This window comes from Euleptes europaea, chromosome 20 (assembly GCF_029931775.1).
Source record: "Euleptes europaea isolate rEulEur1 chromosome 20, rEulEur1.hap1, whole genome shotgun sequence".
In the NCBI taxonomy this organism is placed as follows: domain Eukaryota; kingdom Metazoa; phylum Chordata; class Lepidosauria; order Squamata; family Sphaerodactylidae; genus Euleptes; species Euleptes europaea.
This window is the reverse complement of record NC_079331.1, coordinates 3621206-3762266: the sequence shown is the minus strand read 5'-3', so window position 1 is coordinate 3762266 and position 141061 is coordinate 3621206. Positions and strand designations below refer to the sequence as shown.

At 50.4% G+C, this 141061-nt stretch overlaps 4 protein-coding genes across 4 annotated transcripts in view; 3 read left to right on the top strand and 1 right to left on the bottom strand.

Moving 5' to 3' along the window:
* The window catches only part of CSPG4 (chondroitin sulfate proteoglycan 4), a 51196-nt gene extending 6667 nt beyond the window's left edge, over positions 1-44529 (top strand). Inside the window, exons 2-10 of the mRNA XM_056866036.1 lie at positions 24864-25027; positions 26322-29897; positions 30532-31011; positions 32111-32287; positions 39969-40167; positions 41164-41298; positions 41397-41563; positions 41895-42078; positions 42575-44529. Of these exons, the coding sequence (XP_056722014.1) occupies positions 24864-25027; positions 26322-29897; positions 30532-31011; positions 32111-32287; positions 39969-40167; positions 41164-41298; positions 41397-41563; positions 41895-42078; positions 42575-44517 (7025 nt within the window). The 3' untranslated portion in view covers positions 44518-44529. The remainder of the gene's footprint in view (positions 1-24863; positions 25028-26321; positions 29898-30531; positions 31012-32110; positions 32288-39968; positions 40168-41163; positions 41299-41396; positions 41564-41894; positions 42079-42574) is intronic.
* A 21851-nt stretch (positions 44530-66380) lies between these two features.
* On the bottom strand, positions 66381-81493 carry SNX33 (sorting nexin 33). Its single transcript, XM_056865652.1, has 2 exons — positions 80036-81493; positions 66381-66636 (listed from the first exon to the last, which is right to left on the bottom strand). Exons 1-2 carry the CDS (start codon positions 81474-81476, stop codon positions 66383-66385), a joined length of 1695 nt encoding a protein of 564 aa, XP_056721630.1. The 5' UTR covers positions 81477-81493; the 3' UTR covers positions 66381-66382.
* A 6283-nt stretch (positions 81494-87776) lies between these two features.
* On the top strand, positions 87777-102469 carry SNUPN (snurportin 1). Its single transcript, XM_056865910.1, has 8 exons — positions 87777-87934; positions 89954-90104; positions 90205-90309; positions 91254-91350; positions 92460-92557; positions 93467-93544; positions 95188-95268; positions 102139-102469. Exons 1-8 carry the CDS (start codon positions 87777-87779, stop codon positions 102466-102468), a joined length of 1098 nt encoding a protein of 365 aa, XP_056721888.1. The 3' UTR covers position 102469.
* Positions 102470-108585: 6116 nt separating this feature from the next.
* PTPN9 (protein tyrosine phosphatase non-receptor type 9) lies at positions 108586-136833 on the top strand. The gene is made up of 13 exons (XM_056865802.1): positions 108586-108621; positions 121281-121424; positions 122488-122577; positions 123430-123554; positions 125479-125584; positions 128635-128745; positions 130727-131055; positions 131497-131590; positions 132525-132594; positions 133443-133521; positions 134516-134666; positions 135130-135337; positions 136619-136833. Exons 1-13 carry the CDS (start codon positions 108589-108591, stop codon positions 136831-136833), a joined length of 1755 nt encoding a protein of 584 aa, XP_056721780.1. The 5' UTR covers positions 108586-108588.
* Positions 136834-141061: the final 4228 nt, after the last annotated feature.

Below are 141061 nucleotides of genomic sequence, written 5' to 3'. Positions count from 1 at the left end.
GCCCCCCCCAAAAGGAAGAGGCAATGCGTGGGCCCTCACAGGAGTGGGATTTCCCCTTCCCCACAATGCTCATTTGGTTCTTTTACTTGGGCTGTTATTTTTATAAACATTAATTTCTAAAAATTGATATTTTACCTTATGTTTTATTGATGATTCATTATGCTGTAAATGAATACACCAGACCCCCTCAAAATCTAATTTTGGGCCTGAGAAACAGGATATAAATCATTTAAATGAAATCGATAATCACTCAAAAATTCATTAAGCGCAGTATTATTCATTTGAGAGGGGTAATAGGGCCAGCTTTTGCTTCTCTCTGTTGCCAGTGTCACCGGACTAGGTCTGCCATTTTTTGGCTTATTGTTTCCCTTAAAATCTTTGTGTCTCACCTCCTTTCCCCCCAGGCAGCTGTTGCTGAGTATTCATTTATGCAATTTATGTGCAATTAATGCACAAAGGACATGGGGGGGGTTGCATTTTTATTGGGGGGGATTGGCTGGACAAAACACAAAATACAGTGGAAATCAAGACTCGTGGGCTCTTCTCGCACAAGGGACTTCGAAATCAGAATATTTGCGCCGAATCAGCAAGCCTCTGAAATTTGTTCTCATCTCTTATTATTCAGATGCCTGAAATTTGGAGAAACAGGCTAATACTTAAACCTGTCAGAAGGTTGCCCGTCCCTCCTTGGCATTAAGGGGCTTGGCAGTATCCAACCAAGGAACAAATTTTGTCATGGAGAAACAGACTTTGGCAGTATCCATCACCTGACTTGGACAGCTGCTGGTGTTGCCGGAGGGACTTGGCTCCGACTGCAGCATCTCACGTGCATTGAACAGTATGTGCCTGCGCCACAAACTCCATCACAATATGGCGGCGAGTTGACAACAAAGCGAAAATCGACTCTGCCTCTTGTATCGGGGGGCCGGATCCCGCCCCCTTCCCAAATCATGTTGTGGGTTTTTCTGTTAATACCATTGGTGAAAGGGAAATAGACACGGTAACCCCAACAATTCCTCAACAAGAATGACAGTGCTCTTAAAGAGGAATGCTGGGGGAGAGGCCACTGTTGATTCGCATCCGTGAATCCCCAGATTTCAGATATCATAAAGCCTTTCAACATACACATCCCCAACTTTTTCGGGCGCAAGAATGACAAATCACTGAGGTGGAGTGGTAAGCATGTTTGAATAGTAGAATCATAGAGTTGGAACAACTACTTCCCCCCCCCCTACACCCCCAGTGACTCCTACTCCATGCCCAGAAGATGGCCAAGATGCCCTCCCTCTCGTGATCTGCTTAAGGTCATAGAATCAGCATTGCTGACAGATGGCCACCTAGCCTCTGCTTAAAAACCTCCAGGGAAGGAGAGCTCCCCACCTCCCGAGGAAGCCTGTTCCACTGAGGAACCCCTCTAACTGTTAGGAAATTCCCCCTCATGTCTAGATGGAAACCCTTTTGCTTTAATTTCAACCCGTTGGTTCTGGTCCGACCTTCTGGGGCAACAGAAAACAACTCGGCACCCTCCTCTATTTGCTGGGAGTCCTGAATTCAAATCCCCATTCTGCCAAGAAACCCGTCGGGTGATCCAGTCTTCCTCAACCTAACTTACATTGTAGGGCTATTGAGATGACAAAATGGAAGAAAGGAGAACCATATAGGCCGCAATGAGCTCCTTTGGGAACAGAGCGTGATTACAAATGAGAGACATCTAGGTAGGATCCTGGAGCTCCTGCTGTCTCGAAACGGACGGCACTGGGTTGCCTGTCTCCATGGCTGGTGGTTTGCCACCCACAAGGCCCCTCTGATCCAGGCGTACAACGCAGGAGGCTTTGCTCTCTGATCTGCCTGGCAGGAGCTCTGAACGAACGCTTGACTGGAGAAACCAAACGACTGAGCGAGGCCTTTCATGTTAACTCGCAGGAGGGAGCTAAGGGTGAGGTCCCTCCTCTGGCCTCCTAGGATCCAGCCGATCCAGGCAGAAAAGCAGCATTCAGAGACACAGAGAGACTCTTAATTGGATGTCAGCCGTTTCATTTACGGGGCCAGGAGGAGGAAATCAGCATCTCCCGAAGCCGGCTAAGCAAAACACCAGCTTGCGGTTTGGCCGGGGGGCCTTCCTGCCATTAGAGAGGGCGTGTGCGCACCCCCGTTCTGTGCACAAAAACAAATTTGGGGGGCGGGAGGGCTTCAGTTGCGAGGGGAGCCCAGCCGGCTTCAAAGGGCTCTTTTGAGAAGGGAGCTGACACGGATAACAGCATTTTGGCAGCTAGCGCCGGGGCCCCCGTTGGTTTCCTTTGGGGGCCGCCACATGCACACCCTTCTCCTGCACACTCCTGTGTGCCTCGCCCTGCTGCTCAATGCACGCTTTATGCCCTAGCTGGACGACTGCGGAGGTATGAAACCCCACCCAGCCCAGCAGTCCACAGCTGTGAAAGAATGGCCCAAACAGGCTAGGGAAGCACTCCCAGGCCTTCTCTGTGGATGAGAACTAGAGGTATCGGGAACCACCTTAACTGGAAGTTAACACCCTTACTTGGAAGTTAGATTCAAGTCCAATAGCAACTTAGAGAACAATGAGATTTTCGGGGCAGAAACATTCGAGAATCGAAGTTCCCTTCCTCAGATACCGTTCGAGAGCTTTGACTCCCGAAAGCTCCTACCTTGAAAATCTTCCTGGTCTCTTAAGGTTCTGCTGGACTCGAATCTAGATGTCCTACTGCAGACCAACGCGGCTATCATCTGAAACTATTGCACATACCCGTTTTTTTGGTAATAACATCCCAGGGAGAATAACCGTGGGGCCATAAGCACATAAGGAGAGACCTGCTATGTCAGACCAGTGGTCCATCTAGTCCACTGGTTCCCAACCGGGGGTCCGCGAGAACTAAATTAAGCTCCGTGAAACAAAGTTATAAACCCATAATAAATTAATATTTTCAATTAAAAGTTCTCTATTATAAAAATATATATTCAAATATTATTCTAAGTTTAATGTTTAACAGTTATGATTAAAGTTTATTTTCAGATTCTCTGAATTTTTATTTTGAACCTTGGGGTCCCTGCACCGAACAAAAAAGTCCTAGTGGCCCCTGGTCAAAAAAAGGTTGAGAACCACTGATTTAGTCTAACATCCTGGAGGTCTAACAACCTGGGTATAGAGGCCGAGTAGAGTTGCCAGGTCCCTCTTCGCCAAAGGTGGGAGGTTTCTGGGGCGGAGCCTGAGAAGAGATGGTTTTGGGGAGGGGAGGGACTTCAATTCCATAGAGTCTAATTGCCAAAGTGGCCATTTTCTCCAGGTGAACTGATTTCTATCAGATCAATTGTAATAGTAGGAGATCTCCAGCTAGTGCCTGGAGGTTGAAATTGAATCTTCTGGGCATGGAGTAGGGGGGGAGGTAGTTGTGAATTCCCTGCATTGTGCAGGGGAGTTGGACTAGATGACCCTGGTGGTCCCTTCCAACTCTATGATTCTATGAAGGCCAAGGCTTTCTCCTGATAGTGCCTCCTAGCACAGGGATTCACACTTTTGCTGCGTCTGTATACGGAGACACCCTTCAGCCACCACGGTAGTAGCCATTGATGGACCTGTCCTTCACGAACCCCTTTTAAAGCCGTCTATGCACGTGACCGTCACCACCTCCACCGGCAGCCAATTCCACAGCCCAATTATTCGTCGAGTAAAGAAATATCTCCTTGGGTCTGCGTATCCGCAAAACGTCACACGGATCAGCAGATCAATAGTCCCTCTCTAACATTTGCCTTTCAGTTGGCTCCTGATCTAAAGTAATGATAAGCTATACGGCTGGCGGGTTTGCCGCTCAAGTTTGGAAATCGAACGCCTGGGATATTATTGAGCTGCTTTTTCAGTCATTGCCTTCTGGGAGCAGTTTGTAGCAGTTTGCAACAGTGAGCCTTAGCGTTGCCCTGCTGGGGCCCGGGGATATCCCAAAATCACAACTGGTCTACAGACAACAGAGCCCTGTTCCCCTGGAGAAAATGGCTGCTTTGGAGGGAGGCGTCCATGGCATTATACCCAAACCTTGCCCTTCCCACACTCCGCCTCTCGCTGGTGGAACATGGAGACGTTGGATGGAATCTAGGAGAATGTGGACTCTTCTGAGTTTACAGATCTAAGCACTTGTTACGTCATAGAACCACAGAGTTGGAAAGGACCACCAGGGTCGTCTAGTCCAACCCCCTGCACAAGGCAGGGAATTCACAACCACCTCCTCCACATCCCCAGTGACCCCTACTCCATGCCCAGAAGATGGCCAAGATGGCCCTCCCTCTCATCATCTGTCTAAGGTCATAGAATCAGCATGGCTGACAGATGGCCATCTAGCCTCTGGTTCAAAACCTCCAGGGAAGGAGAGCTCACCACCTCCCGAGGAAGCCTGTTCCACTGAGGAACCGCTCTGTTAGAAAATTCTTCCTAATGTCTAGACGGAAACTCTTTTGATTTAATTTCAACCCGTTGGTTCTGGTCCGACCTTCTGGGGCAACAGAAAACAACTCGGCGCCATCCTCTATATGACGGCCCTTCAAGTACTTGAAGATGGTTCACATATCCCCTCTCAGTCTTCTCCTCTGCAGGCTAAACATACCCGGCTCCTTCAACCTTTCCTCAGAAGCAACCTTTCCTCATAGGTTTGGAGGCAACTTGTCCATCACTCAGTGAGGAGCAGCATGTACTCTGCATGTGCTCAGAGGCAAGACTTCAATGAAGCCCTCACCCTGGCTCTCTTTCTGAAACCCATCTCATTAGGCCTAGAGTTTCTTGCGTGTTTTTTTGTCAAATACAGCAACCAAAAAATGGTTTGAAAGCCAAGATTAAATCAGATTGACGTTTTTGTTTCCTTCTCCCGCTCAATCCCTTATTTTAGCATCTCCTCTTCCCAAGGAGAGGGTTTAGCCGGCTGGGATCGCTACATTCCAGAGTGACACGACAATTGCCCTCTCTGGGGTTTGCACGTGGCAGGCGGTCTCCGCAGACTGCTTCTTGGCCTCTCCCTTCTCCCCCACACGTTGCCTTCACCCTGCCGGTTGAGTTACCAGAACCTCGGCTCATTAAAAGCTGGATTCTGCTTATCAAGGGTCACCAGTTCTCATGATCACATGGGCCCTAGTTGCTCAAGGCAGGAAGAGAGGGCTATCCATGGCTATTAATAAAGGTGGATACTAGTCATGATGCACACCTATTCTCTCCAGGATCAAAGGAGGATGCTGAATATAATAGGTGCTGTAGAGCACAGATAGGATAATGCTGCTTCAGTCTCCTTGCTTGTGGGCTTCCTGGAGGCCCCTGGTTGTCCACTGTGTGATCACACTGCTGGACTTGATGGGCCTGGGTCTGATCCAGCATGTCCTTTCTTTTCTTTTTTTAAATATTTTTTATTTTCCAAAACAAAAAAGAAAAATACATACACTTATATTCACACAGGTTTTACTCCTTCGGGAAGTTAATTTCACTTTACATCATATACATCTTATAGGTTGCTTAACTTGTTCATATACTATAACAGTTTTGAACTATTCTACCTTACATCTTGTGCATCTTATAATTTGCTTAGCATGTTCATATACTGTAACAGTTTTTATCTATTCACTATATATGTTATCTATATATGTTGTCTATATATGTTAACTATGCTTATAAAATATTGTTATCTAGCCTTTCCATTTAACATAATCAATCCTCTTTTCTTTCATTATGCTGGTCAGTCGGGCCATCACCACAAATTCATCCATATACTATAACAGCTTTTATCTATTCACTATATATGTTATCTATATGCGTTGTCTATATCTGTTAACTATGCTTATAAATATTGTTATCTAGCCTTTCCATTTAACATAATCAAAGTAACATTCCCATTTCTTCCGTGATTCTTCAATCCTCTTTTCTTTCATTATGCTGGTCAGTCTGGCCATCACCGCAAATTCATCCATTTCCTATTGCCACTTTTCTAAATCTGGGATGATCTCTACTTTCCAAGATGCTGCCAGTACTAATCTGGCCGTGGTTGTCACGTAGCCAAATAGTTCTCTGTGGTTGTTTTCCAGGTTTTCTGGCTCAATCCAAGCATGTCCTTTCTTATGTTCTTATGAGCATGCCAAATATATTAGGTGCTGTGGATCACAGGCAGGATAATGCTGCTGCAGTCGTCTTGTTGGTGGGCTTCCCAGAGGCCCCTGGTTGGCCACTGCGTGAACAGACTGCTGGACTTGATGGGCCTGGGTCGGATCCAGCAGGGCTTATGTTCTTACGTTCTGAGTCAGAGAGACATTTATTTATTTATTATGATTATTATTTCCCTCTCTCCCCGGCAAAGCTGAGATCGATTTGAGGTTTTCATAGATTGAACTGGTGGCTTCCATTTTGCCTTCTTCTCCAAAGCTGAAGGTGTGACTTGATACCGGGTCCGTCCAGTCTGTACAAGCTTTCCCACCACCCCCAGGAGAATGGCAACCCTAAGGTCAAAATTCCCAAGGAAACGCCTCTCTTTCGGCCTCGCTTTCTCCTTTCCACTCTTCAGGCCAAGGGTACACGTTCTCCAACATTAGTACAGGAATATCAGTTCACTCTCTTTATGTCACACAAAGAAGGGGGTTCATAGTTTAGCAATTCAAGAGTCAAACGAGCCGACTGCTTCCATGGGGATTTCAAAATATACACTCCGACCATGCCAAAGAAAAATGTTTTCACGACGAGATTCATGCATGCGCCTATTTTTTTAAAATTCTTTTGTGACATCTCGCTCATAAAACGCTGGCGAGGAACTCAGTACATGCTACTAAAGCTGGGCTATCCAGATGACTTTCCAGGTCAAGCAATTAGGGTTGCCAGCTCTGGGTTGGGAAATAGGAGATTTTGGGGGCAGAGCCTGAGGAGGGTAGGGTTTGGGGAGGGGAAGGGAAGGGACTTCCATGCCATAGATCCCAATGGCCAAAGCGGCCATTTTCTCCGGGGGGAACTGATCTCTCGCGGCTGGAGGTCAGTTGTGAAAGCAGGAGATCTCCAGCTAGTACCTGGAGGTTGGCAACCCTAGTTGCAACTGATCTCCAGGCTGAAAAGATCAGTGTTCCTGGAGAAAATGGCTGCTTTTGATGGCTGAGGTCCTGTCCAGGCTCAGCAGGCTGGATTTCTTTAAGAAGATCCAGGATATTGGAGATGAGAGGAAACAGTTGCATGAGGAAGTCCATCTGGCCTGAGAAAGCCATTCATTTTTGCAAGGGAGAAGGAGGAGGAGGACGAGGAGGAAGATTTATTGTCGAAGACTCCAAAAGAGCAGTTGGGCAGGGTAGACTCCAAGATTGCAGGCTTTCGATTTCCAAGGGGAGAATGAATGAGTGGGGTTGCCTCTGAGCCAGCTAGGGCTGCCTTTCCCGCCCAGCCCTTTCGGCAGGGACCCCTCGATTTATGTCCCGCTTCCCGGCCAGGGAACTGCTCTCCGGGACCTCTCGGCTTGCGAATGACTTTATAAGGCAGTGAAGTCTCCCCTGTGCTCCGAGCCAGCCCTGCCCCTGGCCAAGTCCTTCTGTTTGTGATTTCTCTGCAAAGGACATGGGGCCCCACCCAGGCGGGATGGCAGAGCGAGGGAAAGGGGCCTGGTCCTTCCCTGGTGCTCAAGGGGTGCTAGAGAACTCACCAACCGGAGAAGCGATTGTCAGAGGGGCCGGGTGTTGTTTAAGCCAAGCCTGGCTTCAGAGCACCACCTTCTTCCCATGCCAGGATTTGGCACTGCCCTGGCATTCCTTCAGCCCAGGGCATAAATGGAGCCGCTACGAAAACATTGATATACATTCCCCATTTATTCAAACAGCAGGAAATGGCACAGGGCAATGTTCTCTGGGATGGCACCCTTTGGACCTAGGCTGGCCGGAGAGTCTTCAGTGCCCGAGACCTGCCACTAGCTAGCTGCTAAAGCTGCCAACTCTGGGTTGGGAAATTTGGAGATGGGGCCCTGGGGAGAGGAAGGCGGTAGGGTATAATTCCCCCAGTCCCGCTTCCAAAGCAGCCATTTCCCCCAGGGAAACGGATCTCTGTTATCGGGAGATCAGTTGGCATTTTGGGAGATCTCCAAACCCCACCTGGAGGCTGGCAACCCTACTGGGTGGGTCCCCACTAGCTGGGCACCCGCCTCACCATGGCCTGGGTACCCGTGGAACGGCCATGTGCAGCACCAAGCCTCCGTATCCTGAGCCACCATGCTGCGAGCCTAGTGGGCAAGGAGCAGGGTTGCCAGCTCTGGGCCGGGAAATACCGTGAGGTTTTGGGGATGGAGCCTGTGGAGGGCAGGCTTTGGGGAGGGGCAGGACCGGAGTGTGGTATAATGCCATACAGCCCGCCCTCCAAAGGCAACATGGATTCCCTGAGGGTTGACAACCTCCAGGTACTAGCTGGAGACCTCCTGCAACACTAGTTGCAATTCCAGGAGCTCCCCAGGCCCCACCTGGAGGCTGGCAATGTGAGAAACCGCCCCAAATGCACACATGCTCATACTGCCTAGAAACTGAAATTTTCTCCAGAACAGACAGATATTCTGGTTAGGGTTGCCAACTTCCAGGTACTAGCTGGAGAAAGGGTTGCCAGGTCCCTGGGTTGGCAGGTTTTTGGGGCGGAGCCAGAGGAGGGAGGGTTTAGGGAGGTAAAAGACGTCAATGCCATAAAGTCCAATTGCCAAAGTGGCCATTTTCTCCAGGTGAACTGATCTCCATCGGCAGGAGATCAGCTGTAATAGCAGGAGATCTCCAGCTACTACCTGGCAGTTGGCAACCCTAGCTGGAGATCGCCTGCTATTACAGCTGATCTTCTGCCGATGGAGATCTGTTCCCTTGGGGGGGAGGAATGGCCGCTTTGGCCATTGGACTCTATGGCATTGAAGTCCCTCCCTTCCCCAAACCCCACCTTCCTCAGGCTTAGGCTCGCCAGGTCCCTCTTTGCCACCGGCGGGAGGTTTTGGGGGCGAAGCCTGAGGAGGGTGGGGTTTGGGGAGGGGAGGGACTTCAATGCCATAGAGTCCAATTGCCAAAGTGGCCATTTCCTCCAGGGGAACTGATCTCTATCAGCTGGAGATCAGTTGTAATAGCAGGAGATCTCCAGCTAGTACCTGGAGGTTGGCAACCCTACTCAGGCTCCACCCCAAAAACCTCCCGCCGATAGCAAAGAGGGACCTGGCAACCCTAATTCTGGAACACGGGGTAGCAGAGCACTAATAGTTCTCTCTTCGCCACGTGGTTGCAGCTGCCATATCGAGTGCTGGTTTTTGGTTTTTCGTTGCTTGTGCGGATTAGATGTTCCTGACCGCGTTTCAAGGGCCCTTAGGGCTTTCAGGGCATACATTTCCAGAAAATAAACAAAAGCAGTTACCAGCCCACAAGTGGAAACCACCGTAAAAGACAAATCTCCAGCTGGTGGGAAAAACAACATCCTCGGGATTTGTGGGTTTTTTTGGGATAAGCGAGAACACTCTCCGGAGAAGACCTCCCCTTGAGACCCTGGAGAGCCGCTGCCTGTCTGAGTAGACAATACTGACTTTGACGGACCCAGGGTCTCATTCAGTAGAAGGCAGCTTTGTGTGTTCGTGTGTTCATAAAAGAATCCGCAGTCAGCATCTCCGAGAGATGAATGAGCAGGAAGGGAGAGAGAAAAGAGTGGGAAGAGACGGCTAGAAACCTCAAGAGACTCGGGCACCAAAATAGACTGGAAAACTTAAGAGCTGCCTTATTTTGAGGGATGGTGACGGAGCTGAGAAGGGGGTCATTTTGGGCTCTGGAGTCCGGCAGATGGAGCGTCTGGAATGCCCCTAAGTGCTTTCTAATGATAGAAGTGCAATGAAGGAATCTGCACTGTATTCATAAAAATAGCCACCAGAGCGGCGCTACATGCAGTTCACCTATGGACCTTTGCCCCTCATGATACATTGAACATATGAACACATGAAGCTGCCTTCTACTGAATCAGACCCTGGGTCCATCAAAGTCAGTATTGTCTACTCAGACCGGCAGCGGCTCTCCAGGGTCTCAGGCGGAGGTCTTTCACATCACCTTCCTGCCCAGTCCCTTGAACTGGAGATGCCGGGGATTGAACCTGGGACCGTCTGCATGCCAAGCAGATGCTCTACCACTGAGCCATGGCCCCTCAAACGGCTCTTAGAGCAGGGGTCCCCAATGTGGGGCCAGTGGGTGTAGGGTTGCCAGGTCCCTCTTTGCCACCGGTGGGAGGTTTTTAGGGCGGAGCCTGAGGAGGGCGGGGTTTGGGGAGGGGAGGGACTTCAATGCCGTAGAGTCCAATTGGCAAAGCAACCATTTTCTCCAGGGGAACCGATCTCTATCGGCTGGAGATCAGTTGTAATAGTATGAGAACCTTAGCTAGTACCTGGAGGTTGGCAAGCCTAGGTGGGCGCCATGTAGGGTTGGCAACCTCCAGGTACTAGCTGGAGATCTCCTTCTATTACAACTGATCTCCAGCCAATAGAGATCAGTTCACCTGGAGAAAATGGCTCCTTTGCCAATTGGACTCTATGGCATTGAAGTCCCTCCCCTCCCCAAACCCCACCCTCTTCAGGCTCTGCCCCAAAAATTTCCACCCGGTGGTCAAGAGGGACCTGGCAACCCTAGCGCCATGGCACCCGCCAATACCTTTCCTGGTGCCCGCCAGGTGTTTTTTAGAAAGTGGGTGCCGCCAGGTGGAGCTTTTGCCCAGCAAGGTTTCCAATTGGCCTTTGGACATCTCTGGTTCCAGCCCCTTCTGCAGCACAAACTCACCCAGCAGCCTAAAAGCAAGCGAACGTTTTCTCAAATTCCCATCTGCCGAACGGGGGTTATGCATAAGCCTGGCCTACCTCAAAGGGCATGAAACGTGGCACGCAAACACTAAAACAGTTTCTCTCCCAGAGGAGAGAATCGGGGCTAGTCGTGTGAATTCTCCTGGGTTCGGCACGCAGAACCACTTCCTAACCTACGCCGCATTTGCCGACCACCCTTCCCGCCCTGAAGGAACCCTGGGAAACGTAATTTCGTTCAGGTTCTGTGCATTCTTTCTGGCCTCTGCCTGCTGTTCCCAGGAATCCTTGGGGGGGTCAAGCCATGTTCAATTCAATCTGCGTTGCAGCGATGACGTTGCAAGGAATGTCCTCGGAGGTACAAGTTTCCGTTGTTAGTTTGCAAATCTCTCCTTCGTCTGTTTTGTGTTAGGACGTTTTGTATCCTACCTTTCTTCTGTCGGGGGATGCAAACCAGCAATTCTTTATTTTCAGTTTCCCTGCAGGGATGCCCCCGCCCCCAAAAGGGGGTCGCACAGTGGTGCAGGGCTGCAGTGTGGAGCCAGATTGCACGGCCTCTCGAAGTATGTTTGTATCTGCCGATGCACCTCCGAAGTAACAAACACCTTCTTGGCATTTAAAAGTGTGATGTCAGAATAAATGAATACAGGAAAGTCGAGACGTATCTTCTGTAATGAGTAAAGGAGGCGGTTTGGGGCTCCAGCAGTAGGGTTCCCACTCCAGGTTGGGAAATACCTGGAGATTTGGGGGGGTGGAGCATGAGGAGGGTGGGATTTGGGGAGGGGAGGGACTTCAGCGTGGTATAATGCCATAGATTCCACCCTCAGAGGTTACCATTTTCTCCAGTGGAACTGATCTCTGGCACCTGGAGATCGGTTGTAATCCCAGAAGATCTCCAGCTGCCACCTGGAGGTTGGCAACCCTATCCAGCGGTGAAGCGTGGGATGAAAACAGAGGGGTTACAAACACCTTCTTTTTCCTCTCCAAGATGGTGAGAGATACCCTGCTTGGTGGACGGACGTACTTTGCAAATGGCTTATCAATAGGGTTGCCAGGTCCCTCTTCGCCACCGGTGGGAGTTTTTTGGGGCGCAGCCTAAGGAGAGCAGGGTTTGGGGAAGGACTTCACTGCCCTAGAGTCCAATTGCCAAAGTGGCCATTTCCTCCAGGGGAACTGATCTCTATCGGCTGGAGATCAGTTGTCGTAGCAGGAGATCTCCAGCTTGTACCTGGAGGTTGGCAACCCTACTTATCGACTAAGTGCAGAAGGACCCGACGGGAAACCTTCGCTTCAGCAAATCCCGCAGGGCTCGCCCACACAAAGCAAAGTTATTCTATGCGGGCAACGCGCCCAGATGAACGCGCATTGGCCCTCGAGGTGCGTTGCGCAAAGGGGCGGCCTGAGCCGGACGCCCCACCCTGCAGGCGAGCCACACTGGTCGAAGACAGGCCTCCCTTGTCTCCGGCCCGGGGTCGCCGCCTTCTTCCCTTTGAAAGGAGCCTTCAATTGCCCATTTCGCCTCCGGAAATAGCGAGGCAACTGCGCTCCCACCCATGTTCCGCAAACACCAGCGACGGACAAGCGCACGGTTGTTCGGCGCGAGGAGAAGGCCCAACTCCTGGCCTGTTTTTCCACCTTAAGAAAACTGTGCAGCTGATGGCAGGAAATGACTGGGAACATATGGGTCCTTTCAGGGCGCGCACGTGTGTGTGTGTGTGTGTGTGTGTGTGTGTGTGTGTGTGTGTGTGCTGTTTACTTGGAACGCACTCCGTAGGCCGTTCAAAAATGCTTTTTTTAATGACTCCCCTTTCGCTCCCTGCACACTGGCTTCTCTTTCAGTGGCCCACCTGCCTCCCTGTCCCTTGCGCACAAAAACATGCGCACTCCGTTGCGCTCCTAACAGTTTTACTGCCTGGGCGGCACCGTGGGCTAAACATGGGACTGAGGCTATGGTTGCCAGCTCTGGGTTGGGAGATGCCTGGAGATTTGGGATGAAGCGTGGGAAGGGTGGGGTTTGGGGAGGGGAAGTCCTGCAGTGGGGTATAATTAGGGTTGCCAACCTCCAGGTTCTAGCTGGAGATCTCCCGCTATTACAACTGATCTCCAGCTGATAGAGATCAGTCCCCCTGGAGGAAATGGCCACTTTGGCCATTGGACTCTATGGCACTGAAGTCCCTTCCCTCCCCAGACCCCGCCCTCCTTGGGCTCTGCCCCAAAAACCTCCCGCCAGTGGCAAAGAGGGACCTGGCAATCCTAGGTATAATGCCATACCGTCCACTCTCCAATGTAACCATTTTCTCCAGGGAAACTGATCCTTGTGGTTGGGAGATCAGTGGCATTCCGGGAGATCTCCAGGCCACATCTGGAGGTTGGCAACCCTAACAGAGACCCGAGTTCAGCTTTCCCAGTCAACCCCAAAGCTCCCAATGAGTCAGCAAATTCTATTTCAGCCTAACCTAACTCATTCATTTCATACTAGGGTTGCCAGGTCCCTCTTCGCAGGGTTTGGGGAGGGGAGGGGAGGGACTTCAGTGCCATAGAGTCTAATTGCCAAAGTGGCCATTTTCTCTAGGTGAGCTGGTTTCTATCAGATCAGTTATAATAGTACCTGGAGGTTGAAATTAAATCAAAGGAGTTTCCGTCTAGACATTAGGAAGACTTTTCTAACAGTTAGAGCGGTTCCTCAGTGGGACAGGCTTCCTCGGGAGGTGGTGAGCTCTCCTTCCCTGGAGGCTTTTAAGCAGAGGCTAGATGGCCATCTGTCAGCAATGCTGATTCTGTGACCTTAGGCGGTTCATGAGAAGGTGGAGTCTGAGGGTGGAGTCTGAGGAGGGTGGAGCTTGGAGAGGGGAGGGACTTCAATGCCATAGAGTCCAATTGCCAAAGCGGCCATTTTCTCCAGGTGAACTGATCTCTATCGGCTGGAGATTAGCTGTAATAGAGAGGCTGGCAACCCAATTTCATACACTTTGTCCCCCACCGTTTGCCCACGGAGTTCAAGGCACCCTCCCCTCCTCTACTTAATTAATTAACTGATTGATTGATTAATTAGCATTCCACTTTCCTCCCCAAAGGGGACCCAACTTACCCCCTTCTCTCTCTTCCATTTTATTCTTGTGACAGCCCTGATCTCCTTATAACTGATCTCCAGACGATAGCGGCCAGTTCCCCTGGAGAAAACGGCCGTCGTGAACACATCAAGCTGCCTGCCTTATACTGAATCAGACCCTTGGTCCATCAAAGTCAGTATGCTCTACCTAGACCGGCAGCGGCTCTCCAGGGTCTCAGGCGGGGGTCTTTCCCATCACCTACTTGCCTGGTCCCTTTAACTAGAATTGCCGGGGACTGAACCTGGGACCTTCTGCATGCCAAGCAGATGCTCTACCACTGAGCCACGGCTGGATGGAATCTATGGCATTATACCCAGCTCAGGTCCACGCGGCTGAGTCCGTAAATCTCCCTTACCGGATCAGGGCCTGTGATTCGAACATGCCTTTCGAAGGCGGGAGGGCTGCTTTTCATCCGGATCTGTGCTTTAGAGCACCATGGAGGGAAGAAAAATGCCCAGCCGGGTCATAAACGCCCATGAATGTATCTTTCATTAAACTTTCCAGTGCCTTCTCTTCCGCCCAAAATCACCGTAAAACTCGGCCGCCAAGTAATTTCCCCACCCACTCCTTCCCTTTTCTCTCACCCGAGAGAGACACCAAAGGTGTATTGTTTGTTCTGATGGTACAATTCGGTTATTGTTAATCCAGACGCCATTTTTACGACCCCCCCCCTTCAGCAACACAGATATTGTGAAACAATCAAAAAGCTTTTTTTGAGTTATCATGGAGAGGAGCAGCGGGTAAAGAGATCGAGCATGGTATAGGGGTTGGGGTGTCGTACTAGGGTCTGGTAGACCCGGGTTCAAATCCCTGCTCTGCCATGGAAACTTGCTAGGTAATCTTGGGTCAGTCACTCTCTCTCTCTCTCTCAGCCTAAGCTACCTCACAGGGTTGTTGTGAAGATAGTATGGAGGAGGGGTGTTGCCCTGAGCTCCGACTGGGGAGAAAACCAGGGTAGAAATATCCAATGAAATAAATAGAGTTTTAGAGTAGGGATGCCAACCTCCAGGTACTCAGCTCACACAAATTATGCAAAAGTGTGATATTATTATATACAAGTGCAAGAAGCCAACAAATAAGGATACATACAACGGAATATATACAAGGATAAAGTGTACACTTTATCCTTGTATATATTCCGTTGAATGTATCCTTATCATTGTTGGCTTCTTGCACTCGTATATAATAATATCGCACTTTTGCATAATTTGTGTGAGCTGAGTACTATTTTTTCATACAGCTTGTCTATTTAGTATTTGGTGCTTCTTTTTGCTAAACCTCCAGGTACCAGCTGGAGAACTCCTGCTATTACAACTTATCCCCAGCCGAGAGATCGGTTCCCCAGGAGAAAAAGGCTGCTTTGGCCATTGGACTCTATGGCATTGAAGTCCCTCCTCTCCCCCAAACCCCGCCCTCCACAGGCTCCACCCAAAAATCCCCCGCCGGTGGCAAAGAGGAACCTGGCAACCCTATATGAAAATGACTCCCCCCACCCCAACCCTCCTGCTGTAACTTCGGCTTCCCTGACCGCAGCTTTATCACAGTTGTGAAGTGGGTACAAAAATGTGTTTTTAATCATTAAATCAGTTTCTGAAGGACACATGAACGTATGAAGCTGCCTTCTCCTGAATCAGACCCTTGGTCAAAGTCAGTATTGTCTACTCAGACCGGCAGCGGCTCTCCAGGGTCTCAGGCAGGGGCCTTTCACATCATCTACTTGCCTAGTCCCTTTAACAGGAGATGCCGGGAATTGAACCTGGGACCTTCTGCATGCCAAGCAGAGGCTCTACTACTGAGCCACAGCCCCTCTCCCTGGTTCTCCAGGATCTCAGGCGGAGGTCTTTCACATCACCTACTTGCCTCGTCCCTTTAACTGGAGATGCCGGGGATTGAACTGGGGACCTTGTGCATGCCAAGCAGAGGCTCTATCGCTGAGCCACGGGCCCTCCCCCTGAAGGGGTGTTGGGGTAGAAGGAGTGCCATAAAATGAGGCCGCAGCAAACTGGGAGGAAATGGAAGAGAGGGGTGTGTGAGAAGGAACTAGCAAGGGCTCCAGAAATGAAAGGCCCGGAAAAGGGGATCGAGACGAGGGAACCGGAGAGATTAGACGTTTGGGGTTTCCCTTGGCCGGCGGCTCAGAAGCCATCTGTAAGCAATTGTGCTTTTCCTGATGTCTTCAGCTGACCTTCCAACTCTGGCTGCGTCTGAGCCTTGGCAGATCCATTCGATCCGGCTCCGTCCTTGCCACCATTCCCCAGGCGGCGAGCACGAGAGAAAGCTGCCTATTCCCAGCCTGGCCATCCTGGAAAAATCCTACCGCATGAATGCTGGGTGCCAGCTCTGGGCTGGGAAATTCCTGGAGATTTGGGGAGGGCAGGCTCAGTGGGCTACAGTGCCAGATAGATCTCTGTACACTGGAGACCAGTTGTAATTCTGGGAGTTCACCAGCTAGGGTTGCCAGGTCCCTCTTCGCCACTGGTGGAAGGTTTTCGGGGCAGAGTATAAAGCAGTATAAATTATCAAAGATCAATGCGAGATAGATGGTTTTAATTATAATATTTATTGTAAAATTTAGGGAAAGCACTGTATTGAAGCTATTGGCTGAAGAAGCTGCCCCTATGGCAGCGAAAGCGTGATATTCATCCGGAAGACACTTCCAACTCCGACTTTGCCAGCCTGCATCTGCGCTTCAGTCTTGCCATTTTTCTGGAAGAAAAAAACAGAAAAGTCATTGAATTAACCTAAAAGGACTTTTCAGGTTGAAATTGACCATCTGTATCAGTAGCCAGCTAGCTACATTGTATTCTTGTATATACTTCATTGTTGGCTTCTTGCACTTGTAAATAATATCGCACTTTTGCATCAACAGAGAGAGTTTGGATACTATTTTTCATACAACTTCCAGGTACTAGCTGAAGATCTCCTGCTGTTACAACTGATCTCCAGCCGATAGAGACCAGTTCACCTGGAGAAAACGGCCACTTTGGCCATTGGACTCTGTGGCATTGAAGTCCCTCCCCTCCCCAAACCCCGCCCTCCTCAGGCTCCACCCCAAAAACCTCCCGCCGGTTGTGAAGAGGGACCTGGCAACCCCAGAGGGGAGGGACTTCAATGCCATAGGGTCCAATTGCCAAAGCGGCCATTTTCTCCAGGTTAACTGATCTCTATCGGCTGGAGACCGGTTGTAACAGCAGGAGATCTCCCGCTAGTACCTGGAGGTTGGCAACCCCATCTCCAGCCCCCACCTGGAGATTGGCAGTCCCAGCTCAGGACGGCGGTTTGGGGCAGGGCTCGTCCCACTTAAACGTCCAACTGTATCTGCTCCCGAACACGAGGGGAGCGACCAGCTAACACACACTAGGAGCTCAGAAACATTTTCTCCTCGCAAGAATGTGGCTTTCCCTTGCCAGGAATCTCTTACTTAAGGAGTTACTTAAGGAGTGACTTGACTTGCAAGCGAAAGGGGCAGAGAACAAAGTTACAGCCTGCTGCTTTCTCACCCAGTCGTCATACAAATAGTTGTGTGGATGCTTATGCATGCACATAAAAGGCCTTGTCTGGGAGGAATCCCTTTGCACAAATATTGCCGCGCTTCCCAGGAGAGCTCGGGGGCCGTGGCTTTGAAGGAAGGGAAACCAGACAGGAATTGAACTCCAGGATATCCACGTCTATCTAGCTGGGGGACAAGTAGGATCGCCAACTCTGGGTTGGGAAATTTGGTGGCTGACAGAGGTATGGGTGACTTTGGGCTAGTCACAGCTCTCTCAGCCCCACCTGCTTCCCAGGGTGTCTGTTGTGGGGAGGGGAGGGGAAGGCGATTGCACGCCGGTTTGATCCTTCCTTAAGTGGTAGAGAGAACCGGCATATAAAAAGCCAACCCTTCTTCTTCTCGGAGACAAAAATGGCGTAGGTTGCGTTGGGGTGTGTGCAAAAAAACACATAGGAGCCCTTTGCCATCTCAAGGAAAAAGAGAGCCCTGGGGGGAAGGGGGGAGAGAAGAACAGCATCCAGTTGAGAAGCTGGTTTAAAAAAGAAATCCTTAACCGTCTGTAATGTTCTCGGCACTGGCTCTGAGTTTGGAAAGTGTGACGCCGGCGGGGGGGGGGACTTGCAGTGCGCTGCGAGCGCCAGTCTCATGCTCTGATGAAGCAGAGGGAAGCGTAATTCATAAGGGGCATTTGGAACAGGGAACGGCAAATATTTTTAGCTGCGGGACAGGAACGGCGAGGACGCAGGCCCCACCCTGGGGAGGACAATGGATCTCTCCGTGTTTTAAACCCAGAACTCTGTTATGGGCTCCCGGCAATTGGCATCGAGGACAGTTAATCTCCTCTCTGATGGCTGGAAGAGATGCGACGTGGGGGATCCGTCGCTGGCTCTCCCCAGCTTTTTTTATGTCAAAACACAAATGGGGAGCTCCTAGGGTTGCCAAGTCTGGTTTGGGGAATTCCTGGAGGGCAGGGTTTTCAGAAAGGAGGGCCTCTGCAGGGTAGAATGCCCTAGAGTCCACCCTCCAAAGCTGCCATTTCATAGAATCATAGAGTTGGAAGGGACCACCAGGGTCATCTAGTCCAACCCCCTGCACAATGCAGGAAATTCACAACTACCTCCCCCCCACACACACACACACCCAGTGACCCCTACTCCATGCCCAGAAGATGGCCAAGGCGCCCTCCCTCTCATCATCTGCCTAAGTTCATAGAATCAGCATTGCTGACAGATGGCCATCTAGCCTCTGCTTAAAAACCTCCAGGGAAGGAGAGCTCACCACCTCCCGAGGAAGCCTGTTCCACTGAGGAACCGCTCTAACTGTTAGAAAATTCTTCCTAATGTATAGACGGAAACTCGTCTGATTTAATTTCAACCCGTTGGTTCTGGTCCGACCTTCTGGGGCAATAGAAAACAACTCGGCACCATCCTCTATTTGACAGCCCTTCAAGTACTTGATTTCCTCCTTTCCTTTCCTTTCTCCCTTAGAAGCTCCTTGATCCGTTGCTCTTGAGCAGCGTAAATCTAATGTTTGAGGGATATAAGGACTGAGATAAATGTTGCCACTGACAATGTAGACTTGGGATCCCTGTCACTTAATAAAAAAGGCGCTATGTCAGACGCAGAGGCATTAGATTTATATGTTAAAAGGGGAGAGATGTAACGTGATTGGAGTTCCTCGTAAAAGTGGCATCCCAAAAGCTAATGGATCGATAGAGCCACCTCTGGAAAGCAAGAGCCAGTCTGGCTCCAGGAGAGAGGGACGTTTCCAGACGTGCCCGTTCTGCTGCAGCTGCCTGTGCCCGAGGGGGACAGGCCGGCAGCTGCCCTTTACCGCCCTGGGCAGATAAAACCGGCGGGCACTCGAGACTAATCTCCCAGGCACAGAAAGAGCCGGAGCGGGCTTCCATACCGCATGCCAAGCTCGCTCGGCTGTCACTCGCCGGGAAAGAAGCCGTGTCTCCAACCTGTCATGAGACAAGAGGGCTTGACAGCATGCAGAGAAGAAGCCGGGCTGTGGCTCCATTTTGCAATCCCTTAAGGGAGTAGAGCACCACCTTCGGATCCACGCAGGTCTGTGCTTACAGTATTCCTCTGAAGAATTTGTCACTCTTCAGGATGCCACAGGATTCTTGGTTAGCAGATGCTCAAACGACAAGCTACCATTTCGTCCGTGGTTATTTTAAATGGGTTTTTGTCCCTTCTGCAAATTTAGCTGCTGAGGTCATTGTAGCAAGGAGAAGAATGAGATGGGGAGGAGGGGAAGAAAGGGGAAGCAGTAACCCTTCCTTTGCTTGGCATTGTTTCGCTGGAAAAAGCCACCATACTAACCAAACAGGAGCAAAGGTTAATGAAAGCTATTTGAAACAAACAAGAAAGAAGTCTTGCGTGGTGAAAAAAGAGCCAGCGTGGTGTAGTGGTTAAGAGCGGTGGTTTGGAGCAGCTCTAATCTAGTGAGCCGGGTGGGGGGGTTTCCCCACTCCTCCACATGAAGCCAGCTGGGTGACCTTGGGCTAGTCACAGCTCTCTTAGAGCTCTCTCAGCCCCACCTACCTCACAAGGTGTCTGTTGTGGGGAGGGGGAGGGAAGGCAATTGTAACCCGGTTTGATTCTCCCTTAAATGGTTGGGAAAGTCGGCATATAAAAACCAGCTCTTCTTCTTCACCTGGCATTGAAAACAGCCAGAGAAGAAGCGAAGGCAAAGGTGATCGTGTTCCAATGCTCTGGAGCAAGCACTGAAAAGGCTGTGTTCCTCATGCCTACCCACCTTACTTGCAAAGGGGGGAAGCGCACAAAAGGGCCTTTTGTAGCTGAACGCAGCCCCCGGGCAGGCTGGGGATGCTTAGCCTGGAGAGGAGAAGACTGAGAGGGGACATAACCATCTTCAAGTACTTGAAGGGCTGTCACATAGAGGAGGGTGCCGAGTTGTTTTCTGTTGCCCCAGAAGGTCGGACCAGAACCAACGGGTTGAAATTAAATCCAAAGAGTTTCCATCTAGACATTAGGAAGAATTTTCTAACAGTTAGCGGTTCCTCAGTGGAACAGGCTTCCTCGGGAGGAGGTGAGCCCTCCTTCCCTGGAGGTTTTTAAGCAGAGGCTAGATGGCCATCTGTCAGCAATGCTGGTACTATGACCATAGGTGGATCATGAGAGGGAGGGCACCTTGGCCTTCTTCTGGGCATGGAGTAGGGGGTCACTGGGGGTGTGTGGGGGAGGTAGTTGTGAATTTCCTGCATTGTGCAAGGGGTTGGACTAGATGACCCTGATGGTCCCTCCCAACTCTATGATTCTATGAGTACATTGGCGTTCAACACAGCTAGAGCACAAACAGCCTTTTGGATCCACAAGGACATGTGGAAAGTCAAAGCGGAAAACGTCTGCACTGCCTCCCCAGGCTGGGCGAGTCAAGAGCGTCATCGCTGACCTTTCCCACCCCAAAAAAAGATTTGTTTCGAAGATGTAATATTTACAGGGGCTCTCTCGGCAGACAGCTCGTCCTCTCGTTTGTTCTTGGCGTGCTTGGAAGCGCGCCGTTCGAGACAGATTTCGTTTTAATGCGTGCTGCCAGTATCTGATGTGTTGATTTCATCAGGGTCTGCCTTCGATCTCGGAAGCCGGCCTGGAATGTTAATAGAGACGGACAAACATGGCATGGAAAGAGCTGGCGGCTGAATCCCAAGGGGTGCTGTAGACTGATGGGGAAAGCCAATGGGAAGCATCCAGTTCAGAATGAACTGCCCTCTTCCCTAAACTCAGTAGGTGGCCAAGTTAGAAGAGTTTATTCTAAGCATTTCCCCCCGCCCTAGTTCACAAGCAACCAGTACAAATGGCAGGATCTTTTTTTAGAAGGAAGGAAGGAAGGAAGGAAGGAAGGAAGGAAGGAAGGAAGGAAGGAAGGAAGGAAGGAAGGAAGGAAGGAAGGAAGGAAGGAAGGAAGGAAGGAAGGAAGGAAGGAAGGAAGACATGAAGCTGCCTTATACTGAATCAGACCCTTGGTCCATTAAAGTCAGTATTGTCTACTCAGACTGGCAGCAGCTCTCCAGGGTCTCAGGTAGAGGTCTTTCACATCACCTACTTGCCCAGTCCCATTAACTGGAGATGCCAGGGATTGAACCTGGGACCTTCTGCATGCCAAGCAGAGGCTCTACCACTGAGCCACGGAAGGGAGGGAGGGAGGGACAGTGGTCAAACAGGCAGGAAGAAGACATGACTAATAGGAATAGGGTGGCCAGCTCCAAGTTAGGAAATACCTGGAGATTTTGGGGGTGGATTCTAGGGAAGGCAGAGTTTGGGGAGGGACTTAAATGGGGTATAATGACACAGAGTCCAACTTTCCAAAGCGACCATTTTCTCCAGGCGAACCGATGTCTGTCACCTGGAGATCAGTTGTAATAGCGGGAGATCTCCAGCCACCACCTGGAGGGTGGCAACCCTAAACAGGAAAGAGGACGGAAGGAAAGCGGGGGTGATGGAGAGAAAGTGGGGATAACGGGGTGGGTGGGCATATAGGACAGGAGATGCCTCCCCACATCCAACATCCAACATTACAGAGGTGGCCTCGAATACTGTCCAGGGAGGAACGGCGGTTTGCACCTGTCGAAATCTCCAGGCATGCTCTAGATTCGGTTCCTTCTGTGTGGGGTCGGCCCGGACAGGAGAGAGAGCCTTCCTGGGTGGCAGGATGGATAGGTTTCTTCCAGCGGGCCGTTTGCGTTCCCTCCCTCCCCGTGGAAGCCATCCAGGAGGGCCGACGGTGTTTATGTTCCAGCACACGCAGACGGATCGCTCTCCCGGCTCTGTTTCCCTCCCCGTTATGACCCAGTTCCTTTATGCCGCTCGATGTGTCATAAAGAGATGGAGAGACGGGCTCCAAGCGTCCTTCCCTGCAACGATTGCCACTGAGAGGCAGGAGAGAGCCGCAGCAGGGCCAAGATTAGAAACGGAACAGGGACTGCAAACTCCCGATTTGTTGTTCTTAGCTTGGATGGCTTTTTAGAAAGACGAAACGGAGTGGGGTAAGAGAGGGCTAGCCGCGGCGGTGAGCAGGGGATAGTCCAGGTTTTCCCCTCCGTGGTGCAAGCTGCCGGCGTAGGGTTGCCAACGTTCTGGTGGCACCTGATGAGCTCCAGGAATTACACAATGGAGATCAGTTCCCCTGGAGAAAACAGCTGCTTTGGAAGGGGGAATCTATGGCATACCTTGGTGGGGACTCGCCCTTCTCCAGACCCCACCCTCGCCAACAACCAGAGTTTGGACTGCCAAAAATGAGTAGATCATTTATTAAGAACATAAGAAAAGCCACGCTGGATCAGACCCAGGCCCATCAAGTCCAGCAGTCTGTTCACGCAGTGGCCAACCAGGGGCCTCTAGGAAGCCCACAAGCAAGACGACAGCAGCAGCACCATCCTGCCTGTGTTCCACACCACCTAATATATTTGGCATGCTCCTCTGATCCTGGAGAGAATAAGTATGCATCATGACTAGTAGCCATTCTGACTAGTAGCCGTGAATACCCCTCTCCTCCATGAACATGTCCACTCCCCGCTTAAAGCCTTCCCAGCTGGCAGCCATCACCACATCCTGAGGCAGGGAGTTCCACAATTTAACTATGTGTGTCAGTGATGGGTTACGTTAAGTAGTATCCTTTTGCTTCTGTTGAAGGGAGCTTTGACTCTCGAAAGCTTATGCCCCGGAAATTTAGTTGGTCTTTAAAAGGGCTACTGGACTCGAATCGGTGTATAGTTTCAGTTACGCACGAGGGTTTTCTTCTGCTGGTTCTTTGTCGATCTCTTGCCCTGGATTTGGACGCAGCTCGGCCCTTGCGTTGCAAACGGCTGTAGACCCCTGCCGTGTGAAAAAGAGGGCAAGGAAACGGTCCGGGGCGAGCCAGATATCTGGGGCAGAGGTGGGGAGGAGTGAGCCCTGGAGACCCGGCGAGCCGCTGGTATTTCGCCTTCCGCCTTACGCTTTGGACGCGGAAGGCCTCACCCCAGATCTCCCTGGTCCGACTCCAGCGCTCTGACCGCAACAAGATGTTGGCTTGGCACCAGCGAGCTGACTCAGCGTCAGACATCTCCATGTGCCCAATCTGTAGATCAATCGATTCGTCAGCTGATCTTTCTGGCTAAGCTGTGCATTGAGAATGAACTGAGGAGTGTGTGTTTTAAAAAGAGGTGTTTCCATATGGTTCTGTAGACAGTTAGCGGCCCCCTCTTGTGCCTATGACTGTTATTGCAAGGTTTGGGATTATCTTGAATTTTGTTTTAATTTGTTTATTTAAAACATTTATTAGCCCCTTGTCTTCCTTATGGAGCCCAGGGCAGCTTTCGGTATTAAATGAAATACATAAAATAGAGGGCATAAAAATACGTAAAACCAGAATCACAATCTAGGACTACTTTAATCAAGCGCAGTCCTAAATAAAACTGTCCTCAGAGAGAGCCGGCGTGGTGTCGCGGTTAAGAGCGGTGGTTTGGAGCGGCGGACTCTAATCCGGAGAACCGGGTTTGATTCCCCACTCCTCCTCCACATGAGCGGCAGAGGATAATCTGGTGGACCAGATTTGTTTCCCCACTCCGACACAGCTGGGTGACCTTGGGCTAGTCACGGCTCTCTTAGAGCTCTCTCAGCCCCACCTACCTCACAGGGTGTCTGCTGTGGGGAGGGGGAGGGAAGGTGACTGTAAGCCAGTTTTATTCTCCCTTAAGTAGTAGAGAAAGTCGGCATATATAAACCAACTCTTCTTCCATAATCAAGGGGCTACCACCAAAAAGGCCCTCTCTCATGTACGCACCAAATGAGCTTCTTTGACTGATGGGACAGACAGGAGGGCCCTCTCCCTTTGATCTTAATTCATAATTCTGCATTTTTTTCCCCCTACATCCACAAAGGGTGCGAGATCTCAACATACCTAAACTTGCTAACAAATCTGCAGTTCACGCTAGGATCGGTTTCATAGAATCAGCATATCCGGCCCTTGTAACAATTGAGTTCGACACCCCTAACTTAAAAGATTTCCTAGAGTATATCACCCACCTAAATTTGCCGAGGAGAATTTGAGGGAGCTGGTGGGGCAATATTGAGCCTGTCATAGAATCATAGAATCATAGAGTTGGAAGGGACCACCAGGGTCATCTAGTCCAACCCCCTGCACAATGCAGGAAACCAACAACCACCTCCCCCCTACACCCCCAGTGACCCCTACTCCATGCCCAGAAGATGGCCAAGGTGCCCTCCCTCTCATCATCTGCCTAAGTTCATAGAATCAGCATTGCTGACAGATGGCCATCTAGCCTCTGCTTAAAAACCTCCAGGAAGGAGAGCTCACCACCTCCCGAGGAAGCCTGTTCCACTGAGGAACTGCTCTAATGGTTAGAAAATTCTTCCCCGGCCAATCAGTTGGAGAGGCTACGAAAGGAATGATTTGCTTCCTATCAGAAGTTGGACGGTCCTCTGAACATCTCCTCTTCTCTTTCAGCATCGTTCTTTGGAGACGGCTTCGTGGAGATGCCCTTGGTGAAAGCCTACACAACCGTCCAGCTTCATGTGCAGTTTTACACCAGCCAGCGAAGTGGACTCCTCTTCTTAGCTGCTGGGCAGGCGGACTATCTCCTGCTGGAACTCCGTGCGGGCATCCTACAGGTCAGCAGGATGTTTTCCCGAAGCTTTTCGAGAGCCAGCGTGGTGTCGTGGTTAAGAGCGGTGGTTTGGAGCGGTGGAGTCTGATCTGGAGAACCGGGTTTGATTTCCCCACTCCTCCACATGAGCGGCGGAGGCTAATCTGGTGAACTGGATTCGTTTCCCCACTCCTACACACGAAGCCAGCGGGGTGACCTTGGGCTAGTCACAGCTCTCTTAGAGCTCTCTCAGCCCCACCAACCTCACAGGGTGTCTGTTTTGGGGAGGGGAAGGGAAGGGGATTGTAAACTGGTTTGAGTCTCCCTTAAATGGTAGAGAAAGTCGGTATATAAAAACCAACTTCTTCTTCTCCTCCTCCTCCTCCATGTGGTCTTTTATATTGCATAATAGCCAAGCCTGGTTCAGGGTATTCTGTTGCGCATCTCTTCCTCAGGCATATTCTTAGCACAGTTAATGCTATGGAATGCTATGCTCCCACACAACACATGCACACACATCAAATGCACCCACTGCAGTGGGTGCAGTATATGCTATGATCCTACAAGGATATTGGCTAGTACCCGTGACACCAGTAACAATCAGCAGCACTTGCACACTCCTCCACCTTATGTATTTATTTACATAAAATGTTTTTATGCCGCCTTCTTACCAAATGAGGGCCCACAATTGCTTCCCCCTTCCTTCCCTGTCTCTGTACAACAACCCTGTGAGGTAGGTTACACTGAGAATCGGGGACCGGTCTTCATGGGAGAGTAGGTGTTTTGGAACCGGGCCTCCCCCAGTCCTGGTCCAACACTCCAACCATTGCACCCCACTGCCCCTCTTCAGCGATCTCCAGGAAGGTAAATTAAAACAAGACAAGTGACTTGGGGTTCTGGTGGAACACGGCCCCTGACTATGTCTGTCTAAGGTTGTAGAGACCAAAGTTCAGATCTCTACTCGTTCCACACACACAAAAATGTATTGGGTTAGCTTGAGCCAATCTTTCTCTGTCTCTCTATCTCTTTCTCACAGTCTAACCAACCTTACAGGGCTGTTGTGAGTAGTTGTGAATTTCCTGCATTGTGCAGGGGGTGGGACTAGATGACCCTGGTGGTCCCTTCCCAACTCCATGATTCTATGATTCTAAAACGGAGGAGGGGAGAATCACATATGCAGTCCTGAGCACCTTTGTAGGAAGGGCAGGGGGAAAAATATGATAGATAATGGAAAGAAAGAGTATAACATTTCAGAATCAACGAAACATATTGCTGTTTTGTTATCACTCTCCCTTTCATTTCTCTCTTCTTTTTCACAGGCAAGGGTGGACCTGGGTTCAGAGGAACTGACCCTCAAGTCCCCAGCGGAGCCGCAACTCAACAACCTGGTGATCCACGATGCTGATCTCCTGGTGGCAAACGGGCAGATGTCCTTGACTGTGGACGGCCTCTTCAATGCCTCCGTGGCACTCCCAGCCCCTCCGCGTCAACTGGAGATCGATTACGGCCTCTACGTGGGAGGGACGGGGAGCCTGGAACTGCCATACCTCACCGGAGCAAGCTTGCCCTTCAGGGGCTGCCTCCACGCCGTGACGTTCAACGACCACGATGTCCTCTCCGCCCTGGCGTCCAACTCCGGCGCCAAGAGAGTCAACGGCATCCGAGAGGGGTGCAGCGAGGAATTCTCTGCTGGGCCTGATGATCCCTTGGGCTTTTTGGGACCAAATTCTTATATCGCATTCCCTGGTTGGAGCGCGAGAGCAGAAGGGACCGTTGAGTTCGTGATCACCACCAGCGTGAAGCAGGCGCCCCTGATTTACCAGTCAGGACTGCAGAACGACTTCTTCTTTCTGGAAATCTTTGACGGGCGCCTGAGAGGGGTGGTGGAGAAAGGGAACGGGCCCGTCGTGCTCCACAACAACGTCTATCTCAGCGACGAGCAGGAACACTACGTCAAGGTCCACGTGGACGTCCGTCGGTTCGAAATCCTCGTGGACTACTACGCCTCTCAGACCTCCAACAAGGGTATCCATAACTACCTCGATCTCCAAGGGCCGCTCTTTGTGGGTGGCCTGAACGAGAAGGCCGCCAACCGGTTGAGGGAGCGCCGGCTGCCTTTCAACTCAGGGAACGGCTTCTCCAGCAGCTCCTTTGTGGGATGCATGGAGGACCTGAGGATAAACCTGGAGAAGAGAAGCCTGCGCGATGCCCTCGTCACCCGGGACATGACAGCAGGCTGCGGGGCACTGGAACAATTTGTGGACTACGATGATGCATACGAGCAGGACGAAGCTCCCACGAGCCCTCCTCCAGATTATTGGCAGGGCCCAGTTATGGAACCCTGCCGCCCGGACCCCAGCCTCCCCCCGGTCTTTGCCAACTTCACCAAACTGTTGCATGTCAGCCCTTTGGTGGTTGCCGAAGGAGGCACCGCTTTCCTGGAGTGGCGGCACACCCAGCCAACCATCGACCTCAACAGCGCTAATATCAGGCAGTCTCAGGTCCTCTTCAAAGTCACCTCAGACCCACGGCATGGCCAACTGGAGCTAGACCTCTTCAGCGTCAGGAGCAGAAGGAAGTTTACCCTGTTGGATGTCATGAATCGGAAAGTCAAGTACGTCCACGATGGCTCGGAAGGGCCTATGGACCAGGTGTTGCTGGAGGTAACCGTCACTTCCAGGAGAGGGATTCCAGAATGCTTATGGCAAGGTCAGATATATTTGCTGCCCATAAAGATCAACCCGGTCAACGATGCCCCCGAAGTCGTATTCCCACACGGAGACCTCATGGTCATTCTGGAGCACACCCGCAAGGTCCTGAACTCCGAGATCATCCAAGCCCTCGATGACGACACCCCTTGTGATAGCTTGCGGTTCCAGCTGCTTGGCGGGAAAAGAATGGAAGAAGGTTACGTAGAGCACTACTTAAATCCTGGCGTCCCGATCGAGGAGTTCTCCTGCAGAGATTTGGAAGCAGGCCATGTGGTGTACGTCCACCAAAGGGGGCCTTCATCACCGCTCATATTCCAAGTGAACGACGGCGTGGTCATGAGTCCAGTCGCTACCTTGAGGGTGGTCGCCATGGAGCCGGACATCCAAGTGCGGAACAACACGGGCCTCTTTGTCCCACAAGGAGGTGTCGTCCCAATCACGACAGCCAACCTCTCCGTGGAAACCAATGCAGTCCAGCAAAAGGTTCCCATCCTGTATCGGTTGACGGCGCCCTTCCAGTATGGTGAGATCCAAAAGCAAGCAGCCCTGGGTGGGGAATGGAAGACAGTCGAGTCGTTTCACCAGCAAGATGTTGAGCAAGGGCGCATCCGGTATTTCAGCACAGACGTGGAGCACCTTGTAGAAGATGTGACCGAGAAGGTGCAGTTTGTGGTCCAGGTGGGTCAGAAGACCCTGAGAAACAACACATTCCTCATCAAAATCAAGAGGGCCACCATCATGATGAAGACAATGGTCTCGCTCCAGATGAAGAATGAGAGACAGAGAAATATCACTGCTGCTGAGCTGGAGGCGGTTTTAGAGGAGTCGGGTTCTGACCCAGTATTTTTCCACTATCTGGTAATTCAGCCACCCAAAAAGGGAAACCTTGAACTCCATGGCAGTAGGCTGACCGATGGCTTTGGTTTTACCCAAGAGGATTTGCAAAACCATCACCTGAGCTACACTGCAACCATCCGAGACTCAAAGGAAAGTGAAGACTTCTTCCAGTTCCGGGTCATGGCAGAGGAACACTACTCCCCCGTGTACACTTACAGAATACATATTGGGGGAGATCCAGACGCTCCTACACTGACCAATGTCCTTTTGTCGGTCTTAGAGGGAGGGCAGGCTGTAATTTCCAGGGACCATTTGTTTGTCAAGACCGTGAACAGTATGGATTATATGTACGAGGTGATCGATGGCCCAACACACGGGAAGCTGATCTGGAGAACCTCCGGGAACTGGCCGTCCAGCGAGGAGTCTGTAGCAAAGTTCACCAACGAAGACATTCTCCAGGGCCATCTTGTGTACCAACATGATGATTCCGAGACCCTGGAGGATGACATTCCCTTTGTGGCCCTCAGGCAAGGTGAGGGGAGCTTAGACCCGGATGCAGAGGAAGTGAGGGGTGTCTTCCGAGTCTCCATTCAGCCCGTGAATGACCACACGCCCGTCCAGGTGGTGAACAAGGTCTTTCACGTGGTGCGTCATGGACAGCGCCTGTTGACCACCGACGACATTGCCTTCATTGACGAGGACTCGGGTTTCTCGGACACGCAGCTGGTGTTGGTGAGGAAGGACATTCTCTTTGGCAGCATAATCGCCCCGGACAACAGGAGCCTCCAGGTGTACCGTTTCACTCAGGACGACCTGAGGAAGAAGAAGATTCTCTTTGTCCATTCGGGGGCCGACCGAGGCTGGATCCAGTTCCAGGTCTCCGATGGCCTCCACCAGATCGCGACGCTTCTGGAAGTGCAGGCCTCTGACCCTTACCTCACCATCAAGAACCACACTGGCTTAGTCGTCCACCAGGGTGGCCGAAGGGCCATCGACTCCTCCGTCCTCAGCTTGGAAACCAACATGGATATCCGGAACGACGAGGACGTCCTCTTCCGGATTATAGCCCCGCCCCAAGGAGGAGTGGTTCTTCGTGGGGATCAGGAGGTGTCCTCCTTCACTCAGAAGGACCTGCTGTCCGGAGAAGTGGTTTACCAGCACAACGGGACCAAAAACTCCCAGGATAGGATCCATTTCTCTGCCGAAGTGAATCAGGTGGTCATGGAAGGTACACTGGCGGTCACGGTGTCTCTAGATTCCCACCCTAGCCCACTCAACTTTGTTCATCACGAAAGGATCCACATTCTCCAAGGCGAAGCAGTGGAGATCAAGAACGACTATTTGCTGGTAAGCGACATTCCCCTAAAACTGTTTTTGCTTGCTGCTGATCCCTCTGGCTGAAAATCCACTCCAGATTCAACAGTCTGTAAATAGTCACAGCTAATAACGTGTAGAGTATGATCCAGCCCACTTTTGAAGACTTATTCATTTCAGTGACAGAGCGTATTTGTTTATAATTTTCTTTGATTTAGGGGAGGGGCTGTGGCTCAGTGGTAGAGCCTCTGCTTGGCATGCAGAAGGTCCCAGGTTCAATCCCTGGCATCTCCAGTTAAAGGGACCAGGCAGGTAGGTGATGTGAAAGACCTCTGCCTGAGACCCTGGAGAGCCGCTGCCAGTCTGAGTAGACAATACTGACTTTGATGGACCGAGGGTCTGATTCAGTAGAAGACAGCTTCATGTGGGGAGGGGCTGTGGCTCAGTTGTAGATCATCTGCTTGGCACGCAGAAGGTCCCAGGTTAAATCCCTGGTATCTCCAGTTAAAGGGACCAGGCAGATAGGTGATGTGAAAGACCTCCGCCTGAGACCCTGGAGAGCTGCTGCCAGTCTGAATAGACAATACCGACTTTGATGGACCAAGGGCCTGATTCAGTAGAAGGTGGCTTCATGTGTTCTTGTGTTCATGTGATTCCCATCCTGTAGGTTCAACATGAAGACGTCCCTCCCCAGGATATAGTCTACACGGTCACCATCCCTCCTCTCTCGGGGTTCCTGGTGGCCTTGTCTCAGGGCCCCACCTCAGAAGAACCTCCAAACTTGGACCCCATCCAGTCCTTTACCCAAGAAGACATCAATGAAGGCAAAGTACTATACCTCCACTCCAACCCAGAGATACAGAGTGACCAGTTCACGGTAGACATCACAGCCAATGGGGTGGATACCCTAGAGGGAGTCGTGGTGTCCCTGGAGATCCTCCCAATTTCAATACCTCTGGAAGTTCACAACATCACCGTCTTAGAAGGGAGCACGAGGGCCGTCTCCATGGACGTCCTCAATATTCCCAGCACGTACTTCTCAGCTCTCAATGTAGAGTTCATCGTACTGAAAGGTCCAGAGCATGGAATTCTCCAGAACACAGAGAGACCCGAAGAGGGCAACCTGCTTGCCTTCTCCTGGTTTGAGGTAGGTAGGCAGTTGCTTAAAAATGGACATATGTGGGGGGAAAGCAGGAAATAAATAAATAAATAAATAAATAAATAAGCCCACTCTCCTCCAAGGAGTTCAGGAGAACATCCGTGGTTCTTTCCCTCCAGCACAACAACCCTGCAAGATAGGCTAGGCCGAGAGGTAGTGACTTTTCCCCTGCTTTCCCTTTTTTTGCCACGTGAGCGGTGGTGACGGACCTGTCAAATGCAGCTGATTACAGATCTCATTTTGATCGCCACACTGGTTTTCTTCCCACCATTCCCTGAGCAGTTTCGACCCATGACCCTGGTTGCTGCCCTTGCTAAGAATGCTGATTGGCTCAAGTTTCCTAAATCTTCCTGTCTCCATAGCAGTCAGGACTAATATTTTTCCCCATATAGAGTCTTTCTCTTGACTCTTACCTGATATGCATTGGTCTTTTTGTGATGGACCGCTCTTATGCCACTGTTCCTAGCCAGTAAATGGAACCTTGAGTAAATGGAACCTCCATCTGCAGCAGCAGTATACCTTTGAATACCTAGTTTCATGAGGTTCCCAGAAAAAAAATGTTGGCGAACACCATGAGAAACAGGATGTTGGACTTGGTGGTCGGTGGTGGTTTCCGTCTTGAGTGAGGCTTTAATGCAAAGGTGGGGTAGGAATTCCTCAAAAAGAAATGAACTGTCCTACAACTCCATTGATGGAGAAGGAGTGGAGGGGCTGTGGCTCAGTGGTAGAGCATCTGCTTGGCACGCAGAAGGTCCCATGCTCAATCCCTGGCATCTCCATTAAAGGGACTAGGTAAGTAGGTGAAGTAGACCTCAGCCTGAGACCTCGGAGAGTCATGGAGTGGGGCTGTGGCTCAGTGGTAGAGCATCTGCTTGGCATGTTCAATCCCTGGCATCTCCAGTTAAAGGGACCAGGCAAGTAGGTGATGTGAAAGACCTCAGCCTGAGACCCTGGAGAGCCGCTACCAGTCTGAGTAGACAATACTGACTTTGATGGACCAAGGGTCTGATTCAGTATAAGGCAGCTTCATGTGTTCCTGAGAGAAGGATATCTAAGGCCCTTCCGACAATGCCCTCTTTGCCCCCAGGTAGAACAACAGCTGATTCATTACGTGCACGACGGCAGCGAATCCTTTGCGGATGGATTCACGGTGGTGGCCAATGTCTCTGAGGTCAACCAGCAGAGTCAACCCAGGACGGTCTCCATCGAGGTCATTCCAAGCAACGACGAGGCGCCGGTAGTGTTGGTCAACAGAGAACTCCAGGTATCTCTTTTGGGCGTGGGGCGGAGGGTGTTCTGAGCATGTTGAGCCACGGGAGGGTCTGAACACCGACCTCAGCCAGGTGGGAGCTCTTGACTGGGGAAGGTGCAGGAACTTGGACGTGGGTAAGTCCCACAGAAGTATAGTGTCCAGATCACGCAAAGTGATGGTTTCGCTCTACTCTGCTCTGGTTAGACCTCACCTAGAGTACTGTGTTCAGTTTTGGGCACCGCAATTTAAGAAGGATGTAGACAAGCTGGAACGTGTCCAGAGGAGGGCAGCAAAGATGGTGAGGGGTCTGGAGACCAGGTCCTATGAGGAAAGGTTGAAGGAGCTGGGTATGTTTAGCCTGAAGAGGAGAAGACTGAGAGGGGATAACATCTTCAAGTACTTGAAGGGTGCCGAGTTGTTTTCTGTTGCCCCAGAAGGCCAGACCAGAAACAACGGATCGAAATTAAATCAAAAGAGTCTCCATCTAGACATTAGGAAGAATTTTCTAACAGTCAGAGCGGTTCCTCAGTGGAACAGGCTTCCTCGGAGGTGGTAAGTGCTCCTTCCCTGGAGGTTTTTAAGCAGAGGCTAGATGGCCATCTGTCAGCAATGCTGATTCTGTGACCGTACGCAGATGATGAGAGGGAGGGCACCTTGGCCATCTTCTGGGCATGGAGTAGGGGTCAGGGGGGGTGGGGTGGGAGGTAGTTGTGAATTTCTTGCATTGTGCACGGGGTTGGACTAGATGACCCTAGTGGTCCCTTCCAACTCTATGATTCTATGACGTGATATCCAAACATCTTTAGCAACCAAGTAGATCAGGACTGCTAAAGTTCACCAAACTGCAGCTAATTCAGGCTCAAAACAGATATCTCTAGACCTGGGCTCCCCAAAACGTTTTGAGCCTGTGGGCATCTTTGGAATACTGGCATAGCATGGGACGGAGGGAACAGGGTTCAGGGGGCCAGAAGGGGCAGAGCACAGCTGACACCCCTCCTTGATTTCCATAGAGCAATGCAGACTCTGATGCAAGCAAAATGCAAGCGGCAGCTCAGCAGGTGTTAGAAAGTTACACTCCCCTCCCAATCCCCCCCTTCCGCTCAAAAGGCAAAGAAATCAGCTGGTAGAACCAGCCCAACACCATGCTAGGATACGTTGAGGGCAGCAGGAAAAAGAGGAAGACCCAACAAGAGATGGATTGACTCAATAAAGGGAGCCACAGCCCTCAGTTTGCAAGACCTGAGCAAGGCTGTCAAAGATGGGACGTTTTGGAGGACATTGATTCATAGGGTCGCCATGAGTCGCAAGCGACTTCACGTCACTTAACACACACACACGCACACATAAAAATGCAACCAAGATTTTCAGGCTTCCCAAGTATGCATCACGGTTCCAAGTAACAGCTGTGGGTATTTTAGGGGCGCCCAAGATTAAAATGTTTCCCCCCCCTCCATCTTTTGCCCTGCGTGCTGCACTTTGGCCACAGGGCGGCAGCATCGCCCCACTCCACAGCCTCAAGGCTAGAAGAAGAGGCAAATTTGCTTTCCAAGCTTCTTTATGTAATGGCTGAGAAACGTCTTCACAACGGGGCAGAGGCGGTTTGTGGACTTCTGTGTCCCCAGAGCCGCCTCTCCCTCCAGCCCTGTCACTGATTCTTGAAGCCTATTCACCAGGCCTAGGGTTGCCAGCTTCAAGGTTAGGGTAGCCAACCTCCAAGAAGAAGAAGAAGAAGAAGAAGAAGAAGAAGAAGAAGAAGAAGAAGAAGAAGAAGAAGAAGAAGAAGAAGAAGAAGAAGAAGAAGAAGAAGAAGGAGAAGAAGAAGGAGGAGGAGGAGGAGGAGGAGGAGGAGGAGGAGGAGGAGTTGGTTTTTCTATGCTGACTTTCTCTACCACTTCCAGAAGAATCAAACCAGCTTACAATCGCCTTCCCTTCCCCTCCCCACAACAGACACCCTGTGAGGTAGGTGGGGCTGAGAGAACTGTGACTAGCCCAAGGTCACCCAGCTGGCTTCGTGCGTAGGAGCAGGGAAACAAATCCTTCTTACCAGATTAGCGTCTGCCGCTCTTGTGGAGGAGCGGGGAATCAAACCCCGTTCTCCAGATCAGAGTCTCACCGCTCCCAACCACCGCTCTTAACCACTGCACCACGCTGAGTTTTCAACTAGATGGAATGGTTTGCTCAGAGGAGCGTTCGGCCACATGTGTCCCCCCCCCCCGAGGGCTGGGATCAAGAGTGAGGCGATTGGGACGCTGTTCGGGAAGAGAAAGAGGCCTTTGGTAGCCTGAGGGAAGAGCCGAGGAAGACAACTGTCCCCCGGCATGCTCCTTATCAACTCGGGGAACATGCGCCTCGGTGGCAACCTGAGCAAAGGACCAAGGCCTGCAAGGCAGAGCTGGAGACGCATTGTAGTCTATCCCACCTGAGAGTATCGCATCATGGCCTTACCATGCAAGCTCCCTCTTGGGGGTGCAAGGCTGGAAGTGGATTCTGAAAATATAATGAATTCCAGCAGGAGGGACAGTCGCCCCACCACCCTTGGCGTGCGCATGATGCTCAAGCGCGCTTTCCCCTAAATGCTCCTGGATGCAGAGGCCACCAGCGGCGGGGCCGAGCTGATGAGGAGGGTTCAGGGGAAAGGAGGGACGGTTGTTTCGGAGGTTCAAGGCCGAAAGCCCTGCGGTCTGTTGCTTTGGGAGCTGCAGAGAACCCCCAAAAAATGTTTAAAAACAAGACCTAGGGAAGGAAGATCTCCAAAGTGACTAACAAGGCAGATGTTCTCATAACACATGAGCTCATTGTTTAGCAAATGCTCGGACGGGATCACGGTCAGGTCAAGGTTCTGGTTTCGAGGTCTCGTGACAACCAACACGAGTCCTTCCACGGCCAGGAGGTTTTCTTTTGTTTTGCAGCGTCAGAGAAAACAGATCCCTTTTGGGTAGGGTTGCCAGCTCCAGGTTGAGAAACTCCTGGAGATTTGGGGGTGCAGCCTGAGGAGGAGAAGGGAGGGACCCTCAGACGGGTTTAGACGGGTGCCGTAGAGTCCACCTTCCGATCGGCCATTTCCTCCAGGGGAACCGATCTCTGTCGTCTGCAGATCAGTTGTAATACCCGGAGGTTGGCAACCCTGTTTGGGGGGAGAGAATCCATGTGGGGATATAGATGTAGATGCCCAAACTCTGTGGGGAAAGGTGATGCAAAGAGAAGCAGCATGGTGGGGGTGTTGACCCAGCTTCACATTCCCATGAAACTCACAGAGTGGTATTGGACCAGTCGATCTCTTTCTCTCTCTCTGCCTGGCCTCCCTCCCAGGGTTGTCGTGAGGACAAAACAGGGCGGGACTGTGTACATAGCCCTCATTTCCTTGCAGAAAGGGAAGGCTTAAAATGCTTAAGTCTGGTTGGAGAACCTGATAAGCCACACATTCGAATGCAAGCTTTGAAAAGGGCCGTAGCTCATTGGCAGAGCCTCTGCTTGGCATGCAGAAGGTCCCAGGTTCAATCCCCGGCATCTCCAGTTAAAGGGACCAGGCAAGTAGGTGATGGGAAAGACCTCTGCTTGAGACCCTGGAGAGCCGCTGCCGGTCAGAGTAGACAAAGCTGACTTTGATGGACCAAAGGGTCTGATTCAGTATAAGGCAGCTTCATGTGTGTTCACGCAAGAAAGAAATGTGCTCACAGAGATGCCCTGGGGAGGACCTGACCATCCTTTCCAACTGGTAATGAAACACCAGAGCATCCCTGAACCGCACGAGATATTTCCACGTGACTCCCAGCTCTCTTAGGAGCTGTGGCCTGCGGGCGAAAAGAGGAAGGCAGATCAGAAACCGAGAGCACAGAGCTTCAATAATTCAGCGCAGACGTGAGCTGCGGTGGAACTCTTCAGCCGATCCCTGGGAGGGAAAGCGCACGAGAGTCCCGTTACCTCGACAGGCTGTTTGCCGTCTCCTCGTGGCTGTAATTCCCCCGAGTCTGCAAGTGGCAAAAGAATAGGGAGGAGCCGAGCTGCTCTGGATCGGACATGTCATTTGCTCGCCCTTGAAATAAGAAGAAGAAGAAGAAGAAGAAGAAGAAGAAGAAGAAGAAGAAGAAGAAGAAGAAGAAGAAGAAGAAGAAGAAGAAGAAGAAGAAGAAGAAGAGTTGGTTTTTCTGTGCCGACTTTCTCTACCACTTAAGGGAGACTCAAACTGGCTTTCAATCACCTTCCCTTCCCCTCCCCACAACAGTCACCCTGTGAGGTAGGTGGGGCCGAGAGAGCTCTAACAGAGCTGTGACTAGCCCAAGGTCACCCGGCTGGCTTAATGTGGAGGAGTGGGGAAACAAATCCAGTTCACCAGATGAGCCTCCGTCGCTCATGGGGAGGAGTGGGGAATCAAACCCGGTTCTCCAGAACAGAGTCCACCGCTCCAAACCACCACTCTTAACCACTACACCACACTGGCTCTCTGCAAGTGAAATACAGCGTTTTCTCTCTGTGTCCCTTCCTGGCCTTGTTTTTCTAGACTAAAATCCCCCCTCCCCAGTCTTCCCAGCTTCTCCATCTTCCTCACCCATCCACCCAGCTCACCTCCTCTCTATCTCTCTTGGGCTCCGACAGGTTTTTTTCTGCCCCTCAAGCAGAGTCTTCTTCCCCCCCACCCAACATGGATGCTGTGTCCTTTTAAAAAAAAATTTTTTTTAATTATTTTCTTCATTTAATATATCAACACTGAAACAGCATCCAATACTAAATAGTAATAATAAAAATAAAAAAAACAAACAATATCACTAATTTAACAGTAAAATGACTTCCCCCTCTCCCTCTTCCATCTAGAAATAAATTATATAAACTTTTGCTAACGGAGCTAATCCCGATATTGTTTTTAACCTGTTCTTATCCTATCCAACATTATTAAATCAATACCTAATATAAAATTAATACAAAGTACAGATAAGGGATTCGATCAAAGAACATCCTTTAAACGATCCCATTGAAAATTGATTTTCACAGTAAGTTCTCCAAGCCTCCCATTCCCCCCCCCCAAATTGTACATTATCATTCTGGTTTATCAAAGCTGTAAGCTTCGCCATCTCAGTGGACGGATGCTGTGTTCTTGGCCCGCATTGTGTTGCCGGCCCCAGCCGCTCCCCTTGAGCAGTTAGGATGTTTGTGAACATTCCATGCAAAACCCACAAACCCGCATGCATTATGCAAGTCCACACCACTGCATTTCATTCGGGAGCAACGGGGGGGGGGGGACAGGGGGGCGACTTGGGAGTAGGCAGAAAACGTTTCCAAACTGCAGTTCAAGTTGAGCCTTTAAAAAACAAAAAACACTACTTTGCCTTCTTTCGGGATCTTCAGCAGGAGAATATAAACTGCGTTTCTGCCCTAGAACCACGGAAGGAGAAACTGGCAAAAATCCCTCTTCCTGGTGCCAAAGGTTCTTCAAAGTTTCCTCTTTTAGATTCTTCCATGGAAAAGAAAAGTCTTCACGATGCATGCAAGACACAGAGCAGAAATTCACCAAAAGGGAATCTTTTTTTAAACTTTTTTTAAACTTTTTCTTTAAGGAGAATGCCAACCACCGGAGACCCAGAATGTCAGCCAATGGAGACCGTTTTCATATTCTTTGACCATCCCTGTTTCTTCTTCTCTGTGCCTACTAAATCGCAGATCTCCGTCTGAGCCGGCTTCATTCTTTTGTGGCAGTTCGGTTAACAATAGTTAGAGGAGACGCATTTGTCACGGATGTGGCCGGGAATGTAGAAGAGCATCGACCAGAAAGGATGCTTCTGCGGGCCTGAGCTGGGGCTGCCCTGGTCGCTCCGCTGAACATGCTTAAATAGTAGGGTTGCCAACCTCCAGGTAGTCGCTGGAGATCTCCTGCTGTTACCAACTGATCTCCAGCCGATAGAGATCAGTCCCCCTGGAGGAAATGGCCGCTTTGGCCATTGGACTCTATGGCATTGAAGTCCCTCCCCTCTCCAAACCCCGCCCTCCTCAGGCTCTGCCCCAAAAACCTCCTACTGGTGGCAAAGAGAGACCTGGCAACCCTATTAAACAGAGAGTCCAGAGACACAGCATAGAACAGCCTTGGAGGGGGGTACGAAACATGAACTTTTTGTAGATTAGAAACTGGCTAGCCCATATCTTGGAAGTCTGAGGACAGGAATATGATAACACAAAAATACTGGCCTTCTAATGCTGATCGGGGTTTTATTTAGATTACCATCGCAAACGATGGATGTCCAATGTGAATTAGATGCTTTGAGGAGGCGATTGGTGAATCCTGACATAGAATCATAGAGTTGGAAGGGACCACCAGGGTCATCTAGTCCAGCCCCCTGCACAATGCAGGAATTTCACAACTACCTCCCACACACACCCAGTGGCCCCTACCCCATGCCCAGAAGATGGCCAAGGTGCCCTCCCTCTCATCATCTGCCTAAAGTCATAGGATCAGCATTGCTGACAAATAGCCATCTAGCCTCTTCTTAAAAACCTCCAGGGAAGGAGAGCTCACCACCTCCCGAGGAAGCCTGTTCCACTGAGGAACCTCTCTAACTGTTAGAAAATTCTTCCTAATGTCTAGACGGAGACTCTTCTGATTTAATTTCAACCCGTTGGTTCTGGTTCCGACCTTCTGGGGCAACAGAAAACAACTCGGCACCCTCCTCTATATGGCAGCCCTTCAAGTACTTGAAGATGGTTATCATATCCCCTCTCAGTCTTCTCCTCTTCAGGCTAAACACACCTAGACATATTTATTGTGACTGATCAGAAGTATTTATACAAAAAGGTTTTACTTGTCTTGTTCTTTTTATTTTATATTTATTGAGCGCAGAATGGATATCCTGCCTTTGCGGCTTACAATAATAGCCGTGGTTTGTTTGTGGCAATATTTGCCTCTTTTATATATATATATATATATATATACACACTACTGAGAAAAGCCGATGGCCGAAACACGCTTGGTTCTTTCATTGTCAGAATCCCAAAGGTGCCCACAAGTTCAAGAAGGTCAGGGAGGCCCCTGTGATACAGGAATAGTAGTTAGATGCTCCAGGCTTCTTAAACGCACCCCTACCTCTCAGAGTCCCCAAATGCAAGCACATGATCACCAATGTTTGCTGCAAGCAAAGTTTGCAGCTTCGGGCCGGGCGTGGGGCTGTGTGACCCGGGCGTGCCGTGTTTGAAAACAAACACGGCATCTCCGCCCCGACCCATGAACAGCGGCTCCAGAGCTCAGCTTGCCTCCTGTTAATTTCTTTATTTTATTGGATTTTTTTATCCCGCCCTCCCCCACCAAGGCAGGGCTCAGGGCGGCTTGCAATACATAGAATCATAGAGTTGGAAGGGGCTGTAGAGGCTATCTAGTCCAACCCCCTGCTCAATGTAAAATCAGCCTGGAGCACCCCTGGAAAGCAACACGCCTCTCGGGCCGTGGGGGTCAGGCCCGGGCACATGACAGTCCATACCCCTCAGTAGGGTTAAGTAGGGTTACCAACCTCCAGGTGGGGCCTGGAGATCTCCTGGAATCACAACTGATCTCCAGACGACAGAGATCAGTTCCCCTGGAGAAAATGGCTGCATTATATCCCACTGAGGTCTCTCCCCTAACCCGACCCTCCTGAGGCTATAACTTGTGTCTGTGTTTTCCAATAACTGATCGATTAATTCCTCCCCCCTTCCATTTCTCTGCCCTTCCTGCCAGATGCCCGAAGGTGGCACAGCCGAAATTACTCCCGAGCTCCTCAGAAGCGAAGACGAAGATACCCCTCCGGAGGAAGTGGTCTATTCCATCAGGATCCCCGTCAACGGGAAAGTCACGCTGAAGTCCGCACCCCAAAACAGGGCCCTGCGGTTCTCCCAGGCTCAGATAAACAGCCGGCTTGTTCAGTTCATCCACGAAGGTGTGTGCCAGGAGGAGGGAAACCCCGGGTTGAAGGGACGGATCCTGGAGCCTCCCTTTAGGATGCTCTTTAGACAGTACAATCCCAGAGAAGGGGACGATGCGTTTCGTAACTGCAGGACAGGAAGGAAGAAGAATAATTCTCCTACACAGCTAGTCCATTTGTACCCTGCCCATTCTCTAAAGCACTGGTTCCCAACCAGGGGTCCATGGACCCCCAGGGGTCCGAGAGAACTAAATTAAGGTCCGCAAAACAAAGTTCTAAACCCATAATAAATTAATATTTTCAATTAAAAGTTCTCTATTATAAAAATATATATTCAAATATTATTCTAAGTTTAATGTTTAACTAACAGTTATGATTAAAGTTTATTTTCAAATTCTCAGAATTTTTATTTTGAACCTTGGGGTCCCTGCACCGAACAAAAAAGTCCTAGTGGTCCCTGGTCAAAATGGGAACCACTGCTCTAAAGAGAACAAGGTGGCATACATAGTTCCCGCCTCCATTTTATGCACACAACAGCCCTGCGAGGTAGGTAGTTTGGGAAAGAGTGGCCGCCCCAAGGCCGTCTCTTTCTTTTTTTCTTTATTTACTTCATCTCTACCCTGCCTTTCTCCCTTTTGGTGATCCCCAGAGGCTTACACCTTTCTCCTCTCCTACATTCCATCCCCACAACACCCCTGTGAGGTAGGCTGAGAGTGTGCCACTGGCCCAAGGTCAGCTAGCAAGCTTCCATGGCACAGCGGGGATTCGAGCCCAGATCCTAGACTGAGACTCTTACTGCTACACCACACCTAGTGAGATTTCTGTGGCGGAGTCAGGATTTGAACCCAGGTATCCCCGATTGTAGACTAACCCTCTATCCGCTACACCATGAAGGCTCAAAAATGTCACCGCCTCCAATTGTAAGAGAAAAGACAGAAAGAAAAAGGGGGGTTTGTACAGAATTGCCCCCCACTTGCTAGATCTCATCTCCTGCTGTTCTTCTTTCCGCAGGAGCCCTGGAAGGAGGTTTTTCTTTCGATGTATCTGATGGAGAGAACATGTCCCCCGGGCATTTTTTTGCTGTGGTCGCCCATAAGAAGCCAACCATCACTCTGGAAAACAAGCAAGACTTAACCGTTTGTCCAGGTAAGACAAGAGTCCAGTTTTTTCCCCCACGACGTACGCTGCAAGCAAAACTTTCGCCGTCTCCTACTTATTGGTCCCTCCTAACCGTTTCTTTCCAGGTTCTTCCCAGCCGATCACCACGCAGAACTTGAAAGCGGCAGCCAATGATGAGGCAGAGACTCAGTCCATAGTCTATATCATCGAACAGCCCCCAAAGTTTGGCCGGTTGGTCAACGGCCCGAAGGGCGGCGCAGGAGGGGACCTGAAGAACTTCACCCAGGCGGAGGTAAGTATGTTGATTTAAAATACTGACATATTGATACTGAAATCCTGACTATTCCGCCTCCCCGAATCCCAATGAACCACGCTTAAATCCTAATGATTTCTCCCCCTAGAATTCGCCCCATGGAAATATAGGTACATTTGAGGGACAGTTTTATTAGACCATCACGAGGTTCTGTCGGTCTCTTGCCCCACAAAAGCACTATATGATGGCACGCCTGTTACCTCTTAAGTGGAAAGCCGATACAAAGCCCGGAGGAGCGAATGAAGAGGAACTGAAGCCAGTTTCGCCTTCTGTTGATTCAGTTTGTTCTTCTGTGTGCTGTGCGATCCAGGTGGATAACGGGGAGATCTTCTATCGGCACGAAATGCCGGACCAACCTTTCTGGCTTCTCCAGGATGCCTTGCACTTCCGGATTTCCTCTCCATCCACAACCACAGACCCGTACATCCTCGGACTGTCGGTCTCGTTCGAAATCAGCTGTCCCCAGCATACCACTCGCCTGTGGAGAAACAAAGGTAAAGGAAAGCTCAAGTTCACACATCACGCATGTGGGATAATGCTCTGTTTGTTCCTGGGGAGAAAGTGGATAAGCTGTGCTGAAATACGAAGAATGGTTGTTTTCCTCTTACCGCAGCTTTGACGCTCAAAAGCTCGTACCCCCAAAATCTTGTTGGTCTCAAAGATGCTGCTGGACTTGAATTTAGTTGTTTTTTTTCTAGTTGATTCTCTAATTCTTCCTCCTTTGTGCTTTCCCTCCTTCTCTTCCACTTTAGTTGTGTTTTTCATAGCCTGTGTAGATGCACAGTCCTACAATTCTGCCTTATTCAGAGTCAGGCGAATGATCCCCCTTGCTTAGTATTTTCTACTCCGGCAGAATCTCTCTAGGATTTCAGGTCTCCCCTGTCTCTCGAGACCCAACTGAACTGGACACCTTCTGTGTGTTCTTTGACTCCGCTGAGCCATGGCCTTTTTGCAAAGACAACCTCACAAGGGCATTTCTTTCTCTTTCAGGTCTCGTAGTTCCAGAAGCCCAAAGCGCCGCGATAGGCACCTCCTTGCTGGATGCTTCTAACCTCCTTGCCAAAGAACCAGAGTCCAAGAGAGCGGCGTACGATGTGATCTTTCTGGTTACGGAGCTACCCCGCCACGGGAGTCTGTCCCTCCCTGACGGGCCCGTCAATCGAAAGCATCCCTATTTCCTGCAATCCAACCTGAAGGAAGGGGGTTTGGAGTATGCTCACCATGGGTCTAGTATTCTCGACGACGGTTTCAAATTTAGCGCTTGGCTCCGGGGCATTGCTGAGGAATCCCTTCAGCCCCCACGGAAAGGACTCGTCATTTCCGGGACATTCAACATAACAGTGAGCGACAGCAACGAGATGCCACCACAGCTGATCAGCCAAGGAGCAGTTCTACAGGTTCTCCACAACTCTCCTTTGAAGCTCTCTCAAGAGCTCTTGAACGTCATGGATCCTGACAGCTCCCCGGATGAAATCAAGTACAAGGTCCTTTCTGGGTCTTCCGGTGGCTTTGTGGCAAACGTACGCAATAAACAAGTACCTATAACCCAGTTTACCCAGGCGGATATCAATGCCGGGCACTTAATGTTCGTTGCCAACGGGACTAACTCTCCCGGGACTTTAGACCTTTCCATCTCTGATGGACACAACCCCTCCATCTCCACTTCTCTGGAAGTCATGGTTCTTCCAGCGACCACATGGGCAACCGACCAGACACCCTTGGAAATTGCCCAGGAGGTGAACATGGCTTCATTGTCCCAAGAACACCTTCTGGGGCCTTCAGGCCAAGGAGAGCCAAACACTGTCTACAGACTTATCCGGGACCCCCAGTTTGGCCAAGTCCGAGTGAATCAAAAGCCAGCTAGAGACTTTTTGCAGAAGCAGGTGGACAACAGGGAAGTGACTTTTACCTTCACAGATTTCACCTCCCCCAAAGACGAGTTCCAGTTCATCGCAACATCAGGAGGGGTCAATATATCGGGCACAGTGAATGTAACGGTCAGGGCCTTGGTCAAAACTCAGGAGGATCTCCTCTGGCCAAGGGGCACCACCATCGTACTCAACACCGACATCCTTGACGCAAGTGAGTTGGGCAACAGGACAAAGAGCGTCCCAGTTTTCAAGATCCTCCGAGAACCCCGAGGGAGCCATTTCGTGAAAGTCTTCCGAGACAAGGGGGACCACCCCATCTCCATCGACGCCTTCGACCAGCGCGACCTTGAGAGAGGGACGGTGGCGTTAGAAATCTGGGACGCGGAAGACTCGGGGCCGGGTCTCCAGTGGGACAGCTTCCAGTTCGAGTTGGTGGCCGAGGGGGTCCCCCCTGCTTTGGAGTCCATGACGTACAGCACGGAAGCCTTCAACTCCTCGTCGACGTATGGCGCGACACTGCTGCATGTGCCCGATCTCCAAGACAACAACCATGCCCCCACAACCCAAAGCACCACCCCTTCTTCCAAGACACTTTTGAGCTGGCCCCGAGGGTCAGAGACCCCCGGCCGTAGCTCCAGCAAGCCACCCGCACTTCTCACCGCGTGGGCGGGCCATGGCATGACCACCGGCGCTTCTCCGACGGAAAGGGGCACCCTCCTCAGCTTCATCGAAGCCAACATGTTCAGCATCATCCTGCCCATCTGCCTCATTCTCCTGCTGCTGGCCCTGATCCTGCCCCTGCTATTCTACCTCCACAAGCGTAACAAGACCGGCAAGCACGATGTCCAGGGGACGCCCCCCAAATACAAGAACGGGACCGTGGGGGACCAGGAGACCTTCCGGAAGACAGACCCCAACCAAGCCATTCCTCTGATGACCATCAACACGCTAGAGGCCAAAGGGCCCGCCTCGAAAGGGCCCGGAGGGCAGCAGGATCCAGAGCTGCTCCAATACTGTAGGACATCCAACCCGGCCTTAAAAAACAGCCAGTACTGGGTGTGAGCACTGGGGCTGGGGACTAACTGAGAACGACTGTCTCCAGGTGGAGAACCGTAGCCCTACTGACGTTTGAAGGGTCTTCTTACCCCTTTCTTCCTTCTCCTCGCCCTCCTCTTTGCCGAAATATATGAGACAGTCCCTGGGATATGAGCAGGTGCCTGCAAGGGCATCATTCTTTCTGGGTTATCTTGTCTCGGCTTCCTCAAAGACTCGGGTTATCTTGTTTCCGTTTCCTCAAAGACTCGGGCCCATCAGCAGGGAGATCTTCTGTAACGAAGCAAGCAAGATCCGGACGGGGCGGTGTGATTCCGAGGGAGTTGCAGAATGTAGTGTGGGGATCTGCCTCCTCCGAATCTCAACTTTCCTTTCTTTTTCTTTGTTTAAAAAAGAGAGAGCAAGCTTCTAGTCCTTCCGACTGCAGAGAAACGCCAGAAAGTAGGCGAGCGATCTCACAACCTAGAAAGGGACTAAATTAAGATTCCCAGCGGTCGGGGCAAAGAGGGGGGGAAACCTCGATGGCTTGGAAAGCTCCCCCCTATAGCTAGCAAAACCAGAATACCTGTTGCAAAGATATCTAAGACTGCAAAATAAAATAGGTTGATGTAAGAGAAAGCAGACACATTTGCATAAGGTACGCAGGTTACAGAATTCTGCTATTCCAAGACCAGGATTTTCTGTAGTGCGGCACCGAAGCCGTCCTTGGTCTTCAGCCATAGCAAATGCGGGTGTGTCCTGAAGATGAGTAAAGCGTGCAGTTTATGGGGCAAAATCAAGAAGCCGGGAGGGATGGTTTCGTTCTTTCTCCAAGCAAATATTTGGATATCTAAGCAATTGAATGTCAGGTGACACGGGGGCGGGGGCACAGTTGTTACAACAAGCGAAGCCGTCGATAGAAGATGTCGGCTGGCTCTGAGTCATCGGTTCCAGTCCGCAGGAGGAGTTCCCCGCGTGTCAAGATTTCCACGGACCTTTCCCAAAATCTGGGGGATTAAAAATTGCTTGCACGGACTAACTGGTTTCCCAGAAGCGAGTCAGCGCTTGACTGGTCTGTGAGATTGGAAACATTCCTGCCCAGGGAGCCGTTCTCCCTGAATTGCTAATTTTCTGGTTGCGGGGAGTTATCTGACACAGGGGAGCCATTAAAAGGTGAACGGGGCACCTGAAATCTGAAACGGGGCTGTCCGTTCTGCCACCACATTTTAGGGTCGCCAACTTTTTAAAGTTTCCCTCTGGTTGTCCCTTTCATATCAGCTTTATCTGCAGCCGTTATTAGATGATGGTATTTAACTCCATGCCGTGAAAATCTTCAGCTGCAGATTTCCACATATTTGACTTCTATTAAAGGGACAGCTTGTGTTTGTTTGGCTTTTTCCTGGCCAGTTGGCACCTTTACCCCCTGTGCCCGCTTGTTCTGCAGAACATCTTAATGAGGCTACGCCAGTTTCATAAGACAGGCCGATGATCCGTCAGCTTAATTGCTTTGTGCACTAGATACAGTGAATCGAACAGACCACAAAACTGGGGCATTGGTAGGGTTGAACACACATGAACACATGAAGCTGCCTTATACTGAATCAGACCCTCGGTCGATCATAGTCAGTATTGTCTACTCAGACCGGCAGAGGCTCTCCAGGGTCTCAGGTGGATGTCTTTCACATCACCGACTTGCCTAGTCCCTTTAACTGGAGATGCTGGGGGGGTTGAACCTGGGACCTTCTGCAGGCCAAGCAGAGGCTCTGCCACTGAGCCACTGCCCCTCCCCAGATCTCCTGCTATTGCGACTGATATCCAGCCAACAGGGATCAGTTCACCTGGAGAAAATAGCAGCTTTGGCAATTGGACTCTGTGGCATTGAAGCCCCTCCCCGAACCCCGCCCTCTTCAGGCTCTGCCCCAAAAATCTCCAGGTATTTCCCACCCCGGAGCTGGCCACCCTAGATGCATCCACAGTTAGGGATGCTACTAGGGTTGCCAGGTCCCTCTTTGCCATTGGCGGGAGGTTTTTGGGGTGGAGCCTGAGGAAGGTGGGGTTTGGGGAGGGACTTCAATGCCATAGAGTCTAATTGCCAAAGCGGCCATTTCTCCAGGGGAACTGATCTCTAGTGGCTGGAGATCAGTGGTAATAGCAGAAGATCTCCATCTATCACTTGGAGGTTGGCAACCCTAGATGCTACCTACATTCGTTTAAAAGGCCTCCTCTAGAGTTCCTAAGGAAAGGCCTGCTCGGGAGCAAGGACTTACTCGTGAGCAAGGTAAGGGAGCCATGAAAGGGGCGCGGCTGGCAGGATTAAGATAAAAAGCAGTGTGGGGGATTTCATTCTTCTGGCTCAGGGCCTGTCCTTTTCTCCTCCTTCGTAGTGGTCCCCTGTGCAATTCTCTCTCCGAGGCAGGACTTCTTTGCCCTCCTTCTTCCATCTGCAAGCCGCCCGCAATTAGGTCTCAAATCACGCAATCTGCTCTCAGGAAAATCCTCCAAACCGCGCTTCGTCCTTCTGCTTTCTCACTAAGTGTGCAAAGGGAGAGGGTGCACCAGTTACACTGAATTAAGTAGGGTTGCCAACCTCCAGGCGGGGCCTGGGGGTCCCCTGGAATTGCAGCTCTTCTCCAGACTACGGAGATCAGTTCCCTGGGACAAAGGGGCTGCTTTGGAGGGTGGACTCGATGGCATTACGCCCAGATGGGGTCCCTCTCCTCTCTAAACTCTGCCTCCTCCAGGCTCCCCCCCCCCAAATCTTCAGGAATTTCCCGATCCAGAGTGGGCAGCCCTATGGATTAGACTAGCCTCAGCGCTCAATAGGCCATAGGTCTTTGGAGAGAGTGTGGGAGGACGGAAGCCAGGGAGTGGGGGGAAAGGGCTCGTTCAAATAACCATTGCAATGTTTAAAGTTACGATTCGGGTTGTTATTATTATTATTATTTTAAAAAAAATGTCTATCCTACGTTGCTTCACACTGCTTGGGTAATTTATAGCAAGGCGGCCAAGTTTGTCAAAGAGTGTCGAAATAAAAAAACAGGCTATTTTTAAAGTTTCGTGTGGACGTTTCCTGGCCGGGGTGGGACAGGCGGGGTTTACGATAATGGTGCAAAATGGGACGGATTTGGGCATGGGGGGGGGGTCTTAGCTTTGCAGTCCTTCTTCCAGCATGGCCCTTGCTTAGATGCAGAGAGGAAGCAATATGAGATAATGAAGAATGCCTCTGAGTGCGTACAGAGGGCCTTTCCCTCGTTGCTGTCCAATTGCTGTCTGCGCTTACGTATTTAGGATTAAGGAGCGGATCCCTTTTCCAATAACACTTATTCTCAGTATTTGTATCTGAAGGGGGCTGACCATATTTTGCCAAGTTCTAGCTTAAAAGGAGATATATTTATGCAACATCTGCTAATTGTTCTAACCTTTACAGCAGCCCTTTCAGGTAGGCCAAGGTGATTGTTAAGCTATGCCAGTGTTCTTATCCCTGCAGTACAGTGAAAGGGACTTTAACAAGAGAGGCCTTGCCTCTCTACTGTGCGGAAGATGTTTCTTTTTTGCTTCACATGTTCCAAGGCATAGCTAAATTGTGGAACTCCCTGCCCCAGGATGTGGTGACGGCTGCCAACTTGGAAGGCTTTAAGAGGGGAGTGGACATCTTCATGGAGGAGAGGGCTAGCCATGGCTACTAGTCAAAATGCATACTAGTCATGATGCATACCTGCTCTCTCCAGGATCAGAGGAGCATGCCGAATATATTAGGTACTGGGGAACGCAGGCAGGACAATACTGCTGCAGTCGTCTTATTTGTGGGCTTCCTGGAGGCCCCTGGTCGGCCAGACTGCTGGACTCGATGGGCCTGGGTCTGATCCAGCAGGGCTTTTCTTATGTTCTTATGTTCCCTTTGTATTCATATGTCAGAGAAGGGGCATTATGTCTTCTTTCAGAGCCTATTGATAAAAGGAGGAGGCATGTGGGGTGGGATGGAGCAGGAGGAGGGAATTTTGGGAATCGAGGTCCCGCAGGTCGGCTGTGTGATCAATAGGCTGTTTGTTTCCAGGGGCCGGCGTGCCCTGTCAGTCAGAGGCACGACAGCCGCTTGGGAGCGCAGAGGTCTCGTGGGGGCCTCCCGTTGCCTTCTCTTCCTCTGCCAAGAGGTCAGCGGCTAACTCAGAACCGAGACAGGCCGCCATTTGACGGGAGAGAACGCCGCCCGTCACGTTGAAAAGAGAATTCTCGGGCTCCTCCGGGTGAATTGGTGGCCATCCTTCTGACTTGGGGGGTCCACTTAGCACAGGGGACCCCCCCAACATGGTCAACATAAGAAAGGCCCTGCTGGATCCGACCCAGGCCCATCAAGTCCAGCAGTCTGTCCACACAGTGGCCAACCAGGGGCCTCTAGGAAGCCCACAAACAAGACTTTGACTGCAGCAGCACCGTCCTGCCTGTGTTCCCCAGCACCTAATACGCTAGGCATCCTCCTCTGATCCTGGAGAGAATAGGTATGCACCATGACTAGTATCCATTTTGACTAGTAGCCATGGATAGCCCTCTCCTCCATGAACATGCCCACTCCCTTCTTTAAGCCTTCTGATTTGGCAGCCATCATCACACCCTGGGGCAGGGAGTTTCACCATTTAACTATGCGCTCTGTGAAGAAATACTTCCTTTTATCTGTTTTGAATCTCTCCCCCTCCAGCTTCAGCAGATGACCTCGCGTTCTAGTATTACGGGACTTTTAGAAAGTGGGCAGGGCAGGGTTGCCAGCCTCCAGGTACTAGCTGGAGATCTGCTATCACACAACTCATCTCCAGCCGATTCACCCGGCTACATTCTGATGTAATGGAGCCACATCCTGCCCAAATTGCTGATGCATAGAAATCGCGCGTGTCAAGCAGAGATCTAGGCTCCCTGACGCGCTCGTTTTCTAAGCGCAATGATTTTGGTGGGGAGGGGAGGGGGGAGGAACAGCTTTCAGTCACGTCAGCCGTCTACGTGCTACGACTCAGACCCGGGTTGAGCGCCTCGGGGAGAAACTAGGTCTGAGTTCCACCCGTCTGAGGCTGTTCTTCTGGCAGCTTGGGGGCAGGACCAGAATTGAGTCATGCGAGCGGTTCGGGGCTGGAGATCAGAGGCGGGCCGCTGTGATTCAGCTCTGCAAACACCCTTTCCTCGGGGGACAAAGGGCATTCGGGCTTCCTGCTCTGGCGGTTTGGAGGTCTTTAGCTGTTTACTGCTCCAGTGACATCTCGTGAGCGAGAGCTGCCCAGGTGTTGAACTCTGGCCTGGGTTCGGATTCCCACCTTGGCCTGGAATGCAATGGGCAGGGCCCTCGAATGAGCCACCGGACTGCATTTCCCTTTCTGTGAAAAGGGAATAGCAGTAGTCTAAGGGGAATGAGAGACGGAAGCTCGGAGCAGGGAGTTTTGGAGACTTTGCCTGGACAAGAGGGTGGAAGTGTTTGTCCATACTGATACCAGAATGTAGTCAGCTCTGCCTGGTTATGCGTTACCTCAGTGTCGTCCCATTTGCTACGTGATCCCCAGCAGGCTGGGATCACTCATGAGAATATGTGATCACCATTTGGCTAGGCTCATTCATGAGAATATGTTATCCCTGCTTGGCTAGGATCACTTGTGAGAATATATACTGTACTCCCTGACTTGCTGGGATCACTCGTGAGGATATGTGATCACCATTTGACTAGGCTCATTCATGAGAATATGTTATCCCTGTTTGGCTGGGATCACTCGTGAGAATATATGTTCCTTCATTTGCTGGGATCACTTGTGAGAATATGTGATCACCATTTGGCTAGGCTCGCTCATGAGAACATGTTATCCCTTTTTGGCTACGATCACTTGTGAAAATATATGGTCCCTGATTTGCTGGGATCACTTGTGAGGATATGTGATCACCATTTGGCTAGGCTCGCTCATGAGAACATGTCATCCCTTTTTGGCTAGGATCACTTGTGAGAATATATGGTCCCCGATTTGCTGGGATCAACTCGTGAGGATATGTGATCACCATTTGGCTAGGCTTGCTCATGAGAATATGTTATCCCCGATTTGCTGGGATCACTTGTGAGAATAGACTATCTCAGATTGGCTGGGATCACCTGCAAGAATACGTGATATCCAATTGGCTGGGACCAACCATGCGAGTCGTTTCGGGAAGAACTCAGAGAAATAGCAGCAAATCTGCAGCAGGTTTGGGGAAACAGTGACAGTAAACCATTGGAAGACAACCATTCTCAGATCACAGGGATTTGGCAACACATTTCAAGTCTACAAAAGTACGGTTCTCTCTTGCACACCCACACACACTCAAAATGAAATGGCCAGATTTTCACCACATCTCTAACAACAACAGGAAATGAATGCCAGCATGCGTAGATATGCAAATGTAGGTCTTATTTCAGGTGACAATAGGGATTAAGCTCAAGCAGTAATTGGTAAACTCTGTATAGGTAGAGAGAACACAGGATTGTATGCCATAAGCTACTAATACAGGAAGATCAACTCATCTCACCTCTTAAACCCTACAGTTTCTTCCTTCGCCAAGGACAACACAAACCCTACTCTCAATAAGCATTTGAACAGCATTTTCAATGGCAGGGTGCCCTGATCGGGCAGCAAGGCCGGCTAGAAACGTTGTCAATCAAATAATCTCAGTAATCCTTACAACCACCCTACAAGGCAGGCCAATAGGATTATTTCGTGGGCGCAGTGAAATTTGAACTCGGCGTCTTCACCGTTTGCTGCCCCTCTCCATGCTCCTCAGTTTCTCACACAGCAACACAAACCTTACTCTCAATAAGCATTTGAACAGCATTTTCAATGGCTGGGTGCCCTGATCGGGTAGCAAGGCCGGCTAGAAACGTTGTCAATAAAATAATCTCAGTAACAACCACCCTACAAGGCAGGCCAATAGGATTATTTCGTGGGCGCAGTGAAATCTGAACTCGGCGTCTTCACCGTTTGCTGCCCCTCTCCGCACTCCTCAGTTTCTCACACAGCAGCAGTGACCAAACCGCTTGTTCTGCCTCGCCTGGATAAGCATGCCCAAATGATTTTGGATAACCCACAGTGACCTCGACAAGATTTTGTCTCCAGTCGGAGGGAAGGGGGGCGACGCCTTCTTGCGTTTGGCTGGCCCATCGCACAGTCTCTCCCTGAGCAAGCGGTTTGCATAACACATTGTTTGCTACAGTGAGTATTAACTCATATTTGTCTGGCCCAACAACTGCTTCCCTTCAGCTCTTATTCTGGTTACTCTTACACTGTGCCTAAAATATATAAGTGTGGTCAGCTATGAAACACCAGGGCTGCTGTAGTTCAGGGTTCCCCAGCTGGGTGCCTGTGGGTACCATGATATCCGTCAACATCTTTCTTGGTGCCCACCAAGTGATTTCAGAAACTGAGCCAGGTGGGGCATTTGTCCAGCAAGGCTTCTGATTGGCCATTATACCAAATCAGCCCTTTGGTCCATCAAATTCAGTATTGTCTACTCAGACCGGCAGCGGCTCTCCAGGGTCTCGGGATGAGGTCTTTCCCATCACCAGACCAGAACCAACGGGTTGAGGTTAAATCAAAAGAGTTTCCGTCTAGACATTAGGAAGAATTTTCTAACCATTAGAGCGGTTCCTCAGTGGAACAGGCTTCCTTGGGAGGTGGCGAGCTCTCCTTCCCTGGAGGATTTTAAGCAGAGGCTAGATGGCCATCTGTCAGCAAGGCTGATTCTAGGATCTTAGGCGGTTCATGAGAGGGAGGGCACCTGGGCCATCTTCTGGGCATGGAGTAGGGGTCACCGGGGGTGTGGGGGGGGGGAGGTAGTTGTGAATTTCCTGCATTGTGCAGGGGGTTGGACTAGATGACCCTGGTGGTCCCTTCTAACTCTATGATTCTATGATTCCCTGCTTGCAAGGACCGAAAGGTTTCTGTTCAGTGCACTTCTTGAACTTCCGGTTCATCTCAAAAACACCAAATGGAGAATGCCCCCCCCCAAAAAAAAACAAAACCGAACAACAACAAAGAAAGCTTCTGTTTATATCCCATACAAGCAAACTCCTTTGGGAGGATTTTAATTTAGGAAGGACTCTTCTCAGGATGCATCACAGATAAAATAAAACATCAGTCAGCAGCTGTTTTTATTCTCCTTGGTTGCTGTCAGCCCTTTGGACAGCTATTTGACCTTGAATTAGCTGCAGAACACCGGAAGTTCAGAGAGATGACTCCCCCCCCCCTTTGTGACCCCAAACAGCTATGCACACAAAAAGCCCCTGAAAAGCTTCCATAGAGAATACTTGACTAGTCCTCTTAACAAGTGTTTGACCTTGAGGAGGAGAAAGCGCTGTGAATTCTGGGGTGGATTCGCCCATTTCTTGGGCATTTGGGGGTTGATGGAAATCTGGGACATCTGGGTTCAAATACCCTACTGAAGTCCTTCCCTTCTCCAAACCCTGCCGTCCGCACGCTCCACCCTCAAATGTCCAGGAATTTCCCAGCCCAGAGCTGGCAACTCAACAAGAGCAAGATTTTAAAAAAGGGGACTAGATCATCTTATAGCAGGGCAAGCTCTGGGATCTGGATTCTGCCTCCTGTGCCAAGATCTCTAAGAAAGCGGGTGGACCCCCGAGCGTTATAATTCTCATCTGCATTAGAAAGGGTTCAGAAACTGCTGGGGGTTTCTGGTTCCTTGGTTTGCATGAAGGTTTCTAGGCCCATTCCCTGGCTTGCGCGTGTGTTTTGTTTTTCAAGACCTCAAGCGGGTGAGAGATCACATTCCCCAGATTCCAGGCAAGGAAAATATCTCACATTGTTGCATTCTCCGAGCCAGATCTCGAGAAGGAAAAGGACCGAGTCTGTCGAAGCTGATGAGGGGGAAGCGGTGTGGAAAACATTCCCGGTTCCCCCCCCGCGACCTTGGCTGTAAAGAGATTGCTTCCGATTTGATCTCTCCACATAGGAGTGGCAGAAACTCCGATGCCATCCCACTGCCTGGGTAGGGTTGCCAACCTCCAGGTAGTGCAATCCTTCTATGGATTTTTTCGGACTTCATGCCATTTATTCTAACATTATCGTCCACAGTTGGATTTGAAGAATTCTTCTTTTGCCTTGGATATAGACTATTGCCTGGTTAATTGGAGATTGCTATTATGCTTATTTACAACTACTTTGTAAATAACTATATTTGTATATCATTCATGTGTACTTTTGCACTTGATTGTGGTTGTCTTTTTGTTAGCATGTAGTTAATGAATTGTTGAATACAGCGAGTTGTACTGATTTGTTTCTTCAACCTCCAGGTAGTAGCTGGAGATCTCCTGCTATTATAACTGATCTCCTGCTATTACGACTGATCTCCAGCCGAAAGAGATCAGTTCCCTTGGAGAAAATGGCTGCTTTGGCACTTGGACTCTATGCATGGTTAGCTTTCATAGATTTGCCAACCCCCAGATGGGACTGGAGATCTCCCAGAATTACAGACGGCAGAGATCAGTTCCCCTGGAGGAAACGGCTGTTTTGGAGGGTGGCGTTTATGGCATCGCGTCGCCAATCGTCTCCCTCCCCAAACTCTGACCTCCCCAGGCTGTGCCCCCGAATCTCCAGGAATGTCCTGACTCAGAGTTGGCAACTCTAGCAGGCCGCGGACACACGCTTGAACAGATTATTCCTGGCTCTCGGGTTCCCTGTGCCAGACCGGCGTTTCAGTCCCGATTCCGGCTCGGCTCGTTCGGCTGAGCTGCCGAGGAACTGGGACTCGGTCGTGTCTCTTCTTCAAACGTTGGCCGCCGGAGCTTACGCCAGGAAGAAGCCCGAGTACCCAGCCAGACACAGAAATTCTGATCCCGATCTGAAATCTGGGAGTTGTTACAGGCCCCGAAGTCCAGTAAAATGTCAGCGAGTGTTTTAGTGATTATGCATTTCCCAGTGTGGGTATTGGTGGGGCCGTGCTTGAAATTCCACGCTGTTTTCCGAAGCTGAGGTTTGTGTGGTTTCTCAAATAATGTCTGCTATTATACTGCTTTGGACTGCCGTGTAGCTCAGAGGGTGAAAACAGACATTACATTTTAAGAGGGACGACCGTCGTTTTAAAACATCCTCTCTGCATTTGGGGCAAGGTGCCTGGTTTTCCGATCCCGTAGTGAACTCTGAACAGCAATTCTTTACAGTTCCAGTGTGGTTTAGTTTGAACGGGGCAAGGGCAGCCGTGGGCAGCTATTGGCTAGCATCTGTGAGGTCTTCAACAGGCACCCAATCCCCTTTTTCAAAATGTTGGTCAACTTTCCTTTTTTGTTATCAAAGGAAAGATGCATAGAATCATAGAGTTGGAAGGGACCACCAGGGTCATCTAGTCCAACCCCCTGCACAATGCAGGAACTCACAACTACCTCCCCTACACACCCCCAGTGACCCCTACTCCATTCCTAGAAGATGGCCAAGCTGCCTTCGGCGTGCAATCACTTTCCCTTCCCCTCCCCACAACAGACACCCTGTGAGGTAGGTGTGGCGGAGAGAGCTCTAAGAGAGCTGTGTCTAGCCCAAGGTCACCCAGCTGTTTGGTGCGTAGGAGTGGGGAAACAAATCCAGTTCTCCGCATCCGCCGCTCACGTGGAGGAGTGGGGAATCGAATCCGGTTCTCCAGATCAGAGTCCACCGCTCCAAACCACCGTGCTTAACCACTACACCACGCTGGCTCTCTTAGAGCCCGAATTTTGGTCACCTGGGGAGAACGTTCTCCCCACACCTGGTGTCTATTAATGCATCGAAACGGGGCTGAAACAAGCCCTATAGCTCTTGCAGATTGCTTCCGTCCTGATTCCTGTCGAGGAAGCCAGACCCGGGGATTTTGGCCTCCCGCCTGGAATTTCGAGACCTGCTCCGGCTTTTCTCCAGACAGTTTCTTCCTCTGTGCTTCAACTCCCTCCGCCCCGAACACGGAGAGTTCATAAAACCCGATTTGATTTGGAAACCTGACGCTGGGATGCCTTTGAAATACAACGCCTGCCTGGCCGTTCCCTCGCTTTGAAGAGCCGTCCTCGGCTTTGCCCGACGCTGGTTTCCAGTCTCCCTGCTAACTGGCATGAAGATAAAAAATATCTGGGTTTTTTTTCCCCCCCGTCCGTTGGTCAAAACACAGGGCCGGCTCGAGGGTTATGGAGGCTGCAGAACAGGCACACGTGGCAGAGTTCGAGCTGGTGAGACACTGTGGTATAGTGGTTAGAGCAGGGGGCGGTCGAACTCAATTGTTACGAGGGCCAGATAGGACATAAATGTCACTTGCCGGGCCATGCTGCCAGCCCGGATTGAGAGTGTGGGGGGGGGGGCTCGCAGTCCGGATAAGAGCTCTCAAGGGGCTATGTTTGACACCTCTGGATTAGAGCATTGGAGCAGGGATGGAGAGACCCGGGTTCAAATCCCCACTCAGCCACCCAGGTCACTGGGCAACTTTGAGCCACTTTTTCTGTCTTAGACTGGCTTACCTCACAGGGTTGTTGTGAAGGAGAAAACATGGAGAGAGAACAGAATCTATTGCCTCAATAGGGTTTCCAACCTCCAGGCACTAGCTGGAGATCTCCCGCTATTACAACAGATCTCCAGCCGATGGGGAGGGGCTATGGCTCAGTGGTAGAGCATCTGCTTGGCATGCAGAAGGTAATCCCCGGCATCTCCAGTTAAAGAGCCTATCCATGTAGGTGATGTGAAAGACCTCTGCCTGAGACCCTGGAGAGCCGCTGCCGGTCTGAGTAGGCAATACTGACTTTGATGGACCAAGGGTCTGATTCACTATAAGGCAGCTTCATGTGTTCCCCTGGAGAAAATGGCCGATTTGGCCATTGGACTCTATGGCATTGAAGTCCCTCCCCTCCCCAAACCCTGCCCTCCTCAGTCTCTGCCCCAAAAACCTCCCGCCGGTAGTGAAGAGGGATCTGGCAACCCTATGCCTCCAGCTTTTTGGAAGATGGGGAGGGGGTCTAACTAGATAGCCAGATGTCGGGCTCCATTCAAGGCTATAATTTCATAGTCCTGGGAGCACCATCCAGCCTAAAGTGCCAAAACGTCTTGTCAGACTGCAGTCTTACGTGCTAAATTAGCATGGCTCCATATACGGCCTCTTACATATTCAAGGAGTCAGTGATGCAGGGAGATTTTGATACCCTCCTGGCCCTGCCCAGATAGGGCTGCCAACCTCCAGGTTACTAGCTGGAGATCTCCCGCTATTACAACTGATCTCCAGCCGACAGAGGTCGGTTCCCCTGGAGGAAATGGCCGCTTTGACCATTGGACTCTATGGCATTGAAGTCCCTCCCCTCCCCAAACCCCGCCCTCCTCAGGCTCCGCCCAAAAAGCCTCCCGCCGCTGGCAAAGCAGGACCTGGCAACCCGATGCCCGGATGAGTCCTTCCGAAAAAGCTGAAACAGGTGCCAGAAAGAGGGGCGAGGCAGAACCCCACCAGCTTGGGTTGGTGAGTCAGGTTTTGGCTGCAGCGGAGGAAAATCTCGATGCTTGGGGCAAATATTTGCATGCCCAGATGAGAGAGCAAAGAAATCTCTCTCAGAGAGGCGGCTGGGCCAGGCCGGCGCTGATCGCTTTCCCAGGGACGCCGACGTCCAACTGCTCTCTGTGCCTACGCTGCAAGACTGAACGAGACAGCGAAGAAAAGGAAGATTTATTCATCCTCTCTGTTGCTCGTTGTTTCCTGCCAGGGAAGTGCTTGGCTCGGCACTTCTCCCCCCGGAGCGAGCAACGCCCTGCCAGGAGCCGTTCACGCCCTCTCCGAATGGAGATCTGCCCCTCGAACAGGAGAAGAGCTCGGCGGGATCAGGCCGATCTAGTTCAGACTCCTGGTTCCTGCAGTGCCCGTCTGAGCCCCAAATCTCCTTGCGGTCCCCCCAGAGATATACTGCCTCTGGACATGGAGGTTCCATTTGGACGTCACGGCTAACAGGCATCGTGAGGCCTGTTCCTATATGAATCTATCGAATCCTTTTTTAAAAAATGAGTAAAGGAACTCATGTACCCTTGTTTGTACTATGGTCCCTTGTTTGACTATCGCTCACTTGTAGATATTGCTTGCGCTACTTTTTGTATTGGCTCTCACCGGGAGGTTGGCAACCTAACAGCAAGGCGGGGCGATGGGAACGCCCCTGCCGGCTGGCTCATGCCCTTTGCGCTTACAAAGCATGTTGCACCCGCGCAGGCTGGGCACCCGGCAGCCAGCGCACTCCCTGCTTGCTAAGAAAGAGGCTGTTTGTTCAAGGAGTTCCCAGCAGATCCCCTCGGCCGAGTCGGTGCCCGAGGGGTGCGCATGTATCAGCCTGTGGCCGCCGTCAGGCTGGGCCGCATACCTTGCCTCTGATGTCATGTGCCTGGCAGCATTCAACCCGAGAGAGAGAGAGAGAGAGAGAGACTTGCACTGTGCGCTTTTCCCCCCATCTCTCTTTCTTTTCGCCAGACAAAAGGCTCGGTCCGAGTCCCGCGGCCTCGGGTAAAGAAAAGGTTTCAGCCTGGCAGAGGGACAGTTACAGAACTGGCGAGTTCTTGAATGCTTTCTCTTCTAAAAAGCCCCCCCTTGTTTGGCACCGGGCCGCGGACTCTCTTACCCTAACCACAAGCACCAGGCCAGATGTTGGTCGCAGACTGATTCGCGCTCCCCTCTTCTCCATGAGGCAGGGAGTTCTGAAACAGGGACCCCCGATGTAGCGCCCAGGGGCTCCGTGGCACCCACCGACACTGTTCCCGATGCCTACCAAGTGTTTCAAGAGCCCCGTGGCGCAGAGTGGCCAGCTGAGGTCCTGCAGTCCAAGCTCTGCTCACGACCTGAGTTCGATCCCGACGGGAGTCGGTTTCAGGTCGCCGGCTCAAGGTCGACTCAGCCTTCCATCCTTCCGAGGTCGGTAAAATTAGTACCCAGATTGCTGGGGGTAAAGGGAAGATGACTGGGGAAGGCACTGGCAAACCACCCCACAAAGTCTGCCTAGGAAACGTCGGGATGTGACGTCACCCCATGGGTCAGGAATGACCCGGTGCTTGCATGGGGGACCTTACCGAGTGTTTTTAGACAGTGGGCCAGACTGCCTTCCATGGCGGCAGCCACTTTTGGGCCGCCCCCACCACCCTACGTCAGAATCCCAAAGATGCCGGCCGGCTGGAAAAGCTTGCAGACCCCTGGGCCCAGGGGACTTGAGATGTTTCCACAATACATGATGATTTCCCGGTATACAAACAGAGCAGGGTTGCAGCGCAAGGAAACAAGAACGATCGTCATCTTCTTCTTCTTCCTTCTTCTTCTTCAAGTAAGTGATGTGAAAGGCCCCCGCCTGAGACCCTGGAGAGCCGCTGTCGGTCTGAGTAGACAGTACTGACTTGGATGGACCAAGGGTCTGATTCAGTAGAAGGCAGCTTCATGTGTTCATGTGTTCTTCTTCTTATTAAAAACCTTTGTTGAACCACCTTTCTTTCTGATAGAGCTCAAGGCGGCTTACAGTATGAACAATTGGAATGAAGGTGGATTCTTTGGCATTGCACCATGCTGAGGTCTCTCCCCTCCTCAAACCCTCCCTTTCTCCCCAGCTAGTTTCCAAAATAACTGAAGGCCCAATCTGCTTCTGGCTTCCAGCCATCCCTTTCTCTAATAGCAGTGAGAAACAGAGGGCTCTCACTCTCCCGAACTCGCTACTTTGCTGAGTCAAAGTTTTGCTGAGTTAAAGTTTGCTTTTGTAGGGCAGGGCAGAGACCGAAGTCCTCTTCCAACGCCAGCCTCCTCACAAAGGAGGGAGCAGGCGAGGATGTTAAACGGAAGCGGTCTTCGCCACGTCGCCCTGGGCTTTCGTGGCATCCGTTGGCAACCGGTGCCTTGTTCCGCCCGGGTGGTTTCTATTTGGGGCTCTGGGAAGGCAGCGGATCTCTGGCGGTGAAAAAGCCCTTGCTTTCCTTCCAGCCTACGATCGCGGGGTCAGAAAGGAGGAGAGAGCACTGGCACCGCGATCGGCGCGAGCGGGGCTGTGTGAATGAGGAGGACCCCGTGCGAATCCAGCCCGCGGGGCACAAGTGTTCACCGAGGGCGGTTGCGTGGCTAAGAAACTGAGCTACAAGCCAGGCCGGCCCTGATTATAATTTAGTGAAATCGCTGGCCTTAAGCAAGGCAGAATCCCCCACCCTCTCATTTACAGTATGGGGACGATACGGATACTGGCCTACTGTACAGGGTTGTTGTGCACATTAGCAAGAGTCTTGGGGCAGCTCAACAAACAGACACAATGTTTATTCTAGCTTCAGTTTTCATTAGGGATGACAACCTCCAGGTGCTAGCTGGAGAACTCCCACTGTTACAACTGATCTCCAGCCGACCGAGGACCCTCAGGTTACAACTCAGGTTGCCAGATTGTGTGCTGTCTCTATGAAGCTTCGTAGACTCCTGCTAGAATGATGCTATTGGTTCTTGTTGCGCTTTTGTCTACTCCATCCACTTTTATGTAAAGTGTTCTTAAAATTTATAGAAATATGTCTCATATTTTTTTTTAAATGCTCTTTTATATTGTTCATGCGAGGTTTATTGTTGTAGAGTTTTTACTGGTCTGATTGACTGTACCAATAAATATTATTATGTAAGCTGCTTTGGGTCCCCACATTGGGGAGAAAGGGAGAGTAAAAGTGAAGCAAATAAATAAATAGATCTCCAGCTGACAGAGCTCAGTTCCCCTGGAGAAAATGGCCGCTTTGGCCATTGGACTCTATGGCATTGAAGTCCCTCTCCTCCCCAAACCCCGCTTTCCTCAGGCCCCGCTCAAAAAAAACCTCCCGACAGTGGTAAAAAGGGACCTGGCAACCCTAGTTTTCATGGACTAGAGCCTAGGGTTACCATTCTGGGCGGGGAAATACCTAGAAGGCACACACCCTTCCTAATAAAAGACCGGCAGTGTTTGGGCTGCAGAAATTTTATGGATAATTAATGTGTCGATTATTGGTAATGTTACAGTTGCATAGTGTCAGGTGTGCAAACGGGCTTTCTTATATTGGCGGTTTTGCTAATCTCTGCCTCTGAACGGTGATGCATAAGGTTGCCAACCTCCAGGTACTAGCTGTAGATCTCCTGCTATTACAACCGATCTCCAGCCGAGATCCGTTCTCCTGGAGGAAATGGCCGCTTTGGCCATTGGACTCTATGGCATTGAAGTCCCTCCCCTCCCCAAACCCCACCCTCCTCAGGCTCCACCCCAAAAACCTCCTGCCGGTGGTGAAGAGGCAGCCGGCAACTCTAGTGACGCAGTTTTAACTCCTTCGTCTGCTGACCCCTGCCTAGGGCTGCAGGCTTCTATTGTTTCACTTTCTTGGGCAGGCTGGAGGCTTCATTCGGTTTCCCTGTCTTGCAAACAAAAGGGAAACAAACCCAAAAACCAAGGGAAGGGAGGGGATGTTTTGGTCCCTTGCTTTGTCAGAAGAGAAGAATGCAGCTTCTTTTAAAAAATGTGGCCTTTGCACATCTGGTTTCAACATGTGGCCGAGGCCAAGGTTGTGCTGCTCTCTCCGGAGATGCGACGTCACACCACCCATGCGGCTTGACATCTAGGACACAAACAAGCTGTTAACCCTTCTTTAGGGACTGCAAAACCGAAGGAAACCGGAAGGGGCCCTGAGGTTGGCCAAGTTTCTTGGAAAGGAAGCTGGAAAGTCCGGGGCCACTGCGAGTTACGGTTGCCAGGTCCATCTTCATCACCGGCGGGAGGTTTTTGGGGCGGAGCCTGAGGGGGGTGGGGTTTGGGGAGGGGAGGGACTTCAATGCCATAGAGTCCAATTGCCAAAGCGGCCAGGTGAACTGATCTCTATCGGCTGGAGATCAGTTGTAATAGCAGGAGATCTCCAGCTACTACCTGGAGGTTGGCAACCCTACTCTGAGTCTTAACCCTGAGAGAGGGTTCCCAGGTCCTAGAAAGTACCTGGAGAGTCAGAATCCCTAGTTGGTAATTGAACACATGAATACATGAAGCTGCCTTCTGCTGAATCAGACCCCTGGCCCATCCAAGTCAGTATTGTCTACTCAGACTGGCAGCGGCTCTCCGGGGTCTCAGGCGGAGGTCTTTCACATCACCTACTCGGCTAGTCCCTTTAACTGGAGATGCCTGGGATTAAACTTGGGACCTTCTGCATGCCGAGCAGATGCTCTACCTCTGAGCCACAGCCCCTCCCACAATTCCTTGCTCATATCAATGTGCCACCCTTCCCAACCAAAAAACAACAACCCTCTGGAGCAAGTCCAAACAGGCCCAATTTCCTTTATGCGCTGCAATTTATTCTCCACGTTTCCCTGTATAAACAACGTCCACGCTTGGGCCCAATTTATCACTCAGGGCGCTTTGACGGTAAATGGCCCCTCCTCATTCCAAAACATCTCATCAGCCTATGGAATGGTGCCTGGAAACAATTTTCTACCTGAGGAAATACTACCATCTCCATTCCCAGAATCTCACTTCAAAGGCACAATGGCATGCAGTAGCTTTTTAAAAAACAATAAAACCCTACAAGGTCACATTCAACACTGATCTCCAGAGTAGCTGTTTGCCGGTGTGGGGTTTCCTTCCTTTTTTTCTCTTCTTCGTCCTGCTCCCGTCCCTAACCCCGTTGTTGGGGGGTTTTTTCTTGGTAATGGGGCTGCTCGGTGAAACAGAAAGGGTTTGTGTGTCAAAAAATGGGCACGTTGTTTTACCGTTGTGTCAGAGAATGAGGGAATCTGCAGCGAGCGCCGGCCTTGATACACATGCCCGTTTTGCTTCGGCTCCGTCGCAAGCATTTCGGCCGGCGGGGACCTTTGAGTGTTCGGCAGGGGCTGCCTTTGCGGCAGGGGAAAAAAATGAGGACCGTTATCGCTTACGATCCCTCCTGGTCGGACATGCCCGTAGCCAGCTTCCCTTGCAAAATTTGTCAGCAACGTTTCCGGGGGTAGTCATCCCATCTCAAGCCACCTTGTACAAGGGGGGCAGTGAAACCATGGCTGGGGAGGATTCGCTTCCCCCCCATGCTTGAGAAGACCTGATCTGGATGTCCCAAGCTATCCTGATCTCAGCAGATCTCAGAAGCTAAGCAGGGTCAACCCTGGTTAGTATTTGGATGGGAGACCCCCAAGGAAGTCCAGGGTCTCTACGCAGAGGCAGGCAACAGCAAACCACCTCTGTCTCTGCCCTGACCTCGACGACCCAAGCTGGCCCGATCTCATCAAATCTCGGAAGCTAAGCTAGGTCAGCCCTGGTTACTATTTAGATGGAAAACCACTAAGGAAGTCCAGGGTTGCTATGCAGAGGCAGGCAATGGCAAACCATCTCTGAACATCCCTTGCCTTGAAACCCCTATGTGTAGGGTTGCCAGGTCCCTCTTCGCCACCAGCGGGAGGTTTTTGGGGCAGAGCCTGAGGAGGTCGGGATTTGGGGAGGGGAGGGACTTCAATGCCATAAAGTCCAATTGCCAAAGAGGCCATTTTCTCTAGGGGAACTGATCTCTATAGGCTGGAGATCAGTTGTAATAGCAGGAGAACTCCAGCTGGTACCTGGAGGTTGGCGACCCTACCTATGGGGTAGCTGTAATCCCGCTTCGTCTTGACGGCACATTCCACCACTTCCATGCTCAAGAAATTGGCCTCCGCTGCTTCAAGTTACCACTTATGCGCCTTGCGATGCTCCCAGACCGAGCAGAGAACAGTGTCACAGTTTAAAGGCCTTTGGGTGAAATTCGTAGGTGGGGTGAAACGACGCTCCCAACGGAGACCAGAAAGGGAAATTTCTCCCCTCTCTTTCCTTTGTTCTGGGGTAGATGCGTCTCAGTGCGCACTGCCAATGTGGAGGTTTGCCAGCCAGCAGATCACATAACAGCTTGCTCACACTTCTGGTTTTATGAGAAGCTTACGTCATAACAACTTCCTGACCTGGTTTTGCATCTGATAAGTCTCTCTCTCTAGGTTTTTTTTTAAAAAAAAACAAGTAATAGAATCTGGACCCTGACCTGGATTGCCCCAGCTGGTCCCAGAAGCCAAGTAGGGTTGGCCTTAGTTAGTCCTTGGATGGGAGACCACCAAGGAAGTCCGGGGTTGCTACGCAGAGGCAGGCAATGGCAGACTGCCTCTGAACATCTCTTGCTTTGACTCGGATACCCCAGGCTAGCCGATCTCATCAGCTATTGGAAGTTAAGCAAGGTCGCCCCTGGTTAGTACTTGGATGGGAGACCACCAAGGAAGTCCAGGGTTGCTAAGCAGAGGCAGGCAATGGCAAACCACCTCTGAACGTCTCTTGCTTCGAAAACCCTACGGGGTCACCGTAAGTCGGCTACAACCTGATGGCCCTTTCCATCACCAGTTGAATCTAACAATGCGGTGCATCCATGCTAGGTTTGGGCAGTTTGCTGGATGTCACATGAACACATGAAGCCGCCTTCTACTGAATCCGAACCTTGGTCCATCCAAGTCAATATTGTCTACTCAGACCGGCAGCGGCTCTCCAGGGTCTCAGGCAGGGGTCTTTCACATCACCTACCTGCCTAGTCCCTTTAACTGGAGATGCCGGGGATTGAACCTGGGAACTTCTGCATGCCAAGCAGATGCTCTACCACTGAGCCACCGCCCTTCCCGTGTCGCAACCTCTCCTGCTACCTTATCTGAGGCTTAACTGGCAGAAAGGAAATACCCTCGCTGCCGATTTTGCTACCCCTTCCTCCACTCTCTGTTTCTTCACTACCTAGAGCCGGCGGAAACAGACATCTCGCCTCAGTCTTATGAGATGGCTGTTTGATTTGGCTTCGAGACTTGAACGATTAAGCAGGGTATCTTGGATCAGAAGATCCAGCATGGTGTGGTGATTAGGTTTGGACTAGGATCTGGGAGACCCAGGTTCATAAGAATGTAAGAACATAAGAAAAGCCCTGCTGGATCAGACTCAGGCCCATCAGGTCCAGCAGTGTTCACACAGTGGCCAACCAGGGTGCCTCCAGGGAGCCCAAAAACAAGATGAGTGCAGCAGCACCATCCTGCCTGTGCTCCACAGCACCTAATATACTAGGGATGCTCCTCTGATCCTGGAGAGAATAGGCATGCATCATGACTAGCATCCATTTTGACTAGTAGGCATGGATGGCCCTCTCCTCCATGAACATGTCCACTCCCCTTTACAAACCTTCCAAGTTGGTAGCCATCACCACATCCTGGGGCAGGGAGTTCCACCATTTAACTATGCGTTGGGTGAAGAAATACTCCCATTTATCAGTTTTGAATCTCCCACCCTCCAGCTCCAGCAGATGACCCCGCGTCCCAGCATTACGAGAGAGGGAGAAAAGTTTCTCCCTGTCCACTCTCTACGAACCACCCTCGAATCCCCGCTCTGCCATGGTGGAAGCTCGCTGGGTGGCTTTGCAGTAAGGGTGGGAGAGAAAATATGATTGAAAGGCAGATTTGGGAGGCCAGAAAGAAAGGAAACGAGGACCTTTCCAGTCTACTAGGGATGCCCCTTTGTCGTGTTAAAGCAAGCCAACACATTAACTCTTCTGAATTGTTCATTTTCTTCACCGTTCACGATAATTTGTGCACTCAGGGCCAGGTCTGACCGCCACCAAATAATAATAATAACCAAGCATTCAAAAATAAACACCACAAAGATGTGCTGAGAAATGTCCAAGCATGGTTTTGATTTCAGAGTACAAAATAAATGCTGCGGTTTCCTTCGCGCCCCTTAAAAACAATTTACAGAGGCATGGATTTGCCTTCCTTCTTCTCGCCATTTCCTTCAAGAGGCGTTGGTGTGTGCTTTCCCCCCCCCCATTAACCCCTCCTTCCTTATTAGTCCTTGCAACCCCCTTAAGCAGCGCTTGGAAAAGCAATTTGCAAGCCAAATCTTGGGTTTCTTGGGGGGGGGGGGGTTATGTTTTATTTCCCTCATATGATCAGGAGGATGCATTTCTAAAAAAAAATCAAGCCTGAGAAGAAATAAAAAAAAACCCGACCCGATACCAGTTCGGTTTCTCGTAGGAAAGGTAACTTTTCGCCATCTCTGTAAACAGCGTTGCGGGAGGAGGGCGGGGTTGCCAACTTCGGGCTGGGAAATGCCTGGAGATTTGGGGGGGCCAGAGCTTGGGGAGAGGGGGGCTTGAAGAGGGGAAGGACCTCAGCGGGGTATAAAACCATAGGGTCCTCCTTTCCAAGCAGCCATTTTCTCCAGGGGAAGTGACCTCTGTCGTCTGGTGGTCAGTTGAAATTCTGGGAGTTCTCCAGGCCCTAGCTGGAGGTTGGCAACTGTACAGGAGGATTGGGGGGAACTCGACAGGGCCTTCTCTCAAGGAAGGCTTAGGGTTGCCAGGTCCCTCTTCGCCACCGGCGAGAGGTTTTAGGGGCAGAGCCTGAGGAGGGCAGGGTTTGGGGAGGGGAGGGACTTCAATGCCATAGAGTCCAATTTCCAAAGCGGCCATTTTCTCCAGGGGAACTGACCTCTATCGGCTGGAGATCAGTTGTAATAGCGGGAGATCTCCAGCTAGAACCTGGAGGTTGGCAAGCCTAAGGACGCCCTATTCACGGGAATGTCACGAATGTCCTTTGCCGGGACCCGGTAAAACCGGTTCAAGCCAAGCGACGGAGTTTAAATATGGAATTTGGTCACGAGCGCCGCGCGATTCCCTTTTTTTCTTGCCCGGTGTTTAGTTTCTCGGACATAAAGTCGGATTCCCTGACTCCGAAGCGCCGTCTTTCAAGGCCTGGCCGCGGCGCACGCTTCACGTTTCGTCTCCGACGGGGATAGAGCGAAAGACAAGCCAGCCCTGAGATGAGCTTTGTAGGGGAAGCCCGGCAAATAACCCCGGCCGATAAGCCACGGTTTGGGAGAGCCGCGTCGGACCCTGCCCGGTCCCAAAGCCCAGAGGCGGGGGAAGGACTAGAGGTTGTCGTACATCCGCAAAGTTTTCTCCAGCTGCTGGCTGACCCTCTGGTAAAAGAGGATCTGCTGCTTCAGGTACGACTGCATCATCTTCTTGAAGTCCGACACCCGCCGCTCGTGGAAGTGGGTCATTTCGGCCTGCAGGGCGAAGCCCACCACGCGGCACCGCTTCTTGATCCCGTCCGCCTCCTCTTGGTCCATCTTCCCTTCGTCGCTCATCCGCTGGCTTTCCTTCACCTTGGCAAACGCACCTGTCCGGGGAAGGGGCAGAGAGACGGTCACAAACGTATTGATTTTATTTATTAAAATTTTTATACCCTGCCTTTCCTTGGGATTCAGGTTTAGATAGAGGCTGTAGGGTTGCCAGGTCCCTCTTTGCCACCGGCAGGAGGTTTTTTCGGGCGGAGCCTGAGGAGGACGGGGTTTGGGGAGGGGAGGGACTTCGATGCCATAGAGCCCAATTGCTAAAGCCGCCATTTTCTCCTGGGGAACTGATCTCTTATCGGCTGGAGACCAGTTGTAATAGCAGGAGATCTCCAGCTAGTACCTGGAGGTTGGAAAAGACAAAAACAGCACAAATTTTCAACGCAATTAAATATATTAAGTGCAGAAGGTGTACGGCGAAAACACCTTCTGCACTTAATATATTTAATTGCATTGAAAATTTGTGCTGTTTTTGTCTTTTCCATACTACACAGCACAGAGCCTTCTTTATCTGGTAGTACCTGGAGGTTGGCAACCCTAATAGAGGCCCTTCCCAGCCTGAATCTTCTGTGCTTTAATCTATCCCACTTTCCCCTCTCAAGGTGGCGCACAATAGTCTCCAACCTATTTTATCCTCACAACAGCCTTGTGAGGTAGGTTAAGCAGATGGAGAGCAACTGCCTTAATTTTTAGCTCGCAGAAGTTTGAAGTCATCAGGTGTCTGGTATATTCCTTTTTTGCTTGGTCGCTTGCTGCTGCCTGTGCATTTCTCACTCCATATGCACACCTTTATCCGTTTGTGGATTTTTAAAAACACAAACCCAGCGTGGTTCTATGGCGAGGCAGTGTGGGGGAGTGGTTAGTGCTGGACTAGACCCTGGTTCAAGCCCCCACTCTGCTATGAAGTGGCCAGACTTTCTCTCTTTCCTTCCCAGGCCTACCTCACAGGGTGGTTGTGCATAAGAGGAGGAGGCTCTCTGGAGGAAAATCGATTAGGATGGCCAACGACACAGTGAGGGGGGAAATCTTGCCACTTTAAGAGAGGCTTATTGATTGGAAATGGGCCGTTGATAGCATGCAGGTAAATCACCTGCTTAAAAAAACACCCCATTAAGCCTCCCTTAGAGGGGCAGTTGATCCAAAGCACTGCACATTTTGGATTATTAAGGTTTTTGGGAAACGGCTCTGCTGTCTGCCTTGTGTATTCTTTTCTTTTTAATCACAAATATTTTAACAGCCAGAGCTGGGAGAAGGGAGAGAGAATAGAGCTGTGGGTAGGGTTGCCAACCTCCAGGTAGTAGCTGGAGATCTCCTGCTATTACAACTGATCTCCAGCTGACAGAGATCAGTTCCCCTGGAGAAAATGGCCACTTTGGCCATTGGACTCTACGGGGTTGAAGTCCCTCCCCGAACCCCGCCCTCCTCAGGCTCCGCCCCAAAAACCTCCCGCCGGAAGCAAAGAGGGATCTGGCAACCCTAGCTGTGGATAATTTTGGTGGGTCTTCAAACAGCAGCTGAATACAAGAAAATGGTCCAATGGGGGGGCGTTGAAGACTCTGCCTTATCCTGGGTGAGGGGTGGGGTGGGCAGATTCCTTCCCAACCCCACTGATTTGATCAGGCAAACTTGGCAGGTGAGGAAAAACCACTCTCCCCCCACCCACCACCGTTCACAGTCTCCAATTGACCTCCGCCACTACCCTAGCCAACCACCCTAGCCAACGTGCTAATTTCCCATTGTCTCTAATTGACGCCTGCCGCTCTCCTAGCCAACGTGCTAATTTCCCATCCGCCTCGATCGAGCCTCTGTGGATTGAGCTCAGAACGACACATACTTGTGCCAAGAGGAAACTTGGGGCTGTGTGTCTGCGGCACGGGGAACACCTAACCTTTGTGTAACAGTGTTAAGAGGAAAGAAGAAGAAGAAGAGTTGGTTTTTATATGCTGACTTTCTCTACCACTTAAGGAGGAATCAAACCTGCCTACAATCACCTTCCCCTCCCCACAACAGACACCCGTTGAGGCTCTCCTTCCCTGGAGGTTTTTAAGAAAAGGCTAGATGGCCATCTGTTAGCAATGCTGATTCGATGACCTTAAGCAGATGATGAGAGGGAGGGCATCTTGGCCATCTTCTGGGCATGGAGTAGGGGGTCACTGGGGGTGTGGGGAGGGGGAGGTAGTTATGAATTTCCTGCATTGGGCAGGGGGTTGGACAAGATGACCCTGGTGGTCCCTTCCAACTCTATGATTCTATGAGGTAGGTGGGGCTGAGAGCGCTCTAAGAGAACGGTGACTAGCCCAAGGTCACCCAGCTGGCTTCATGTGGAGGCGTGGGGAAGCCAACCCGGTTCACCAGATTAGCCTCCGCCGCACATGTGGGGAATCGAACCCGGCTCTCCAGATCAGAATCCACCGCTCCAAACCCCCGCTCTTAACCACTACGCCACGCTGGCTACACCAAGAAGGTTAGAGCATCCAACTAGGAGTTAGAAGAGCCAGGTTTGAATTAGGGCGGGCAACCTCCAGGTGGCACCTAGAGATCTCCTGCTAATCACAACTGACCTCCGGACAACCAAGATCAGTTCCCCCTGGAGAAAATGGCTGCTTTGTCGGGTGGACTCTATTATGGCATTATACCCCGCTGAGGTTCAGATGCTCGGGGCTTGCTCGACAGACGCGGGCGAAAATCCCGGGTGCACAGAGCCTCCCCTGCAGCGGCAAAGCTATGAAATGCACTGACCTAGATTAAGACGGCCCAAGGGAGCCTTCGGCCCCCTTACAAACCGTGGAGCACCCCGCCTCCCCCTGCAAGGAACGATCCAGCCAATCGCTTGCCTCAAAGTCGCAATTCCAGTTGTACCCGATAAATAATTCAAGCCGTCTGCCTAATGCATGAGGCCGTCCCGGTAGACTGGGCTTGCCTTTGCGGCAGCCCTGCACAGTTTGCGTTGGGCTTCCTCAAGTGTAAAATTGCAGCTCTTGGCAAGAAAATACAAGCGGCGATGGTATCCAGGACGCTTGCTCTTGGGGACCAGAGTAATTTTGGTGCGTGCTTCTTCTCTATAATTAATCAGGTACAGTGTTTTTCTTGGCATGGATACCTGTTACCGGCGTGTACAGGCTGTACCTAATGCTAGAATGATAGCATCTTGCTATATTTATAGGCTGGAAACATCTCTGCTCTTATATCTGCAATACATGCTGAATTTTCCACTGCTGAAATTCTAGTATCGAGAACCCGGCCAACCCAGACGAAATCCTCGCGTGGAACGATTTAACGTGTCTTAAAAGAATTGCGAGAATCCGCCTCTGCTGGTAGGGTTGCCAGGCCCCTCCTCGCCACTGGCAGGAAGTTTTGGGGGGCGGGGCCTGAGGAGGGCGAGGTTTGGGGAGGGGAGGGGCTTCAGTGCCATAGAGCCCAATTGCCAAAGCGGCCATTTTCTCCAGGGGAGCTGATCTCCATCGGCTGGAGATCAGTTGTGATAGCAGGAGATCTCCAGCTAGTACCTGGAGATCTCCAGCTAGTACCTGGAGGTGCAAATCAAAAACAAAGGGCACCTCCGTGCCTGTACCGAAAAGGTTGGGAAATTAGCACGGGAATTTGGTACAAAAATGCACATAAACAGGTTGCAAAATAGCAACTGTATAATAAGTGATGAAGCTAGAAAGGACAAGACAAGTGTACAACATGAAAACTTAACAACTAAGTAGCTAAATATATACAAATTTACAGGTAAGTATGGAAAGGTCTTGTAGTATACATCTGGAGGTAAAAGTCCTGAATTTCAAAGGTAATCAGTTCCACAGGATATCCAATATAGGTATAAATCCAAGAAAATGGGGGACGGCCGTTTCACATAAGTTTCTTCAGCCCCATAGTATATCATCCATTTTGTAGTAACTCAATTACATAGAAAAATAGTCTATTTCAATTCAACATTCTGCAGCAATGGGAACCTATTGACATCATTGCTGCAGAATATTGAATTGAAATAGACTATTTTTCTGTGTAATTGAACAAGAGGGAGAGACTTCCAAAGGAAAGCTCAGATGTCAAAAACAGCTGTCTAGACGGAGGCAGGTTTGCGCGAGGCGCTCTCGAAATGTTTTACGGCAGGGATCTGCTGCTAGCATTTTGCCTTCTTCGGGGAAACCGTGCCAACGTCCTACCCGCTGGTCAGGAAGTGAGCCCACCCCTCTCGGTTGGGTACTTCCCAGAGTTGCACATCTCTAGGCTACGAGACATTTCCAAAGGTTGCAAACCGTTGCAACCCTCCACGCAAAGAGCAAAAGGCAAAGCTTGATCCCGCAAGACTGGAAAACACCAGCCAATCGACGCCACAGACAGAGGCTGAGAATTTGGTTTTTCTTGGCACAGGAGCAAGAGAATTTGGTTTTCCTTTTGCACAGAAAGCAAACCCAGCGATGCCCCAGTTGCAAGCTTTCCGAGACGCATTTAGCGAAATGATTTTTTTTTTTTCATCCTGCAGGGTTTGCCAACGGGGCTCAAGTCGGACAGCTTTTTCCCAAAACAGGAAGGCTGTTTTGTATACACAAATTGGCCCCATGACCTGTTTCTGGTAAATCACTGGCCCTCTTTTTCCTTCAGGGAAATGCCTCCTTAAGATGTGTGGTGCACATGAAAAACATCAGAGCAACCGTGCCAGATCAGACCCATGGTCCATTTAGTCCAGCATCGTGTTCCCGACCAGATGCCCCCAGAAGGCCCGTAAGCAAGGTACAGAGACCAATATCTCTCCTTGTTGTTGCCCCTGAGTGTTCAGAGGTACACTTCTCCTGAACACGGAGGTTCCATTAAGTTATCATGGCTAACGGCCACTGTTGGACTTCTCCTCTATGGGTTTCTAGACTTGTCAGTCTCTAGGCTTTAGTTTCCTCAGGCACTTTAGCTCCATGTGGGGCCTCCAACATGGGACAATGCAGTGGTTCAGGGAAAGGGAAGCGATCTAGTACATCCCTGGTCCAGATTATGCCTCTGATGTGCATTAGCGAGCTAGCCTTAGGCAACACATTCTCCCTTAGCCCCAACCCTGTACAATATAACATGGGTCTCCCTCGCAGGGCTGTTGTCACAACTACAGAGGGTCTGCGAAGTGCTTTGAACCCCGACAGGTCTCTGGAGAGAGGCGTACAAACGTTTTTAATGAATCAATGAACCCGGCAAGGTAGGCTAGGCTGAGAGAGACCCGGCTTACCCAGCCAGATGTGTGGCAGAGCTGGGGTTTGAACCCGGGTCTCCCAGCTTTTAAACCAATAGAGTCAATAAGTACAGCGTACCGAAGGAGGAGAGAGCTTTCAGCAATGGTAGAAGGGGTGTTTTGGGCACGATCCCAGCAGCCCGGGGAGTTACAATCCTCTCCTTGTTTGCGGAAGACGCCGCGGACTCGGCGGGAGACGCTGGTCCTCCTCCTCCTCCTGCAAATTCTGGAGTGGAAGATCTCTTCCCCCTCCCTGCCTTGCTGCCTTGAGAATCCATCAAAAACGGCTTGCTTTCCTTGCCTGTTTCCCTCCCTCCCGCAAGGGCGCTGGCATGTAAACAGGATCTTGCTTTTTAAGAGTCTTTATCTTCTCCTGATGCACGGCCTGAGGTTATGATGCATTAACATCCAGGGGCCAGGAAGGAGCTGTGGGAGAGACTTTAATGCAACCCCCACCCCACCCCAAGTAAGATTCCTGGCTTTGGTACAAGGGGACTGAAAACGTCTGGAAAAAGAAAGTGGAGAACCAGACAAGCTTTCCCAGGGCGCCGGACAAGGAGAGGCCAGAGATATTGGCCAAAACGGCCCTTGTAGTAATATGGAGATCTTCACCCTCCTTCACATCACTCCTGTAAATAGGATCATGTTCGTAACAACCGGATTCTCATACCTCTAATGGCTGCCTGCATCACTCCCCCTTTACCCCTGGTTGAAGGGTCTACTCCATCTAGGGTTGCCAACCTCCAGGTACTTACAAATATATTCACTCCTGTAATTACAACATGAACATCAATGTGTATACAAGTTGATGTTCATGTTGTAATTACAAATATATTCACTACCGTAATTACAACATGAACATCAACTTGTATACACATTGATGTTCATGTTGTAATTACAGGAGTGAATATATTTGTAATTATCAGCGGCTGTGTACTGAGTATTATTTCCTTTAGGATTCCATATCTTATATCAGTGCACATCGTGTTTATTGAACCTCCAGGTACTAGCTGGAGATCTCCCGCGATTACAACTGACCTCCAGCCGACAGAGATCGGTTCCCCTGGAGAAAAGGGCCGCTTTGGCAATTGGACTCTATGGCATTGAATTCCCAACCCCTCCCCAAACCCCGCCTTCTTCAGGCTCCACTAGGGTTGCCAACTGCCAGGTAGTATAGACTTAAATATTTAGGTCTATACTATTTCAGCGCAGGTATTTGTTATTTATAACTGCCAGGTAGTAGCTGGAGATCTCCCGCTATTACAACTGATCTCCAGCCAATAGAGATCAGTTCACCTGGAGAAAAATGGCTGCTTTGGCAATTGGACTCTATGGCATTGAAGTCTCTCCCCTCCCCAAACCCTGCCCTCATCAGGCTCCACCCCAAAAACCTCCCGCCGGTGACGAAGAGGGACCTGGCAACCCCAACTCCATCCCTACTCTGGGCCTTATTCACTTACTAGCTTGTCCTCGGTTGTTTTAAAAGGCAAGAGGGGTGTTTTTTTTAAGTATAATGAGGAGGAATCATTACCCTACAATCTGTTGCTCTCAACAATTAAAAATGTTGAGTCCGATCTGCTTTTGCGGCGACTATTTTTAGTTAGTTGCGATACCTTTTCCCACCCCTTTTCACTCCGTGCTGGGCTAAAGCCGGGAAGATGTTGCTAATTTATAGACAGTTCTGCTGTCTTAATCCATGTTTTTTTGCCTTTGTTTTCAGCGCCTGCTACTGCTACCAATTAAGAATGTTTACTTCTGTTTTATTTGATTAGGGATTATGTAATTTTTAATTCTAAAAAAAAATAAACTGGCGTGTGATCATAGGACGGAGGAGATCTGGCTTCAAGTCCCTGCTCTCTGCCATCAAGCACACTGGGTGATTGCTTTCCTGCATCTTAGCCTACCTCACAGGGTTGTTGTGAAGGTAAAATTGGGCAGGGGGTTATGCATGCCACTGTGAGCTTCTTTAGAGGAAGGAAATGTACACTCACAAGTGTTTACATGCTTGGGTGTCACGTGTAAGTGTATTTAACTGCTAGAGACCCTGGGGTAGGGTTGCCAACCTCCAGGTGGGATCTGGAGATCTCCTGGAATTACAACTGAACTCCAGACAGCCGAGATCAGTTCCCCTGGAGAAAATGGCCAAACTCTATAGCAATGTACCCCAATGAGGTCCCTCCCCTCTCCACTCTCTGTCCTCTTTAGAATCCACCCCTCAAATCTCCAGAAATTCCCCCACCCAATTCCCCAATTGGACTCTATGGCATTGAAGCCCCTCCCCTCCCCAAACCCTGCCCTCCTCAAGCTCTGCCCCAAAAACCTCCCGCCGGTTGCGAAGAGGGGCCTGGCAACCCTGTTCTAGGTCCCTCTTGCCAATCCCCTGTTCTAGGTCCCTCTTGCCAATCCCCAATGTCTGCGCGCGTTTGAGCGTCCTCTGTCCAACGGCAAGCCTCCAAGACAGAGGAGCTGGCTAAGGAGAGTTATTTTCAAAGTTCAGAAGCTATTTATTTTCAAAGTTCAGACCTGGCAACCCTGTTCTAGGTCCCTCTTGCCAATCCCCTGTTCTAGGTCCCTCTTGCCAATCCCCAATGTCTGCGCGCGTTTGAGCGTCCTCTGTCCAACGGCAAGCCTCCAAGACAGAGGAGCTGGCTAAGGAGAGTTATTTTCAAAGTTCAGAAGCTATTTATTTTCAAAGTTCAGACCTGGCAACCCTGTTCTAGGTCCCTCTTGCCAATCCCCTGTTCTAGGTCCCTCTTGCCAATCCCCAATGTCTGCGCGCGTTTGAGCGTCCTCTGTCCAACGGCAAGCCTCCAAGACAGAGGAGCTGGCTAAGGAGAGTTATTTTCAAAGTTCAGAAGCTATTTATTTTCAAAGTTCAGACCTGGCAACCCTGTTCTAGGTCCCTCTTGCCAATCCCCTGTTCTAGGTCCCTCTTGCCAATCCCCAATGTCTGCGCGCGTTTGAGCGTCCTCTGTCCAACGGCAAGCCTCCAAGACAGAGGAGCTGGCTAAGGAGAGTTATTTTCAAAGTTCAGAAGCTATTTATTTTCAAAGTTCAGACCTGGCAACCCTGTTCTAGGTCCCTCTTGCCAATCCCCTGTTCTAGGTCCCTCTTGCCAATCCCCAATGTCTGCGCGCGTTTGAGCGTCCTCTGTCCAACGGCAAGCCTCCAAGACAGAGGAGCTGGCTAAGGAGAGTTATTTTCAAAGTTCAGAAGCGCTGACCCTACCCACAATGAAAAACCATTTCTTAAATAAATAGCAGCGTCCTTAAGTTACCCCTGGAGGCTCTCCGCCATTCTCACAACAAGCCCGTTAGCCAAAAGGAGGTGGTTTTGTGCTTTTTTCCAGGCTAATTATGATAAAGGAGATCTGCGAACCTTGAAAAATGCACACTGGAATCTCAAGTGGGCTGAGCCGGAGAGTCTGGTGGGAGGATTTTGGAGAAATGCTTGGTGGGGGGGGGAGCCAGGGAAAGACAAATCTCCACTGAATTATTTTTAACCGTCCGTTTCCTTCCCCCTGAGCGCTCATTCTTCATGTGGAAGCTGTTGTTACAAAGTTTTGGTGTGTTTTTTTTTAAAAAAACACTTGTTCCCAAAGGACTCGGGTAGGCAAATAATTGCTTGGCTTGAGGAAACGCACAAAAAAAGAAAACCTTCCCTGTGTACAACCCAGCAATCCTACCAAGTCACGTTATAATTATTATTATCATTATTTTAGGTAATCCTGGATTCTCTCCAAGAGCCAAAACCAGAAGCGGGACAGAGATTGACAACAGCAAAGGTACAAAAAACAGCAATAGCCTATGTATTTCAGTACTCCGGATCTCTTAAAACATTTCTACCTTTCAAACAGCATTTTCCCATTTTGACAACTACTGGAAAACCCCCCAGGGCCAACATTGACCCCTGGGCATTGCAGAGGATTCAGGGAAGTGCCATAGGGTTAGGGTTGCCAACCTCCAGGTACTAGCTGGAGATCTCCTGCTATTACAACTGAGATCAGTTCCCCTGGAGAAAATGGCCACTTTGGCAATTGGACTCTATGGCATTGAAATCTCTCCCCTCCCCAAACCCCGCCCTCCTCAGGCTCCACCCCAAAAAAACCTCCCACCGGTGGCAAAGAGGGACCTGGCAACCCTACATAGGGTTAAGGTTGCCAGCCCTGGGGTGGGAAATTCCTGGAGATTTGGGGTGGAGCCTGGGGAGGGCAGGGTTTAGGGAGAGGAGAATAGCCTTGCCGTCCATATCTCGATGGGGAGAGCCCAATCGGAGAAGGGAATTCAGGTTCACACTAGAAGCATTCACATGACCGGACTTTATAGAGACTTGAACCAGGAGGGGCTGTGTTCCCCCAGGGTCTGTGGACAGGTGCAGGAATATGAGGTGGTAGCATGCTGCTGGGTGTATTTCGGGAGGACTGCACTTTGCAATCCTCCCTGACATTTTACAAGAAACTCCCCGCAAGCAGAACACCAGCTCAGCAAGCGGAGAGAAACGTTCTCCCTGCCAAGTTTTCTAATTGCAGAGATGTTGGAGCAAAGTAATGTCCAAAGCTGGAATCCCACGCCTTCTGCTGTCTGTCACCCCATTCTGCTGCGTTTATGAAACCTTAGGAAAAAATTATTTCCAGTGTGGAAATCCCTTAACGTGAGATGCCAGGAATTGAATCTGGGCCCTTCTGAATAAGAACATAAGAACATAAGAAAAGCCCTGCTGGATCAGACCAAGATCCATCAAGTCCAGCAGTCTGTTCACACAGTGGCCAACCAGGTGCCTCTAGGAAGCCCCCAAACAAGACCACTGCAGCAGCATTGTCCTGCCTGTGTTCCACAGCTCCTAATATAATAGGCCTGCTCCTCTGATCCTGGAGAGAATAGGGATGCATCATGACTAGTATCCATTTTGACTAGTAGCCGTGAATACCCCTCTCCTCCACAAACATGTCCACTCCCCTCTCAAAGCCTTCCAAGTTGGCAGCCATCGCCACATCCTGGGGCAGGGAGTCCCACAAGTTAACTATGTGTTGTGTGAAGAAATACTTCCTTTTATCAGTTTTGAATCTCTCAGCCTCCAGCTTCAGCAGATGACCTCGTGTTCTGGTATAATGAGAGAGGGAGAAAAGCTTCTCCCGGTCCACTCTCTCCACCCCATGCATAATTTTATGCATGCTAAGCACAGATCCTATAATAGAGCCATGCACAAATCTTCTAAAAAAATGCAGTCGCTGTGAGTTCTATCAGCCCCCTTCGAATTGCGAGGACCACCTTTTGGGACTGGAGGTTTGGGAAGCAATAGTTGCAGGCAGAGAGAAAAAAATAGATTGCTCTCTACTGCATCCTTGGCCCAGCTGTTCCCACCAGCGGCTCAGCGGCAGACTTTGTAATGTGGTTGTTTTTTTCTTGCTGCCTGGGCACCACGCCAATGAGATAAAGGTTCTCCCTGGCACGGAAAAGGACAGTGGGGGTTCTGTCCTGCGAGCTATGGGCAGCGTTGTATGCGCGGCATCATTCCACCGAGTGGGAAAGTGCAGAACGCGAGCAAAGAAAGCAGTTTCCAGAGAAGCATTTCTTCACACAACGCATAGTTAAATGGTGGAACTCTCTGCCCCAGGATGTGGTGATGGCTACCAACTTGGAAGGCTTGTAGAGGGGAGTGGACATGTTCATGGATGAGAGGGCCATCCATGCCTACTAGTCAAAATGGATGCTAGTCATGATGCATACCTATTCTCTCCAGGATCAGAGGAGCACGCCCGTTATATTCAGTGCTTTGGAGCACAGGCAGGATAAATGCTGCTGCAGTCGTCTTGTTTGGGGACTTCCTAGAGGCCCCTGGTTGGCCCCTGTGTGAACAGACTGCTGGACTTGATGGGCCTGGGTCTGATCCAGCAGGGCTTTTCTTATGTTCTAAGGCTTCATTATACCTGCTGTCTACTCCCGGTACAAACCATGAGGACCAGGATCTTACTTTTTACCCCCCTTTCAAAATCACGAAATATTATTTTTGCCTGGAAGCTGAATTCTTTGCCCGCGTGTATAACCGTGGCATGAATCCAGAAGCCAACAGCCTGCGTACTTACCGCAGCGCATGCTGGGGAGTATATTTTGGGCCAGATGGGCGGCACACTTGCCAAGACGCTTGGCCAATCCCTGTTCTTGTCTGTGTTAAAGACTGGGGAGAATACGCCAAGTTATGCCATACGGAACTCAATACCTGGGTCAACAGAGAACAGGGAAAACACAATCCCCACAGAGAAACAGGCTGTTGTGTGGGCAGGAGGATAAACACCTGTTCTTCTTTTATTCGCTGCTTGTATTCTTGGGCGGGGGGAGTGAGCGAGTGAACCTTTAACTAAATCTACAGCCACCGTTCCCTGAGCTCGGTGCTGTGGTTAGACCGTGCGCACTTACGTTAGGCCATGCGCGCTTGAAATGCAAAGCACGAAACCCTGTTCGTATGTGACAGTGGCTCAGTGGTAAGAGCGTCTGCTTGGCATGCAGAAGGTCCCAGGTTCAATCTCGGGCATCTCCAGATAAAAGGATCAGGTAGGAAATGATGGGAAAGACCTCTGCCTGAGGCCCTGGAGAGCGGCGGCCAGTCTGAGGAGACAAGACTGACCAAGAGTCTGATTCAGTGTAAGGCAGATTAATTCAAGGAGGAGCTGTGGCTCAGTGGCAGAGCCTCTGCTTTGCATGCGGAAGATCCTAGGTTCAATCCCTGGCATCTGCACTTAGGTCATAGGTGATGTGAAAGATCTCTACTTGAGGCCCAGGAGAACTGCTGCCAGCCTGTGTAGACAATAGTGACCTTGACGGACCAAGGGTCTGATTCAGTAGAAGGCAGCTTCACGTGTTCATGTGCACAGTGAACGCCCCCGCCTCCTGCACGTTTCTGCCTATATCTGTTTGTCCGAAAGGGCTAACTTTCTGCGCCCTTCCATCTTACCTCTGGGCTCTTTGTCCCTTCATTTTCTCCAGTTCCTGGGATCTCTTTCCAGTCCTCAGCCTGCATGACAAAGCTGTCCCTTCAGCTTACGCAAAGGTTTGATCCCCAGCCAAACTGAACAATCCCCCTTCCCTCCCAGATACAGGACTCTAGCCTGAATGTTTGTGAATATTCCATGCCATCACTGACTTACATACACTGGGAAATGAACGTCACTGACGAGGAAGGCCTGCCTCCTCAGCAGCCTAAGTCTGAAGACCAGTGTTAACCCTTTTGTTTGTTTTCTTTCAAATTACCACTCGCATCCTGGCATCGGCTATTTGCTTAGCCCTGGATAAGTTATCTGTGGCATCCCATTTTCCTCCAAAGTGGCTTCTAAATTTAGAAGCTTTGTTTCCTTAAAATTAAATAACGGGAACCAGCATTCATTCTCTAACGAAAGGTTTCGATTGGTAAGATGGGGTGCTCAGCCAAAGGTATTATGCTTTAATGAAAACTTGGGAAGGGTCTTAAAATCATTGGAAGGGACCACCAGGCCAACCCCCTGCACAATGCAAGAAATTCACAACTACCTCCCCCCCTACACATACCCAGTGACCCCTACTCTATGCCCAGAAGATGGCCAAGATGCCCTCCATCTCATCATCTGCTTAAGGTCACAGAATCAGCATTGCTGACAGATGGCCATCTAGCCTCTGCTTAAAAACCTCCAGGGAAGGAGAGCTCACCACCTCCCGAGGAAGCCTGTTCCACTGAGGAACCGCCCTGACTGTTAGAAAGTTCTTCCTAATGTCTAGACGGAAACTCTTCTGATTTAATTTTAACCCGTTGGTTCTGGTCCGGCCTTCTGGGGCAACAGAGAACAACTCGGCACCCTCCTCTCTACGACAGCCCTTCAAGTACTTGAAGATGGTCATCATAGCCCCTCTCACTCTTCTCTTCAGGCTAAGCATACCCAGCTCCTTCAACCTTCTTCTTCTTGGGTCACTATTTCCTTAATATGTTGACCCTAAGGACGTATCCCCTTGGAGGATATAGTAAGGTGAACCTGTTCCTGCCGTATTTGGAGAAGAATTGTATTATGCATGCTCTGTGATTTGCCAGATGGTATAAGGGTAGGACCATTATCTAACAACATCGTTTCTCGGCAGCCGGTGAAAAATACCTCATGTTATCCAACCTCCCCAAGAACAATTCAATTAAATACCGGTTCTGCCACATTATTGTGCTATCCCTCCCCCCCAGGCTCCAACAGGAAACAGGCTGTGCTCCGCACTTACCTTTCTGGAGATGAATAATATCTGGGAAGTTGGAGAGGAGTCCTTGGTACAAGGAAAGCGTGTCCAACATGAGGAAAAGGTCGTTCTTCGGCTGCTCGGCGAACATCTCCCCGACCGTCTCGTAGGTCCTGCCCGTGTGGGAGATGGCGCCGTTGAGCACATCCAAGCTGTACGGCGGGTCCATCTGGAAGGAGTGGCTGATGGCCTGGAACGCGTTGCCCAGCTTCTGGAACTCCTTGCGGAAGCCCCCCGCGTGCTTCCGCACCAGCTCGGAGGCCACGTTGGTCAGCTGCATGACGCTGTCGTCCATCTTCTTGCTGAAGGCCTTGAAGGTGTCCACCCGGTCCTCCACGTCCTGGAGGTCCTGGTGCTCCGTGGGGATCTGGAGGGTCAGCAGGAAGCTGCCCCCCACCATCTCGTCCTTCTCCGCCCGGCGCTTGCCCATCTTCCACTGCTTGTCGTCACGGCAGTTGAGGAAGTGCTGGAAGCCCTCGTACTGGGAAAGCGTGGGGTGGCTGGTCATGTGGTCCATCCACAAGATCAGCCGCCGCTTGCGCTTCTCAATGAAGTCCTCCTCGAAGCGCCCCGTGGCTTGCTTCTCGGGCAGGTGCGGCACAGAGATGACAGTGAACTTGTGGAGGAGGCGGTTGTACAACCAGTCGAAATGTTTGTAGCGCCGGTAGACCGGCGAGCCGCTGTTGGTGGGCATCAGCCGGTAGGAGATGTAGCTCTTGATGCCCTTGAACTTGGTCTGCTTGGTGGGGTCCTCCACCGAGCACATCAGCGGGTGGGGGTTGGGCCGCCACTGGGGACCCTTGGCCCCCATGTCGATGTAGTACGCCTCGGGGATCTTGGACAGCATGGGGACATCGCCCAAGATGAAGGCCTCCACGCCGGACCGGACGAAGGACGAGAAGCGGTTCAGGTTCCGCCCCACGACGCTGCCCCTTTTGGAAGCGCCTAGGCTGTCCTGCCTCTCTAGAGAAGGCTTGGGACGGTAGCCCATGTTGTTTGGGTGCGGGTACGGCCGGGGGTGCTGAAGGTTGGGGGAAAGATGCCCGTTGGTGCTCGTTCCGCCGTGGGGCTCTTCCACCACCGTACACCCGTCGTCCCAATCATCCCAATCGTCATCATCGTCATCTTCGAAGCTTCCCTGGTGGGAGACGCTGGTGTTGGAAGGGGACCCGTAGAAGGACGACCCGTTTGAGGGCGACCCACCAGGGCTGTTGGAATTATCTGTATACGTTGAGGCTGACCTGGAGTGGAGGATCTCCACGTAGGACGCAGGGAAGAGGCCCGTCTCCCCCCGGCTGTTTGTCCCCTGCAGCCAGCCGTCCACCGAGTTCTCGCTGAAGATCACCAGCTCTTCGTTCTCCTGGATGCTGATTTCTTCCTTGTTTTCGCTCTGGAAGTTGTAAAGGGCCCTGGCTTTCGTCGCCATCGCTCTTCCCTGGAACGCCACCCCGCCAGGAACTCGAAAACACTCCCCTGGATACCTAAATGGCTGCCAATCGGCCGCACCGCAACACTGCCTTGAAAACCCCCACAGCTTGGTGGAAAAGGAGAAGGGTTTTGCACACACTCTCCCGAGGAAAACAATAGAAGTATCTCTGTCTTAGGAATTAGCACCAAGGTTTATAAATCCCAGCGATTTGGCCGTCTGCGTGCTCTGGCTATGGAAAACATGCTCGGGGCAGACGGAACAGCATTTTTGACCACCCGGTTTTAGGTGATATGCACAGCCTCATTCAGATGCACAGATAACCAGAAAATTGGCATCCCAGTGTCGGTTTTCTCTCGCAAACCGGTTCTGCCTGACTCGGCTGCCTTTTTAAAATTCACACTGCGATTGCACGTAAATTAACCATTGCCTTCCGATAAAGGAAGCCGAGATTTTCCTCTTTTTCTAAAGATTTTTTTTTTAGGGCTTTGGAAAAAGTCTGTCCGGTGCAATACGCAGCCAGGGCGCCGGGGAGAAGGGCAAAAACACCTTCCGTGCAGAGAGACAGAAGGAAGCCCGCCGCCTTTGTCGATTGATCCAAACAAAAATATTTTGCAAGTTCCTGTAATCCCTTCTGGGCCGGCTTCGGAATCCACCACCCTCCGGAGGGGAGGAGAAAGACGAAAAGCCGCAAACGAGTCCAAAATTGAATGGGTCACGCCTCAAATCTGGTGGGGGGAGAGAGAAAAACACAAACATACAACCCCTCCTCCTCCTTCACGAGGCGGCCTCAAAGTTCAGGCGAACTTTTGGACCAGAAAGAGAAACAGGAGAAGAAACGTTTCTCTCTCTCCCCCACCCCTCCAAGCCAGGATCTTGGGGAGGAAAGGGGGTCCGGGGGTTGGGGGTCGTTTCCAACCCGAAAAGGGGTCGTTCCTGTGTCCCAAAACAGCTCCCAGTTTGTTTTTCAGGGCCACCGGCGGAGCGTCAAATCCTTCGGGGCGCTCAGGTCAGTTTCCTTCTTGCCTTCCTGGTCAGTTTCCATCTGAAATCGACACGCTCCAAAGATCTGGAGGAAGCCGGAGAGGGTTTTTTGGGTTTGTTGGTTTCACAGGCAGACAAACCCGACAATAATAATAATAGTTAAAAAAAAACCCCACCGCTCGACGAAGGAGACGGCCCAAGCGGCGAGCGGATCGCGCGGCTGCTTTCCAAAACGCACCACCGGCGCTCAGAAAGCCACCGGGTGCCTCTCCGGCCAGGGGCGGAGATCAGCGCGGAGTTTCCCCCGGGGTGGCTGGGGGGTGGCGCCGGCTGGCCTCCCCCCACCTCTTGGAGGGCAGGCCGAGAGGAGGAGGAGGAGGAGGAGGAGGAGGGCAGCCCCTCCGCGGCGCTTCCTCTCGGGAAGAGGTCCGGGAAGCCGGGGAAGCGGCTCGGCGGCGGCGATCCCCCTTGCGCGGCATCCAGTCCCTTCAGGATGCCTTCTTGCGCGGCTGGAGGCACGGCCTCCCCGGGCGCAGCGTCTGCAGGATGCCCTGCCTCCCCGCGCAACGCCTTCCTTGCAAGCCCTGCGCGCCCCGCTCCTTTTACGCGCTCGCCTCCTTGGCGCGCCTCTCCTGCGCTCGGGGTCGCGCGTGCATTTGTTGCAAGGGGGGGGTCTTGGGTTGCTCAGCAGCCCCCCTGCCGGCCTTTCCCCCTCCCCCCCTCTTGGTTTTGTTGCTTCCCTCTCTCTCTCTCTCCACGGCTGGCTCCTCTCCCCGCCCCGGTCACCCTCCCGGCGTTTCCATGACGCAAAGGAGGGCGCAGCTGGAAAGTTGGCCAAAGCGGCGGCGGGCAAAGGCCGAGCCTGGGCGGGCGGCCGAGGTGCCAGGCTGCCCCCTGCAGGCGGCCGAGGGAGCCAGCCGGGTGGCCTAGTTCTCTCCCGGCCGCTCTAAATTTAGACTGTAAGCTCCTGGGGTCTCTTGGCACATTGCTCTGTGCCTTGAGACGGCAAGGTAGACTTCCCCTGACTGTGGAAGATCCACTGGTTTTGCAATTCGTAATAATCTCTTTTCCTTTCTGTGTGTGCGTGTGTGTGTTAAGTGCCGTCCAGTCGCTTCCGACTCACGGCGACCCTATGAATGAAAGTCCTCCAAAATGTCCTATCTTTGGGTGAAAACGCGTGGTCGCTTTATCCTCCTTTAATCCCTGTTTTAACCAGGATCGAACGCACATTAAGCAAAACGCATGCGTTCGATCCTGGCTGAATCCTGGCTGAAACAGGGATTAAAGGAGGATAAAGTGACCATGCGTTTTCACCCTTTTGACAGCCTTGCTCAGATCTTGCAAATTGAAGGGTGGGGCTTCCTTTATTGAGTCCGTCCATCTCTTGTTGGGTCGTCCCCTTTTCCTGCTGCCCTCAACTTTTCCTAGCATGACGGTCTTTTCCAGTGACTCTTGTCGTCTCATGACGTGACCAAAATACGACAGCCTCAGTTTAGTCATTTTAGCTTCTAGGGTCAGTTCAGGCCTGATTTGATCTATAACCCATTTTTGGCGGTCCACGGAATTCCTTTCTGTAAATGTATTGAAATGTATTAGGACAGCAGGGAGTAGCTTATTGCTGGGCAGGGTTTCTCTGTGGGTCTGAGTGCTAGTAATTGGGGCAAGAGTCACGGAGGGTTACAGTGAACCATAGCAAGAACGGGGTGACACTATTACTATACTGCCACCTCTCTGTCTGTATTACAATCAGATATGCCCTGAATGTTGATGGTGGTCATATCTTGAATTTGGATAAATATCCATTCCTCAGTATGATCGGGACTCAGAGATTTCTGCCCATTAGGGCCTCTGGGTCGCAGCTGCCAGAATAAACTGTTTTCTTGAAATAACGGTTCGGGTCTCTATTTCCCCCATGAACCCCTGTTTACCGCTACAGACGGGATGTGGCAGCGGCGTCCGAGCGTCCGGGGGTGGGTTGGAAGGCACACGAGATTCGCGGTCCTGCTGAGATGCCAACTCCAGGTTGGGGAATTCCGGGAGATTTGGGGGTGGAGCCTGGGGAGGGATTTCAGCAGGGTATAATGCCATAGAGACCCCACCTCCAGCTGTTGCTCTTTGAGGGCTTCCATAAGAACATAAGAAAAGCCCTGCTGGATCAGACCCAGGCCCATCAAGTCCAGCAGTCTGTTCACACAGAGGCCAACCAGATGCCTCTAGGAAGACCCCAAACAAGACAACTGCAGCAGCATTTATCCTGCCTGTGTTCCACAGCACCTAATATATTCAGCATGCTCCTCTGATCCTGGAGAGTGTAGGGATGCATCATGACTAGTATCCATTTTGACTAGTAGCCATGGATAGCCCTCTCTTCCATGAACATGTCCACCCCCCTCTTAAAGCCTTCCAAATTGGCAGCCATCACCACATCCTGGGGCAGGGAGTTCCACAGTTTAGCTATTAGTATTACAATTTAACTGTGGGATCCTCGCAATTACAATTTATCCTCACAACAACCCTCTGAGGTGGGCTAGGCTGGGAGAGTGTGACTGGCCCAAAGTCCCCCAGTGAGCTTCCATGACACAGCGGGGCTTCGAACCCGGGTCTTCCAGATTCTAGCCGGACACTCTTCACCACTGCACCAAGCGGGCAGTCTGCCCGCGTCCCAAAATCCTGCCAGCCTCGCCTACCTTGCAGGTTTGTTGTGAGGATAAAAAGAGGAAGGGAGAACCACCAACGCCCTCTGGAGGAAGGAGGGGGTAAAAATGAGCCTGGCAGGAAGGCCAAACCGCTGGCGTCCAAATCCTAGGGGCTGCAGCTTTCGGGCCACCCTGCGGGGGAAGACGTAGTAGTGAATTTCCTGCATTGTGCAGGGGGTTGGACTAGATGACCCCCTTGGTCCCTTCCAACTTTATGATTCTATAAGTGTCCAGCCTCTTGGCAACGTGGGATTTCCAGATTCCCATGCATTTCAGGGTCTGGGGGTGGCAACTGCCACCCTCTGAACTTGCAACCTTCCCCCCTTTCCCCCCCTCCCCCCCTTCTCCCCCCCTTCTCCCCCCACCCCCCCCCCCACCCTCCTCTGCAAACGGTGCAGACAATTGCAGCCCGGGCAAAGCCAGCTCCAGTCTGTTAATAGAACGACGCAACGCGCATGCGCCGGTGGGGAGACTCGGCCGGCGAGGAAAGGGTGGCCTGGAAGCAGGGCTGGCCCCGCCCCCTCCGTCAGACGGAGCGACGGGCGCCGCCGATTGGCTCCCGCGCGACGCAAGCGCGTTAGGGCTTTGTGGCCGGCGGTGGTCTTTCCAGTCCAGGGGACGGCGGTTCGAGTCCCGCTTGGGGCAGAACGTGTCCCGGTAAGTGGGGCGGGCGCGGGGTAAAGAGGGGGGTCTCTCGCGGGAGGACATTTACCCGCAGCCCTAATTTTTCGCTCCCGGGCTGCAACGTTCCTGATCAGTCAATGCACTAATGTGTTGAGTAATTAATGCATGGAGTAGTTACTACGTTGGTAGGTATTTCATCCCTTGGTAGACTGTAGGGGAGCCAGCCTCCGGGGGGGTGCCCGAAGATCTCCCGGGATTGCAATGGGGATGCACTAAAACGAATGACAAGTCAGCCCATTGAAGATAATGGGAGAAGAGAGTTGCAATGGGTTTCCAAACCCCAGAGGTCAGTTCCCTTGGAGGAAATGGCAGCTTTCAAGAGTAGTCTCTATGGAGTCACAAACCTGCTGAGGTCCCTCCACTCCCCCAAACCCTGCCCTTCCCAAGCCCCATCCCCAAATTTGCAGGGATTTCCCAGCCTGGAGCCCTAAACGTTGCTGGAGGTTTCGTAAGATTTGCAACCCCTTCTTGGATTGCACCCTGAAATAAGAAAACATGCAGCAGCAATTGCTTCTGGGGATGCACAGAGTGTATTCTCTGCACGGGGAGCTCCTACTTCTGAAATTATTTATTTGGTGCTGGTGGAAAGTGCTATCAAGTTGCATTCGGCTTATGCTCAGCGCTGGCATATACTTGTGGCGACCCCATCGGTAGGGTTGCCAGGTCCCTCTTCGCCACCGGCGGGAGATTTTTGAAGCGGAGCCTAAGGAGGGCGGGGTTTGGGGAGGGGAGGGACTTCAATGCCATAGAGTCCAATGGCCAAAGCGGCCATTTTTTCTCCAGGTCAACTGATCTCTATCAGCTGGAGATCGATTGTAATAGCGGGAGATCTCCTGCCACCACCTGGAAGTTACTAAGCAAGGAAAACAGTACCAAAACCAATTTGCTAACAAGGGGTGCTATATTACAACAAGTGCAACAACAAAAAGACAAAAACATATGTACATGACACGTACATGGTATGAAGACCAAAATATCAAAACCTGGTATAATTCTAATAAAATAAGTCACTTTGCAATAGAAATACAATGTGTGTGTGTGTGTGTTAAGTGCCGTCAAGTCGCTTCCGACTCACGGCGACCCTATGAATGAAAGTCCTCCAAAATGTCCTTTGACAGCCTTGTTCAGATCTTGCAAATTGAAGGCCGTGGCTTTCTTTATTGAGTCAATCCATCTCTTGTTGGGTCTTCCTCTTTTCCTGCAATACAATACATAAGGCAAAAGCCTTTGGTAAGTTCAAGTGGGCAAAAAGCCGTTCCAGAACAGTGAACGCTTGAGACCAGGATTGATAACAGGAAGATCTTCAGGACGTGTCATCCAGACCAATTTGACACGTTTCGCTTTTGGCTTCGTCAGCCCGATACGCAATGCAAATCATTACTAAACCATAGTAGGAGAAAGAGTAAGAGGACCAAACAGGTTCCAAGCAGATCTCTAAAGCATTGTATTAGAATTATGCCAGGTTTTGATATTTTGGTCTTCATACCATGTAGGTGTCGTGTACATACGTTTTTGTCTGTTTGTTGTTGCCCTTGTAATATAGCACCATTTGTTGGCAAATTGGTTTTGGTACTGTTTTCCTTACTTAGTAATTACCATTACAGTGCCCAGCCTTTTTCCAGTTTGGACCACCTGGAAGCTGGCAACCCTACCCGTAGGGTCTCTTGGGCAAGTTCTTTATTTACGCAGGGAGAGTTTTTGTGTCGCTTTTCTGCTTTGAAAACTGTACACTGCGATCAGAAGTTCAAACAAAGCTAAGAGTAAAACAAAGTGCCGGGAAAACGACAAAGCTAAAAGCAAAATAAAGTGTGTGGGGGAAACAAAAACAAAGGAAACCACAAAAGGCTTATTTTGCTGCAGGGCCCCAGATGGAAGGAGATGCAGTTTTGCCCTGCCGGCCTGTTTATTCTGGTTTCTTTCTCCCCGGACAGGCGAAATGGAGGAGCTGAGTCGAGCGCTGGCGTGCAACTTCAGCGTGTCGCAGGATCTCAACAGCACGGCCACCCCCCACCCGCGCCTGGGGCAGTACAAGGCCAAGTACAGTTCCCTGGAGCAGGCCGAGAGAAGGCGCCGGCTCCTGGAACTTCAGAAAACGTAAGAGCCGTCTCTGGAAGGTTGTGATTGCACCCGGAGGGAAAGGCATTGCAGTGTACACAGCTTCAATATATATTATGTGTGGGTTACAACGTACACCTGGGGAAGTCACTGGCAAACCACCCCGTAAACAAAGTCTGCCTAGGAAACGCGGGATGTGACGTCACCCCATGGGTCAGGAATGACCCGGTGCTTGCACAGGGGACCTTTGCCTTACCTTTTACAATGTACACAGCTTCAATATATATTATGTGTTATTAGGAGAAAGGCATCGATATGAAGTGGTGATATGCCTAGGAAATACTGAATGTATTTTGACCGGCTGAAATCGGGTAAAATTATGAAAAGTGGCAACTGTTGAAAATAAACAGCGGAGTGGCAGAAAAACAACAGGTTTGCGCTGAAGAAAGGGTGGCTGAAGAAGATCATAACTGAAACGGAGAAGCTACCGGAAACCTGTACCACCCATTTGTTTGGACTGCTGCCATTATTATATTATATTATTATTGCGAACGAACAATATTGAGGCTGCTTTTTGCATCGTATGAAAGAATGAGGATGCACTCGTAATATTGTCTTACGTGTATATGAAGACTTCTTTATGAATATAAGTTTAATTTTTTGAAGCTGTGTTTTGATTCATTATATTATAAGGGTTAAATTTATCCCATAGCGGCTGCGTATTTCTTGTCAAACCTCCTGGTAGTGGCTGGAGATCTCCTGGGATGGCAACTGATTGTCAGGCAGCAGAGATCAGTTCCCCTGGAGAAAATGGCAGCTTTGGAAGGTGGACTTTATGGCATTATACCCCAATGAAGTCCCCCCCTTCCCCAAACCCCGCCCTCCTAACGCTGCACCCCTCAAATCTGCACGTATTTCCCAACCCAGAGCTGACAACCCTACATAGCCCAAGGAAGAGTTCCGGAGAACTTGAAAGCTTGAGCATTATTTTGGGTTGGCCCCCCAAAAACCTGTCGGTTCCCCTCCCTCTTTTTTGGATTATGCTTGGGAGAGTTCTGTTCTAACAGAAACTTTTGTGTGCAGAGTTCTTCAAACTGCACATCGAAAGAAAGGGTTTATTTTGTCATGTGCCTTTTTTTTTTTAAACGCCTAGTGGTATGCAATCTAGGTCTCCCCCTACAGTTTCTTACCAAATTTTCAAGGGGCGAATGTACCAGTGAAGCCTTTTACCAGCTGGATGTTTCTGGCGCTTGGCTTTGTGTGTGACATGGAATCCACCCACAGTTTGGAGGAGGCCTTAGGATATTAAACATACAATGTTCTTTCTTTTCTTTTTCTGAGGTTACAGGCTGAGGATCCCTGTGGGCGAATAAACTGATTTTTTAGCAAGTGCTTTTTATCCTCTGATCCCCCTCACCCAATAAAAGAATGTGTGGGAGTCTTGAAGTGTTTAGTAGATCTCATGCTGGCTTTTTAAAAAAAATCGAAGTGCTCAGTTGATTTTAAATTCCTCTTTTTCCCCACATGGCCCTAACAGAGTGAATAATTACTGCCGTTCCTGTTTGCTTGGCTGATAGACTCAAGACCACAGCTCTGTCGTCGAGGTGGCTGGCAAATTTGATCCTTCGGACAGGATTCGAACTCAGTTCCGGGTGTTGGATGCAGATTTATTGTTTGTTTATGGAAGGGATGTACGGGCTGCCTCTTGCTCCTGAGGCAGCTGTCCCCAGATATAAAATCTATCAATAAATAGGCAAAATATATCCCTATTGTTCTTTCTCTTAACGAACATGAGATGTTTCAATAGAAATGGTGTTCACTTGAGGACTCTCGCTAGGGTTGCCAACTCTTGGTTGGGAAATTATTGGAGATTTGGAGGGGGTTGAGCCTGAGGAGGGCAGGGTTTAGGGAGTGGGGATCTCGGCAGAGTATAATGCTATGCAGTCCACCCTCCGAAGCAGCCGTTTTCTCCGGGTGAACTGACCTTTTGAGATGAGTTGTAATTCCAAGAGTTCTTCAGGTCCCGTCTTTTTTATTTCTCCCCCTTCTCCTCTGAAGTAAGCGACTGGATTATGTGAACCATGCAAGAAGGCTGGCGGAAGATGACTGGACAGGGTTGGATGAAGAAGAGAAGGAAGAAGCCGAGGAAGATGTCGAAGGCATGGAGGTGGAAGTGAGGAAGAAGTTACCCAAGCATTATGCCAACCAGGTGAGCGGTCGGGGAAGGGAGCATTGGCGCTTAGAGGGGCCCTAAGTTTACACGCTGGAGCACCCAGTACTAAAAGTGCAGCTCTTTTCCTCCCTTCCAGTTGATGCTGTCTGAATGGCTGATTGACATCCCTCCGGATTTGGCGCAAGAGTGGATTTTAGTCGTGTGCCCTGTGGGGAAGAGGGCCCTAGTCGTGAGTTCAAGGGTAAGAGATCACAACTCCAGACAGCCCAGGAAAGAGCTTCTCTTGCTGGTCTTGAACCCAGCTCCCCACATATTTCGCTAGTCGTCCAAGTATGCCCGGGCTCCTCCCTCATCTGTATGAATTGGGACTGGGGGTATCGGAAGGACTTTCTCCCTTATGTTCCTACCTGGGAATTGAGATCACAGGGAGAGGCCCTCCTGGCTGCCCCATTGACCAAAGAAGCTCATTTGGTGGGTACACAAGAGAGGACCTTTTGGGTGGCAGCCCCATGATTATGGAACCCCAGGGAGTTGCACCTGGCCCCCTCACTTTCAGTCTCTAGGGGGCAGCTGAGAACAATTTTATTTAGGATCGAGATGGGTAACCATGATGGTCTGTCACTAGCAGTAGAAAAGAGCAAGAGTCCAGGAGCACCTTAAAGACTAACAACATCTCTGGCTGGGTATGATCGCGTTTGGTTAAAAACTATGCCTCTATCTATATATATGTGTGTGTGTGTAACCAAAGATTGATGGAATTTGATGACATTCATAATTCCATATATAAGGGTTTTTTCCTCCCAACCTTTTTGGTTAGAAGAAGAAGAGTTGGTTTTTATATGCCGACTTTCTCTACCACTTAAGGCAGAATCAAACCGGCTCACAATCGCCTTCCCTTCCCCACAACAGACACCCGGTGATGTAGGTGGGGCTGAGAGAGCTGTGACTAGCCCAAGGCCACCCAGCTGGCTTCGTGTGGAGGAGTGGGGAAACCAATCCCGTTCACCGGATTAGCGCCGCCACTCATGGGGAGGAGTGGGGAATCAAACCCGGTTCTCCAGATCAGAATCCACCATCCCAAACCACCGCTCTTAACCACTACACCATGCTGGAACCAAATGCCTCCAGCCCACAAATCCTGTTACATGATTGAATTTAATTCGTTTTCTCCTTTCCTTCTCACAGGGCTCTACTGCAGCTTATACCAAAAGTGGCTTCTGCGTCAACCGCTTCCCTTCTCTCTTACCTGGGGGAAACCGCCGCAACTCGTCGACGGCGAAAGGTAATTTTGATGTTTGGAGGGGCAAAGAAGTATTTGGCTTAGAGATGTGACATCATTTCTGTTCGAGCCCTGCCTGAGGCTTCCCGGCCCAACCGTCTTTTAGGACCCTCTCTCTTGTCCTGGAATTGCAAAGACGCTATTGAACCCTATCCGAGTTCCCTCCTGTTGCTTCCCTTGCTCACCTCAGGGGCTTTCTTTTGTTGCAGTCGGACTTGTGTACAATGCAACCTCAACTCTTAGTCAGGACAACATCGGTGCCCTTCACACACTCAGATTTTGTTGTGACATCTGAACGCTACCGGCGTCCCCTCGTTCTGGATCAGGTAGAGGAGAGGAGAGTTTAAACCAGTGGTTCCCAAAGTGGGCAGTACCACCCCCTGGGGGGCAGTGGGATTACCTAGGGGGGCATTAAGAGACAGGGGGGCACTAGAGGTGGGCCCCTTCAACTGTGTTGTTCCCTAATTTACAATAGATCAAGCTATGGCCCCATGCTGGCAAATTTGGTGGGAACTATCAGAATTTCCCCCCCAGACTTTGAAGAGCTGGTACTGCTGGATCAAGCTCATCAGTTTTGTTGAATACATTGCAAATTTAAAAAGTTTTAGAATCATAGAGTTGGAAGGGACCACCAGGGTCATCTAGTCCAACCCCCTGCACAATGCAGGAAATTTACAGCTACCTACCCCCCACACCCCCAGTGACCCCTACTACATGCCCAGAAGATGACCAAGATGCGTTCCTTCTCATTATCTGCTTTAATTTGATTTTGAATAGGTGTGCAATTAATTGTTACTGTTTTGAAATTTTATTGTTATTATCTTCTTTAGTGAGTCATGCAAACCCCTATTTTGAACAATGCTTTTCATAGGATGGGGGAGGGGGCGCTGGGGTTGAGTTTAAGGAACCAAGGGGGCGGTGGCCCAAAACGTTTGGGAACCACTGGTTCAAACTCAAGAGGGCATTGCTGCCCTAGCTGGGCGGGAATAGCTGAAATCTTGCGAGCCGGCCAGGCTGAGTGGAACAGATGCACTTGGGTATTTCGGGACCTTTGCTCCTACCTCTAGAGAGCCAAGGACATAGATTAATCTCTTCCGCATTGTTGCGCGCAGACTACACAATCCTCGATTGCATCTACAACGAGGCCCAGCAGACGTACTACGTCTTGGATGTGATGTGCTGGCGCGGCCACCCCGTCTACGACTGCCAGGTACCCGTCTTCCCCACATTGGCCGCCTGGCAGCCAGCGTGGCCTAGCGGTTCTAGCATCCGAACTCGGATCGGGGAGAGCTGGGTTCCAATCCCCGTATTTCCATAACGCTGGCTGGCCGACCTTGGGCCTCTCAGCTGGGGTTGCCAGGTCCCTCTTCGCCACTGGTGGGGCGGAGCCTGAGGGCGGGGCTTGGGGAGGGGAGGGACGTCAATGCCATAGAGTCCAATGGCCCAAGTGGCATTTTTCTCTAGGCGAACTGATCTCTATCTGCTGGAGATCAGTTGTAATAGTAGGTGATTTCCAGCTGTTACCTGGAGGTTACACAAATTATAACACCTCTGTGTTCAATAGTGTGGCTAAACCTGAAATCACCACAGAAAGGCAAGGATACCTAGTAAAGGTAAAGGTAAAGGTCCCCTGTGCAAGCACCCGGTCATTCCTGACCCATGGGGAGACGTCACATCCCGACGTTTTCTAGGCAGACTTTGTTTGCGGGGTGGTTTGCCAGTGCCTTCCCCAGTCATCTTCCCTTTACCCCCAGCAAGCTGGGTACTCATTTGACCGACCTCGGAAGGATGGAAGGCTGAGTCAACCTTGACCCGGCTACCTGAAACCGACTTCCGTCGGGATCGAACTCAGGTCGTGAGCAGAGCTTTTGACTGCAGTACTGCAGCTTAACACTCTGCGCCACGGGGCTCCTAAGGATACCTAGTACTACTGTATTATATCAAATCAAAAATTACCTGGAGGTTGGCAACCCTACTGTCAGCCCAAGTCAGTGTGGAAAAGACACAGGGAAGGCATCGCTATTTAAGCTCCCTGGAAGGAAGGGTGAGCTGAAAAGCTTCTAAATATATCCGCGCAAGGCTGCTAGTCCTTAACAAGATTGTTGTCTCCCTTCTGCAGACAGATTTCAGGTTTTACTGGCTTCGTTCCAAAATGGAAGAGGAGGCTGGTCTGGAAGAGAAAAGTCGGCTGAATCCAGTAAGTCTTTCCCCCCCTCTACCAAAACATGCAACATTTTAATTTTAATCTGGGAAGAGATTACGTCTACCTGCCGTTCCTGGATGCAGAAACGTCTTGGAGCAAAGTGTCTTCCCCGGTCGCGTGCGTGAACCTTTTAGAAAATTAAATAGGTGTTGCTTTTCCTTCCGTAGCAGCTGGTGAGATTTAGGCCTCTTCTTGGATGTTGCTAACTGCGTCGTTTGATTTAAAAAAATGCAGATGTAAATGAAAACCAGCCCTGTTCTTCCCCAGGGACGGGTTTCTTTCCGGCATATATTCTGCTTGCAAAAGGGGAAACAAAGCCCAAAGCTGGCCACAACAGAGCTTATCTGACTCGTAACCATTGGAGAGTTTTCACGGATGGTACATTTTAGTGGCTGTCTTAAAAAACAAATTGGAGAACATGTTCATTTTTTAAAATTTATTTACAAAATTTATAATCCCGCCTTTCTGCCCTCACAAGGGCACTTAAAACATTGGCTAGGGATCGTTGAGTGAATGCGAAATGGGGGGAAAAAAAGGTTTCCCCCGCTGGCAGGAGATGGCAACAGTAGGGGACAGGCGAATCTCCCTGGGGAGAGAGTTTGAGAGCGTTGGTGCCATGACCGAGAAGGCCCTGTCCCGGGTTTTCACCCGACTAACCACAGAAGGCGGGGGCCTTTGAAGATGACTGTAGCTGTCGGTCGTGTTCATAATTTACCCATAAGAGCCGATTGCCACAATAGTTCCTGCGTGTACCTTGAAGGATTGGACCCGCAGTGAATCGCTCTGTTCCGGAGATGTCCGCGGTTTTGTTCTGACATCGCAACAAACTGTGGTTTGTTTAAATTGTCCCCTATGAGACGACGAGGCGTCACTGTGGTATAAAGCCCAGGGAGCCACCGTGGTGTAGTGGTTAAGAGCGGTGGTTTGGAGCAGTGGAGGCTGATCTGGAGAACCAGGTTCGATTCCCCACTCCTCCACATGAGCGGCGGAGGCTAATCTGGTGAACTGGATTTGTTTCCCCACTCCTCCACATTTAGCCAGTTGGGTAACCTTGGGCAAGTTACAGCTCTCTCAGCCCCACCTACCTCACAGGGTGTTTGTCGTGGGGAGGGGGAGGGAAGGTGATTGTAAGCCGGTTTGAGTCTCCCTTAAGCGGTAGAGAAAGTCGGCATATAAAAACCAACTCTTCTTCTTCTTTTCTTTATCATGCAAGCTATTTCTCTGAGCTGATGTGACACAGCGGATAGAGTGTGGGATTATTATCCAGGAGATGCGGGTTCGAATCCCCGCTCTGCTATGGAAGCTGTCCCAGCCTAACCTATATTGTAAGCTACTTTGGGGTCTCCATTGGTAGGGTTGCCAGATCCCTCTTTGCCAGCGGTGGGAGGTTTTTGGGGTGGAGCCTGAGGAGGGCGGGGTTTGGGGAGGGGAAAGACTTCAATGCCATAGAGTCCCATTGCCAAAGTGGCTATTTTCTCCAGGGGAACTGATCTCAATCAGCTGGCGATCAGTTGTAATAGCAGGAGATCTCCAGCTGTTATCTAAAACGTCAGTTATCTGGAGGTTGGCAACCCTACCCATTGGGGAGATAAGTGGGGAGTGTACGTATCTAAATCCAATTAATCCCCCCCTTCCAGTTTAGGTTTGTGGGCCTGCAGAATTACCCCTGCACCAACGAAAGCCTGTGTGAAGTTCTGGCCACAGATTTCCCCTTCGAGGTAAGCAACCTTCGACCTGTTTTGCAAGGCCGGTTCCGACGGAGGAAAACCTCTCTTGCTCAGAGAGGTGAGTAGCCCCATGTGAAGCATGGATATTACTCTCAGTCTGCAGATGCCGGTAGTGTTTCTCGATGGGCCTTCCGTGGACAGACATCCCTTTCAGTAATATTCGTGCATGGTTAATTTTGCCTGTTCTGTCACTTTTATGAAGTTCTCGGGGATTCAGACGTGGCGCGGTGGGCGCAGCCGCAAAATGGCTGCTGCAGGAGGCGGAGCCAGCCACAAAATGGCTGCTGCAGCTGACCTTCAGTCGCCCAGTAAAGATCCTTGTGCTGTGGGGGCAGCTACTGCCAGAACAACGTTTTTAACAAATTGCACCGCCAGTCAAATCAGCTTGAGATCTCTAGCGAAGAATTCTGGAGATTCTCGCCAAACTAAATTCCCAACTTTCTTTGGGGCAAACTTTAGCCATAAGTTTGGACTTTAGATACACCCCTGTTGTTTCAAACAATATACTAAGGTCCGGCTAGCCAGGCTTACTGTCAGTTGTGTTAACAGCAGCCCTTAGAATTAGCCGTCTTTTCCATCCTGCTTGACGCAGAGACCTGCGTAACTCCGGAAGCTTGGTGCACTTTCAGGTGGATTTGCTGTTCCAAAAAGTAAGGCGCACAACCCAGTCGGAGCCAAAATGGGCGTGGTGGGGTCGAGCTCGCGTGAAGCTTGTCCCACCTTTAAAAAGCGGTATGCCAGGTGCCTTAATCTGCTTTAATTTGGGGCATAGATGATGGTAGTTCTCGGCTCTTCCCAGCAGAGGGAGCCACGTCTGATTCTTGCTGGTGGTTTCTCAGAGGAGTAAATAGTCTGTAAATGGAAACTGGTGTTTAGAGGGTTTTTCCACACAGTTCTGGGGCTTTGAAGCCAGATAAGCCCCTTGCTATGAGAAGGCAAGAGTCACTAGAAAAGACAGTCATGCTAGGAAAAGTTGAGGGCAGCAGGAAAAGAGGAAGATCCAACAAGAGATGGATTGACTCTATAAAGTACTGGTTCCCAACCGGGGGTCCGTGGACCCCCAGGGGTCCGCGAGAACTAAATTAAGGTCCGCGAAACAAAGTTATAAACCCATAATAAATTAATATTTTCAATTAAAAGTTCTCTATTATAAAAATATATTCAAATATTATTCTAAGTTTAATGTTTAACTAACAGTTATGATTAAAGTTTATTTTCAAATTCTTGGAATTTTTATTTTGAACCTTGGGGTCCCTGCACCGAACAAAAAAGTCCTAGTGGTCCCTGGTCAAAAAAAGGTTGGGAACCACTGCTATAAAGGAAGCCACAGCCCTCAGTTTGCAAGACCTGAGCAAGGCTGTCAAAGATGGGACGTTTTAGAGGACATTGATTCATAGGGTCGCCATGAGTCGGAGGCGACTTGACGGCACTTAACACACAAGCCCTTTGTTAGCCAGAGATAAATTTACCTGCCGTGCAGGTAAGAAAGAGAGAAGTGGGGCTACGTGATGTAACAGCCAGAGTGGCATAGCAGCCAGAATATTGGACCTAGGATCTGGGAGACCCGATTTCAAACCCTCACTCTGCCCTGGGTGACGCGGAGCGAGTCACGCGCACTCAGCCTCGCGTACCTCGCAGGGTTGTCGAGAGGATAAAATAGAGGCGGGGAGAACCACCCGCATCGCCTTGAGCGCCTGGGAAGAGGGGCAGGATAACAATGCATTCTCGAAATCAGGCAAACCACGGTGGGGACACCTGCTCTAGATCTGGGGATAGTTTCTTGAACTTGGTCTGCAAGCTGAAGATCCAGATTCGAGTCCAGCAGCACCTTCGAGACCAACAAGAATTTCGGGGTGAAAGCTTTGAAGAGCTGAAGCTCCCGTTCATCAGATACAAGGTTTGGGGAGGAGAAGAGACATGGAGGCGTGAGCAATAAGTCGAGTTTAAGGCTAGGGCCAAGCCTGTTCCATTTGCCTTGAGAGTTCAACACCTCCGGTTTCCCCAAGAGGAAAAGGCTGACGCTTCCCGGTCAAATCCTGGTTTTATTTGCAGACAGTAACTTTAGCCCCCTTTCCCGGTTCCGCTGGCATCAGGACCGTGACTCAGGGTGAGGAGACAGACAGGGCATTAAATAAACAAGAGGGGCTGGAGAAGGAGGAGGGAGGGATTCAGGCGACAGCAACATAGAACGCTGCCAGGCCACAGAAGAGTCTTCCACGCTCTTTCTCTCTTGTTTATTTAATGCCCTGTCTGTCTCCTTACCCTAAGAGCCAGCGTGGTTAGGAGCGGTGGTTTGGAGCGATGGACTCTAATCTGGAGAGCCGGGTTTGCTTCCCCACTCCTCCACATGAGCGGCGGAGGCTCATCTGGTAAACCCGGTTGGTTTCCCCGCTCCTCCACACGAAGCCTGCTGGGTGACCTTGGGCTAGTCACAGTTCTCTTAGAGCTCTCTCAGTCCCACCGACCTCAAAAGGTGTCTGTTGTGGGGAGGGGAAGGGAAGGTGATTGTAAGCCGGTTTGAGACTCCTCAAAGGTAGAGAAAAAGTGGGGTATAAAAGCCTACTCTTCTTCTCTCTGTCAGCCGGCTCTCCTGTTTCTCAGGACTTTTCCTGCATAGATTCCTTGCCGAATCCACTTTCGTGCCCCGGTATTTTAATGCAAGTCTGTTTCTCTTGATTTGAAAGAGGCCAAACGTTCTCCAGAGTTGAGGTGTTTTCTGTAACAGCTGGTATAGTTTTGGGGCTCAGCATGAGCCCGGATCCAATTGAGATCTCTTCTGGGGCCACCCGGCGTGCGGTACGAGTCCCTCTGCATGCAGTATTTAGATTGTAATGCTGGCCTACCTTGTTGGGCTGTAGATCGCTGTGAAGATCTTCCTATCGCATTCGTATCCCCCCACCCCCATTCTCCTGTTTTATCATTACAACGACCCTGCGAGGAAAGTTCTGCTTAGAGATAACGATGAGCTCCAAGTCACCCAGTGAGTTTCATGGCCAGAAGGGGGTTTGAACTCGGGCCTTCTAGATCTTAGACCAAAACACTAGCTATGTGTGTGAGGTGCTTTGAACGCCAGTAGTGATGTACGGTTGCTAAGTATTACGACACTTTTTCAAATCTGTGTTTTAGTAGTGTGATCTTCCTTTTCTGTCCAGGGTTGCTAGCTTTGAATTAGTTTCATTGGCAGGTAAATCAACTTGCAGTTGAGTTCATTACTTTATTGAGGCCGTTTTTGACCGGGCCTAATTTTAAACGGATGGAGCGGCAGTGTCAAGAGAGGCTAGCGTATTTTGGGTTCCCCCCTGCATTTGAAGTTCAGGAACATGATTGTAGAAAGAAATGAAGAACAAAACACAGCCTAACGGTAAATTATAGCTATAAATCGTCTGAACCTCATTAGCTTTAGGAGACAACCACGCTGAGGTACTGGTAATATTTAGTACACCTAAACTGAATTGATCGGTTAAAAGGCAAAAGGTTAATCTGCTAATGATTATTTAATTGGTTGATGGCCTCCGGCGTTCCAGACGTGCTTTCATTCTCATTTGGCTTGTTAGGGCCATTAAGTTGGATGGAGCCAGAGAAATTTGCAGCCAGAAATGAACAAATGTCCTTTCTTATAATCAAGGGATATTTGGCTTTATCAGAGCCTAGGTTAAGGAATCAGATTATAACGTCTTGTTAGAATTCATTTTTTTTGCTCGAAAACAAAACAAGAGTGTCTGAAAGCGTCTCAAGGGCCATTCGGTCACACCGTATGGTTGGAAAACACATGGTTCAGCAACCTTGCGGAAGTAAGGCCGGTGTGGGCGGGGTCAGCGCCGGGAAGCCAAACCGCTCGCCCTCCCTGATGGGAGATGAATTAAAGAAATGTATTCCACGTGATCCAGCAACCGGGCTAGAAAATAATAGATGCGTGCTCGTAGCCACATTTGGATTACCTGTCACAAGATCAATCGATCGATCTGTATCTATCCAGGCTCTATTTACATAATTCAAGGGCGTTGACTGCAAATGGAATTCCCAAAGGCCAATGTTCCACTCCTGTCATTCTCCTGTCGCAGTGCTTTCCTTCATCATGAAATGAAAGTCCAAATTCTCCCCATCTGGAGAGCAAAACACACAATTTTCCTTCATGCAGACCCTTCTTGTTGCTTGGATATCTCGAGCAATGCACCAGGTTTTCGCTTTTCTAGCTAGATTTTGGGGGTCACGTTGTTCCCCTGTGTTCCGGAGGAAATGCACAAAAATCCTGTGTTTGTCCCCCTTTAACACATGAACACATGAAGCTGCCTTCTGCTGAATTAGACCCTTGGTCCATCAAAGTCAGTATTGTCTACTCAGACCGGCAGCGGCTCTCCGGGGACTCAGGCAGGGGTCTTCCACATCACCTCCTTGCCCCGGTCCATTTAACTGGAGATGCCGGGGATTGAACCTGGGACCTTCTGCATGCCAAGCAGATGCTCTGCCACTGAGCCACAACCCCTCTCCATGGCTCTCCAGGGTCTCAGGCAGAGGTCTTTCACATCACCTCCTTGCCTGGTCCCTTTAACTGGAGATGCCGGGGATTGAACCTGGGGCCTTCTGCATGCCAAGCAGATGCTCTACCACTGAGCCGCAGCCTCCCTTTATCTTGTAGACAAGGGATTTTGGGCTATGCATGTACCAAATCTCAGGGCTTTAGCTTGGAACAGCAGCGGGGTGTGTGTGTGTAACAATTTCATCCCAGAGCTGAGACATTTTGGGTTGTTTTTTAAAAAACATTTGGGCGCGACAGCCCCCAAATGTTTCTTAGTCATAGAAATACGCCTACTATCTGTAGCTTGACTTCTAGCATGCGCGTAAAAATTAGGTCGTGGCGGTGGCTGCTAAATTTGCAAATTAGGTACGCCCTTCGGGGTTGGTCTGCCTTAGCAAAGCAGCCTTCTGGGAGGTACGAATTAGCCGGTCCTCAGGATTTGAGCTTCTCCCCCGGACGCCTTTGAAGAAGACCGGAAAACTAGATCACCAGGATGGTTTCTTTGCCAGCGATGTAATAAAATCGTATTGTAAAAACCATTAGTCAGCCCTCCCCGCAATCGCACATCATTAAAACAAATTAAAAACAGTTACAGTATGTACAAAGATATTTTAAAAGGCAATTAAAAGCCTTGGCCAGGAGAAAGGGATCCTTGAGGGAATGCCAAGCAAAACAAAAAAAGTCTTCACTCGCTGGCTGAAGACAGCAACAGGTGGATCTCCCTGGAGAGAGAGTTTCAGGGTTTTGGTGCCACAACCAAGAAGGCCCTGTCTTGGGTGGCCACCCACCGAACCTCAGAAGGCGGGGGTGCACGACGCAGGGCCTCCCAATATGACCATAGTGCTACGTGCAGTCAGGTCGGGGGTACATGCATCTGTGAACCCCATCCTTACGACAGGGAGGGGCAGTGGCTCAGTGGTAGAGCATCTGCTTGGCATGCAGAAGGTCCCAGGTTCAATCCCCGGCATCTCCAGTTAAAGGGACTAGGCCAGTGGTCCCCAACATGGGGCACACGCCCCACAGGGGCCAATTTGATTTTTAAGGGGGGCAATTCGAGAATGAGTTATTAATAGTGAATTTTTTGCATTTTTATTTTATTTAGTAGTTACTTCAGCTGTCCTTTCGTTCTTTTATTTTTCTCTTTCATAGATGCCATGTTCTTTGGAAGCTTGTTTAGATCAGAATTATATGTCACGGGTGGGGGGGGGGTCATCAGGATTTTAGAGATGCTTAGGTTGGGCATGGCCAAAAAAAAAAGGTTGGGAACCACTGGACTAGGCAAAGTAGGTGATGGGAAAGACCTCTGCTTGAGACCCTGGAGAGCCGCTGCCGGTCTGAGTAGACAGTACTGACTTTGATGGACCAGTTTAAGGCAGCTTCATGTGTTTAATGACATTTTTACAAGGTTAATCCTTGATGCCTCCTTTTTATAGGATCTGGGGAAAGACCAGTTTGGCACCAAGGAGAAATTTACCAACTTTAGCAGTACAGCAGTACAGAGGTATCGATCGGTGCTTTCTTCTTTTTTCCAAAAAAGGAGTCTAGCATCTGTCTGGCTGGAGCTTTTAGAGAAAGAGGATGCGGTCTCTAAGTCAGGAGCGGCTGGGGTGGGGGGAGATGTTGGCAGAGCAGCAGAATAACTGATACCCAGCAAAGCCCTCTGTGTCGACGCTGTTCTCTTTTTCTGCCTGTCCCCCCCACCCCTCCCAAGCCAGCTTCCGTCTATTTTTTCCATACTCATCATATCCTTACACACAAATGGCCTTTAAAAGCAACCAGCCGATTGAGCTGAACTCAGCGAAGCCTCCAATTGGAGGAAATCCCACCGCCGGGTCTCTGTGCACTGCGTCTCCCGGGAGCCGACGAGGAGTGATAGGAAATCCTTCGGTGAGCAGGGGTGCGGTATCGCAGTGGAGAAGAGTTGGTTTTTATACCCCGCTTTTCTCTGTCTTGAAGGAGTCCCAAAGCGGCTTATGATCGCTTCCCCTTCCCCTCCCCACAACTGGCCCCTGGTGAGGTAGGTGGGGCTGAGAGAGTTCGGAGAGAACTGTGACTGGCCCTGGGTCACCCAGCAAGCTTTGTATGTGGAGAAGTGGGGAATCGAACCTGGTTCTCCAGATTAGAGTCCGCCGCTCGTGTGGAAGAGTGGGGAATCGAACCCGGTTCTCCAGATTAGAGTCCGCCGCTCGTGTCGAGGAGTGGGGAATTAAACCCACTTCACCAGATTGGAGTCCGCCGCTCATAACCACTACACCACGCTGGTGTAGGCCCTAGTGATCTTGGACTGCGTGCTGAGGTACCCATCGTTCGGATTCATTCCCTCTCTCTTTATGGTCTCTTTATAGGTAGACGGTCTCCTTTTCTACCACAAACAAGCTCACTACAATCCTGGCAGCACCCCACTAGTGGGGTGGCTCCGACCCTACATGGTATCGGACATCTTGGGGATATCGGTGCCGGCCGGCCCTTTGACCACCAAACCAGACTACGCCGGACATCAGCTGCAGCAAATTATCGACCACAAAAGGAGTAAAAAACAGGCTGCGGGGGAAGATCCCTCAGGCGGCGACGTGGCCGGCGCTGACGGGCGCTATGAGTTGGAGCACTTATCCACGCCGAAGCCGGAAGGGTCTCCCTTCACCTCGGGAGACCCGGCAAGTCAGATGGAAAACTGAAAACGGGGCGTGAGGGCGTTTTCTCGAGGGCCTCTCGGCACGTCCCGGTGGAGTCTCCGTTGTCGCCTAGGGGACTTGACGTAATGCAAAAATGAACAATCGGAACGGCCGGTTCAAACTCCGCACCCCGTTTTCGCCGATGCGGTTTCTGACTTGGTCGAGGCCTGACCTGCGTTTTAAAAGCCAACGGGTGCGTGTGTTAGCAAAGCGTCATGCCATTTCTGGGATTCGCCTAGCCTAGCCCCCCCCCGGTAAATCGTGCGTGCAACTCCGAAATGTGAAGACCTCCACGTTTTTGGGTTTCGCGGGAAAGCTGATTTCGTGTTCCGCAATTTTTAAACGAGGCGTTTGTCAAGAGGATTTCCGTGTGGCTAGCTGTGTCTTGTTGAGCGAGCTTGTTCATGTTACAGAAGACGTGCCAACAACAACCCCAAAAAGCATAAAAGCTCTATTTTGAGGCCTCTTTACCTCGGTTAAAGCGTCGGTCTTTTATTTTTCCTGTGTATTTGATCGGACACTTCCGTACATCAAAAAGGTGTTTTTCTAATGTACAGGTTTTTGTTTTGCCAAATAAAAAGCTACACAGGATTTTTTTTAAAAAAAAAAAAGCTCTGGTCTTTTGTCCACAGGTTTGGGAGGCAGCTTGATGTAGTGGTTAAGAGCCGTGGTTTGGAGTGGTGGAGTCTGATCTGGAGAACCAGGTTTGATTCCCCACTCCTCCACAGGAGCGGCAGAGGCTTATCTGGTGAACTGGATTTGTTTCCCCACTCCTACACACGAAGCCAGCTGGGTGACTTTGGGCAAGTAACATTTTCTCAGCCCCACCTACCTCACAGAGTCTGTTGTGGGGAGGGGAAGGGAAGGTGATTTGTAAGCTGTTTTGAGTCTCCCTTAAGTGGTAGAGAAAGTCGGCAACTCTTCTTCTTCTTTATTCTCTTTGCTCCTTCGGTGACATCAGTCTTCTGTCAACCTTAAACTGCATTTTCCGTTCTGCTTTTTTGTCCCTTCGCTTCCTGGCGGTCCCGTCGTTGAGGCTCTTTACTTCCTGAAGCTCAACTCAGTCCTTGTGCTTCTTCCCCTCGGTCCATCTTTCTCTTGTGTTTTTATCCCACCCTCTTCTCCAAGGGGTTCAGGGCATCAAGCGTCGATCTTTCTTTCCCCCATTTGTTCCTCGCCACAACCCTGTGACGTGGTTTAAGCTTTGAGAGTGTGGGGGACTGGCTCAGGGTCACAGGGATTTGAACTCAGGGCTCTCTGATCCTAATCTGAGCATCCGACTGCAGCTTTTCCGCGCAGCATCACTTGGCTTGAGTGTCTCCAGGTTCTCCAAAAGCAAAACAGAGCAGAGTGTTGAATGTGTTTTGCCTCATTCCCGAAGGCTTTCTTGAAACAATAAGAATAATTAAATCAGTGGTAGAGCCTCTGCTTGGCATGCAGAAGGTCCCAGGTTCAATCCCCGGCATCTCCAGTTAAAGGGACCGGGCAAGGAGGTGATGTGAAAGGCCCCTGCCTGAGACCCTGGAGAGCCGCTGCCGGTCTGAGTAGATAATACTGACTTTGATGGACCAAGGGTCTGATTCAGTAGAAGGCAGCTTCATGTGTTCATGTGAGTAAAGAGTAAAAGATGGTATTAAATCAAGTGTCCCCTAGAATTATGGGAGGAGAAAGAAAAGGGGGGGGGATCTCCTCTTTTTCAAGGCCGTTTTATAAAACTTCAATCACATCCCTCCCCTTTTTCTAAAGTGATATGCCCCAAACGCTTTAGACTTTGCTTGCTGGAGAAGTATTCTGACAACTGATCTTTTCTGCACCATTTCTACCTCTGCAGTATCCTGTCTTATATATTTTCCATGCTATATGCTGTAAATACCACCAGCAGTTTCTCTTTTCCTCTGAATAACTGGGTGGCTTGGAAGAGAAATTACATCATGAGCCAGGGATGATGGACGTCCAGATAAGCAGGCATTTCTTCCACGGAGACAGTAGGGCCATTTAAACCTCTCCTTCCCCCCACTCTTTATTTCTTCCCAGAAAATGGTGTTTCCTAGGCCAAGAATGTGGGCGTCTTTGCAACCATTTGATTTCTGAGCAAACACCGATCCGTTCCTGCACAGAGAGCAAAACCAGCCCGGTTGAATGCGAAGCCGAATGCAATTGTTAATTAATTAATTGCCGCCCGATCCCCTCTTCTCTCCTTAGGCTCGAAGCGGGTAGCGCTGCAGCACTGAGTTGCGAGAACACACACGCACACAAATGAGTTAATCATAAAGTTTAAAAACAAACATGCAAGGAAAAATAATTAAACAGAAATGCAAATTTAAAAAAAACACAAGGATTAAAAACAGGCCCAGATGCAAAACAACTGCACTGATTAAAACCACAGACGGATCTGGCTAAGCAGTCTACCCTCTGAAGTAAAAAGCTTGTAGGGCTTCCTGTTACTACGTATGGGCGTGAAAGCTGATAGGAAGAAAGTAGATTCCTTTGAAATGTGGTGTTGGAGGAGAGCGTTACAGATACCGTGGACTTCCCAAAAAAGAAATCAGTGGGTAATAGACCAAATCAAGCCTGAACTGACCTTAGAAGCTAAAACGACTAAACTGAGGCTATCGTATTTTGGTCACATTGTGAGAAAACAAGAGTCGCTGGAAAAGACCGTTGTGCTAGGAAAAGTCGAGGGCAGCAGGAAAAGAGGAAGGCCCAACAAGAGATGGGCCTTCAGTTTGCAAGATCTGAGCAAGGCTGTCAAAGATAGGACCTTTTGGAGGACTTTGATTCATAGGGTCGCCATGAGTCGGAAGCGACTTGACGGCACTTCACACACAACATACACACAGGGCTTCCTAAATGCAACCAGTGCATTTGTGATGTAGACCAAGAAGGCAGTGTCTTCTCTGCAGTGGCCCCGATGCTTTGTAGTGCCCTTGTCAGAGAATGGGGTATTTCTCCAGTTTTTTCAGGAAGCAAGTAAAGCATCGCCTCATTCACGGCATCTTCGGCCATTCGCGTTGCTGAGACGTTTTTCTGCAGCCGGGTTATATTGTATCACGACCTTGCTTTGTATCCTGTCACGGTTTTTAATGATATTATGTTTTTATTTTTAGCTGCTTCGGATGTCTAGCAAGCCAGGCGAGGAATACTGTGAATAAACAGGACTGTACTCCCGTCCCCTGAACCCCCCCCCCCATCGAATGCACCGGGGTTTCCTTCTAAGTGACCCCACTATGGATCTTGCTGTTGGATCCCCCCCCTGCAAACAATCAGCAGGTTGTGCTGGGTTGCCAACCTCCAGGCAAAGCCTGGAGTTCTCCCAGACTCACAACCTCCAGGATGAATCTCAAGATTGCAGAGATCAGTTCCCCTGGAGAAAAAGGCTGCTTAGGAGGGCGGAGTCTATGGCATCACATCCTGCTGAGCTCCCTCCCCCAGGATCCAAACCTCCAGGAATTTCCCAAACCAGAGTTAACAACCTGATGGTGTACAGGTAAGGATCACTGATCGAGAGAGAGAGAGCCAGAGTGGTGTAGTGGTTAGAGTGTTGGAGGCCTGGGTTCGAATCTCAACGCTGCCATGAAAGTTTGCTCGGTGACCTTGGGGACCTCTGAGCCTAGCCTACCTGATAGGATTGTTGTGAGGATAAAATAGAGGAGACGAGAATCGTGTAAGGCTGTTTTGGGGTCCCATTAGGGAGGAAGACTATACATTAACTAAATAAATAAGAGGGGCGGTACGCTTTCTGCACTAAGCATGTAGTTGGAATAGATGGCCATGCAGGCCCCTTTAACACTTCATAGAAAAATCCCCAAATGGCATGAATCCTAGAGTCGGAAGGGACCACCTGGGTCATCTAGTCCAACCCCCTGCACAATGCAGGAAATTCACAACTCCCTCCCCCCGCCCCATTGAGGGGAACCTGAAACAAATTTCAAAAGAGAAAACCTTGTTCCAAAGTCAAATTCCCACACTAACAGCAGTTTCGGAGGGTAGCTGACTTGTTCTGCAGCAACACAGCTGGATTCAAGTCCAGTAGTACCCTAGAGACCAACGAGATTTTCGGGGTATGAGCTTTCCAGAGGTCTGTGACCAAGGGAGCCGGAACTCTCGAAAGCTCATCCCCTGCAAATCTTATTGGGCCCTAGGGTGCTACAGAGAACATAAGGACGTAAGAAAGGCCCTGCTGGATCAGACCCAGGCCCATCAAGTCCAGCAGTCTGTCCACACAGTGGCCAACCAGGTGCCTCCAGGAAGCCCCCAAACAAGACAACTGCAGCAGCACCATCCTACCTGCGTTCCACAGCACCTAAGATAATAGGCATGCTCCTCTGATCCTGGAGAGAATAGGTATGCCTCATGACAAGCATCTATTTTGACTAATAGCCATGAATACCCTTTTCCTCCATGAACATTTCCGCTCCCCTCTTCAAGCCTTCCAAGTTGGCAGCCATCACCACATCCTGGGGCAGGGAGTTCCACCATTTAACTATGTGTTGTGTGAAAAAATACTTCCTTTTATCAGTTTTGAATCTCTCCCCCTCCAGCAGATGACTCCACATTCTAGTATTATGGGAGAGGGAGAAAAGCTTCTCCCTGTCCACTCTCTCCGTACCGTGCATAATTTTACAGACCTCTATCGTGTCTCCCCTCAACCGCCTTCTTTCCAAGCTAAGCAGCCCCAAGCGCTTTAACCGCTCCTCGTAGGGCAGCTGCTGTAGCCCCCCTGATCGTTTCGGTTGCTCTTTTCTGCCCCTTCTCAAGCTGCTGGTCTGGAATCCAGCTGCAACCACATGCTTTGGGGAGGGGGCGGCGGCAGCGGCTTAGTACCATGCGGGTCCCGAGCTACCAGCTAGCCTAAGGGACATCTAAAGCTAAACCCCTTATTTTGGGGAGTGTGGGATGGTCAGTCCTCATGCGCAGGTACGGCGCTGGTGATGTTTTTGCCCAGGTAAGCAAAGTCCCTGTGTGTACCTTGTGTGTGCGTGATTGCATTTCTCTCCTGTCTCTGACCTTCTCTTCTGCTTCCTCCCTCAGAGAGCTTCCTGTTTCCCTTGGTTGGGCTGGCTGGCTGACTTGCTCCCCCCCCCCCTCCGATCCATCCCACCCCCCCTCTCTCCGCTGGTCCTCCGCTTTGTGAATGGGATTCACTTTCTGAATGGAGCAGAGGGGAGGGGGCTGGGGAGGTGGATGAGGGAAACTGGAAACTGCATTGGCCGCCAGCTGGGGGGGGGGCGCCTCTGCTTCCTTCCTCCCTCCCTCCCTCCCTCTCTGGCTTTCTCTCTTCTCGACTGTTGCTTTTGAGGAACGAGGAGGACTGCGAGAAGAGACACAGCCATGGAGGCTGCAGGGAGAGGCGTCCGCCCCTGAATGAAGATGCAGAAGAAGGCGATTCCCTGATCTGAAGGCGATTCCCTGATCTGAATTATATTTTTCCTCCTTCTTTTTTTGCACCCCCCCTCCTTCCACTCCAAAAAAGCAACAGGAGGCGAGAGATTTCAGGGTTTTGCAAGCGTGCAAAATAATCCGGAGGGGATTGCAAAACCGGGGTTGGGGTTTTTTTGGGCGGGGGGTGGAAGTTTTGCAATTTCGAAAGAGGTATTTTTTAAAAAACTGGGGAAATAAATTATTCCCCCCACTCCTGCCTTCATGTCTATTGCAATATGCCAAGCCCAGAGGACATTTTCAGCAAAAGCAAGATCCGGATCGCATAAGTGAGCAAGGCCCAGAAAGGGGAAAAAAACATTGGATTTTTTTGGGGGGGAAAACTTTGGGTCACGTTTTGTAGCTTTGAAAACGGTATTAATGGGGGAGGCGATTGCAAAGGAAACCCCCGTAGGCCTCCCCGCTTTTTGCCAAGTTGAAAAGAGATTTTTTTCCCTTTAAAAAATTGGGGTGGGGGATACATATCCTCAAGAAGAATGCGAAGTTTGGGAGCCGCCTGAATCGGCTACGGGACCGCCTCGGTTGACACCCCCCATCAAGTTGTTGGTGTGGGGGGGTGTTAAAGCAGCCAGGTCAATTATCTGGAATTTCTTTTTTGGGGGGGGGGGCTTTGGAAAAGTTTGGAAGGAAGGGGGGGGGAATCTGATTTTTCGACGGGGAGACCTGGAGCGGACTGGCGGCAGGATGGCCGCGGAGCTGAGCCCCGAAGAAGAGCTGGTGAGTTTTCCACCCCCACCCCCCAAAGAGATTAGGGGGCGCAGATTGGGGGGGAGTAGCGAGGTGTAGCTCTCTTTTGCGTCGGACTTCCTCCTCTTCATTCCTCCAGTTAATGTTATTTTTTTAAAAAAATATATATGTTTCTATTCTTGTTTGCAAATTGCAATGTTTGTTTTTTTGGGCAGGGCCTGTTTTCTTGTGTGGTTTTTTCTTTGGGGGGGAGTATTAGTGTGATTCAATTAAATATTAATAATTGTACGTGCATGCTTTGGCCCCCCTTCTCAATATTGGCTTGTGGTTTAGGAATGTGTCCCCCCCCCTTTCCTTCCTCCGAATTTTATTCCGGGGAGGGGTCAATGGGAGTGCATTGAGATTTGGCATGGTTTTTGGGGGGGGGGTCCTCTTGCTTGGGTGCTCATTTGAACACTGTCTTGGGGGGGCTCTAAAAGTGCATTCTTGCTTCTCTCTAGTTCCCCCCCCCCCAAGTCTGCTGGTTTCCAGATCTTGCAAATAGAGAGAATATTGGGGGGGGGGGTTGTCTCCTGATGTGGTTTCTATGGTGATGGGGGGGCAGACAAGCCAGCTGCTGCCTGTGGTTGTAGAGACCCCCCCATCTGGTCCCCCCATCCTGTACCCCCCCAGACACCCATCAGGGGTCCTCCAAATGAAGGGGGGGATCCTTTCCCCCTCTCCACCCCATATTGGCTTGTGAGAAGCCTCAGATGTTAGAAAATTCATGGGGGGGTGATAAATATGGTCCCTCCTTTTCTAGGCTTCAAATGGGGGTGCATTTGGGGGGGGGCATGTGCTTCCTTCCCCCAAGATGATTTTGCTTGGGGTGGGGCTCAAGTACTTTGCACCCTTCTGAGCTCGCTGGGAGCCTTTTCCTCTTAAGGGACCCTCAGGCATTCGCCCCCCCAACCTTTGATGTGTGTCTTGGGGGGGGAGGGTTGAAACCCCCTTTTTTCCCCAAAAGAAAAAAAAGAGGTGGGGCGGGGACCCGAAACGTAATATTGTGACGGGCCGGGCGTCTTCCCGTAACACTTCCTCTGTTTTTTTGCGTTTCGAAGCGGGCGGGCGGGGAAAAAAAATTGGATCCCCTTTCCTGTCTCATCTCTTCCCCCCCCCCCTTGGCAAGCACCCAATAAAGGAAGGGGGGAGGCCCTGATCCTTGCTACGAGCTCCAGATCGCCTGGCGTTCACGGGGGCGGGGGGGCTCCTGGATTGTCGCTGTGGAACTTTTTTTGCTCTGGTGGTTGTTGGGGGTTTTTGCTCTTGCAAATGAAAGGCGTGCATTTCTCTGCGTCGGTGTTGTTGCTTTTTTTTGTCGGTCCCAGGGCTTGCTCGTGATGCAACACTGTTGTTGTTTTTTTAATAAATTTTTTATTATTTTTCCAGAATTATTAATCACATAGTTTAACAATGACATAAACGATAAAAAATAAAAACAAATAGGTAACATTGTTAAAAAAAAATTATATATAATAAAGAATTGTTGACTTCCCCTACGCCTCCCTTCATCTTGTGATGAATTAGTAATCTCCTTTGCACAAAATTCTAATCCTAATATTGTTGTTAATATTTCTTGAGTGACAGGTTGTCACTGGCTCGCCGCCTCCTCCCTTCCTTTAAGAGGCTTTGGGGGGGGGCCTTTCCCTCCCTACCCCTTCCCTTTCTTGCTCTTTTAGGAAGGATCCAACCCCTTTCTCCCCTCTCCCTCCCTGTCTGACGTAAGTGGTGCTGCTTCCTGCCTCTCTTGAGTCATCTTAGGAGGATGTTGCTGTAGAGATCCATTTTTTAAAAAACAAGATTTTGCTGTGACTTTGGAAGGGGGGTGTTGCTGCTGACCTCACTCTACTTCTGGAAAGAAGGCGGTTAAGGGGGGACCTGAGAGAGGTCTATAAAATTATGCATGGTTTGGAGAGAGGGGACAGGGAAAAGCTTTTCTCCCTCTCTCGTAATACTGGAATGCAGGGTCATCTGCTGAAGCTGGAGGGGGAGAGATTCAAAACTGATAAAAGGAAGCATTTCTTCACACACATCGTTAAATGGTGGAACTCCCTGCCCCAGGATGTGGTGATGGCTGCCAACCTGGAAGGCTTTGAGAGGGGAGGGGACATGTTCGTGGAGGAAAGGGGTATTCATGGCTACTAGTCAAAATGGATACTAGTCATGATGCATACCTGTTCTCTCCAGGATCAGATGAGCAGGCCTATTATATTAGGTGCTGTGGAACACAGGCAGGATGGTGCTGCTGCAGTTGTCTTGTTTGGGGGCTTCCTAGAGGCACCTGGCTGGCCACTGTGTGAACAGACAGCTGGACTTTATAGGCCTGGGTCTGACCCAGCATGGCTTTTCTTATGTTCTTATGATTATGTCTGTTCTCTCCAGGATCAGAGGAGCATGCCAAATATATTAGGTGCTGTGAAACACAGGCAGGATGGTGCTGCTGCAGGTGTCTTGTTTGGGGTCTTCCTAGAGGCACCTGGTTGGCCACTGTGTGAACAGACTGCTGGACTTGATGGGCCTGGGTCTGATCCAGCAGGGCTTTTCTTATGGTCTTATGTACTTAAGCTGGCAAAAGTGTGGAGGGGGCGTGTCCAAATGGTCCGGAAACCCAGCCTGGCTTTTTCCCATGCCCCTTGCAAAGGCCTCTGATGCGGAAGTCTGGCTTGTTTTTGAAATGTTTTCGCTCCCAAAGGGCAAAGACCATCCGCGGCCCCCAAAGGACGAGAATCCTCCACCAAACCTGGAGATCGGCTAAGAGGGTTGCCGACTCAGGGTTGGGGGAGATACCTGGAGATTTGAAGGTGGAGCCTAGACAGGGGGAGGTTTGGGGGAGGTAGAAGGATGTGGGGGGGTATAATGCCATAGAATGCATGAACACATGAAGCTGCCTTATACTGAATCAGATCCTTGGTCCATCGAAGTCAGTATTGTCTACTCAGACTGGCAGCGGCTCTCCAGGGTCTCAGGCAGAGGTCTTTCACATCACCTACTTGCCTAGCCCCTTTAACTGGAGATGCCGGGGATTGAACCTGGGACCTTCTGCATGCCAAGCAGATGCTCTACCACTGAGTCACAGCCCCTCTCCATGGCTCTCCAGGGTCTCTGGCGGAGGTCTTTCACATCACCTACTTGCTTGGTCCCTTTAACTGGAGATGCCGGGATTGAACCTGGGGCCTTCTGCATGCCAAGCAGTCTTGGTCCAGCGTTTCTCCTTGCTGCTTTTGGAGATTTCCCAGATCTCAGCTTAACCATATATGGAGCTTGGGAGCTGGAATTCCAATTTTTTTTTGCACGGAGCTACTTTCTTGTCGGCTGGGCCATCGGACAGGAAAAAACGCTTCCAGCAGGGCAGCCGTTTTAAGTCTCGCTGTGGCAAAACCAACAGTCTTGCAGATATGTGTACAATCACTACAGAGGACTGTAGAACCCATTGCATTCGAGAAGAACAGCCTATGACCGGCCTGTTTCTTCGTCTCCAGCTAAAATGTGGTTGGGGTCATGATTCTCTTTGGACAAAATCCTAGTTTTTGTATAGTTTCTCTACAGCTTTCCTGCTTGGCCCTTTTTTTCTCTTGGGAGGGGCTGCGGCTGAGTGATAGAGCCTCTGCTTGGCATGCAGAAGGTCCCAGGTTCAATCCCTGGCATCTCCAGTTAAAGGGGCTAGGCAAGTAGGTGATGTGTAAGACCTCTGCCTGAGACCCTGGAGAGCCGCTGCCGGTCTGAGTAGACAATACTGACCTTGATGGACCAAGGGTCTGATTCAGTAGAAGGCAGCTTCATGTAAGGGGAAGGGCTAAGGCTCAGTGGTAGAGCATCTGCTTGGCATGCAGAAGGTCCCAGGTTCAATCCCCGGCATCTCCAGTTAAAGGGTCTAGGCAAGTAGGTGATGGGAAAGACCCCTGCCTGAGACCCTGGAGAGCCGCTGCTGGTCTGAGTAGAAAATACTGACTTTGATGGGCCAAGGGTCTGGTTCAGTTGAAGGCAGCTTCATGTGTTTATTGTGGGAGGGCACACACATTCCCCTTCCGTACATACCCATATTTCTCCCAGGATAACGTTATATTCTGGCTCACGATAAAAAATGTTTGTCTTTTAAGTTGGTTGGTTTCAATGTTTTAAAATACAGGGTTATTTTTCCCCCATGCCACTTACTTATTTGAAATATTCATGGCCTGGCTTTCCATGAAACAGAGGCCGATAAAAAGATTGCAATGTACTTTTCCTTCCTAGAATTTAAAAAAGGTCATTTGAGGCTTCCTGGACCAACCCTACCCTGCCTTGTTCCCTCCGCTTTACATCTGTTTCTTCTCTCTCTCCTTTTTCACTCCCTTCCCCCCTTTTCTTTGTCTTCCCAGTGTTGGGCAGTGAAGCAGCTCTTCTCCCCGTTGTCTTTCTGGGAAGGATAAAAAGGGGAAATGAAGTTTTCTTCCCAGGGGCTGGGAGGGGGGAGAGATGCGAACTGATCCGGCTGATTCCATTCCGGCACTTTTCAAGGCCTGATTTTAGAACGCATCTCTCTTTCATTTTTAATTGCTCTCTTCCCTCTTAAAAACCCTTGGCATCCTGTCCATTTCTGCGGGAGGGGCTCCTCTTGAGATCAGTGGGGCTGGATCGTGTCCCATAAAGGGGGGGGGTTCTTAACACGTTTAGAATTGTATGTCCGGTTGTTTTTGCAAGTCCAACATGGGCTGGATTTGTGCGTTCGTTGTCAATATTCATTTATTGGTGTTTGAATCATAGAATCAGAGTTCGAAGGGACCACCAGGGTCATCGAGTCCAACCCCCTGCACAATGCAGGAAATTCACAACTATCCCCCCACACCCCCAGTGACCCCTAATCCATGCCCAGAAGCTGGCCAAGATGCCCTCCCTCTCATCATCTGCCCAAGGTCATAGAATCAGCATTGCTGACAGATGGCCATCTAGTCTGCTTAAAAAACCTCCAGGGAAGGAGCGCTCACCACCTCCCGAGGAAGCCTGTTCCACTGAGGAACCGCTCCAACTGTTAGAAAATTCTTCCTGATGTGTAGACAGAAACTCTTTTGATTTAATTTCAACCCGTTGGTTCTGGTCTGACCTTCTGGGGCAACAGAAAACAATTCGGCACCCTCCTCTCTATGACAGCCCTTCAAGTACTTGAAGATGGTTCTCATATCCCCTCTCAGTCTTCTCCTCTTCAGGCGAAACATACCCAGTTCCTTCAACCTTTCCTCATAGGACTTGGTCTCCAGACCCCTCACCATCTTTGTTGCCCTCCTCTGGACCCGTTCCAGCTTGTCTACACCTTCCTTAAATTGCGGTGCCCAAAACTGAACAGTTTGCTTTTATCCTGTGTGTCTCAGCCAAGAATCCTCTCCCAAAACCGGCTCTTGGGAATCAAAATGTAATATCATTAAGAATTAAAACTGAACACCGTCTCCCAAGGTTGGAGATTTTCAGCTGGCGCTGGTTTCAGGCATAGCGAAGGGCTGTGTGCTGAAAAGGGGGTGTGCTCTGCTGATCTTCACCAGGCCATGATAGAAGGAAAGTGAGATGCTTATCTAAATGTCTCTGCCCCCTATCCTGCTTTGCGGGGGCTTGTTCTGGGGCATACAGGTATGGCGTGGGAGAAACAGGCTGATGGTCCCGGAGCTCGATAATTGTAAAGATATGATTCAACAGAGCCCTTCTTATGTTCTTCTGCCTCGGTTGGCCTCCAGAGAATCAAGATCTGGATTCGGAATGTTGCTCTGCCCCTTGAACATCAGAAAGGCCCTGCTGGATCAGACCCAGGCCCATCAAGTCCAGCAGTCTGTTCACGCAGCAGCCAGCCAGGGGCCTCTAGGAAGCCCACAAGCAAGACAACTGCAGAAGCACCATCCTGCCTGTGTTCCCCAGCACCTAATATATTTGGCATGCTCCTCTGATCCTGGAGAGAACAGGTATTCATCATGACTAGTATCCATTTTTACTAATAGCGATGAATAGCCCTCTCCTCCATGAATATGTCCACTCCCCTCTTCAAGCCTTCCAAGTTGGCAGCCATCACCACATCCTGGGGCAGGGAGTTCCGCAATTTAACGATGCGTTGTGTGAAGAAATACTTCCTTTTATCCGTTTTGAATCCGTCACCCTCCAGCTTCAGCAGGCGACCCCGCGTTCTAGTCTTATGAGAGAGGGAGAAAAGCTTCTCCCTGTCCACTCCGTACCATGCATAATTTTATAGTCCTCTATCATGTCTCCCCTGAACCGCCTTCTTTCCAAGCTAAACAGCCCTGAGCGTTTTATCCGCTCCTCCTAGGGCAGCGGCTCTAGTCCTTATGAGCATTTTGGTTGCTCTTTTCTGCACCTTCTCAAGCGCCGCGATATCCTGCCTTGTGCAGGGGGTTGGACTAGATGACCCTGGTGGTCCCTTCCAACTCTATGATTCTATTCTATTATCCTTTTTTAGGTATGGTGACCAGAACTGTACACAGAATTCCAAGTGCGACCTCATCATAGATTTGCAGAAGGGAGATCCTGTATGGCGAGGATCCTATCATGTGCATAGGATCGCAAGACTCCCTTGTAGAAAGCCGAGGGAGGGGGAGGTGTGTGTGGGGCTTTTACTATTCAGTTTGCCACTGGGCCCCTTCCTTCCTCTTCCTGCATCCTCTTCTTCGGACCGCAGCTGGAGCGTCCCGGGACCTCCCACCAGATGCTCCAAGCCGGATGCGCCTGCCAAGTTAATTGCCTTCAAATGCGGCACTTAACACCTGTTCCAGCCCAGGGGGGTTTAACCACAGGGGCCAAATGAGATAATTTTAGAGGAGGGGGCTTTGGTGGGGGGCACGGTTAGAGAGAGGGAGGGAGGATGCCGCCGACACCTCCCCCTCCCTGGGGAGAGGAACTGATTGAGCTCAAAGGGGACGCGGCAACAGTCTCCACAGGGGGTGGATTCTGGTGTTTGAAATGAATAATAAAGATTCTCGATGGTGGGGAATCTGTTCCTCTTTAAGGACTCTCTCTTCCTTCCCTGATACCTCTTTGACAGAATTGCTCTCTTGAAGTATTTGAAGGGCTGTCCCTTAAAGGAGGGCAGGGAGCTGTTCCTGTTGGCAGCAGAGGCTAGGACTCGCAATAATGGGTTTAATTTGCGGGAGGAAAGGTACCGCCTGGATATTTAGGAAACAATTTTTTACAGTAAGAGTTGTTTGACAGTGGTGAGCTCCCCCTCACTGGCAGTCTTTACATAGAGGCAGGACAAGCCACATGTCAGGGATGCTCTAGGCTGATCCTGCATTGAGCAGGGGGGTTGGACTAGATGGCCTCTACGGACCCTTCCGTCATTCTGTGAATTCAGACCAGTGGTATGCAATGGTTAGAAAGTCGGCCTAAGATCCCAGAGACCCTGGTTCAAATCCACCAAGCTCGCTGGGTGACCTAGGGCCAGTTCATGCTGCCTCCGCTGACCCTACCGCACAGGGTTGACATGAGGGTAAAATGGAGAGAGAGAGAACCAGATATGCCTAGAGCATCCCTGGCCAGCGTTTGGCTGTCTTTGTGGTGCTTAGGTAGCCGCTCTTCATCTTTGTCTCGTAGTACGTACATCCGGTTGGCCGTAGTTGTTCGAATCGTGCCCGCGAGCTCCATTCTCATTCAAGTCCAGGTTAGGGGCTCTGCTCCAATGTGATCTCAATCGTTTCGCTGCTGAAGTTCTTGGAGAGCACCAGGTTCCTCCATTTGACTGCCAAACGTCTAGTAAGATCGATCAGAGTGACACCCTGGCTTCCCTTTCGCCATTTTCAGTTCCCTGATCGGTTTCCATTAGCAGAACTTTCTTCCGTAATCGGTGCGATCTCTTACATCAGCAAGTCGCACCGACTCTTCCAAGAAACGCTTCCTTCAACTTCTCTGAACGCCTCATGGTTCTCAGCCTTGTAAACCTCTAAGACAATTTCTTGGAAGGCACTCAGTACTGGCGGATCTGCGCAGTTTTAAACCTTCCTCTTTCGGTTTGAATTATTTCCATCGAGAGCTGCAAACGACACTCCTCCCTATTTAGCGTGCAATGCTCGAACAAAAATTAAAAGCAGGACGCTCGCTTTGACATGATCGCTTAGGCTGTATTCAGATCACGCACACAAAACAGAACTTGTTTGTGCCGAGAATTATCCTTGGCGTATTCTCTTGGGTGAGGAACTGAGATTTAATGTTTCCTGGTTTAGGAAGCCTTCAGTCTAGCGAGAGTTGTGATGTCATGTTTAAGTGTTTAAACAAATCGGGGTTGTATTTTTTTCCCCTCTGGGATTCTAAACAGGTTTTGGGGGCAGGAAAATGCCAATTTGGGAAGAGAGGGAGAATGTGGAAGTGCAGGAATAAAACGAGAGGTGAAATTTTCATCATGAAGATACCAGAACTTCTTAATGTCTGAATGCAGATTTAGAAGAAGAAGAAGAAGAGGGGTTGGTTTTTATATTCCGACTTTCTCTACCGCTTAAGGGAGAATCAAAGTGGCTTACAATCGCCTTCCCTTCCCCTCCCCACAACAGGCACCCTGTGAGGTAGGTGGGGCTGAGAGAGCTCTAAGGGAAGTGTGACTAGCCCAAGGTCACCCAGCTGGCTTCGTGCGTAGGAGCAGGGAAACAAATCCAGTTCACCAGATTAGCCTCCACCGCTCATGTGGAGGAGTGGGGAACCAAACCCGGTTCTCCAGATCTACCTATAATGGGAGGAGGAGGAGGTTTTTATATGCTGACTTTCTCTACCACTTAAGGGAGGAAAAAACTGGCTTACAATCGCCTTCTCTTCCCCTCCTCAAAACAGACACCCTGTGAGGTAGGCACCACATTGGATCTCAAAGAACGCTTCCTGAGCTTTGTCGCCTTTCTGCTTCAAAATTCGGAATTTGTTTACTCGCGCAAACGGCGCCTTCAGTAGCATCTCAAATGTCCAGGTGCTTCCAAATGATCTCCCGGCATTTCCCACTTGCCTCTCCTTGCCGTCGCTTGCGCCGTAAAGAAAAATGCAACGCGGTTCCCCATTTCCGCGGTCGGCCAGGAGTTTTGGGAAAGTGACAGGCTTCTCCCCGGTGGGTTTGTTTTGGAGGGCTCGGCTGGATTCTGGAAAGGAGGATTTGGTCGGACGGAGGAAGGCGCTACGGTGTTCCTGCCAAGCGGAGGGTTTTACGCAGAGGAACACCAAACCTCTTGTTTTGTCTGACTCATGTCTCAAGTATGTTTGTTCTTCAATTGCGCAAGTTCTCGAGCGGTTTTAAAATGAAAGAAGACACAGTCTCGCCTAGAGAGGCCTCCGGTTTAAGATGTGACCGGGGGAGAGGGGACACTTCGAATCTATGCGTGAACTTGACAACCTCTGTGTCTCCTAGCCATCGCCAAAACTTTCCCCGTTTTCATTCTCCTTTCCAGCTGCAACCCTGGCTTGAATCTTGAGACTCTAGAGCAGGGGTCCCCAATGTAGTACCTGTGGGGGCCACGGTGTCTGCCGATGCCCTCCCTGGAGTGTTTTTTTGGGAAGTAGGCTGGGCTTTTGGCCCAGCAGGGCTTCTGACTGGCCACTGGATAGCTGATTGACTCTTCAGATGTTTAAAAAGTTGGCATATAAAAACCAACTCTTCTTCCTCCTCCTCCTCCTCCAAAGGAGGGGATGAAGGTTGATCCGTTTTGAAAGCATGGTGGGGGAGTTAAGAAAGTGAACCAGTTCACCTTCTCCCTTTCTGTCTGCCTTGTTCATCTCTCACAGTCCACCAGATCTTGAGCTGTTAGTGACTAGACCACATTCTTGGTCTGGTCAATTTCACCTTCATTCAAACTGGGGGAGGCAAGGCCAAATCATGAACACATAAAGCTGCCTTATACTGAATCAGACCCGTGATTAATCAAAGTCAGTATTGTCTGCTCAGACCGGCAGCGGCTCTCCAGGGTCTCAGGTGAATGTCTTTCCCATTACCTGTCCCGATTCCTTTAACTGGAGATGCTAGGGATTGAACCTGGGACTTTCTGCATGTCGAGCAGATGCTATACTGCTGAACCGCATCCCCGATTCACTTCTGGGCCATTATGATTTTATTGATGCCGGATTGTTATTGATGGAGAGGCGTAAGCAGGAAATTATTTCTGCTCTCCGTAAATAGGTTCTTCCCATCTCTGGTTTGGAGAAGAGTAAAAGCTGAGCTATTTTATGGGTCGTTTTTTATAAGGATCACTAACCTAATGTATGTGAAGTGCTTTGATCACTTGGATGTAGAATTTTACCATGTCATAATAGGCATCTGTTCCCAGCCAAAGGGTCTGCCTGTATAACAACAATGGAAGATAAGGTAGAGAACATTTTTAAAAATCACAGAAAGCATGTAAAAAAAAACCTCGTTCTGATCTCCCAGTATTTTTCTGCACGGGTAACCCAAGCTGCTTAAAACATCTGGTCACAACTGTGTGTAAGGTTCTGGTTCGCTTATAGATCAAGGTTATTGTATAAGGCCATAGGCCGTTACAATCTAAAACAGTATAACAACGAGTTAAACTATACAGAACCAGGATCATTAAAAAGAATACGAAAATTAAGAAATTAAAATACGCTTATTCTGCTCTATCCGGCTTTACCACCTTTCGTGATTTGCTTTGGCCTGATTTTCTTGGCCGCCAGGCCAAACCGGGAAATATAAGGGTCCATATCTGATAGATGGATGGACTCAATAAAGGAAGCCACAGCCCTCAATTTGCAAGACCTGAGCAAGGCTGTCAATGATAGGACATTTTGGAGGACGTTGATTCATAGGGTCGCCATGAGTCGGAAGCGACTTAACGGCACTTAACACACACACATATCTGATAACAAATAAATCTGTCAACATCAGATGATAATTGTGACGCTGAAACTGTAAGGTTCTGAAAAGCTGGGGGAAGTGTCGGACTAGGACCTGGGAGACCCAGGTTCGAATCCCCGCTCTGCCTTGGAAGCTTGCTGGGTGACCTTGGCAAGTCAAACCCGCTCCGCCTGACGTACCTCACAGGATTGTTGTGAGGATAAAACGAAGGAGGGGAGAACGACATGAGCCCCTTTGGGTCCCCATTGGGAAAAATGCAGAATAACCGTCAAGTTGTGTGTGTGCCATTGGTATATGAAATCCCCTGAAAACGTACCCATCATTTTGCACAGACCTCAAAGAAAATGCAACCCACCCATGTCTGGGCAGCAATTTGGGTTGCTGCGGCAACCTAGAACGGTGTGCAAAAACCAGCGTTCGGGGGCAGCATTGTGGGTTGCTGGGGCAACCTCGAATGGCGTGCGAACACCAGGGCACAGACAGCATTTCAGGTTGCTGCGGCAACGCAAAATACTGTGCAAAAGAAAGTCTGGCGGTGGTTGTGGAGGAAGCCAGATCCAGTGGCGAGAGAGAAACAGGAGTTCCCCTCTCTTGGAGATAAATTGCCGGGCACCATGTAGAAGGATCCAGAACAGCAAGCCGCAACAAGCGTGAAAGGGTGACAGCCGTGGGCAGGATGAGTTGTAAACGCCGCCCCGGCAGTGAAGGAGGGAGGAGTCTGTCACCTCCCCAACACACACACACACAAACGTATTTTATGGACTCGATCTGGAGAACCGGGTTGGATTCCCCACTCCTCCACCTGAGCTGCGGAGGCTAATTGGGTGGGCTGGATTTGATTTCCCCGCTCCTGCACACATGAAGCCAGCTGGGTGACCTTGGGCTAGTCACAGCTCTTTTAGATCTCTCTTGGCCCCACCTACCTCTCAGGGTGTTTGCTGTGGGGAGGGGAAGGGAAGGTGATTGTAACCCGGTTTGATTCTCAAGTGGTAGAGAAAGTTGGCATATAAAAAGCAACTACTACTACCTTGAGCAGCCGTGAGTGAGGTTTCCCTGGTTTTTCTGTGCAGAATCATCTCGGGTTAATTTCTTTACTCTTTTCTTCCTTGTTACTGTTTCTTTCCTTTCCTTTTTCTTTGCTTTGATCAACTTCTCCCTTCCCTGCTTTGTCCAGACTGTTCCTTCCTGTGAGTCACTCTCTTTATCTCTCTTTACCATCCCACGAAGCCTGGCCATGCCAACAGGGTTAACATTTGATCTTGGAAGCTTTGTGGCTGGATTGTTCCTGCTTTGGGGAGGGTGGTGATTGGATGCTAGTGCAAAACTCGGGTCATAGAATCACACAGTTGGAAGGGACCACCCGGGTCATCTAGTCAAACCCCCTGCACAATGCAGGAAATTCACAACTACCTCCCCCGTACACCCCCAGTGACCCCTACTCCATGCCCACAAGATGGCAAAAAAACCCCTCCAAGATCCCTGGCCAATCTGGCCTAGAGGAAAATTGCTTCCTGACATCAGGGAGCAGCCAGCTGAGAATCCTGCCTGGATCAAGCTGAGCGTCTGTCTTCCATCTGTCATTATTGGTACCATCAGATGGAGATAGCCAGGAAGCATCAGAGGGAGTCCAGGAAGCAGCCAGCTGGGAATTCCTTTCCTTGGGGAACAAATGTCATTATATTGAACCAGTCAGTTCTCTTGCCTTCCAATTGAGCCAATTTTGTAACTAATTTTATCTGAAAAGTGGGAGGGAAAAATGTAAGAAATCTTTCTTAGCATGTCGGTGTCTAGAAAATCCTGGACTGTGTTCCACCTTTACTGTCTGTTCTCCCCCACCCCCAAATAGGCTACCAAGCAATTTCTTGAAGAGATTAACAAGTGGACGATCCAATACAATGTCTCACCGCTCTCTTGGAATGTGGCAGTCAAGTTCCTCATGGCCAGAAAATTTGACGTTCTTCGAGCAATCGAACTCTTCCATTCCTACAGGGTAAGTCGCATGGGATCAGAGGCCAGGGGAGAGGTGGGAAGTATGCTGAACCATATTCTTGGGCCATCAAGTTTTTATGTTTCCGTATTCCAGAAGAGGCCTCTGTCTCAATCCCAGATCAGAAATCTTCTGTTTTAAGTGAATAAATGCCTCTTCCTTTCTCTGGAAGCCGAATAATAGAATCACAGAGCTGGAAGGGACCACCGGGGTCATCGAGTCCAACCCCCTGCACAATACAGGAAATTCACAACTACCTCCCCGCTACAACCGCAATGACCCCTACTCCATGCCCAGAAGATGGCCAAGGTGCCCTCCCTCTCATGATCTGCCTAGGGTCATAGAATCAGCATTGCTGACAGATGGCCATCTAGCCTCTGCTGAAAAACCTCCAGGGAAGGAGAGCTCACCACCTCCCGAGGAAGCCCGTTCCACTGAGGAACCGCTCTAACTGTTAGAAAATTCTTTCTAATGTCTAGACGGAAACTCATTTGATTTAATTTCAACCCGTTGGTTCTGGTCCGACCTTCTGGGGCAACAGAAAACAACTCACACCCTCCTCTATATGACAGCCCTTCAAGTACTTGAAGATGGTTATCATATCCCCTCTCAGTCTTCTCCTCTTCAGGCTAAACATACCCAGCTCCTTTAACCTTTCCTCATAGGACTTGGTCTCCAGCAACGTCTTGGCCTAGCAGCTTCTTCTCAGGGGTGTTTTTTCTCCACATGCGTAAGGACTAGAAACTTTCCTCCCCTTACAGTGAAAGCTGAGTTCTGCATTAGAGATCCCTGCTGGGTTCTACATTAGAGACCCCTTTGCAAACAACCCTGAAAATTCCCAGAGACCCTTCCTCCCAGCCCTGCCAATTCTCAGAGATGAGAGGAGGCTATACCCAGTTCCTGTCCGTCTCTGCCAACCGGCTGGGCAAGACTGGCGCGAGACTTCAGAAGGGGCGTGCCACGCTCCTTCCGAGAGAACTCCCAGTTCTTAAGCTGCAGACAGGAAAATCCACTTTGTGCCTCTAAAGCCAACCCGCTTGCCTGAACCTCTTTCCCTGCGTCTTAGGAAACCAGGCTGAAAGAAGGGATTGTGAAGCTGAAACCGCACGAGGAACCCCTCCGGTCTGAGCTGCTTAGCGGAAAATTCACTATTCTGGTGGGTACAGTACGGTGAGATTTGCTTGGTTGAGCTGTGCCTACTGGGAGCTGTGGCTGATTATAAGCAATTCGGAGCAGGGCTGTAGTTCAGTGGCAGAAGGTCCGTTTTGTGTGCGGAAGGTTCCAGGTTTGATCCCCAGCATCTCCAATTAAACAATGTCCATTTGTAGATGCTTGGAAAGATACCCTCCTGCCACAGATCTTAAGGAGGCGATGCCAGTTGGAACAATTAGTGCTAAGCTCGTTGGCCTGATATGGCATAATTGCCTCTTGGATGTACGGATTGTCATGCAATAATTACAATCTTGGCTGTGGCTTTTATGTTTTCAATGAAATAAATCAACTTTACCTGGGAAAACCCCCATAATTTCCTGCGGAAGGGAACGTGGCATTGAGATACCAGTTAGCAGCAGCAGGGGCATTCCTTTTACAGCCTTCGTTTTGCAGTCTCAGACAGGATTGTCCATTCAGGCTCTGTTCAGCTCCAGATCCAATTCGCTTAAAAAAAAAATACTACATAAGAACTGGTGCAGCATAGCGGTGAGGGAATGGAACTTTGGCATGGGAAGTCTCTGGTTCGAGTCTTACCTTTGCCAGGAACTGAAAGTGGTCTTGGGTGAGGCGTAAAGCTTCCCCCCGCCGCAAAATGGGCATAAAAGTGCTTTATAAATGCTAAGTAGTGTTTGCATTTGATGCCAGCACTACAGTTTCACAATTCCAACCTACCATGTGACACCAAGAACTTTTAAACTTGCTCTGGACAGCTTTTGACCTCAATGAGATCCATTGGTTCCCACTCCTGTATTTCAGCATTGACCTTTTTCATCTTGTCATTATTATTTTTTTGCAGAGCGTACGAGATCCTTCCGGTGCCTCCATCGCCCTCTTTACAGCCAAGTTACACCACCCCAACAAAAGCGTTCAACATGTGGTACTCCAAGCTCTCTTCTATTTGCTGGACAGGGCGGTGGAGAGGTGAGTGAACTGTTTTATAGCTCTGCACCAAACAGATCTTTGCTTTTTCTGGCTTCTTGGACTTTCTCTCCCCTGGGGACTCAAACGCATCGTTCTCCCCTCCTCTGTTTTCCTGCGGCGACAACCCTGTGAGGGAAGTCAGGCTGAGAGAATACGATTGGCTCAAGGTCAGCCAGTCAGCTTCCATGGTAGAAGTGGGGATTTGGAACCCAGGTCTCACATGAACACATGAAGCTGCCTTCTACTGAATCAGACCCTCAGTCCATCAAAGTCAGTATTGTCTACTCAGACCGGCAGCGGCTCTCCAGGGTCTGAGGCAGAGGTCTTTCACATCACCCACTTGCCTGGTCCCTTTAACTGGAGGTGCCAGGGATTGAACCTGGGACCTTCTGCCTGCCAAGCAGTTGCTCTACCGCTGAGCCAACGCTCTCCAGGGTCTCAGGCAGAGGTCTTTCACATCACCTACTTGCCTGGTCCTTTTAACTGGAGAGGCCAGGGATTGAACCTGTGACCTTTTGCATGCCAAGCAGATACTCTACCGCTGAGCCACGGCCCCTCTCCCAGGAGCCTAGTCTGAGACTCAATCCATTATGTTGTGCCAGCTCTGACAGTTGATTTACAAGCCAGCATGGATCAATGATGTTTGGGCACCTGACAACCCTAGTCACTGGGGGTGTTGGGGGGGAGGTAGTTGTGAATTTCCTGCATTGTGCAGGGAGTTGGACTAGATGACCCTGGTGGTCCCTTCCAACTCTGTGATTCTGTGAATTTCTGCCTTCAGTCACCAAGCGTTCCTGTTGGAGACCCCTCGGCAAAGCGACATCTTGTTGGCTTCGAGGAGAGCAGCAATGAGCTTGTGGAAAAAAAATCCCCTGGCCGAGCTGGCCTCCCCCAAAGCGTTCGCTGGAATTTGTAAATCTTGCTTAGAAGCCTTTTGGGGGGCGGGTAATTCAGGGTACTCGCCAGGTCTTGGATTCGGGGCCAAGACTCGAGGCCGTTGAAAGGTCTTTTGGCGGCGGGACGGGGAACAGAGAGGCATATTGTTGTTCTCCGGCCTAATTGGCATGCACGGCTCACGAAGTTCTCCCCCCCCTCCTTCCCCTCGATTGAATTAAAGCTAATTAAGGCTGATTAAAGCGAATACATTCTGGGTGAACGTATGTCAGGGGGAGCCGAGGTATCGGACACGTTTTGCCTCGGTTCACAGCTGTTGGAGAACGTGGGTGGGTGGGTGGGTAAGGGGACTTAGGTAGGCAGATCGTTTCCAACCGGGTGACTTTGAGTCCTGGGTTGGCGTGGCCCGTCAGAGGGATCGGCACCAACCACAGGCTCTGGGCCGACCTGCTTCCACCAGGAAACTTGGGATTGCCCCAGTACTGTTTCCCCCCGCTGTATAAATGGCCCTGCTGCTGCCCGTTCTGTGGAGGAAGTGAGAGATAAAAACAGGGATAAGAAAAAGAGTTTTACGGGATATATAATTTTATTTCCATCTGAACAAACCTTGTATAGGGGAAGAAGAGTTGGTTTTTATATGCCGACTTTCTCTACCGCTTAAGGGAGAATCAAACCGGCTGACAATCACCTTCCCTTCCCCTCCCCACAACAGAAACCCTGTGAGGTAGGTGGGGCTGAGAGACCTCTAAGAGAGCTGTGACTAGCCCATGGTCACCTAGCTGGCTTCAAGTGTAGGAGCGGGAAAACGAATCCTGTTCACCAGATTAGCCTCCGCCGCTCATGTGGAGGAGTGGGGAATCAAACCCGGTTCTCCAGATCAGAGTCCACCGCTCCAAACCACCGCTCTTAACCACTATACCGCCCTGGCTCTCTGGTAATCATGTGGCTGAGGAAATTAGAATATCTCCTCCGTACGGACTGTGTTCAGTTCCTTATTAATGATTTGTGCTGTTTTTCTCTCCTCTGCCAGCTTCGAAACACAGCGGAACGGCTTGGTCTTCATCTACGACATGGCGGGCTCCCACTATACCAATTTTGAGCTGGATCTCAGCAAGAAAATTCTCAATTTACTGAAGGTAAAGAGAACAGGAAACGGAGGAGCGTTTGAGAATGGGAGAATCAGGTCTTTCTGTTCTCAGTTTCCCTCCCCCCCCCAAAAAAAACTTCCTACGCTATGTTGGTTTGACAATGTCATGGTTATAAACTGGGGATGCTCCAAAGTGCACTCAAAGGAGTTAAACTACATAGCCCATGATGCTGTGCGAATGGGTGTTTAATATCAGGTGACTGGCAATGCTGGTAAAAGGAACTGTTTTGAGATTGCCCATAGCATTAAACTACATAGCCCATGATGCTGTGTGAATGTGTGTTTAATTTCAGGCAATGTTGTAATACACGGAATGCTGATAAAAGGGACTTTTTTGAGATTGTCCAGCTTGACTATTTCTTAAGCAGAGACCAAGCTAGACATGATGGGGTGGGGCAGCTATGCATGCTCCTTCATGTATTTTCCCCGTTCTTATGTCCAAGGGGTCACAAGTGAGGGGAGCAGGAGGCAAGTGGGGGAGAAGGTGTCTTTAAAAAAAGCAGGGACTGAGTAACGTAGGTTTTTGGATGTCTGCTGAACCGAGAATTGTGACGCAAGAAACACAATTTCGGCATTCCTGTTGCAATACAAAGTGGGGCACTTATGGGTTCTAGGCTTAATAGTGTTGTGCCCCCTTCCCCTGGCCGTCACAAGGTCTGATTAACCTGAAAGAAGCTGCCCAAACTGATAGGCCATCGGCTCCGGAGACGATCCTATACAACTTGTGAATCCGTCTCCGGCTCGGATAGCCAACGGTACCTGGGGAAGAATCCCCTCTCCCGCCCCTCCTTCATTGCTTCTGCCCCGTCGACGAGGACCACGGTTCAAACGCTCGCCGCGCTGTCCCTCTAGCATTTTTTCCCCTCCGTTTCCTCCCCACCCCTTTCCCCCCAAGCATTCTGGAAACGGTGGTTCCAAGAATGCCCTTGACGGTCAAACCCGCAGGAGTTTTGGGAACTGCGATTCTCAGAATCCCCTGGGGAGGGAGAAGGAAGTGAAGGATGAAGGAAGGACACGGGAGAGCCAGACCGAGCGCGTCAGCCTGTAGCTACCGAAGGGCTCCTCGGTGGCTCGGGAGACGCATGAGATTCTTCTGAGCCCCTTCCCCAACTTGGAAGCCCCCTACTTTTCAGGAAAGTGGGTAAGTCACTTGACTGATGGGGGACTGTGCTTGGGAACTTGGTTCTTGCTTTGAAGCAGCTGCCGCTGGAGGAAAGGGTAAGCCAGCCAGGGAAGGAAGTCCGCGTGGCTCTTTTGGTGGGTGGTCACTGCGAACGTGGCTCTCCGCCGAGCGACCACCTTCGTTCCCTCCCCCTGGCCCCAATCCAGGGTGTGCAAGGCCCCAGACTTTCATGTTGGGTTGCCAACCTCCAGGTGGGGCCTGGAGATTCCCAGAATCACAGCTGGGCTCCAGGCTGACAGAGATCCGTTCCCCTGGAGCAAATGGAAGCTCCCTTTGGCGTCACGTCCGGCCGAGCTTCCTTCCCAAACTCCACCCACCCTAGGCTCCACCGTAGGAGGGGCGGTGGCTCAGTGATAGAGCAACTGCTTGGCATGCAGAAGGTCCCAGGTTCAATCCCCGGCATCTCCAGTTAAAGGGCCTAGGCAAGTAGGTGATGTGAAAGACCCCTGCCTGAGACCCTGGAGAGCCATAGAGAGGGGCTGTGGCTTAGTGGTAGAGCCTCTGCTTGGCATTCAGAAGGTCCCAGGTTCAATCCCCGGCATCTCCAGTTAAAGGGACTAGGCAAGTAGGTGATGTGAAAGACCCCTGCCTGAGACCCTGGAGAGCCGCTGCCAGTCTGAGTAGACAATACTGACTTTGATGGACCAAGGGTCTGGTTCAGCAGAAGGCAGCTTCATGTCTTCATGTGTTCACCCCCACCCCCCGCAAATCTCCAGGAGTTTCCCAACTTTCACACCCCAGCATCCAGCCGAAATGATCCTGTATTATTAGGGAAGGCCTGTGGAAGATGCTCATACTGGCTTTTGTGTTGGCCTACGCTAAACACTTGAAATAGGGTTCGCCTGGGGGCCTTTTCATTCGCTATTCCGTGTGTCCACGAAGGTGGTCGAAACCCCCGGCGGTAGATTTCTTCTGAGCTTGTGCACGTCCTCCTCCGACCTCCTAATTCATCCTGATTTACTTGCTTGGGTATGGATAGCCGCAGAATCATTTTCTAGCCCAGCCCTATAGGTTCTGAGTACATTTTGCTCCTTTGGAAGGGAGGAAAATCTCATATTCTTGTGTTGGCGTAGACTTTAGTCTCCCCCTGTTGGCCACAGGAGAAGAAAGCAGAAGGGTCTAAAATCCTTAGTTGACTACTGGATTATGATGGTTACTACTAAATTCACAAATGGCGTCAGTATTTTCCAGTACCAGAAACATCATGCCTCTGCGTTAGGGTTGCCAGCCTCCAGGTGAAGACTGGAAACCTCCCAGAATGAACACTGATTTCCAGACAATAGAGATCCAGTCCCCTGGAGAAATTGGCCGCTTTGGAGGGTGGACGCTACGGCATTCATGCCGCTGAGGTCCCTCCCTTCCCCAAACCCTGCCCTCCCCAAGGCCCCGCCCGCAGATCACCAGGAATTTCCCACCCGGAATTGGCAACCCTACTCTGCCTCGAGGAGATGACAGTCTGAATTTCAACAGAGGGGGTGAAACAAATGGGGTAGGGTTGCCAGGTCCCTCTTTGCCACCGGCAGGAGTTTTTTGAGGCAGAGCCCGAGGAGGGTGGGGTTTGGGGAGGGGAGGGACTTCAATGCATAGAGTCCAATGACCAAAGCGGCCATTTTCTCCAGGGAAACTGATCTCTTATCGGCTGGAGATCAGTGGTAATAGCGGGAGATCTCCAGCTAGTACGTGGAGGTTGGCGACCCTAAAATGGGGGCGAGGAAGGCAAACAGGGTAACAAAGTGAATTCATCACCGGTACAGTTCTGGGTTCCAAAGTGGGATATTCTTTGTCCAACCGTTGCAACCTAATTGGTATCTGTTTGTCATTTTTTACCAAACTGTCCTTCTGCGTCTTGTTTGCAGGGAGCCTTCCCGGCTCGACTTAAAAAGGTCTTCATCGTCGGCGCCCCAATGTGGTTCCGTGTCCCTTACGCCATTATCAGCTTGCTGTTGAAGGAAAAGCTCCGAGAACGGGTGAGTTGAAGACGTTCCGCTTCAGGGGGTCTCATAGAATGTGACTTGATCATGGACTCATAGAGGTGGGAGGGACCAGCAGGGTCATCTAGTCCAACCCCTTGCACAATGCAGGAAACTCAGAACTACCTCCCCCCCACACCCCCAGGGACCCCTACTCCATGCCCAGAAGATGGCCAAGATGCCCTCCCTCTCATCATCTCCCTAAGGTCACAGAATCAGCATTGCTGACAGATGGCCATCTAGCCTCTGCTTCAAAACCTCCAGGGAAGGAGAGCTTACCACCTCCCGAGGAAGCCTGTTCCACTGAGGAACCGCTGTAACTGTTAGAAAGTTCTTCCTAATGTCTAGACGGAAACTCTTTTGATCTAATTTCAACTTGTTGGTTCTGGTCCGACCTTCTGGAGCAACAGAAAACAACTCAGCACCCTGCCCTATTCGACAGCCCTTCAAGTACTGGAAGATGGTTAAAGGTGGTCTTGTCGTGGTCCCTCCCAGCTACAGACTCGCATTAACTCCTTTGCTCATTTGAAAACACTGGCAGAAATTGTGCAGTTCTGCAGAAATGTCTCGTGGCGATCTTCTCAGTGAGACTCCAGCATCCTGCGTGAAGCAAGTGTGTTCTTTTGAACGCTCCACGGAATCCTCAGAATGAATGGGGAGGGACGGTGGCTCAGTGATAGAGCCTCTGCTTGGCACTGAGAAGGTCCCAGGTTCAATCCCCACCATCTCCAGTTAAAGGGCCAGGCAGTAGGTGATGTGAAAGACCTCTGCCTGAGACATTGAAGAGCCACAGCCAGTCTGAGAAGACAATACTGACCTTGATGGACCAATGGTCTGATTCAGTATCAGACAGCTTCATGTGTCGGTGGCAGACGAGAGCCCTATACCCACAAAATACACTTGGTATGTTTAAATAGCCCAGAAGCTAACACACCAGTTTTGGAAATTCAGAAAGCTTGTACCTTCTTTGTGTCTGTGTAAAGTGCCGTCAAGTCACAGCTGACTTACAGTGACCCCCAGCAAGGATCTTTCAAGGGAACATAAGAAAGGCCCTGCTGGATCAGACCAAGGCCCATCAAGTCCAGCAGTCTGTTCACACAGTGGCCAGCCAGGGGCCTCTAAGAAGCCCACAAGCAAGATGACTGCAGCAGCACCATCCTGCCTGTGTTCCCCAGCACCCAAGATAATAGGCATGCTCCACTGATCCTGGAGAGAATAGGTATGCATCATGACCACTATCCATTTTAACTAATAGCCATAAATACCCCTCTCCTCCATGAATATGTCCACTCCCCTCTTAAAGCCTTCCAAGCTGGCAGCCATCACCACATCCTGGGGCAGGGAGTTCCACAATTTAACTATGCGTTGTGTGAAAAAAATACTTCCTGAGAATTTCACGAAGTATTTCACGAAGTATTTCATGAAGAAATGAGAAGCAGAGGTGGTTTGCCATTGCCTTCCTCTGCAAAGTCTTCCTTGGTGGTCTCTCTTCCAAGCACCGACCCGGCTTAGTTTCCGAGATGTGCCTTTACCATGCTGCCTTCCCTCCCTGCAACCTAATTGCGCGCTGTCGGGGCTATTCATGGCTGCTAGTCAAAATGGATACTAGTCATGATGCATACCTGTTCTCTCCGGGATCAGAGGAGCAGGCCTATGATATTAGGTGCTGTGGAACACAGGCAGGATAATGCTGCAGTCACCTTTTTCGTGGGCTTCCTGGAGGCTCCTGGTTGGCCACTGTGTGAACAGACTACTGGACTTGATGGGCCTGGGTCTGATCCAGCATGGCCTTTCTTACGTTCTTAGCCAGAGGTGCCATTTTTCCATGGCTTGACCAGCCGGTTTTGTTTGGAGATTGCCGACATCTTTCCCCCACAACCTTGGCCCTGTGTTTGAATCCCTTTCCTGTCCTCCCAAGTCTTCTTGTGGTTTCCCTGGGCTTGTTTGACTCGTGTCTCTCCCTATTATCCCTTCTCAGGTTCAGATGGTGAAGATGTCGGAGCTGAAGCAGCATCTCCCGCCGGAGTGTCTCCCCGAGTACCTGGGCGGGTCCTTGAAGTTGGACCCCCTCAGCTGGAACTGCCGGTTCCTCCCGCAGCAGAACGGTCACCCGGACCCTCTGGACGAGCTGATCTTGGTGCCGCTGGCTTCCCCTCGCGATAACGGCTCCGTGCACGTGCCGGGCCCGAAGGCCTTGACGGTCCAGGAGCTGCTGGAACTTGTGAGCCAGAAGCAGAAACGGGGCATCTACGAGGAATACGAGGGCATCCGGCGCCGGAGCCCGTCTGGCACATTCGTCTGTTCCTTGTAAGTGACTGTAAGAAGGACGGTGTGGGATCGGGCCAAAGATCTATCTGGCCCGGCGTCCTGTTTCCCACAGTGAATACCCCCCCAAGCTCCTCAGCGCCCCCGCCTTACAGAAATGATAGGAAAAAAATCAAGGGATCACAGTGTGAAATACTGCGGGAGGGGCTGTGGCTCAATGGTAGAGCCTCTGCTTGGCATGCTGAAGGTCATCGCTGGGAGTACATAGCAAGTGCGGACAGTATTTTTTATAACGTTTTCAAACTCTTAATACATCGCTGGGAATACAAAGTGCGGTGACCCCCAGTGTTTTTCCTGGTATGGAATTTGGGTTGCCTCGACCCTGAGTACAGGGAAATCCCGCCCCCGGCCCCCAAACCGGCTTCCTTCCAGCGCGAGATCGGTCACGCTCACGGCCTATACTGGTTTCTCCTCCAACTGCAGGGCTCCTTGTAACCAAGAGAAGAACAGATACGGAGACGTACCCTGCCTTGATCAAACCAGGGTGAAGCTGACCAAACAATTCAGCTACCCAGAAGTAAGCAGGTGGTCGATCTAACCCATTGCTTTTTTAAAAAATTCCCTGCGAGGTAGTTTCAGCAGAGAAATAGTAACTAACCTGAGGTACCCTAGGGAGCATTCAGTTTGAAGGGGACTTGGGGAGGGGTATGTATTGCAGTACATTTTTATCCCACACTAGAGAGCCAGCGTGGTGCGATGGTTAAGAGCGGTGGCTTGGAGCGGCGGAGTCTGATCTGGAGAACCGGGTTTGATTCCCCACTCCCTCCACATGAGCGGCGGATGCTAATCTGGTGAACTGGATTTGTTTCCCCACTCCTACACACGAAGCCAGCTGGGTGACCTTTAGCTAGACACAGCTCTCTTAGAGCTCTCTCAGCCCCACCTACCTCACAGGGCATCTGCTGTGGGGAGGGGAAGATGATTGTAAGCCGGTTTGAGTCTCCCTTAAGCAGTAGAGAAAGTTGGCATATAAAAAACCAACTCTTCTTTTTTTCCTCCCGGGAACTCAGAGGAGCGTGCATTGTCCTCGTTTTATCCCCGCAAGAACCTTGTGAGGTAGGCTTGGCTGAGAAAGTACGACTTCCCAGTAAGCTTCCGTGGCAGAATGGGGATTTGAACTTCGGTTTCTCAAAACCTAAGATGACACTGCAACCTCTACATCACACGGGGTCTCCCCATGCCGAGCATTTTTTGATCGCTGCGTACCGTTGGCTCTGTTTCTGATTATACGCCTGCTAAAAGGCCGCATGGTTTTGGGTTGGATTTTAAGCCTTGCATTTGGCAAAGCAGAATTGTCAGGATGGAAGGGAGGGTCATAGGAAGGGAAGCCGGCCCCTGAGCAGTTGTCCACCCCACACACACATACCAGTGCGCACATGCACTGCGAACATGATGCACGCTCTCTCTTCTTCGCTCCCAGCGGGTGACGTTGTGTTTCTCTGTCTCCCCAGCTGACGGATTACATCAACGCCAGCTTCATGGACGGCTACAAGCAGAGGAACGCTTACATCGGCACTCAAGGTGAGCGTGAAGTGAACCCGGGCAGGAAGCTTGCTTTCTGCCGGGTCTGACGGTCAATCGTGGGGTTGTCGACTCTGACTGGCAGCTGCAAGGTCACTGTTTGTTTTAAAACTGGAGGTGCCAGGGCTTGAATCTGGGACCTTTTTAGCTCAGCCATTATCCTTGGGAGGTGGGGGTGCTGTGGCTCAGTAGTACAGCATTTCCTCGGCATGCAGAAGGTCCCAGGTTCAATCCCCGGCATCTACAGTTTAAAAGGATCGAATCCCTTTTTTAAAGCCATTTGTGCCTGTGGCCGCCCGTACATCCTCTAGCAGTGAATTCCACGTTTTAATCGCTTGTTGCAGAAAGTAGTACACCAGGGAATTGTTTGGTGGAGAAAGCTGGTGTATCAGAGAAGCGTTGCCTACTAAATACATCAGAGGGGGAGCTGTCTTGACGCAAGAATTTTCTAACAGTTAGAGCGGCTCCTCAGTGGAACAGGCTTCCTCGGGAGGTGGTGGGCTCTCCTTCCCCGGAGGTTTTCAAGAAGAGGCTAGATGGCCATCTGCCAGCAATGCTGATTCTATGACCTATAGCAGATCATGAGAGAGAGGGCATCTTGGCCCTCTTCTGGGCATGGAGTAGGGGTCACTGGGGGGGTGCGGGGGAGGTAGTTGTGAATTTCCTGCATTGTGCAGGGGGTTGGACTAGATGACCCTGGTGGTCCCTTCCAACTCTGTGATTCTGTGATTCTAAGAAGGGCGGTTTTTGTGTTCCATGTCAGGCCTTGCCTTCACTCAGAAAGACTGGATCAAGACTAGTAAGGCTCTCTCCTTTGCCTTCCTCTAATGCATGGTGTTCCTCTGCAGGACCATTAGAAAACACCTACGGTGACTTCTGGCGCATGGTGTGGGAACAGAATGTTTTGGTCATCGTCATGACGACCAGGTAAGGGCGCACAAATGGGCAGATGTGAGAGAGGATGGCACAGGAATGGAGATTATCTCCCAGGATAATAAGAGTGTTCTGTCCCTTTCTTTCTCTTTATGTATCCCTCCCTCCCGAGCCCCGTGGCACAGAGTGGGAAGCTGCAGTACTGCAGTCCAAGCTCTGCCCACGACCTGAGTTCGATCCCAACGGGAGTCGGTTTCAGGTCGCCGGCTCAAGGTTGACTCAGCCTTCCATCCTTCCGAGGTCGGTCAAATGAGTCCCCAGCTTGCTGGGGGTAAAGGGAAGGTGACTGGGGAAGGCACTGGCAAACCACCCCGCAAACATAATCTGCCTAGGAAACCTCAGGATGTGACGTCACCCCATGGGTCAGGAATGACCCTGTGCTTGCACAGGGGACCTTTACCTTTTACCTTTTTATAGGTTTCTAATATAAATCCAATTTTTACCAGTATACATTGTTCAAGAAATATGAAGTATAGTATGAAGTGTAAACCTCCTTTTAACCTCAATATGTATGTATGTATGTATGTATGTATGCATGCATGCATTTATTTATTTATGTATTTATTTATTATGCCAATAAAGGTCTGGTTTGATTTGATTTGTATGAAGTGTTGGGAATGAGGGCCGGATATAAATCCAACAAATAAATAAATAAATAAAATCTCACTAACACAGCCAGCTCTTTTGGCCACAGCCGGTGGGCACGTTGTTACTGCTGCCTCTAAATCTTGGGTGGCATCTAGGGGCCAGTTGGCACATGCTGAAGGTCGCATGTTAGCAGTTAGATGCCAGTGAGAAATTCCGCAAGCTTCGCTATTGCTATCACCATGGTGTGTGTGTGTGGGGGGGGGGGAACCCATGCCAGATATACTTGGCCCTGCTAGACTTTTTCCTGCCCTTCATTTGCTTGAAAGTTCAGATGTTCACGCAAGTCCTCATCTCATGTGGGTTTAGTGCATAAGCTACTCTCCGGCTCTTGCCGTTCCAGGCTTGAAGAAGGAGGCCGGAGGAAATGCGGCCAGTACTGGCCGTTGGAGAAGGACTTCCAGGCCTGCTACGGGATCCTGACCGTCACCAACCTTGGGATGGAGAACCTCAACCATTACAAGAAAACTGTGCTGGAGATCTACAACTGTGAGGTACCCCTAGGCACAAGCACTCTTAACAGGACTACTGCCCTAATGCTGAAAGACAGAGAGGGATTTGCCGTGAATAAAACCTGCCCAGAAACAATTACGCAGATTGAGGGGGTATATACAGTAAAGTAAATTAGTCTCATTGTCATAGATGGCAGGATTTGGCTTTTCTTGGTGCAGGGTTTGGATTGTCACACCGAGCGCTAAGTAAACTTTTCCCATTACAGGAAATGTCTTGGGTACACGAGCCATACAGTAATTTACTCGCGTGGGCTGTACCTGGCAATGTACCTCCCGAGGCAGTTCCCTTCTGATGCTATATTTGTAGCGTCCACCTTTGACGCCGCTCCTTTTAGGACCAGATTCGGTCCCAGTAGTTTGAGTGAGGAGTCGCCCACTGTAGGCAAGCAGCAGCGATATAAGGGGACTCGTGCTGACCGCGGGACCCTTCTTTTCCCCCCCGCAGAGCCGTGAGCGCCGCCTCGTGACCCATTTCCAGTACGTGAGCTGGCCGGACTACGGCGTCCCTTCCTCCGCTGCCACTCTGATCGATTTTCTGGGGGCTGTCAAGCAGCAACAAAGGGTGGCGGTCAGCGCCTTGGGGCCACGGTACAAAGGCCATCCGGGGGGACCGCCGATCGTGGTGCACTGCAGCGCTGGCATCGGCAGGACAGGTAAATACAAGACCCGGTCCCATGGCATCAGAACATCAACAGAACCCTTCTGGATCAGACCGTCTAATCCAGCATCCTGTTTCCCATAGCTGCCAACTGGACACCCCAGGAAGCCCGCCAGCAGAAGCTGGTATTGCCTCCCGGCACAGGGCTACTGCCTCTGTCCAGGGCCATCTTAACAACATTATAGCCCCCTCCCCCCAGGCAAAACAGTGCCCTGGGGCCCCTATCTACACAACCACACACAGGAATAAAAATGTAAATGGTTGATAAAGAAGTTTTTATATGCCGACTTTCTGTACCACTTAAGGCAGAATCAAACCGGCTTACAATCACCTTCCCCTCCCCACAACAGACACCCTGTGAGGTGGGTGGGGCTGAGAGAGTGTGACTAGCCCAAGGTCACCCAGCTGGCTTCATGCGGAGGAGTGGGGAAACCAATCCGTTCATCAGATTAGCCTCTGCCGCTCATGTGGAGGAGTGGGGAATCAAACCCTGTTCTCCAGATCAGACTCCACCGCTCCAAACCACCGCTCTTAAACACTACACCACGTTGGCTCTCTTTAATAAAATTAAAGATATATTTATTGGTGCTTCCATAATGATCAAGTCCTTTCTTACATTATACCTCAGTATAATGCCCCGTGGCGCAGAGTGGTAAGCTGCAGTACTGCAGTCCAAGCTCTGCTCGCGACGGAAGTCGGTTTCAGGTAGCCGGCTCAAGGTTGACTCAGCCTTCCATCCTTCCAAGGTTGGTAAAATGAGTCCCCAGCTTGCTGGGGGTAAAGGGAAGATGACTGGGTTAAGGCACTGGCAAACCACCCCGCAAACACAGTCTGCCTAGTAAACGTCGGGATGTGACGTCACCCCATGGGTCAGAAATGATCCGGTGCTTGCACAGGGGACCTTTACCTTTTTTTTTTATTTACTCTTAATCCAAACCCAAATTAACATTAATTAATTGTTCATTATCTTTAGCAAAAACACATGCTAAATATGCATTTTCCAATAACAGATATTTATAATTTAGTATAGTATTTATTCATTGACAGCAGGGCACAACATACATAGATTAGCGTGGGGCCCCTATGGGGGGCCCTTGGGCAACCACCCGGCGTGCCCATGCGTTAAGACAGCCCTGCCTCTTTCCATGGACGTTCCCCTGAGCCATCATGGCTAGCGGCCCCCCGTGGTCCCATCTTCCGCAGCATTGTTTAAACGCCTTTAAAGCCATCTAAGCTGGTGACCCTGGCTACAGTTGGTAACGCTTCTCTTCCCCAGGCACTTTCTGTGCTCTCGATATCTGCCTATCGCAGCTGCAGGACGTGGGCACGTTGAACGTCTACCAGACGGTGGTGCGGATGAGAACCCAGCGGGCCTTCAGCATCCAGACGCCCGAGCAGTACTATTTTTGCTACATGGCCATCCTGGAGCATGCCCAGAGAGAGAATCTGCTGCCCTCCCCTCCGGCCAGGGTAGGCAAAGAGAAGAGCTAATGAGGAGAGACGGAAAGCCCCCCTGAGAAGCAGAGACCAATCCGCCGTCCGTCCCTCCTTCCCACCTCCTGATCCAGATTCATCAACGTCTTCTTGCCCACGACCTCAATGGAAGCCAATTTCTCTGCTACAGAGGCTCTCGCGAACTTTCCCGTTGACTAGCTGGCTAGGCCGAGTCGCAGCTGGTAGCCGTGGGCTGCGAAGGCTCGCATCCGGCAAGACTATCAGCCTCGACTAGAACTGTGCCTTATTCACAAAACAGAACCCAAACTGTAATCCCTGACTCGCCATCAGAGGCAAGCAGGCAGAAAAAAAATTGATTCTTTGCCATGGGAAAAGGGCATCCTTTGGGGACCATTGGAAACAGGGCGGGCTCAATCCCAGTCCACCCTTGAATGCTGGAGGAAACATTTCTTGTTCTGTCTGAAGCCAGGACAGAGGAAAAACTCCAGCCTTCCATCTTACCAACGCTAAGTCCGTGTGTCTGTTTGTCTGTATGTATATAATATATGCTCTTTATGCCAGGGTGTAACTGGCATTCATGTTATGTAGATAGATGCCGTTGCTTCTAGCTGACCATGCGGTTCCGTAGCATTATACCGCCTGACTTCTGGAACCCGTGGCAAGGTCTAGTATTGCAATGGGTATTACTGGCTCAGCCGTCCCCGACATTTACCCTGTCAACCCTTCGATGCAGCTTTCGAATGTGCGCCCTGCTAGAACTACGCACAAAGATCGACCTACGGACCACATTGTCTCTTGCACAAAACACTTCGAACGAGGATGCCGCGTCACTGGTGTGTATGTGGGGTGGGGAATGTCGTCCCGGAATGGGGCCATCTCTGGTCTCGCATGAATTCTGCGTGCCACGTCTCGATAGGATCTTTTGCAAGTCCACTTGAATTTGTCTTCTTTTAAAAAAAACTCGTCCTGACAAGGAAGGTTGTTAAGCCTAAGCAAAAAGACTGGTAGGTGTCTCCCTCCCCATGCCATTTGGGACATCTGGGCTTCTAGGTGGAACAGGCTTCCTTGGGAGGTGGTAAGTTCTCCTTCCCTGGAGGATTTTAAGAAGAGGCTAGATGCCCATCTGTCAGCAATGCTGATTCTATGACCTTAGACAGATCATGAGAGGGAGGGCACCTTGACCATCTTCTGGACACGGAGTAGGGGTCACTGGGGGGGTGTTGGGGGGAGGTAGTTTTTGAATGTCCTGCATTGTGCAGGGGGTTGGACTAGATGACCCTGGTGGTCCCTTCCAACTCTATGATTACCTTTCTGGATGACAAAAATAGCTCATACTTTTGCCATTAGCCAGGAGCGCTGGTTGGCTGGTACGATATATGGCAGGTGGCAGAAGACAAAGGTGTTTGCCTCAAATCAATGTGACTTCAGAGGTAAAGAGAATCTCCCCCTTTTTCTGTGCCTGGAGCTGGGCTTTTCCATTGCCTGTTCTCCTCCCGCCCACCTAAGACAGGTGATACTGGATGGAATGTGTCTGGGGCTTAGCTCATGCCAAACGGCAAAGAGTAAATATTCGTAAGCCAAAAAATTTGCCTGTCCTGACATTTCCTGTCCTTCTTCTTTGTGTGGCCTGCCAGTGATGAGACGACAAGCTCATGGTATTCCTAAGGTAGCCCCCCCTATCTCTTCCTGCTTGCGGGAGACAAGAGAGGCGGGTCGGGCAGACCGCAGTAACTTTATACTGGAATAAGCTCTTTTGAATGTGTATATTCTTTATTTTTTACAATCTCTTTTTGGTTTTTGTATTTAACATTAACTTGATCGAGTCGGAGTCGGATAAATGTAAATGTTCCTATTCGCTGTTGTATGGCGACTAGTGGTTTCTTTCTTTAAAAAAAAAAAAAGTATTTACACATAAATATACCTACAATACTGAGGGTATTTTAAGGGGGTTTCTATTTTCATAGGGTGTCGGAACTAGGACATGGGAAACCCAGGTTCAAATCCCCGCTGTGCCATGGAAACTTGCTGGGTGACCTTGGGCCAGTCACACTCAGCCTCGACCCTGGCAAGTATTTGGATGGGAGACCCTCAAGGAATACCAGGGTTGTGACGTGGAGGCAGGCAATGGCAAACCACCTCCAATTGTCTCTTGCCTTGAAAATCCACGGAGTCGCCATGAGTCAGCTGTCTTAACAGCAAAAAGGGGGGATATTCAGGATATACATTCCTCCCCCTTCCTGTCCTGCCTCTGGTTATTCTTCCTGTTATCCTACCCCTCCAGTTCATCTCCAGTTCCCTCCCCACCACCGCCTTCTGTTCACTACCCCCTGAACCCTAGCAAGTTTTCTTTATTAGAAGAAGAGTTGGTTTTTATATGCCAACTTTCTCTACCACCTAAGGGAGACTCAAACCGGCTTACAATCACCTTCCCTTCCCCTCCCCACAACAGACACCCTGTGAGGTAGGTGGGGCTGAGAGAGCTGTGACTGGCCCAAGCTCACCCAGCTGGCTTCATGTGTAGGGATGGGGAAACAAACCTGGGTCACCAGATTAGAGTCCACCGCTCCAAACCACCGCTCTTTACCATTACACCACGCTGGATCTCTTATTAGCCTGGTATCTGTCTGTATAGAGATGTATCTTAAAAAAAAAAAAAAAACTCCAGAAGTTAATAAGGTCTGTTTTTTTCTGCAAACCAAGAGGTTCCCCAAGGCTTCTAGATCCCTACATGGTAGCTGGGGCCAGCCCTCCATTGTGGGAATTTGCCTATGCATACAAGGAGGTCAGCTCTTGGATTTTGGATATAAGGTACTGTCATTGTGTCGGTTGGTTCCTGTTTTCTGTATCTTTTCTAGATATTCTTTTGGAAAGCGACTAGAACCATGAACTCGCAACAAAATTAGAAATGCACAGACGAGAGTATGTCACTAGAGTGAGCTTCCTGGATTTTAATCTAGATGTTAAAGGTTCTAATCCAGTACTCTGACCACAGCTCTATGCTGATATCCCACAAAAATTGGAGAGCTTTGTCAAAATCCCGGGACGTGGAATGACAAATCCTCTTTTTCATCACTTGCTCTTTGGAGAGAACTGAAGCGGTGGTGATTTCTTTTATTCTATCACTGGCTGCTGTTTCTGATCTTCTAGAGGGTTTTTCAGAATCCGATTTATAATTTCATAATGTTTTCATTTCGTGCTGCGAGCCACACTGCATACCTTTTGCATGACAGCGAGGCGAAATTTATGTATTTCTTTGGAAAGACCTATATGCTGCCTCTGCAGAGAACCTGTTGGGGGCAGCTTACAAAATAAAGCGTGATTAAATCTTAGAACAGGAACATTTGGGGGGAAAGGGGGGGAGATCAGACGTAGCTATAGCACAAAAATTACTAGCTGAAATAATTCTCATGCAACACTTTTCAGACTAGAGGCAGAGAGTTAAATGTTTTGGTCCCACAGTGCTTAAAAGAGAGTAACAAAGTGGCATCCAAGGTGAAAACACTTGAAAAGCCCTGCCTCCAGTTGCTAGTAGGGCTGCCAACTGACTTGGGAAATTCCTGGTGGTCTGGGAGTGGAGCCTGGGAAGGGAGCTCAGCAATATTCGATTCCACGCCGCCTGCCTTCTGAAGCTACCGTTCGCTCCAGAGGAACTGATCTCTGGAGATTACTTGTAATTCCAGGAGAGCTCCGGGCCCCACCTGGAGGCTGGCAGCCTCATATGGAGGAGGGTGCCAAGTTGTTTTCTGTTGCCCCAGAAGGTCGGACCAGAACCAATGGGTTGAAATTAAATCAAGAGTTTCTGTCTAGACATTAGGAAGAATTTTCTAACAGAGTGGTTCTTCAGTGGAACAGGCTTCCTCGGGAGGTGGTAAGCTCTCCTTCCCTGGAGGTTTTTAAGAAGAGGCTAGATGGCCATCTGTCAGCAATGCAGGTTCTATGACCTTAAGCAGGTGATGAGAGGGAGGGCATCTTGGCCATCTTCTGGGCATGGAGTGGGGGTCAATGGGGCTGTGGGGGGAGTTAGTTCTGAGTTTCCTGCATTGTGCAAGGGGTTGGACTAGATGACCCTGGTGGTCCCTTCCAACTCTAGGATTCTATAACCCTATTTGCTGCCCTTTGCCCCTTTGTAGGCAGTGGGGAGGGGCAGAGAGCAGGGCTTGCCAGAAGGATCTTAACTGCCCAGCTGGACATGATGGGAGGAAGTGGTTCTCCAAGGGTATTCAAGGATATTCCGGTACAGTAAGGAGGTGGGAGAAGGCATGAA

Excerpts from the sequence above, each read along its gene's own strand:
- SNX33 (XM_056865652.1), bottom strand. The coding sequence starts at position 81,476 with ATGGCGACGAAAGCCAGGGCCCTTTACAACTTCCAGAGCGAAAACAAG. Across the intron at positions 66,637-80,035 it reads TATTATTCATCTCCAGAAAG|GTGCGTTTGCCAAGGTGAAG; the intron begins GTAAGTGCGGAG and ends TTCCCCGGACAG.
- SNUPN (XM_056865910.1), top strand. The coding sequence starts at position 87,777 with ATGGAGGAGCTGAGTCGAGCGCTGGCGTGCAACTTCAGCGTGTCGCAG. Across the intron at positions 90,310-91,253 it reads CCCTAGTCGTGAGTTCAAGG|GGCTCTACTGCAGCTTATAC; the intron begins GTAAGAGATCAC and ends TCCTTCTCACAG. Across the intron at positions 93,545-95,187 it reads AGAAAAGTCGGCTGAATCCA|TTTAGGTTTGTGGGCCTGCA; the intron begins GTAAGTCTTTCC and ends CCCCCCTTCCAG.
- PTPN9 (XM_056865802.1), top strand. The coding sequence starts at position 108,589 with ATGGCCGCGGAGCTGAGCCCCGAAGAAGAGCTG. Across the intron at positions 121,425-122,487 it reads AACTCTTCCATTCCTACAGG|GAAACCAGGCTGAAAGAAGG; the intron begins GTAAGTCGCATG and ends CCTGCGTCTTAG. Across the intron at positions 133,522-134,515 it reads GTCATCGTCATGACGACCAG|GCTTGAAGAAGGAGGCCGGA; the intron begins GTAAGGGCGCAC and ends TTGCCGTTCCAG.